Consider the following 144,179-nt stretch of genomic DNA (forward strand, 5'->3'; position numbering starts at 1 on the left):
TAACCCTAAATTCCCAGATCCGCGCCGGCCGGACACGTCCGCCCCGGCCGGACGCGTCCGCCGCCGCCCCCTCGCCCAATCGCCGCCTGCCACGTCAGCCGCCACCTACCCGCCGCCGCCCGAGGCCCGGGGAGCCCGGAGCCGGCCCCCGCGGCCTGAGCCGCCCGCGCCGCGCCGCCTCCTCCCTCGCCCCGGCCGCCGCGCCGCCGCGGTCCACCCCGCCGCCGCTGTCGCCACCTCGTCGCCCGGGCCGCCGCAGCCGCCGCCGACCTCGGCCGCCGCGCGCCGCCTCTCCTCCCGAGCCGCCGCGCCACCAGCCACGCCGCCGCGCGCCAGCGACCTCTCCGGCCTCGCCTCGCCCTCGCCGACCGCCGGCGACCTCGGATCCGCCAGCCGTGAACAGTGCTGCCGCCGCCTCGGATTGTGCGCCGGTCAAACCGTAGATATGAGGGTTGTTTTTTCTCTAAGTCCTCAGAATTTTTAGTTCATATGCCCATGTTCGCGGCTCCGTAACTTTGCATCCGTAGCTCCGATTCATGCATATAGCATATCAAAATGTTCATCTCAGAGAGTACATCATTCCATTCCATTTCATCATTTTCATTTGAGTTCATATTGATGCCCGAAATGCTGTTAGAAGAGGGCTAATTGAGTTAATTGTCAGATTTGCTACTCCGTTTAGCACTTTTGTCATTTTTGCCATGATTATTGTGTGCATGATATGCCCGTGAGTTCTACATGTGTTTTGTTAAGGGTTTTGTCATCTTTCCAGAGGTGCAACCCATGTATTTTTAGGATGTGTGTGGTGACTTGTGCAAGCTTGCAAAGTGGTGCACTCGCTAAGTCTGTTTTCAGGGACTTCGTGATTTCACCAAGTCCTGGAGCTGTTTATCTCATGATGCCATATGTTCATGTTGTTTCCTAGTGATCCGTGCCTCTTTTGAGGATGATCAGTAAGGGAGTTTTGTTAATATTGTAGTGCTCTATCCATCCATGTATTTGTTTGCAATTATGGAGCACCCTAGCTTGAGTCAATCGAGCTCTACTTTTGCTACTTTGTGAATCTGGGCAGATTGTCAACTTGTTTGCAATTTTGCCGGTGATGTTGTAGTTGGTCCGTGCCTGCTATGTTATTGTTCTTGACATGTCTAGCTTGCATTTTGTGCCTTCTTGATGGGTGTATGCTTGCCTTGCCATGACTTGCACCGTAGTGAGTGCATCGAGCTCGTAAACATGCCTACTTGAGTTATATTTCAGCATGTGTCAGTTTTTCACTAAGTCTGAAACTGATTATGTTTTTGCTATGTTCACATGCTTGCAATTGTATTTTCTGATCCCTTTTGGCTCAAGGTCACTAAGGGACTTTTGTTAAGCTCTTTGAGTAGCTCCATGCCATGCCTTACTTTGTCATGTTCAGGTCCTGTAGCATGTAGTTTTGTTGCTCCGAAGAGGACTACCTGATCTGAAATTCCAGACAAGTGTTGATTTCACTAAGTCTGAGATCTGTTTGCCATTTGCATTTTTGCCATGCTTGTTTGAACCTGTTAGTGGATGATTTGGCCGTAGCTCAGTGCTAGACTTTTGTTAAGCATCTTGTGTGCATCCCTGCCATGTATCTAGTTGTCATGTTTGGGTGCTGTAGCATGTTCATTTCATTGCATTTAGATGTCTACTTGCTGTAAATCGCAGACCGGTGTCATTTTTGAATCGCTTGCCATTTCCAAACCGTAACTCCGATTCCGGCGTTCTTTATATCGTTTTCAAGCGATTTTATATTATCTTTCCAGTGGCACACTTGGTTTTCCAAGTTGAGGTCAGGTTCATGCATTTCCTGTCATATCTTGCATTTTGCATCCCGCATCGCATCCCGCATAGCATATCATCTTTGCATCGTGTTGTTTGAGTTTGCACGTGGTTGATTGTATCCTTGTTGCTTGTTTGACTTGTTTGGGTAGAGCCGGGAGACGAGTTCGCTAACGAGGAGCCCGTTGAGTTTGCTTTCGAGGATCCAGTCAACGCTGACAACTGTGCAGGCAAGATGATCATACCCTCGAAATCACTACTATCTTTGCTATGCTAGTTTGCTCGCTCTTTTGCTATGCCATTGCTACGATGCCTACCACTTGCTTGCAAGCCTCCCAAATTGCCATGTCAAACCTCTACCCCACCAATGTCCTAGCAAACCGCTGATTGGCTATGTTACCGCTTTGCTCAGCCCCTCTTATAGCGTTGCTAGTTGCAGGTGAAGATTGGAGGCCGTTCCTTGTTGGAACATATATTTTACTTGTTGGGGATATCATTATATTGCTATGTTATCTTAATGCATCTATATACTTGGTAAAGGGTGGAAGGCTCGGCGTCTCGCCTAGTGTTTTGTTCCACTCTTGCCGCCCTAGTTTTCTGTCATATCGGTGTTATGTTCTGGATTTTTGCGTTCCTTACGCGGTTGGATTATAATGGGAACCCCTTGATAGTTCGCCTTGATTAAAGCTTTTCCAGCAATGCCCAACATTGGTCTTACCATTCGCCACCTAGCCTTTTCTTTCCCTTGGGTTCTGCAGACTCAAGGATCATCTTATTTTAACCCCCCGGGGCCAGTGCTCCTCTGAGTGTTGGTCCCACCGAGCGATGTCCGGGGCTACCAGGGGCAACTCTGGGCTGGCCAACCCGACGCCTGGATCATCTGAGTGTGCCCTGAGAAAGAGATATGTGCAGCTCCTATCGGGATTTGTCAGCACATTCGGGCGGTGTTGCTGGACTTGTTTTAACCTGTCGAAGTGTCTTGAATTACCGAGATACCGAGTCTGATCGGAACGTCTTGGGAGGAGGTCTATTCCTTAAATGACCGTGAGAGCTTGTCATGGGCTAAGTTGGGACTCCCCTGCAGGGATTGAACTTTTGAAAGCCGTGCCCGCGGTTATGGGCAGATGGGAATTTGTTAATGTCCGGTTGTAGATAACTTGAACCTTAATTAATTAAAATGAATCAACCGAGTGTGTTACCGTGATGGCCTCTTCTCGGCGGAGTCCGGGAAGTGGACACGGTGTTGGAGTAATGTTTGCGCAGGTTGCTCTCTAGTTTCTCGCTCGCGCTTTGCCTCCTCTTCTCGCTCTCTTTTACGAATAAGTTAGCCACCATATTTGCTAGTTGCTTGCTGCAGCTCCACTCATATTTTACCTTGCCATTCCTATAAGCTTAAATAGTTTTGATCGCGAGGGTGCGAGATTGCTGAGTCCCTGTGGCTCACAAATTACTATTACACCAGATGCAGGGCCTGATGATTCCGCTCCAGGAGACGCGTATGAGCTCAAGTGGGAGTTCGACGAAGACTCTCAACGTTACTATGTTTCCTTTCCCGATGATCAGTAGTGGTGCCAGTTGGGGGTGATTGGGACCGTGTCGCATGTTGGGTTCTCTTTTATTTTGGCGCCGTAGTCGGGCCATGAGTGTTTGGATGATGTAATGTTATTTATGTACTTGATTGACGTGGCGAGTGTAAGCCAACTATGTTATCTCCCCTTTATTATTTATATTACATGGGATGTTGTGAAGATTGCCTAACTTGCGACATATGCCTTCAATGCGATTATATCTCTAAGTCGTGCCTCGACACGTGGGAGCTATAGTCGCATCGAGGGTGTTACAGTATATCCATATTTTGTTCATTGCTGGTTTTTCCTTGATTACTGTTTGCGTAGATAGATATGCTATTTTGCGTGGTATGAATTTGCATAGGTAGAAATAAATACGAGATTAATACTATCAACGTCATGTTTATGATTTATTTCTAGATTAAATTAATCAAGAAATCTCTACTATGCTCAACATGAGGGTTCCGGCTGTAGATGCTCTTAGCGCAAGCTTTGTTTTTCCGATGTGTATTACTTCGGGTTTGACAAGAGAAACACCGAAGCACTTCCATTTTTTTGGGGTACGAAACTGCATCGGTGTTAACGTCAAATAAAGTGGAACCTGTTGCACTTAAGTTAGGATAAACATGTCATCATTAGTCAAGGATGAAGGAAATATTATCGTGTAAGAACCACCATATGAATGCCAAATGTGTTCGGTATGTATACAAAATTATGTGTGCAAAAGCTGGTTCGAAAGTACTTCCTCCGTTTCTTCATATAAGATGTATTTTTTTAAAGTCAAACATGTGCATATTTGATCATTTTTTTAGAAAAACATATCAATGTACAGAAATACCAAATTGGTATCACTTGATCCATCATGAAAAGTAGTTTCGTATTTCATCTATTAGGTATTGCAGATGTTGATATTTTCTTCTATAATCTTGGTCAAACATTCAAATGATTAGAACATATAGGTTAAAATTGTGATTCAACATGTCACGTGTACTAAATACTCCCTTCATTCCGAATTACTTGTCGTGAAAATGGTTGTATCTAGACGTACTGTTAGTCTAGATACATACATTCCTAAAGCTTCACTTTTCAGGTTTGAAAATTAATGGATGCAGATTGATGGGTTCAAAGATACTGTCAAAAGTATTTGGGATCAAAATGTGGTTGAGCCCAACACTGCTAAGAGGATAACTACAAAATTTAAAAGGCTTAGAAAGGATCTTAAAATTTGGGCCAAATCTATATCTCAGCTTAGCACTTCTATTAAATCCTCTAATGAAGTAATCAAGTTCCTTGACTCTATTGAAGACCTGAGACCTCTGTCAAATGAAGAATGGAATGGCAGAGAAATTCTGAAGCATCATCTTCTGCAACTTCTCGATATGCAAAGAATTTACTGGAAGCAGAGGGCCACCATCAGATGGGTTAATTTTGGGGAGGCAAATTCCAAATACTTTCAGGCAAAAACTACTTTAAAATACAGAGTGAATTACATCACTGCTCTTCAAGATGAACAGGGTAACACAATCAAAGACCATCAAGGAAAAGCTTCAATCCTGAGAAGAGCATTCAAACAAAGGCTGGGCACTTCTGTACCAATCTTTAATCTACTGAATCTAAATGAGCTGCTGGAGAAAAGAACATATCTAGATTTTCTGGAAGCACCCTTCTCCAAGGAAGAGATTGATGATGTAGTTAAAAATCTTCCTGCTGATAAAGCACCTGGGCCTGATGGATTTAACACAAGCTTCATTAAGCACTGCTGGGACATAATTGCTGAGAATTTTTATGAGTAGGTGAATGATTTTTATCATGGGAATATCAATTTGACTAGCATAAACTCCACCTTCATAACTCTCATGCCAAAAAAAGACAATCCTGTTTCCCCCAATGATTTCAGGCCAATATCATTGCTCAACTGCTCCATTAAGATCATAACAAAACTGCTAGCCAACAGACTGTAGACAATCATGTTGAAGATAGTTCAAGACTGCTTGGCTTGGGCATATGAATTCATTCATCAATGTCATGCTTCTGGTGAAGATCTGCTTCTGCTCAAGCTGGATTTTGAGAAAACTTTTGATATGATTGAACATCAAACAATTAAAAATATTCTGATTACCAGAGGTTTTGGCCCAAGATGGTTAATGTGGATGGATATGCTCTTCGCTTCTGGTTTCTGGGATGTTCTTCTCAATGGTGTTCCTGGTAGTTTCTTCAGATGTTTGAGGGGAGTCACACAAGGGGACCCTCGTTCCCCTCTTCTCTTTGTGCTGGCGGCTGACATTCTGCAAACCATCTTAAATGCTGCAAGACATGACGAGTTTATCAAACAACCAATTATCACTCCACATTGCCAGGATTTCCCTATGATTCAATATGCTGATGACATAGTGCTCATCATGCCTGCTTGTGAAATTTAGTTGGAGCAATTAAAATGCCTGCTTGTGCACTTCTCAACTTTCACGGGGTTAAAAACTAACTTTGAAAAATCAGTGATGGTGCCCATCAATACTTGTCAGACATATATTCAAAACCTGGCAGATTCTTTTGCTTGCAAGGTGGGTAGTTTCCCTTTCACCTATCTAGGCTTACCTCTGGGCATGACCAAGCCTAAAGCAGAAGATTTTGTGCCTATGATTCAGAGGATTGAAAGAAGACTATCTGGCAGTTCTACCTTCCTATCCTATGGAGACAAGCTAATTCTCATTAAGTCTGTTTTCAGCAACCTCCATGTGTTCTTCATGTGCACTCTAACTCTGCCTATGGGAATAGTAGAGCAGTTCAATAAGTATCTCGGGCACTGTCTCTGGAGAAAATATGGCCTAGAAGAGAGAGGATCTGCTCTGATTAGTTGGGACAAAGTCTGCAAACCTAAAGACCAAGGAGGACTTGGAGTTTTGAATCTGCATCAACACAACATTTGCATCCTAATGAAACACTTGCATAAATTTCTTAACAGGCACAAGTTACCTTGGGTAGACCTAATTTGGAACACCTACTATTCGGACAGAACAATCACTGATAGACCTATGGGATCGTTCTGGTGGAGGAGTATTCTCAAATTACTACCTTCGTTCAAACAACAAGCCAGATCTACGATTGGAGATGGCAAAGCTATTCAACTCTGGCATGACCTATGGAGAGATAACACCTTGGCAGAGGAGCTTCCTGAGCTTTACTCCTTCTCAATCAAACAAACAGTGTCAGTTCATGAAATGAGTACAGCAGAAAACCCAATTGAGTTCTTCCACACACCTCTCTCATCGCAAGCTCACATGCAATTTCAGACCATGATTCAAACTCTGCAAAGCATCACTCTTCAGGAAGAGCATGACAAATGAAAATACACCTGGAATAATTATGAATTCTCCTCGATCAAGTTGTACAAATCCCTCTCACGGGCACCACCTGCAACGCCGGTATTTGTGATGCTTTGGAAGAATAAAACTATGCTCAGATATAAGATGTTCTTTTGGTTCTTGCTGCATGACAGAGCAAACACGAGGAATCTTCTTCAAAGGAAAAAAATTTCACCTACCTTCTTATAATTGTGAGCTCTGCAACAACTCCTCAGAAGAAACATCACTTCACCTTTTCTGGGACTGCCCTTTCGCTCTGCAATGTTGGGACAGCCTGACACCTCACAAAAAGAGAGGCATCTCTGCTCTGGATGAAATCATGCCCACCTTTCAAGAATTGCCGCCAAAATTTGCGATGAAGGTGATTATCATGTCCTGCTGGCACATTTGGACCCAAAGAAATGCTAAAATCTTTGAGGGTATCCCTCATTCCTTAAGGAGTTGGAAAATAAAATTGAAGGCGGATCTCATGCTCATTAGAGGGGAAATCAAGTTCAAGCACCAGGAAAGCTATGCGGCCTGGATTGATCCGTTTTTACATTAAGTGCTCATGACTCATAGTAGTTTTCCAAAAACTGGAGTAGGGTAGATCCCTCTTTTTTCTTGCTTTACCTTGTACATATTACTTTTTTAATATAATATACCGTAGAACGATTGTTCTACGGTCCTTGGCTCAAAAAAACATTTCTATCCATTTTTGCGACAAGTAATTCGAGATTGACGGAGTATTTGGTTCAAAGAAAAATATACTCCCTTTATAAAGAAAATATAAGAGCGTTTAGATCACTTTGTAAATTAATGCTTTGCTTGCACGGGAAATCAGTTGGGTATGTTCAATCTGACGATCCATGTGCACTTTATTAAGAAGCCTGGAGATTTTTAATTCTTTGAGGGGTAGGACTGTTTGCTTATCATGGCGTACAAGAATTCAGTTGTGGGTGTATGGACCATCACTGCCTACTCGATGAGTTGGGCAACCAAATCTCCGGTTGACAACCGATGGATTCGACCATTGAGTATACTACTCCAATTTGCTTAAGATATTTGGAGGTATAGTTGGATAGCCGTATCGTCCAACTGTATGACGGCCATGAGCCCGTGAGCATGAGTGTGTAATATTATAATTCCAGCTCAGCTTTCTTCGTCTTCCACCATCACGTGGTGACGAATGTCCTGAGTTGTCAGCTGGGTAGTTCGGTTCGGTACTAAATTAGTAAACTAAATTTTATATTCTTGTCATCTTCTTCATCAAGTGTGGATAAACTAAATTTCATTTTTTTCATCATCTTCTTAATCATGTGGTTTGGTTCTTTAGTTGATTTGTAAGGCACATTTTAATTTGATCCACCATTCTTTGGAGGTAGGTTGAATTGTTTGAGATAACGGATATTACAAAATCGGATTTTATTTGTTCCAATTTACAGTTAACCCATCTTGCCATTATCGCTTTGTGTCGCGCCACACTTTGGAATTTACAATATGGTCCCTCCGATGATTATAGTGATGAACCCTATCCAGGATATGAACCATAAAAGAAACACCTGCTAAACTGATCATAGGAATACCAGCTACAATACCTATCCTCCAAAGAGGAATTATTCCGGTAGCATCGGCCATTACCCCTACTATTTCTTCCACATTTTATCAATTGATCATGCTAGAGACAAAAACAGTCATGGATAATTATAAGGTTGGTATCCTTCCGAATGGGATAAGTGAATTTGGCCACTATTAGTGGATAAAATGATTTTTTTATTTCACAATCCAAATAATTCTGTTATGAGCCAATACATAAAGATTTAATTTTAATTCGGTGAGTTGTTAAGTCAAATCATAAAGGTAGGTGAAAGATACCATAACAATGTGTATCCGACTGTCTGTTTTCTCTATTATTCCATCCAACAAGTCTTGATGGTAGTTCGAGCGTGGATTATTCTTTCTGATAGTCAGTAAGAAATAAGTGTCTTTTTAAACTTTAGAAAGTTACCTTTAGAATTTAGTACATCCAAAACTTAGAATGTATACTGTTTTTCTAGTGAAATAAAATACATTTTTTAGAGCAAATACAAAATTTCTTTTTTTGAGAATTAAATACAAAATAAAAATTGAGAAGAAAATACAAAATAAATATGTTCCACAACAGAGCCTTGGGCCTGAAGAAGACTGGTGGGCCGTTCTGGAGGGTGTTCGTTCTCACGTGGTGGTGTGGTGTTACCGGCCCGGGTGTCACGAGGTGAATTTTCCATTGGAAACAAGAAAAGGGTCATTTATTTCTCAAAGAAAACAAGAAAAGGTTCATTTGGGCATGGAAAATGTATAAAATAAAAAGTTCTCAAAAAATGTATAAAAGAAAAAATCGTTAACATTTGCCATCATGAACCTCTACTATCATTTTTTTGACACCAGTACAGACACAAGTGTTCATATATAGGCGCCTCGTAGTCGATGGAAACGTCTCCTCACACTGAATGTGCATCGACGGAAATTCTAAAATAAATCCAGAATAAATACGGACTTGAACCCTGGTATGCTGGGGATACCACTATCCACCTAACCATTCAACCACAGGTTGGTTCACGGCACCTACATTATCACTGACTAATACTACTGTTCTTCTAAAAAAAATTAGTACTAATGTTCTTACTGTTTTGGTTTTACAATCACAGTCCTCGGTTACCACATGGTGTATATGATAAGCAACCTCAAAACAAACAAACAAAATTCATAGTCCTCAGCTAAAAGAAAACAACCACACATGACATCTCTTTCACTTAAGAAAATAGCACTACCTTTTCGCTCCTTACTTTGTCCGACCTCTTTAAGGGCATGGACTATGTAGGCATCATGTTGTGTTGCCTCATACCATCCACCTAGATGAAGCAACTAGCGAGATTTGCACATACTAAGTTAGACAATATTTTATTATGTCGTCAGCTCTCTCTTTTTAGCATCTTTTACTCACCCATGGCCGGTCCCACACTCCCCTCTTCATGTTTTTTCATCATCTTCCGCCTGTTCACTCTTCCTTCTCTCTCTCTCTCTCTCTCTCTCTCTCTCTCCCTCTCTCTCTCTCTTCTCTTTTCCCGTTTCTTCATCTTTTTGTTGGGGAAGAGGTCGGTTCCTCTTTAGGCCATGTTCGGTTAATCCCCTTGCCACAGGGATTGAAGGAGATTGGGGAGGTTTGAGAAGGATTTTGACTTGCACGGGATTTAATCCCCTCCAATCCCTCTCAAACCTCTTCAAACCCTGCCAAACCGAACAAGGCCTCAGGAGGCGGGTTCCCTCCAAAAGCAGCTAGTTAAGCTCATTTGGACCAGTTTTGGCTGATGTGGCAATTGGGGGTAGCTTTCCAGCATGGAGCATTGGTCATGCCCTACATACGCCCTCCCTTTGCTATTTTGATCCGAAAATGCTAGAGTTATGTCTGATTGTTGCGTAACCTACGTAAACTTCCTTTCTCGCTAACTAAACACCTCCCCCCCCCCCAAAAAAATCTCAGGGTGGGCCCAGCCCCCACTAATGTCCAATTAAAGACATCCAAATCATCCCATATGGAAGGTACGTAAAAACAACCTCGTAGATGTAGCATTGCTCACTGATTTAATCAGTAGATAAAGTCTATTTTTCGTATATTATAAAATATTTGCAACGCACATGCAATTGCCTTGTTATATGTAAAGAACATGCTTAACGGTGTATCGTGTAAATCGAACTAATCGGAAAATCCAAGGTCTAATGAGAGGTGGGGCGGAAGCAGACTACGTCAACGCCCGGCATCCCTGCCGGTGGCAGGTGGCCCGATAGCATTAGCGCCACCATCTCTCCCTCCACCTCTCCGAACAACACCTCTGACGCTCAACCGGGGCTCCCTGCCTGAATCTGCACCTGGCACAAACCGGCCACCCGTTCCATGGTGCGAGAAGCCGGACCGGTCACCACCTGCAACCACGAGAGAGAGCCAGGAGCATCCACAAGGACCGCATGCAGACGAGCAGATGCCGGAGAAACCCGGCACGGGAATTGAGCCATATAAACGGAAGGAACCGGAGAGGAGGGAGGGGGGAGAGTATATTGATAGTCTTGGCTAGGCGGAAGTTTGGCGTCGCAAATGGGAATTGCTTTACTTTGGGTTTGACAAGAGAAACAGCCAAAACTGCACCGGTGTAAATGTCAAATAAGGCCGAAACTGCATCGGTATAAACTTCAAATGAGGGCGAACCTGTTACACTTAAGTTAGGCTAAACATGTCATCATTAGTCAAGGATGAAGGAATGATTATCGTGTAAGAACCACTCCGAGTGCTATGCGTGTGCGGAATTATGCGGAGTAACATACAGGTTAAGATTGTGATTAACTTGTCACATGTCCTAAATATTTTGGTTCAAAGAAAAATATACTCATTACTATCAGTTCGGTACGATCAATCTGAGGACTCATTTGCAATTTATTAAGAAGGTCGGAGTTTTTTATTCTTCGAGGGGTAGGACTGTTTGCTTATCATGGCGTACAAAAATAGATATAGGTGTATGCACCATCACTACCCACTCGATGAGCTGAGCAACCAAATTTTCGGTTGACAATTGATGGATTCGATCGTTGCGTATGCTACTCAAATTGGCCTAAGATATGTATAGAGATATAATTGGATAACCGTATCGCCCAACTGTATGACGGCCGTGAGCATGAGCATGTGATAGGATCATGTTTCCAGCTCAGCTTCATTCGTCTTCCACCATCACGTGGTGACAAATGTCAAGAGTTGTCAGCTGGGTACTTCGGTCGGTACTAAATTACTAAGCTAAATTCCATTTTTTTTTTCATCTTCTTGATAATGTGGTTTGGTGCTTCAGTTGATTTGTAAGGCACAAATTCATTTGATCCATCATTCTTTGGATGTAGGTAGAATAGTTTGAGATATCGGATACTATAAACTTGGTTTTTATTTGTGTGAACTTATAGTTAACCCAGTTTGCCATTATCGCTTTACGTCGTGCTGCACTGTGGGATTTCAAATATGGGCCCTCCAATTACTATAGTGACGAACCCTATCTAGAATATGAAACATAAAAGAAAACACCTACTAAAACGATCATAGGAATACCAGCTACAGTACGTACTACCCAAGGAGAAATTCTTCCAGTAGTATCAGCCATTTCCCCTTTTTTCCCGAATGAGATAAGTATATTTGGCCACTATTAGTCGATAAAATGATTTCTTTAATTTTACAATCCCAAATAATTCTCTTATGAGTCAATATATAAAGATTTAATTTTATTTTTTCCTTAAAAAACATTTAATTCTATCTCTACAATTTGTTAAGTCAAATCAGAATAGCTAGGTGAAAGATACCATAACAATGTGTATCACACTCTATGTTTACCCTAGTTTTTCCAGCCAAACAAGTCTTTCTAGTTAAAGCTCTACATTTCTAGACATTTCTAGACATTGCGGTGGTTCAATCATGATTTTTTTGTTTCATTAGTAAGAAGAAATAAGTGTCTTATTAAACTTCTAGGAAGTTACCTATTAGTACGTCCAAAACTTAAAATTATACTAATAAATTTAATTTCGAATAAAGGATGAAATGTTTTTTTTTTAGAGAAAACGTTTTTTTTAAGAATTAAACACAAAATAAAATATGCGCCACAACAGAGCCTTAGGCCTGAAGAAGACTAGTGGGCCTTGTTTTAGAGGGGGGTCATTCTCCGTGCGAGCGTTACCAGGCCAAGTGTCGGGCCAACTCCACCACACGACCCCCAAAAGACATCCAGTTTGGCTGGAATCGGTCCATTTGGGTAGGGCAATGGGGTCGTGTCTGGACCTGTCCTGCGATGCGGTGCCCGTGCGCCCAGCGCGCGGCCGCATCCGTTTGCCCCATCTTGTCCGTCAGGATAAAAAATGCTCATATTTTCATATCAAAACAAGTTTGCACGTCCAAATATTAATTGTCTTAAATAAAAGTAGTTTTACAACCCAATCGAAATTGTCTCTAATAGAATAATTTTACAACCAAATCGAAATTGTCTTGAATGAACATAAAATGAACCAATACATCTATTGGTTGCCAATGTGATCCCACACGTGCTCAACCAAGTCATTTTGAAGATCCAAATGAGTGTGCCAATCATGCAGCTCACGATGGAATTGGACAAACTGTTCAAACGTGGACGGTTCTTGGTGCAGGGGCTCAACATTTTCACCTTGATAATCAAATACTTGGTCGAAGATACTGTCATCACGCTCGTCCTCGATGATCATGTTGTGCATGATCACACAAGTAGCCATCACCTCCTGAAGCTTCCTTTCATCCACCAGATCGCCTGGAATTCCATATGCAAGCATGCGGATGGCCACGATGCATTTCTGGTAAGAGGAGAATCCAAGCTTGCCAAGGGCATCCGTCTTGCACTCGAAGTATGGGTTATGAGCAATCGCTTCCTCTCGGATACGATTGAACACATGCCTTGCCATTCGAAAACGGTGACAGAATTTATTCGGCTTGAAGAGCGGGGTGTTCGCAAAGTAATCGACATAGAGCAGGGCGTGGCCTCTTTCCCTGTTGTGATTCAGGTTGGGAGCACGGCCAGGGAGTGACCCCCTGTACCGAGGAAGCTGTCGTTGAATGTGGTCGTGAACGACCAGTGCAGCCACCACAAGATCTTCATCATCCGACGACGAATCGTCTAATGAACAAATGAAGTGATGGAAGAAAAACTCATCTCCACTGTCCATACCTTTGTGGGCAAAGTGTCGAACACCTTGCGGTCGTGGTGGCAAAGAGGCCGCGATGATCACCTCGATGCAGCAGGGGTGGTTGGCAGCCAGCTACTGGCCGCTCTGGAGCACTCGTCGGAAGCCGTCACGGCCGCCGTGGTACGTCGTCGGCGGTCGTATCCCCTCTGCCGCCGGCTGCGACGGCGACGGCCAAACCTCCTCCGATCGACGGCCAAAACTACGGCGAAAGCGCGGACGTAGTGGCGGCCATGTAGAGACGTGGTTTGGTATGGACAGTCGGGGGCTGCGCGGTGAGGAGGCGGCCGGAGAATAGCGGCGGCGCCGGCGGCGGGGCGGGGCGGGGCGGGGAGAGGGGATGGAAGCGTTGGAAGCGAAGGGACTGCTAGTGTCCCTGACAGGCGGGCCACAGGGGGACAAAGGCGTGCGGCGAGCCCGTCCATACGATGTCCGTTTCACCCCAAACTCGACGTAAGTTTGGGCCGAAGATGGGTCGAAAACGGACGGAGTCCGGACATTTGTCCATTTAAGGCCACGCTATTCACTCGTTCTATCCCAAACAAATGCATCCGGACAAGATAAGGTCGCGCAGTGAAGTTGACCTCACGAAGTAAGTTTTCCCTGGAATGGGACAGTAACAACCACACTCCTCACAGTTTTGGTTTTACATCGGGCGCCTCCACCATTAGTACTACTACTTTTCCTACTTTTTTGGTTTTACAGTCACACTCCTCTTTCAGTTAATAGAAAACAGCCACACTCATTATCTCTTTTCTACTTAAAGAAAAATAAAGCTCCCTTTTCGCTCGTTACTTTGGTCCGACCTGTCTAAGTACCCCCTCCCCTCCTACCCCCCCCTTCCCATTTTGATTCGATCAGTGCTAGGCGCCGGCTAAAATTTCGGCCGGTCGCACCGCGCCCGCATGATTTGGACGGTTTACAGCCGTGGCATGGTTTTCCTTTCCATAACTGATTCGTTAAGAACACGAAGGAAAAATGCATGGCGCCAAGTTCGGCCGGTAATCCTCCGCAGACGTCAGCCAGCTCGCCGGCCAACCTCGCCCGCTTGCCTCACCACCGGTCGCCGCCCTCGTCGCTGGTGCTCGCCGTCGCAGCACACCATCCTTGCCGGTTCCAGCAGGACGGCGTCGCCATCACGCCCAACGTCCCTGTCCTTGCAGCACCTAGCCGTAGCCGCCATATCACGTCCGTCGCCGCACCACCGTGTCGCCGGCCGCAACTCTGCCCGCCGTCGTTGATGCTCGCTGCCCAAGGTTGCACGAATAAAGGCCGCCCAATCGACGCCATTTAGATGGATGTAGCAAAAACCTTCGCCGGTGGTAGCAAAAAATAGTAACGGCTGCAGCAAAATCATTATCGCCGTCGTCCAGCATCACATCTATGTCATTAATGGATGTAGCAAATTTCCTCGTTGGTCGTAGCAAAAGCCGACGACCGTTACAGCAAAATAACCTCCATCGTCGCGGGGACGTAGCTCCGTCAAGAAACATACAGCCGGATGCAGTTTTCCATGGTAGCAAAAATGTGTCGTTGAATGGATGTAGCAAAAAAAATCATCGGTCATAGCAAAAATGACAACGGTTGCAACAAATCATTGTCGCGGCCGGCACGAGGTCACATCTACGTCATGATGGATGTAGCAAAAACCCTCGCCGGCAGTAGCAAAATCTAACGATGGTTGAATCTTTATTATATACAGTTTAAGCTTTTCTGTCAATGGTTGATTTTTTTTCGGTTGCGCGGTGCCGTGGTTGAAGCTTTCTCCACCTACAATTGAAGCTTTCCTATCAAATGGTTGCAAAAAATTTAGTTAGGCAATGCCGATTGAAGCTTTTCTATCTATGGTTGAAGCTTTTCTCAACTGTGGTTGAAGCTTTTTTAGATCATGGATACAACACTGTATACACGCGGTTCCGGCCATGGCAGCAGGTAGCTGTGGCATCTCTGCTCTCCTAGCAGCAGGCAGTCGTTGCAGTTTGATGACGACAACAGTTTCAGCACCGTCGGTCATCTTTACGTCGGCTCCGACTCTTGCCGTTTGAAGCACCGGGGCAAGCAGCTGGTAGCAAAAACACCAAAGCTTCGTCGTTCGTGGCGCGGAAGAAAGAAGGCTGAGAGGGGAAGAAAGGAGAGGATGCGGGAAAGAAGATAAGGTGGTTTGAAAAAAAAATGATGTATGGGCCTGCTTGTGTCCAGCGCGGGGATCGCTAGACCCACGATCGAAAGGAATCGCATGACTCGCACCGGTCCAGCCGAAAGCTTCGGCCGGTCTGCCGGCTGGAAACATTTCCCTTTTGATTCCCCCCCCCCCCCCCCCCCCCCCTCATATTTATTTTGTTATCTATTTTCCCGAAAGGGACTTGACTACCCCACATCTCATTAACTCTACCAAATCTATTTTTATCTGTTATAGCATAATATCTATGCCCCGTTGCAACACACGTGTAATTGCCATGTTATACGCAAGAAGTACACGCTTAAAGCTGTATTCTGTAAGCAACGTGGAAGTGGCAACCAGAATTCCCGGCGGATGACACATCGGCGCGCTGCCGTGTCCCATCCCGGCCATCAAGCGGCACACGCTAGCCAAGCCAGCTAGTACGCAAGAAGAGGATTACGGCGGACCTGCCGTGCCGCCTCAAGCCCTTATCTCAACTCAACTCACGTCGAGATCGGCCCCCATAACGAGCCGCGCGGGGAAAAGGACGCGACCAGTCGACCACCGCCTGTCGACGAACGAATCCCCACCCCCCGACCTCTCCCTGGACCTCTCTCCCCCGCGCGCCACGCACCAGCTGACACGGCACCCGCACAGCACGCGCCGCTGCCGTGACAGCCCCGGGGCGGTCTCCAGGACCATAGAGGCGCGGGCGCAATGATTGCCCGCCCGAGCCCGTCGCCGTCGCCGTCGACCGCCCTCCGGGCCGGGAGGCCGGGCCGCATGTGCGTGCGTGCGCAGTCTGATCGGCGAACGGTAGCCATCGATCGGGTGGCGTCCTCGTCCACCGGCCGGGAAAGCGCGCGCGCATCTGATCGGGGACGGACGCTGACCGGCGTTTAAGCCCGGGACCCTCCGCCTGTCAAGTGTCAAACCAAACGGTGCCCGTATGGATTTAGGGGCTAATCATGGGGCTGAAAGGAGACCTGCAACAGTCGCGCGAATTGCCTAACTGGTGTGGTGGCTGCCTAACGGGGAAAAGCCGTGGCTGATGGGTCTCTCCTCTGTGAGAGTAACGCGTCCTTGGTTTCAGTTGAGGGCTTTGCTACATCCGCGTGGAGATTCAACGTAAAGCTACCTAAGGCCAACTCCACCGCGCGATTTTAAACGGACGTTCGTTTTGTCCGGATTCTGTCTGTTTGGATAGGGATTTGGGGTCGTGTCCGGGCGTGTCCTGGGATGCGGTGGCGGTGCGCCCAGCGCGCAGACGCATCCCGGCCGCATCCTGTCCGCGTGCATTTTTCTTTGCAAGTCCTTAACTTTTTTTTATTCATTTTTGATACATGACAATACATCATCACATTTTGACTAGTAAAGTAAGACCAAGAAAAATAAGAACAACAAGAATACATTTTAGAAGATAGCCAACTTCCATAACTGCCCCCTTGAGTTGATCTGTGGAGGAGGCTCGATCTGGCATCCTCCTTTCTTATTCAAGCCAGAAGTAGATGTTGCTTCTTCAGACCTAGTCTCGAGTCTAGCCTCTAATCTAGCAACAAGTGCACTTGTCTTATTTACAGCCTCTATGCTAGCTAAAAGTGCACGAACATGTACTAAATTTCGCTCTATCAATATATCGACGTACTCTTCTTCCCGATACCAAAACTTGCTTCCATTCTACACATCAAAATTTGAAGTTAGCACAACTAGTCAAATCTAGAGCGCAAATCGAAGCTAAGAAAAGCTCATACCCCATCGTTTAAGCACTTGATGAACACCCATCCGGGATGTTCCGGCGTTGTAGGCACGCGGCGCACGACCATCCTTGGGCAGTGGTCGCACTTAATGAGTGGCAATGGTGCGCCGGCGAGCTTTTGGGCAAGCACCGAACCCGGCCGGCTGCCATTCGTGTATCTGTCGGCGGACCACCGACGGTGCAGATCCGAGCGGCTAGGGGAGGAGCCACTGCCTGCATGTGGCCTTGCGGCCCTGCCAGGGCCTTCCGGCGAGGTGCCCGGCCAGTCTATGGCGCGGCTCGGCCTCCCACAGCCGTCCGAGCTCAAGACCGACCGGATCCGTCCCAAAACCGGTCGGCGGGTGCGCAAACTAGGTGGCCGTGGTTGGGTAGCTCGGCTGCGCCGAGGGGAAGGGTTGGGCGAGCTCGCGTCCGAACTGCACGGCTGCAATGGCAGCGGCGGCGGCGGCGAGGGAAAGAGTGGAGGGGGTGCGACTGGAAGGAGGGAGGGGGCGGATAGAAAAAGGTCTGTGTTGTGCCACCGACGGGCAGGCCAGGGGAGAACACGCGCAGACGACCCGCCCGTCCGCGTGGTGTCCGTTTCACCCCAAAAGCGGCGCAAACTTGGGCCGCGGATGGGTCGAAAGCGGACACAAAGCGGACAAAAGTCCGTTTGCGGCCGCGTGCTGGGCCGTCTCGTTTGTCTCTTTTATTCCAAACGGACGGGAACGGACAGGATAGAGTCGCGCGGTGAAGTTGGCCTAAGAGCTGGTTTGACATGCTCTGATTGAAAGAGAAAATGGCACGGCCCCACCCTGCAAAAATCAGGGGGAGAGAATTATATTATTATGAAGATTAAGTAAGGTTATGTAGATGTGGGATTATTGTTCAGTCGACTTGATTGATGCCTAATCTAACCAATGTGACCATCTCCTCAAAGGCTCGGTAAGTGTTTCCTTGGGATAAGACTAACTTTGCAGCAATGGTCCGTGCCCTGGGATCCACACACACACACACTTAATGGAGCATCGAGGAGATCATAGCTGGTTGCAAGCGGGTGCTGTGGAGGGAGCTGGATCCTCTAACATTTGAAGGGAAGTCAGGTAAACTACAGTAACCTAACTTTCCTTCACGCTTAGCTCATAAACAGTGTTTATTTCAAATTTTCAAAAGATAGGTTTCAATTTCTAAAATATCAGTTTCAATTCGTGACATATCAAGTTCAATTTTAGAAGACTCATTTTAATTTTACAAAAAAATCATTTCACTTTTTTTCAAAAGAAATATTTCAATTTCATAAGCTCCCTGACTTTCATTCTCCGTTTTACACAAGAAAAACATTGTAGCTTTGTGACTTTCCTTGAGCATGTTAAAGGATCCGGCTCCGCTGTGGAGATGGGAGAAGCGAAGGTCATCGTGTCTTTGGTTTGGTTTACCTCGTTTTCTGGACGCTGTTTCCCTCACAGGGTGTCGTCAAGATACGTACTTTGGAAGAGTGCGCAGGGTCTTCTCGATAGGTAGCTGGGGCTGGTGGCGTTTGCTAGCTATACGCGAGGTGTGGAGAGCTCCTCTCTCGCTGGTGAATTGGTTGTGCGACCGGGTGGATATGGTTATGGACATTCTTTTTGAACTGTGGTTGTGGACATTGGTGGGGGCTGATGTGTGGCTGTGATATCTTCGGAAAACATAAAAAAAAAACGGGTGTAGTGTAGAAACTTTCGTAGTTTTTTCTTCAATGAATGGAGGCTTAAATGAGAATTTTGGTGATTCTTCTGATTAAATTTTAATTAAGGTGTAGTTGAACTTGGTTTTTAGTTGAATTTGGTATCGCTCTTTCTATTAAGGTGCATCTTTGAATTTTTAGGGTACTTCAAAGAAGATTATTCATTTATCATAAATTTATATGGCTTTCTATATTTTATTGAAAATGAGAAGCATTTTTTCTATTTTCTCTCCCTTTAGAGTTTCTTTTTATTTCGTTGGTCCAAGACATTTTAAACATGTTTTGTTCTCTACTACACTCCTTTGAAGTCTAATCTAGGCCCAACCCTGCACTGGCGGAGCTATGTGCAACCCTGCAGGTGCCGTGGCCCCCCCATCCTTTCTAAATTTCGTGAAGAATTTTTGTAGAGAGAGATTCAGATTGAAAAAATAGAGATGTTTTCCACTATCTTTTCTCTTTGGCACCCCCCCCCCCCTCCAATCTTCTTGGTCAAGCTCCGCCACTGCAACCCTGCTCCTACGGCCTATTTATTTCAAGGCTGTTCCTTCATTGCCTTTCTTTCCATCATCAGGAACACGTGAGCTATTCTCAGGATGGTAGCTCCCCTCGCCCGCAGCGCCACAACGTCCATGCAAATGGGCTGGATGAATAACGTTCGTTCGGTCGCTGTGGCTCCTTCGGTCATGGTAGGTTCTGCTTTTCTTCAAGTTCTTTTTCCGTTTCATTTCATTTTGTTTTTTGATTTTCTTTGTTTCTTCCCGTTTTTCTTTGGTTTTTCTGTTTTCTTTGCTTTTTTCATCGGGTTTATACGTTTCTTTCTTGGTTTTCAATAGTTTTTATTTTTATTTTCTTTGATTCTTTTGTTTCTCTTCTCGGTTTTTATTTTTATTTTTTCTTTATTATTTATTTATAGGGTTTCTTTGTTTTTCTTTCTCGGTTTTCATTCTTTTTTTGGTTTCTTTTTCGTTTTTCATTGGGTTCTTTTGTTTCCCTTGCTTTCTTTGTCGGTTTTCCGCGGTTAATTTCTTGTTCAAAGAAGATTGAATTGGTTGTGCGACCGGGTGGATATGGTTATGGACATTCTTTTTGAACTGTGGTTGTGGACATTGGTGGGGGCTGATGTGTGGCTGTGATATCTTCGGAAAACATCAAAAAAAAACGGGTGTAGTGTAGAAACTTTCGTAGTTTTTTCTTCAATGAATGGAGGCTTAAATGAGAATTTTGGTGATTCTTCTGATTAAATTTTAATTAAGGTGTAGTTGAACTTGGTTTTTAGTTGAATTTGGTATCGCTCTTTCTATTAAGGTGCATCTTTGAATTTTTAGGGTACTTCAAAGAAGATTATTCATTTATCATAAATTTATATGGCTTTCTATATTTTATTGAAAATGAGAAGCATTTTTTCTATTTTCTCTCCCTTTAGAGTTTCTTTTTATTTCGTTGGTCCAAGACATTTTAAACATGTTTTGTTCTCTACTACACTCCTTTGAAGTCTAATCTAGGCCCAACCCTGCACTGGCGGAGCTATGTGCAACCCTGCAGGTGCCGTGGCCCCCCCATCCTTTCTAAATTTCGTGAAGAATTTTTGTAGAGAGAGATTCAGATTGAAAAAATAGAGATGTTTTCCACTATCTTTTCTCTTTGGCACCCCCCCCCCCTCCAATCTTCTTGGTCAAGCTCCGCCACTGCAACCCTGCTCCTACGGCCTATTTATTTCAAGGCTGTTCCTTCATTGCCTTTCTTTCCATCATCAGGAACACGTGAGCTATTCTCAGGATGGTAGCTCCCCTCGCCCGCAGCGCCACAACGTCCATGCAAATGGGCTGGATGAATAACGTTCGTTCGGTCGCTGTGGCTCCTTCGGTCATGGTAGGTTCTGCTTTTCTTCAAGTTCTTTTTCCGTTTCATTTCATTTTGTTTTTTGATTTTCTTTGTTTCTTCCCGTTTTTCTTTGGTTTTTCTGTTTTCTTTGCTTTTTTCATCGGGTTTATACGTTTCTTTCTTGGTTTTCAATAGTTTTTATTTTTATTTTCTTTGATTCTTTTGTTTCTCTTCTCGGTTTTTATTTTTATTTTTTCTTTGTTATTTATTTATAGGGTTTCTTTGTTTTTCTTTCTCGGTTTTCATTCTTTTTTTGGTTTCTTTTTCGTTTTTCATTGGGTTCTTTTGTTTCCCTTGCTTTCTTTGTCGGTTTTCCGCGGTTAATTTCTTGTTCAAAATTTATATTCTTTTTTGTACACAACGTACATTTCAGTGTACATAAGAAACATTTTTGTTGATAGACTTTGAACATTTTTTAGTGTACATCATATACATTTATTCTTAAATACATGTTTCGGATATATGCTCCACATTTTTTTAAATGGACTGTGAACCTTTATTTAATGGCAACAATTTTCTTTCACATGCAATGAACATCTTTCGTCTACATTACAGACATTTTTATACGTGTTATAACATTTTTTTAATAGAACCGATAGTGGCCGGAACTCCTCTTTGCTCTTTGCGTCCATTCTTTCTCCCACTTGCCTTTGATCCCTCTTCCCCCCACTTGCGGATTAATTCCTTTGTTCTGCCGTCATCTGCTTATTGACTTCTGATGCAGCAAGGCCGCTAACGTATAAAAGTTGATGGGACTGATTGCAAAGAAGCGAGGTGGGACTAATTGTTACTTTGTACAGGCAGCGTGACCTAGCTTAGTTGGATGTATTTGAAGGGAGGTATCGCGTAGGCTGGGCATTGTGAGGAAGACTTTTTTGCCTCCGGGTCGTCAGAAACCATAACCTGGGATGGGTGGGCCTGATTTGTTGTGTCAGCTCGTAGGCTGGCTGGTTTGTTTGCTTGGCCTATATTATTGATCGAAACTGACTTACGAAGGAAAGTAAAAACGACGGACGGACAAAACAGACGAAAATTAGGGGGTAAGAAGCAATAGGCGTTTTATTAGTAGGTAGGTATAGACATAGATATAGAGGTATAGATATAGATTTATATTTATATTAGTATCACCTCGTTTATATTACGATTTTGTCCATACAAATTGTAAAAGTGTATTATGACATGAGAAGAAAACATATTGTGACGGTGAACCCGACAAAGTCAATCCGTGCTTTATTATTAGGGAGAGATTTTTTTTCCAAATATATGGTTTTGTTGTCTACTGTTTATATAAATTGTACGTTTTCGAATACATAAGAACACTTTTCTACATGTGTTCAATATTTTCTAAATACATGATTAACATTTGGACATATTTACATTTTATGCCTATTTTTCAATCACACTATGCATTTTTTGACACACTGAAATATTATTTTTATACATGGTTAATATTTTTTAGATACATGAATAACATTTTTTCAAATATATGTTTTTGATGTATGTTTTTTAGACAATACTAATGTGCATTTTTTGTATACATAAGAAACATTTTTATATAGATGTAGTATTTTTTTAATATAAAATAACAATTTCTAAATACAAAATAACATACATCGGCTACTTTGCACCGCTCGGCGTCGGCTCGGGTGACAATTGGGTGTAGAAATGTGGATGCCATACCAGGGGTGGCCGAATCAGTCTTAGGGGGACACTTCTATGATTTCTTCTATGAGGTGGAGCAAGTTCTGGTGAGGGATCCGAATCGTGTGAAAAAAGATATGGTGGTGTCTCCTAACCCAGATGGGAACAATGAAAAAAATCAGAAGCAAAACGTGACTCCTGGAGCTAACATGGGCAGTTCTTCGACTGGGCTTGGAAGGAAATCTCCATCCATTCCCCAGAGAGAAGTCCCTGACCCGATTCGGGAGTCACAAGAGAGCATGGAATCTGATGATTTGCTCCATACTACATTGCTTATCGATACCATGGAACATGAATTTGAAGAGAAAGAGAAAGTAAGTACACCCCACCAGCATCATTCGGTGATAAAAGACAATATCAATAAAAATGAATTTAAGTCATATGCTGATGTGGTTAAAAAAATTCCCCAGGTGGTGGAGGTGATTGGTCAACATGACTCTGATTTAAAGGTGATCAGTGAATATAGGGTGGAGTCGCCTGAGATGAGTGTAGAGGTGATTCCTGCCCCCCCCTCTTGTTATTGAAGAAAATCTCCGCTTCAGTCTGAGGAATGTGCAGAGTAATCTGGAGCGAGTGGAGGTCAAAGCTGCTGCGGCGGCAAAAAAAAGGGATCTAGAAGGTAACTCCCAAAACACCAACTCCTTTGAATCTTTATCTGATCCTGTGTTAATGCTTAGAGCTGCCAATATGGGTATAGATATCCCTGATACTAATTTTACTAGCATTGACATCCTTAGAGAACTGGAAAAAGCTAGAAACAAAGAATACATAGAGGGGAAGGAGGATGACAATGATAAAAGAAATAATGTCTTGATGTTAACTAATGGGAAGGGGGATCAGGCACCTTTTGATCTGAGGTGGTGTGAGGAAAATGAAGTAGATGAGGAATCCTTCACTGTAGTTTGGTCTAGAAAAAAGAGAGAAAAGAAAACTAATGTGGTTATTTCTAGACCTGTAACTAGAAGTCAAAGAAACAGGAAAGTCCCTGATAAATATAGTGGTAGCCCTACCTTGCCCCCTGGTAGGAATGCCAAACAGGGAAAGAAACCCACTGTTACTAAATGAATGGTCTATTCTGGAATTGCAGAGGAGCAGGGAAGAAAGGAATGACTTCATGCTTCTCTGACATCATCAAACATCATTCCCTAGATTTCATTTGCCTTCAAGAAACTATGAAAAAAAAACTTCCCCCCGAAAAGTCTTAGAAAGATTGATCGTATGAATAATTTTGATTGGAATTGGGTACCCTCGAATGGTAAAGCAGGTGGTATCCTATGTGGTGTCAGGAAGGAAACCTTGGAAGTAATATCCTGGACCTCGGGTAGATTCTGTTTACAGGCAAACCTATATGATGTTAAGCTCGATCGTGTTTGGGCAATCGTAACAGTCTATGGGGCGGCTCATGACGACAGTAAAGATGATTTCCTTATTGAGCTTGCCTCAATGTGCTCGTGAATTCAGGTGCCTTATATAGTGGGGGTGACTTTAATATCTTACGAGGTAATGATGATGAAAATAAACCTATGAGTCGATCGCCTTATGTTGACAAGTTCAACTCCCTTATTAACTCCCTGTGTCTCAGAGAGATTCACATGGGTGGAGGTAAATACATGTGGACTAACAACCAAAAGCACCCTACTCTAGAGAAACTTGACAGAGTTTTGATGAGTTTTGAATGGGAAGATTTATTTCCTCTGGTTACGGTCCGCAAGCTGGTGAGGGACGTGTCTGATCATAATCCTCTTTTAATTTCCTCGGGGGCGAAGAATGCTGACACCCCACTTCAACGGGAGTTCAGATTTGAACTCAGTTGGTTGAGAGATGAAAAGTTTTATCCTACGGCCAAAAGAATTTGGGAACAGCCAGTTCGGGCTACAGATCCTATAGATGTTCTTAATATTAAACTGAAGCGGCTTAAGAAATATTTTAAAGGGTGGGGTTCCCATACCTTTGGGCATAATAGGAAAAGAAAGAAATGCATTAAGGCTGAGCTGGAAAAAATTGAACAGGAGGAAGAAGAGGGCCCCCTCGATCTGGAGATATATGAAAAAAAAGTATGTTTGCAAGCTGAACTAAACGATATCCTGGTCAATGAAGAGTTGTTCTGGCTGCAACAATCTAATGAAAGATGGCTATTAAAAGGTGATCTCAATACAACCTTCTATCATCGAGTAGCTAATGGGAAGAAACGTAAGAACACAATTCAGTCCTTTACTGACAGAGAAGTGACGATTGAGGGAACTAGTAATCTTCTTGCTCATGCCACAACCTACTATAAAGAGCCTTTTGGGCCTGGTAGTGGAAACCTTTTTAGATTATCCCCTGATATATGGCCTGAGAGTGAAAAACTCGACGCAGAAGGTAATATCATCCTGACTGGCGCATTCACAGAAGAAGAGGTGAAAAAAGCCCTTGATGGCATGGAAAGTAATCGTGCGCCTGGACCGGACAACATTCCAGCGGAGTTTTATAAACACTGCTGGGATTTTGTGAAAAATGATATCATGCGCCTTTTTGAGGCCTTCCATAACAACACTTTGGATGTGGCTCGCCTCAATTATGGTATCATTACTCTAATCCCTAAGATGAGTGGAGCCAAGAAAATTCAGCAATATAGGCCTATCTGCCTCCTCCGCTGTCCATACAAACTTATCACAAAAGTTTTGGATAACAGAGTGGCTATATTTGCTGACAAGCTTATTAGTAAGCACCAGAATACCTTTATTAAACATATAAATATTATGGATGGCATACTGACTTTGCACGAAGTTCTTCATCACACGCACCACAAAAAGAGGGTGGGTGTGGTGCTGAAGCTAGACTTCGAAAAGGCCTATGATAAAATTAACTGGGACTTTCTGTTGGAGTGTCACAAGATTAGAGGCTTCGGCCCTACTTGGTGCGGTTGGATCCAATTTTTTTAAAAAAATGGGACTGTCAGTATCAAGTTGAATAATGAAACTGGTCCCTATTTCCAGAGTCATAAAGGGGTACGGCGGGGAGATCCACATTCACCTTTTCTGTTCAATATGGCTGTTGAAGCCCTGTCCAAAATGATCCGCAACGCCCAAGATGAAGGCCTGCTGACAGTCCTTGCCCCGGATCTGATTAATGGGGGGGGGTAGCTATCCTTCAATATGCTGATGACACTGTCATCTGTTTTGAGCATGATAAAGAAGCTGCAATTAATCTCAAACTTCTACTGTACATATTTGAACTCATGTCTGGACTTAAAATAAATTTCCTTAAGAGCGAAATACTCTGTGTAGGAGGAGATGACGAACTGTTAACTTTCTACTCTGATCTATTCAATTGCCAGATTGGGCACTTTCCTATGAGATATCTAGGAGTGCCGGTAAGTTTCTCCACTCTACGAGCTCTTGACTAGAGCTTTGTGGATGATAAATTCCTTAAATGCTGTGAGTCGTGGATTGGTAACTCGGCCTCCTCCGGGGGAAGATTGACACTCCTGAATTCTTCCCTTACAAGCATCATATATTACTATATGTCTATGTTCATGCTCCCTAAAAAGATTATTGATAAGTTGGACAAGCACAGAAAAAAGTTCTTTTGGCAGGAAACTAGTGGTCGAAAAAGATACCACTTGGTGAAATGGTCTAGAATTTGTAGATCCAAAAACAAAGGGGGATTAGGAGTCAAAGATCTACATAAGCAAAATGTCAGCCTCCTCACCAAGTGGTGGTGGAAGCTGGAGACGCAACATGGCCTTTGGCAAGATGTGGTTCGGGCCAAATACCTTAAGAATGGCACAGTATCCTCGGTGAAGTGTAAGTTTGGGGATTCCCCCATTTGGAAAGCCATTCTGAAAGTTAAAGAGATATACTTGGTAGGAAGAGAGGTGGTGATGAAATCTGAAGATATTACTAGATTGTGGAGAGACACCATTCTGCGGGAACCTCCTTTGCAAGATCGATTCCCAGCCTTGTTTGGGATCTGTAATTATCAAGAAATTACAGTAGCTGGGTTTAAGAGTTTTGTAGGCAATGATTTTTTTAGAAGACGTTTGCATCCTCCTCTAGTGGATCAATGGAAAGAGCTGGGAGAGGTGGTTAGATCCTGGCCAGGGTCTACGGAACCTGACCAGGTTTGTTGGGCCCTCGGAAAAAAGAAGAATTTCACTACTAAATCAGTTTATGTCTACCTGGAGAGGCAACTGGTAGGATGTGATTACAGGTGGATCTGGAAAGCAAAAATACCCCTGAGAATTCAGATTTTTCTTTGGCAATTGTTTCAAGATGCCATTCTGACTAGAGAGATCATGAAAAAAAGAAATTGGCCTGGGAACCCTAGATGCTCATTTTGTAGGAGCATTGAAACATCTCAGCACCTGTTCTTTACTTGTCCAGTGGCTCGGGTAGTCTGGAGAACGGTAGGCTGTGTGCTGGGCACAGACCTATGCCCAAATAACATCTGGCAATTTTTTCCTGGTGCTATGTTTTTTTATCTGATGGAGCAAGGTTCTATACCTTTGGACTGGCAGCCATATGCTGGGCTATCTGGAATAGCCGTAACCAAGCTACTTTTGAGCATAAACAACTTAAAACACCATTTAATGTGGTATACTCTGCATGTGGTTTTTTGACATACTGGGCAGGCTTGATGACTGGTGCTGATAGGGAGGCAATGGAGCGTGGTGCCAAGATGCTCAAGACGAACGCTTCGGCAATGATGAGAATTTGCGCAGCTCCAGCCAGGGCGACAATGGATTGAAGCTGGTGCCTTCTGGTGATAAGAGCTACGTCCCGGTCCGACCTGCTGCCTGGTTCTTTTGAGTCTTTTTCACTCATGTGTGGGTGTTTGTTTGCTCAGATGTGAGGCTGGTGTCCTCGAGTTTGATATTGTTGGGTCTTTTGCTGCGTGTGGTCTAAGGGCGGAGATGGGTGTCACTAGGTTTTCGCCCCACAACGAGCTGCCCGATGACGGGTGCTCGTGGTGGGTTTCCCAGTTGTGCTTTGAGCTCGCGCTCCCTTTCCGATTTCCTTATGTTTGTTGGTAGGTCTTTGCTTTTGTTCGAGTGGACTTCGGAGATTGTGTGATGACGTAAACTTTGTATTTCCGTTATGATGAGTAATGGAAAGGGGTGGCGCCCGGTTAAAAAAAATACAAAATAACATTTTTTGAATACATGTTTTTCTGCAAAAAAGTTTAAAATACAGGTTGTAATTCTACCCTTTCTATATATGTTGTACATTTCTACTATACATTAGGAAAAAAATATATGTACATTTTGAATATTTGGCAATATAAACAAAAGTAAAAGAAGAAAGCAACAAACGAAAAACAAAATGTGACAAAAAATAGTGAAAAAAAGAACGCTTTGAGGCCTAAGGCCTCCCACGCGCTGGTCCGGCCAGTCTGGCATTCGGTTAAGGCGAGGCAAACATTTGTCTCGCTTATCGCGAGGCATAGGCACACGCCATCGCACATGTGCGGCCACCCTACGGTAATCCCTATTTGGCGCGTTAGGCACCCGTTAAAAGCCATAATGCTAGCGAGTGCTCTGTTTCTTCCTCTTTTTCTTCGGTTTTTATGTTTTCTTTGCTTTTTTCATCAATTTTCTACGTTTCTTTCTCGGTTTTCACTAGGTTTTCAATCTCTTTTTCCAACAATTTTCTTTCGTTCTTTTTGTTTCTTTTCTTGGTTTTCACTAGTTTTATTTTTATTTATTTATTTTTAGGTTTTTCTTTCTCAGTTTTCACATTTTCACTGTTTTCATTTTTTATTTCGATTTTCATTGGGTTCTTTAGTTTCCCTCGCTTCCTTTGTCGGTTTTCAGCGGACAATTTCTTGTTCAAAACATGTCTACTCTTTTCTGTACACAATGTACATTTTAGTGTACATATGAAACATTTTTGTTGATAAACTTTGAACATTTTTTAAATACATGATACATTTATTCTTAAGTACATGTTTTGAATACACGCTCAACAATTTTTTAAAATACACTGTGAACCTTTATTTAATGGCAATAATTTCGTTTCACATGCAATGTACATCTTCCATATACATTACGGACATTTTTATACGTGTTATAATATTTTTGTAAATATGTTAATTATAATTTTTTTCCAAATATATGGTTTTGATGTTTACTTTTTATATAAATTTTACATTTTCTGAATACATAAGGAACACTTTTTGCATGCGTTTAACATTTTTTAAATACATGATTAACATTTTAATATATTTAAGTTTTATGCTTATTTTTTAAACATACTATACATTATTCGTGCACATTGAAATATTTATTATACATGTTTAATATTTTTCAAATACATGATTAGCATTTTTAAATATTTTTTGATGAATGTTTTTTACACAATATTAATATACATTTTTGTATACTCATGTAGCATTTTCTTAATAAAAAATAACAAATTTTAAATACACTTTTTTTGTGAAAGATTTTTTATATACAAGCTGTAATTCTACCTTTTCTATATATGTTGTGTATTTCTACCATACATTAGGAACAATTGTTTTATATGTATATTTTGAATATTTTGTGATAGAAACAGAAGTAAAAGAAGAAAGCTACAAATGAGAAACAAAAAATGACAAAAGGCAGTGAAAAACAGAGCGCTTTGAGGCCTAATGCTTCCCGTGCGCGGGTCTGGCCAGACTAGCGCTCGCTTGAGGCGAGGCAGTCATCTGTCTCGCTTATAGCAAGACATAGGCACGCAACATTACGCATGGGCAGTCCCTGTTTGGCGCGCTTGAGCCGGCCCATCTTTTTTTAATCTCTTTTTGTTAAAACTGGAAAAAGGGTACGTTGTCACGAATTCGGGACCAATTTGGTTGGTGTCCACGACACGATATGCCTAGCATGGACTATTCCTGGAGTGTGCCTGATACTTGTTTGGTGGATGTCATGTGAGATAAAATGTTTGCCTGGCCTGGCCATACCAGCAACGGTGATTAGCCTGGCTCAATTGAAAAAGGGATATGTTTAGTCCAGGCAGCATGATTAGCCTAACCTAGGCTTTCATTTCATTACGCCTCGGTGCAGCCTGGCCGTAATCAGGAGCTAGCAGTAGTAACTGTAGTACGGTCTCACATTTAAATACTCTGTGAAGTACTCAATACACAGCAGTATGCGAGGACATGAACCAAACATACGTGCACCAGGCTAGCCTGGCCAGGCAAATAACCCCATCGTCTCAGGCTACCTCCAGGCACCTGATTTCCCCGCATAGTGTCTAGGTCTTTATCCAAACAGGCCCTCAATCCTGAAACTTCACAGACCAATGCAGCAGCCACTCGGAGAACAAGCCGCATAGTGCTAAAAAGAACAAGCAGCATGTGACAATTTACTTTGTTTTCTGCCTTTTATTCTTTCTACAGATCGCGATGCCCGCGTTTTATCCCTTTTTCTTATCTTTTCTTTGTTTCTCTTTTCTTCATTTTTCTTTTGCAAATGTGCAAAAATTTCTCAATTTTCATAATATGTTTCTATGAATCGATGAACTCTTTTTTCATATTTGTGAATTTTTTTCAGAATTAGTTAACTTTTTTTCAGTATGGATGCGCTTTTTTGAATTTTGATGAACTTTTTTCAAATTAGAGAAAATCAATTCCGGGTCGATGACATTTTTTTTTTCAAAATCAATGAACTTTTTTAAATTCGATGAACATTTTATAATTTTTTTGTGAAATGTTTTCAAATTTGATGAACTTTATTCAAATCAATGAACTTTTTTGCGAAATTTGATGAACTTTTTTTCACATTTGTGGACTTTTTTTTTATCAAAATAGGTGAACTTTTTTCAAATCTGTCATTTTTTTAAACCTGGTGAACTTCTTTCAAAATCTTGATTTTTTTAATTCAAAATCGATGAACTTTTTTCATGACCCCGTGAACTATTTTCAAATTCGTTCTTTTTTTAATTAAAAACTGATGAACATTTTTTGAAATCAATTAACTCTTTCAAAATATTTTTCCAATTGATGAACTTTTTTAGAACTCATGAATTTTTACAATTTTTTTCTTCAGATTCATGAAATTTTTTCAAATTCACAAACTTTTTCCATTATCGTGATTTTTTTCCAATTAGTACGAACGTTTCTAGAAAAAAAATCCAATTCATTGTTTTGTGAATTCTTTTCATATTTTATTTTCTTTATTCAATTTATAGTGGGTATATAATACTACTATATGCTAATGTTGCACTGAGGGAAGGATTAATTAGATCTGTTTCCTCATTGTGCGTAGTGCAGTTGACTTTGGCTGCTGGAGTTCTAGTCCCACTTTGCTTGTTTTTTTTGCGAGGTAAAGGGGATTGTATTAATTCAAGTAGAAAGTGTGTTACAATCCCATAGGATGAGGTCCTGAATAGACTCAGGACCTGACCCTAACTGTCGTGGATATGGGACATGGGTATTCTTATGGAGATAGGCCGCGGCCCATCATGGGAGGTGGCCCAGCAGGCCGACTTAAACAGTTTAAATAAGACCTGGATTGTTATCCATCTTGTAATAGAAAAAAGACTAGTCCTAATCTTACTAGGACTCTATATGTAAACCAGCCCCTTCAACTTATATAAGGAGGGGCAAAGCTCCCTAAATGGGAGAAGTTTTGATAAGTTTCATAAGTTAGATTTAGACAGACAAGTCAATAGCTCTCGAGATAGAGCACCCTTGTAATCTTAATCATCATCAATATCAATGAAGCAGGATGTAGGTTTTTACCTCCATCATGAGGGGTCGAATCTGGGTAAAACCTCGCGTCTCTCGGTTCCAACCAACCTCTCTCAAGCTATCACATAGATGCGTTGGCCTCACGACTAAGTTCTCACACTAGGATATCTGTCGTGACAATTCCACAATAGTTGGCGCCCACCGTGAGGCCCCGCACGGTGGTGTTGAGTTCTTGGAAGGATTTCTCCGAGAAATCGAAGAGTTCGCAATTTTCTGAATGAAGAAAGGATCTACATCAACGACGAACAGTCGGAAAAGCATATACAAGATTGTGATCGGGAGAGAACTAGGGTTGCGTCGGCTCCACCGCTGCCATCCGGAAAAATCACTATGATCAAGATTAAACTTTCTGTTACAGTTTTTCCCTTCTCGGATTACGTGGCGGATACATCGAGGCTGACGTGAAGCAATCCTGCGCTGTGGTCGAGTTGCTGTAGTCATTGTTTTCCTCCAATCGACCTAGTTAGGCACACGTACATGCAAAGGGTCGGACCAGCTACCGTGTCCTCACGTGAAGACCTGCAAAACAATGGGAAGAGCTAACAGTAGCAATGGTACTGTTTCAATTAGTACTCTGCCACGTGATGGCTAAGTTGATCTACAACTCCAAATTTTTTATTGGCCAAAACTGCTACATGGGGAAGCAACCAGATGGGATCTACCTTGGCAAATTCATACAGGAAACGTACACCAAGAAGGCTGTCACGTGGTCACAAGGCAAAACACCAGGGATTAGCGAAGTAAAAAGAAAAGAGAAAAGGGGGCCACGAGCCCACGACCCGGAGGACAGGAATCGGGGATGGTCAAACCGCTAACGACCAGGACGAGCACAAGGATGAGGGGATCGACTCTGACTCTGCGGCCTCGCCGTCCTGTCTTCACGGAGCCGTCGTGCCGTTTTGAGCCGCCCACCTTCCGAGTTGCCAGGCAGTGACCCGCCTCGTTCCGCCGTTACTCTGAATCGCCTGAAGCCGCCCTACATCGTCGCTTGCCTTCAACTCATGGCTGGTTCCGCCCTCCACCTCTACCATACTGCTGCAGTTGCTCGCCTCGCCGGTGCTCTTCGACCGCGTCGGCTTCCAAGCGCCACGGCCGCCTCACTAGTGCGTTGAGCTACTCTTTTATGCCACCGAGTCCTGTTGTCAAAAAAAGGAACTGAAGGTATTCTCCAATGTGCTACGGAGATCCTTCAGGCTGGGTTACCAGTGATTAAGCAAATGCAAGGAAGGCTATACATGTTGGAGAAATAACTCTATAAGTCTAATGATGTCATGAGGAGGAGTGCCTGAACTCTGCAGGTTTTAATGCTCTCATAAGGGTTATAAAATTTGCATCTCTGCTGTGACTGAGTTGGCTTTATCAAAATATGACTCGGAGGGACCGATAGATATGCGCATAGTGTCGTGGTTCTAACTCTGACAGTGATGTAGGGGGGTGTGTATGGAGAGGCTAGATCTCAGCTATTGGGAAGTTGTAAACACACGAGAATTACGAGTTCAGGCCCTTCTCGAAGGAAGTAACAGCCCTACGTCTCGGTGCCCAGAGGCGGTCGATTGGATTACGTGTGTATGAATAGCAGGGGTGCGAACCCTTCATACTGAGGAGGGGGGTGGCTTATATAGAGTTCGCCGGCCCTCTCCTGCCCTCAGTGATGCAGGGTTTAAGGTACATTTAAGGTTGGGCGTTACTGGTAACGCCCCTAATAAAGTGCTATAATGACCATAAAGACTACTTAATAGTCGACCGTTTGCCTGCGGAGTGACTTTAGGTCTCCTGGCAGTCGAGTGGTTGGCTTCATGGTCGAGTGATAGCTTCTTGGTCGAGTGTCTTGAACCCGTCGAGTGGGATACCTTCAAGTCGATTGAAAGGTGACTTCTTCCAGGGATGTCCTTGGGTAGGGCTCCTTGGACAGGTCCGTGCCCCTACCCTAGGTGCATAGCTTCATCATTAGCCCCTGAATGGATCGAGGTTTGAGTGGGGAAAGAGTTGGAGATCTTTTCGACTGGTTCTTTGGGCTACATGAGCGCCTCGTTTTGGGCCAATCGTCACGGATGACGTCATCAACCTCTTTCAGTCGCCTTGATCCATTCCAGACCTTTCGTCGAGTGAATTTCTTTACTTGTGACATACCGAGTGTCGGCGCGAGCGGGGTCTTCCGCTTTGACAAGTTGTTTCGCAGCCCGCGGATGTCGTGGGATTCGGATTTCGGGAAGCGCGCGGGACGGGAGCGACCGCAGTAATCGGAAGCGATAAAGCGGAAACTCCTCGATTTACGCGCCACCTTTTTCGCCACGTACTGCGCGCGCGTCTGCTGCGGGATTTGACTGGATTGCCTGGGCCTACCAGTCAGCCACTCGGGAGCGGCCCCTTATCAGTAGCCGGCTCGGGGTTTCCAAACAGTGTGCTCTCTTCTTCCTTTCTCCCTTCGCAAGCCCCTCCTCCACCTCCGCTCTCACCCTAGCGCCGCAGACTCGTGCGAGATTTGCCGGCGACGATGGCGAAGGAGAAGACATCTGCTCTGGAGCGCGCGAAGAAGGCGGCGGCGCAGGGGATCTTCTTCAAGGTCTGCTCTGCCCCGCGGCTGGATCCAGGGCGACTGGATGCCGTCGGTGATCCGGCAAGAAGACCTCGACGACATGGTCGAGGGGGGAGTCATTCCCCACGAAGCCGCGCGTCTCCCGGGGAGAGAGACCGAGCCTCAGCCTCGCGACGGTGAGTGTGTGCTCCTAGCCACCCATATCGACCGAGGGTTTTCTCTGCCGCCCCATCCTTTTTTCCGGAGCTTTCTGAACTTCTTCGGAGCGCAGCTCCACCACTTCACTCCCAACTCTATCGTATATCTTGCTGCTTTCATTTCCATGTGTGAGGGTTTCTTGGGTTGCCGCCCCCATTGGGGACTCTTCAAGCACATCTTTACCTGCCGTTCTCAATCGGTCAAGAAGGCCAAGTCGAGTGACGAAAGGACGCAGGTGATCCAGCTGTGCGGGGGCCTGGCGATCCAGACAAGGGGAAAGAGTTGTTTTCCATCTATCACTTTCCCGGAGTCGGTCCGCGGTTGGCAGTCGACCTGGTTTTACTGTCAAGACCAGGCGACCCCAGGGCAGTCGACTGGTCTTCCCCCTTTCTCACTCGACCGAGCTGAAAAACCTGCTTCTCTGAAAGCGACGCCGGAGGAAAAGGCCCAAGTCAAAGTGCTGGCTGGTCGAGTGGTTGAGCTTGTCCGTGAGGGCGTGACTGGTATGGACTTGCTGGAGGTCTTCCTCCGGAGGCGTATCCAACCGCTCCAGGCTCGTGACCACCCGATGTGGATGTACTCGGGTCTCGACGACACCACTCGGGTCCACCCAGAGGAGGTTACTGACGAGATGCTGGAGGGGTGGCTGTCGAGCATCACGGGGAACAAAGACAACCCCCGAGGAGCCAGGAGGGTAATTCCACTCGACAACTCGTATGACGTGGACCAGGTATGTCCTTATGCTCCTGACTGAGATCTTGTTTTATTCATTGGTCTTCTTTGGCTAAGTCGATTGACTTTCGTCTTGTCTGTTGTTTTTCAGGCGACCACTAAGATGTACTCGACGCCCAACGAGGCACAGGGGCCAACTGAGGAAGGGGAGGCGAGCGGAGGTGAGAGCGGAGACGATTAGGGCGAGTGGGAGTCCGACGGTGAAGGAGAGGGAGGCGACGACGTCGACTCCAGCGAAGAGGAGGAGGAGGAGGCTGAACCCCCCGTCCGGAGGGGCGATCCAAGCTCACCCACGATCCAGCGCGGGAGCGTGGCAGGGCGACTGCTCCTGTTGGGCAGTCGTCGAAACGCCCTCGGACCTCTTCTCCTACGCCGACTGGAAAGGCTCCCAAGCACCCACGCGCGATGCCGTCCAAGCCGCCCAAGGCTCTGCCCAAGATGAAGATGGCCGTCCCCACCATTTCTGGGTAATAATAAAACTTGCTTTCCTTCGTCGACCGTGGACAGATCCTTGGTCGATTCATTGAGCCAACCGACTGATTTTCGAGTTTTGCAGCGCTGCTACCTCTGAGATCTCCGCCAAGGACGACGACCAAGAGATGGAGGATGCTGTTACCTCCAACCTTGGTACGATTACTGACGTTCCGTTTTGAGTCGACTGAACATTTATTGCTACTCTAGTCGATTGAATGTTTCCTTTGTAGCCCCTCCTCATGTTATCGACCTCCCGGATGACGACGACAACGAACCGCTGAGAATGAGGAGGAACAAGAGGGCGCCGGCTGACAAGATCCCCCAATCTTCTCCGGCGTCTGAGGCCGTAGCTCGGGATGGTGGTGACACCGCTCGGGCTTCTGTGACTTTCGCCATTCCTCTGACAAGTGCGCGGCCTTCGACATCGACTGCGGATCCGTCTTCGCATTTTGCCGTGTACCCTGTCCCTGAGGGCCAAGCGACAGCCGCAAAAGAGGCTATACGTCAGGCGGGGGTCATGATGGAGCAAGTGAAGGTGGCTCGGGAGGCCAGCCAAGCAGCTTATGACGCGAGCTCGGCTCTTCAGAGCAACGTCCAGGTCAGTCGACTCAACACTTGGTCTGTTATGATATGCTGCTTGAAGAATCTCTTTTCCGAAGATCTTTGTATCTGTACACCCACTGGGTGTGTCTGTCAATTCTTGGACGAGTGGGGGCACGCTAAGTGCACCCACTGGGTGTAGTCCCTGAGACTACGGTGGACTGCGGGCAGTCGACTGTAGTCTTTATATTGTGTTACTGTAGCTGTATTTCTTCACTCGGTCTGGTCAGGCCATGTCGAATGGGACTGTATCTGGCAGTCGACTTCTTTTTTTTTACAGTGGGGGCACGCTGAGTGCACCCACTGGGTGTAGTCCCCGAGACTACTGTCGAATGTTCTTGATTCGGCTGTAGTCTTAGAAACGTTACCATTATCTCTTAGTTACTCGGAAGCAACTTATTTTGGATGTCTGTCGACTGATTTTTCTTTTTACAGAAATCCTGCGAACTTGTAGCTCGCTATACTGAGTTGGAGAATCAGCAGATCCAGCTCAACCTTAACTTGGAGCTTGCTCAGGAGAATTTGAAGAAGGCACAAGAAGAAGCAAAAGGTATGGCTGGTCGGGTTCTCCATTCTTGATGAGTGGCTTTTCTTTCTTGTCCATTCTTGATGTTGATTCCACTCGACGCGCCATAGATAAACTGGAGGAAGCTCTGAAGAAGAAGGATCAAGATATTGCAGAGGCATAGAAGGAAGCCTTGGACAAAACGAGGCTTGCTGAAGAGAAAATGGCCTCGGTCGGAGCTCTTGAGCAGGAGAACTCCAAACTGAAGACTGCTCTCGACACAGCCAATCGAGAGGTCAGCTGACATAAGAAAGAGAAGATGGTTCTGCACGACAAGGCGGGTGTTCTGGCGGGGAAGGTAAACGATCTGGAGTCTTATCTCAGTGGACTCGCCAAGAAGCTGTTCGTCATGCTCGAAGGTAATTATTCCGACCCGGCTGTCTTGCAGTTACCAAGCCCCCGTAAGGCCACTGTCTTATTCTTGAATCGTGTTTGCAGAATTCTGCCAGAGCTTCGAAGAGGAAACCAGTCGAGTGGAGCCAGGCTTGGACCCCGCCAATTCTCTCGTGAAGGACGAAGCTGCTATGAACGTGCTCCGACCGGAGTCTCGTGTTACCAGTGTTGTTGATTATCTTGCTCGGCTGAATGTTGTGATGTCGCGGATTGACACATCACTCTGGCCTGGGGAGACGCTTCAGAACGACCTTGAGTCCCTGATGGCTCGACTTAATGAGGTCCCAGGTCGAGTGGCGGAATGGAAGAAATCTTCTGCCAGGTGTGGTGCTGATGTCGCTCTGTCTCTGGTCCGCGTCCATTGCAAGGAGGCGCGAGAAGAGAAGCTGGCCGCCATCCAAGTTGCTAATACCAGGAAGCATAGCTTTCAAGACTTCATGGAGACTTTCATTGCTGCTGCCACTCGTATTGCATACGGGATCGACTTGGACGAGTTCGTCGCCCCTTCCAGTCCTCCTCCTGAGGAATGAAAAACTTTTATGCTTCACTTTAAATTTGCCTCGGAATGCCGAGTGGATTTGTAACCGTTGAACTCTGCCGAGCCGAGGGCTCGGGTACTTTGGTCTGAGGTCTGGGACCTTTTAGGCTTTATCTGAACTTGATTTCTCTTTGAACATCTTCATGGTTTGATCCATCGAGTGGAATTTGGCCTTCACTCGGAATAACCTTGTATTTGCGGCGCAACTCCGAAGGAGAAGGTAGCAGTCGACTTGCGCCTCGTCGTCCTCGTGGATTGGGTTGTGTCCTGTACTTAGGCGAACACGGGGCCGCAGCTAAGTCCCCGAGTGGGAGGTTTGCTCTCACTCGATAGGGTTTTTAAACACTTAGGCGAGCGCTGGGCTGCAGCTAAGCCTCCCAGTGGGAGGTTTGCTCTCCACTCGGTAGGTTTTTTTTCAAACTTAGGCGAGTGCTTGACTGCAGCTAAGTCTCTAAGTGGGAGAACTTAGGCGAGTACTGGACTGCAGCTAAGCCCCCGAGTGGGAGGTCTGCTCACCACTCGGTAGGATTTTTAAATACTTAGGCGAGCACCTGACTGCAGCTAAGCCTCTAAGTGGGAGAACTTAGGCAAGTACTGGACTGCAGCTAAGCCCCCGAGTGGGAGGGCTGCTCTCCACCCGGTAGGATTTTTGCAAACTTAGGCGAGTACTGGGCTGCAGCTAAGCCCCCGAGTGGGAGGTTTGCTCTCCACTCGGTAGGATTTTTTCAAACTTAGGCGAGTGCCTGACTGCAGCTAAGCCTCTAAGTGGGAGAACTTAGGCGAGTACTAGACTGCAGCTAAGCCCCCGAGTGGGAGGATTGCTCTCCACTCGGTAGGATTTTTTCAAACTTAGGCGAGTGCTTGACTGCAGCTAAGTCTCTAAGTGGGAGAACTTAGGCGAGTACTGGACTGCAGCTAAGCCCCCAAGTGGGAGGTATGCTCACCACTCGGTAGGATTTTTAAATACTTAGGCGAGCACCTGACTGCAGCTAAGCCTCTAAGTGGGAGAACTTAGGCGAGTACTGGACTGCAGCTAAGCCCCCGAGTGGGAGGGCTGCTCTCCACCCGGTAGGATTTTTGCAAACTTAGGCGAGTGCCTGACTGCAGCTAAATCCTCAAGTGAGAGAACTTAGGTGAGTACTGGACTGCAGCTAAGCCCCCGAGTGGGAGGATTGCTCTCCACTCGGTAGGATTTTTTCAAACTTAGGCGAGTGCCTGACTGCAGCTAAGTCTCCGAGTGGGAGAACATAGGCGAGTACTGGACTGCAGCTAAGCCCCCGAGTGGGAGGATTGCTCTCCACTCGGTAGGATTTTTCAAACTTAGGCGAAACGGATTCGCAGCTAAGTCACCCACTGGGGGATTTCGTATGCAAACAAGAGTGACAGCAATTATTGGGACACCCTTGTCTTTAATAAAAATGAACTGCAGAATTTTTTTCTTATTACATCTCGTCCAAGGGAGAACTCAAGTGTAAAAGGGGCAGAGCAGTTCCACATTCCAAGCTCGTGGCTCATCGATCTGGCGATCAACATTGTAGAGGTGATACGCCCCATTGTGGAGGACTCCGGTGACGATGAAGGGGACTTCCCAAGTAGGAGCAAGTTTGTGTGGTTTCTGTTGATCCACTCGGAGGACCAAATCTCCTTCCTGGAAGGCTCGGCTCTTCACATTTCTGGCATGGAATCGACGCAAGTCTTGCTGATAGATGGTCGATCTGATCATAGCCATTTCCCTCTCCTCCTCTAGGAGGTCGACTGCGTCTTGCCGGGCTTGCTCTGCTTCGTCTTCGTTATAAAGCTCAACTCTGGGGGCGTTGTGAAGTAGATCACTCGGCAGGACGGCTTCGGCTCCGTAAACCAGAAAGAATGGCGTTCTTCCGGTCGACCGGTTCGGGGTGGTCCTCAGCCCCCACAAAACTGACGGAAGTTCTTCGACCCAAGCGCCTGCTGCGTGCTTGAGATCACGCATCAATCGAGGCTTCAGTCCTTTGAGAATTAGACCATTTGCTCTTTCATCTTGTCCATTCGACTGAGGATGCGCGACCGACGCGTAGTCGACTCGTGTGCCTTGAGAGGCGCAAAAAGCTCTGAACTTGTCTGAATCGAAGTTTGACCCATTATCAGTGATGATGCTATGCAGGACCCCATATCTGAATATCAACTCCCTGATGAAACCGATAGCAGTGCTGGCATCAAGATTTTTGATAGGCTTGGCTTCAATCCATTTGGTGAACTTGTCGACTGCCACAAGCACATGCGTGAATCTGCTCCTGCCTGTTCTCAGTGGGCCAACCATGTCCAGTCCCTAGACAGCAAAGGGCCAGACGAGTGGAATGGTCTTCAGGGCTGAAGCAGGCTTGTGTGACATGTTGGAGTAGAACTGGCAGCCTCCACACTTGTCGACTATCTCTTTTGCCATCTCATTTGCTCTTGGCCAGTAAAATCCCGCTCGGTATGCTTTAGCCACGATGGTCCAAGAGGACGCATGGTGACCACAGGTCCTCGAGTGGATATCATCAAGGATTATCTGACCTTCTTCTGGTGTTATGCATTTCTGATCGATTCCAGTTGCACTTTCTCTATACAACTGTCCTTTAATGACCGTGAAAGCTTTAGATCAACGAACGATCTGTCGAGCCTCTTCTTCGTCCTCTGGAAGTTCTTTCCTCAAGATATATGCGATGTATGGTATCTTCCAGTCGGGAGTGATTGCCAAGACCTCCATGACTAGGTCGACCACAGCAGGGATTTCGACTTCAGTGAGATCTGTGGCGCTTTTCGGTTGCGGGGCTTCTTCCGTAAAAGGATCCTCCTGGACTGACGGCGAGCGGATGTGTTCCAAGAACACATTGCTGGGAATGGCTTCTCTCTTGGAGCCTATCTTTGCCAGATCATCAGCTGCTTGATTTTTCAGTCGGGGGATGTGATGAAGATCTAGCCCCTCGAATTTCTTTTCTAGCTTTCTTACTGCGTTGCAGTAGCCAGTCATAGCTGGGCTTTTGACGTCCCACTCCTTCATCACCTGATTAACCACCAAATCTGAGTCGCCATAGACCAGGAGGCGCCGGACGCCGAGTGAAATGGCCATGCGCAACCCATACAAGAGTGCTTCATATTTTGCTTCATTATTGGAGGAATCAAAGTGAATCTGGAGAACATATCTGAGCTTATCTCCTCGGGGGGAGACCAATACTACCCCAGCACCGGAACCATTCAGCATCTTAGATCCATCAAAGAACATGGTCCAGTGCTCCGAGTGAACTTGGGTCGGAAGCTGCTGTTCAATCCACTCGGCGACGAAATCTGCAATTGCTTGGGACTTGATAGCCTTCTTTGCTTCAAACTTGATATATAGGGGAAGGAGTTCAATCGCCCACTTTGCCACTCGACCAGTTGCATCTCTGTTGTGCAAAATCTCTGACAGTGGAGTGTCGCTGACGACTGTAATGGAATGGTCAGAGAAGTAGTGTGCAACCTTCTTCGTGGTCATGTAAATCCCATATACAAGCTTCTGGTAATGGGGATATCTTTGCTTCGAAGGGGTCAAAACTTCAGACACATAATATACTGGGCGCTGAACTCTGAAGGCTTTTCCTTCTTCTTCCCGCTCGACCGTAAGTACTGTACTGACAACTTGTCCCGTGGCCGCAATGTAAAGCAGCAGAGGCTCTTTGCTGATTGGGGCAGCAAGCACCGGCTGGGTGGAGAGCAGAGCTTTGAGCTCTGCGAATGCTGCATCAGCTTCTGGAGTCCACTCGAACTTGTCAGACTTCTTCATCAGTCGGTAAAGAGGCAAGGCCTTTTCACCGAGACGAGAAATGAATCGACTTAGACGCAGTCGACTTTTACTTTCGACATCAGCAAAAATCATCAGGGTGGAATTGATTTGGGGGTATCCATCGTCACTATCTTCCTTGTCCTCAACTCTGTCCGACTCCTTTTCCTTATCTTTGGACTGTTTGCCCTGAAACTGCTGGATCAGGAGCCGGCACTGTCGAGTGGTATGTTTTGGGTAAATAAAATTACCCTCTTCATCTTTCTTGGTGTGGATGTGACATGGCAGATCCAAAACATCATTTCCATCTTGATCCTTGACTTTCTTGGGCTACCAGGGGCCTTTGGGTTTTCCCTTGAAATTTCCCTGGGTTACGGCCAGGGCCTCCCCAGGGGCGGCCGGCTCGGCCTTCCGCTTCTGCTTCCGACTGGAATTGCCTCCGGTTTCCTGGGCGACTGCTTTCTGCTTGCCACTCTAGAGTCGATCTTCATCTTCTCCGTTAGCGTATTTGGTGGCAATTTCCATCATCCGGTTCAGAGACATCTCTCCAGTTCGTCCGAACTTTAGATTCAATTCTCTGTATTTAACGCCTTCTTTAAAGGCACAAACTGCCTGATGGTCAGGCACATTCTCAACTGTGTGATGCAACGTGATCCACCTCTGGATGTAATCCCTCAAAGTTTCATTCGGTTTCTGTACGCAAGAACGCAATTCTGTAAGGCCTGCGGGTCGCTTGCATGTTCCTTCAAAGTTTGTGACAAACACTCGGGAGAGGTCCTCCCAAGTGTAGATGCTGCTGGGTGCCAACTGATTTAGCCATGCTCTGGCTGAGCCCTCTAGCATGAGAGGCAAATGCTTCATGGCCACCTCATCATTGCCACCGCCAATCTGTACGGCCACTCGGTAATCTTCGAGCCAAGTGTCAGGCTTAGACTCACCGGTGAACTTACTGACTCCAGTCGCCAACCTGAAGTTGGGAGGAATCACTACGACTCTGATGGCTCGACTGAAACACTCTGGCCCCGAAACATGTACTCTGATGCTGGCAGGCGCATCTCTGTTGTGGCCTTCCCGATGAGCTCTGTTCCTGTCAACCAAACCTTGAACAAGGATAGATCTCGCGTCAAAGCCTGGGTCCCTGGGGTCGACTGGAATCCTCTGCCCAACACTATGAGGGCGCCTGTCATCTCGATGTCGAGGCGCATATGACCCACTCCTCGGGGGAGGGGTTGGCACTCGACGTCGATCATCACGATCGGATCGGTGATCATACTGCTCATTCCTTCTGTACTGATCATGCCGGTCACCACGTCCCTCACGCCTCGGGGGCGATCTCGGGCTGTGAGCTGACTGGACTGTATCTGTTGCAACGGATCGACTGTGGATCCTATTCCGCGACTGAGAAACGGCGGAATTCTAGTTTCCCGCCGCCCGGAGCAACGCTCTGATCTGCAACAAGCCCCTGCCAGCCTCCGACTGGGAGGGCTGAATCGATTCTGCTATACGGGCCGCGGCAGCCAAATTCTGAACTGGGGTTCGGTATACCTGCGTCGGCGGGAAGAGCTGACGTCGACTAGACTCGGGAGCCCGCTGACGCGCTTGCTCGTCGAGTGCTCGCTGGAGATTCTCCAGTCGAGCGCGCTTGGCCAAGTTAGCCAAGCGTGCGTCCTCCAAGGCCCGGGCCTCGGGGGTCTCTCCGACAATAGGAGTGTGGAGTGCGTCCATGTTCCAGCGGCGAAGCTCCTCTCGCTGTAATGACGTGAGAGGTTCGGGGAGATACTCATCGTGGGGATGCGACGGGTCGCCCCCGCCCGCGCCTCCATCAGCGCGAGGGAAACCGGGAGGACTGTGCATTCCATCGACCGCCAGAACCTCGGCCGCTGGGTCACTGCTGCCGCACTCGGATGCGGTCTCTACGGAGCTAGTCGACAGGTCGAACAGGCCGCAGAGGGATTCGTCGGGCTCGATCGCTGCGACTTGTGGGGCGGCCGACTGGCGAGCCACGGCATGCCTCACCCACCTCTGAAGTCTCGACCGACCGGAGCGCTTGCGCCGGTGGGAGACAGAGCGGGGAGACGACACGGGGGCCGACCGATACTGGGTCGACGGCTGCCGCAGGAGGACGCCACGAACGCATGCGCGGAAGTGTGTCGCACCGCGGACGGGGAGCGCGTCGATGTCGAGTGGTGCCTCCTGAAGCCAGGCGGAGTCATCGGCGATGAACGTGAGCGCGCCGAGGCGGATCTCGCGGCCCTCCACCAAAACTCCGCACGAAACCATGATCAAAGGGATCGGAAAAATCGCAACTTCTCCAACCAGGTGCTAAGATTCCTGCCCCATGGTGGGCGCCAACTGTCGTGGTTCTAACTCTGACAGTGACCTCCACCAAAACTCCGCACGAAACCATGATCAAAGGGATCGGAAAAATTGCAACTTCTCCAACCAGGCGCTAAGATTCCTGCCCCATGGTGGGCGCCAACTGTCGTGGTTCTAACTCTGACAGTGATGTAGGGGGGTGTGTATGGAGAGGCTAGATCTCAGCTATTGGGAAGTTGTAAACACACGAGGATTACGAGTTCAGGCCCTTCTCGGAGGAAGTAACAGCCCTACGTCTCGATGCCCAGAGGCGGTCGATTGGATTACGTGTGTATGAATAGCAGGGGTGCGAACCCTTCATACTGAGGAGGGGGGTGGCTTATATAGAGTTCGCCGGCCCTCTCCTGCCCTCAGTGATGCAGGGTTTAAGGTACATTTAAGGTTGGGCGTTACTGGTAACGCCCCTAATAAAGTGCTATAATGACCATAAAGACTACTTAATAGTCGACCGTTTGCCTGCGGAGTGACTTTAGGTCTCCTGGCAGTCGAGTGGTTGGCTTCATGGTCGAGTGATAGCTTCTTGGTCGAGTGTCTTGAACCCGTCGAGTGGGATACCTTCAAGTCGATTGAAAGGTGACTTCTTCCAGGGATGTCCTTGGGTAGGGCTCCTTGGACAGGTCCGTGCCCCTACCCTAGGTGCATAGCTTCATCACATAGCACGCCGTCCCACGGTTTGGCCTACTGCAGCATGTCGGAGCTAAAAAAGAATCAAGATGATAGCCCGTGCGTGCCTCTGCACCGGCTCCACCTTGAATTTTTTTGACTTCAATCGCGGCCGGTTTCGCCAACATCACGACCTTCTTCGAGACCGATCAAGCTGGCTTGCACTACGCCATCTTCTGTTTGGCGGTTTTTCAATTACACGTCTTCAAAAATTCCAGTTTCCGCCGCCGGCTCGAACCGTCAGTTGGGTTACCGATTTGTGACTCCTACGCGGGATCGTCTACTGTCTCGCAGCGGTCGACCACAACGGTCCGCTGGCTTGTGCCACATCATAAAAACAAGCTAAGTCACTTTTATATTTAAATTTCGTTTTCTTCCAGTCAATTAAATATATCCGACACCTTTTGAGTTAATCTCGGGGGCTATCGTTTCTTCTCATAAAGTTGAGTCGTAAGGTTACCAAAGAGGACTATTTGCAACGATGCACAGTTCAAACATGGGTGCCCTACATATCAGCGAAATAATTTTACTTCGTTCTTTACTAAGTCTGATGCAACTCGTAACCGACCAAGTAGTGGGTATGGTATTGTCAATCGACTCTGATGCCTATCATGGACTTTGTCGACCCTGAACATATCATATTCCATGAAAAAAGTCCACATGAAAGCCTACTTAGTCGAGTCGAATGGTTAACAACTTGAACACAAGTTGACAAAGTCATTGAAATTATTATTTAATTTTGTTTTATACATCACGAACGGTGTAATGCATTCATGTATTTTATTTCAGGAACAAAGTGCCTCAAGATGACTCCTCAAGTCGCCTCGATCCTCGGGGGCTATCAAGCCAGAATTTGTGAAAAAATGGACTTTCACTACAAAAAAAGACACATCCGTGACATTTTGGGCCGAACAATTTTTTTTCTGTCATACATATGACACTTCTATGACGATAATTGTGACAAAACCCGGTATCATCATAGATGTGGTGGGCTCCTACTTCTATGACAAAAATAATGACAGAAAATGGGCTTTTCATCCTGGGCGGGCCGGAGACGCAGCTGCATGACATTCTTTGAGCCGTCCATGACGGAAAAAACCGTGGTAGAAGCGAGGGGGACGAAAATTTCAGGGAGTTCTCGGTTACGGTGGGAGGTCGGGGGCCGAGCGATGCATGTTTCTCTCGTACACGTACGCGCGTGTGTGCGAGGCGTTGGCTCTAACTGAACCCGAGCGAGGCGTTGGGCTCTAACTGAACCCGAGCGATTGCACTGCAGGCTACGCATTACTGAACCCGAGCGATCGATCGATGGCTGTTAACTGAACCCGATCGAGCGATTCCTTCGCTACTGCTGCTAACTGAAGCCGATCGATGCTGCCTCTGGGATGAGTAGTGAGCGTTGCCGGGGAGGGGGGGTGGATGAACAGTGAGTGGTTGCGTTGCCTCTGGATGAACAGGACCTCGTGGTGTGGTGGAGGGCTGAATGAACAGTAGACGGTGGAGGGGTGCCCGTGGAGGGGTGGATAAACAGAACCCCGTGGTGTGGAGGGCTGGATGAACAGTAGACGGTGGAGGGGTGCCCGTGGAGGGGTGGTTGAACACGACCCCGTGGTGTGGAGGGCTGGATGAAGAGTGGATGGTGGAGGGGTGATTGAACAGTAGCCGGTGGAGTAGCGCGCGGTGGAGGCTGGATGAACAGGAGCCCGTGGAGGCTGGAGGAGGTCGACGGTGGAGATGAATAGTATCCCGTGGAGTCCCGTTTTGTGGTACGCCACACCCCTCCCGATGAACAGGACCCCCGTTTCGACCGTAGCGCTCCAACACAAGTCCGTTTCGTCCGTTTTGCGGTACGCCACACCCCTCCGGATCAACAAGACCCCTGTTTCGACCGTAGGAGGTCCGTTTCTTCCGTTTTGCAGTACGCCAGACCCCTCCCGATCAACAGGACCTCGTTCCGAACATAGGAGTTCCGTTTCCTCCATTGTGCGGTACGCCAGGCCTCGTTTCCATCGCCTGTTCCATCCAAGCCCTCCCGATGAACACGACCACGCATTCCATTTCGACCCAGCCGGTTGGCTCCCACACGTTCCGTTGCCTCCCGATGAACACGACGCATTCCGTTGCCTCCCCATGAACACGACGACGATGCTGTTTCTCCGTTCTGACCTAGCCATGTACACGAGCCCTGTCCGTACGTATGCGCGAGTAGGCGTTTGAGACCCCGCCCGTATGTACACATACGTGGCCGTAGTTTCTTTATTGCACCCTGGCCGCTGTACGTACGTGTACATGCTACGTGCGCGCCTCTACTATGACACGTACGCGCCTCTACTACGATACGTGCGCGCCTCTACATCCACCAGTATATATGTACGTACACGTTCGTGACCAGAATGACAACGCTACGTACGCTTCGACCAGGTGGGTCTCGACTGTCAGGCACTTCCTTGCATGCGAAGATGTAGCTGGTGGGTCCCAGTAGTTAGGGGGCGAATCATTTTGTTTTTATTTCCCGGACGCATTTTCTTGCGTGCGAAGGTGTAGCTGGTGGGTCCCAGCAGTCAGGGGGAAACGTTTTTTTCGCGAAATACGGTGGCCCATCCGGTGGGTCCCCGCTGTCAGGTGGAGGAATAATTATTTTGCGCGTAATAAGGAAGCACTTCCTTGCTGCGGCCGTGGACCCAGCTGTCAGCGTCTCCATGCACAGTACTCTTTCGATGGAAGTCAGTCGTTGACCACATTGACCACGCCGCACCGAGAGCACCACGGCGGTGGACGATGGCGAGGCCTAGGAAGGGGATGATACGGAGGCAGGGAAGACTCGGCAGTTGTTTCCCACACGGAGGGGAGTATGACTGTACGAGGGTTTACTGGTTCGTCTGCCGTCGCTGGAGAATAACAGCAAGTGTGGGTGAGTAGAGGGATGGCTAGGCCAGCGATGGGAGTACGGTGGGGCGGTGAGGCCTGCGCGGCAGCACAGCCGGCCGCGGGGAGGAGGGAGCAGACAGTCCCGCCGGCGCTTGTTTGAGTGGCTGGAGCAGGAAGAGAAGAGATTGAAGAAGCACGACGGCCGTTCGATGGACATCCAACAGTCACTGCTTGAGCGTCAACCTCTTTTTAGGAAAGCTTCAAATCTGTGGAAAACAGCATATAACCCATCTATCATTATTTCTAATAATTTACATCCCATTTGCTAATTCTTAAGGTTTTTTGGAGCCCATAGTCTTTTTGTTAGCATTATAACCCATATTGTGGCCACGGTTAAAAATTATACAAAATTTTGCATATTTTGGTGCGGTCCGAACTGTTTTTAATCCCAAAATTTCGACTCACATTCAAACTGATTTTAAAAATAAATGTATATCAATATAAAATCCAACAAATTCTCCACGCATAAAAATAATGTAATTTAAAATCTCGAAATGAAAAAAAGATATTTAAAACTAATTGCCGGTTTGATGTGTTTTAAAAATGTACAGCCCATTTCTCATTACCGATGGGCCATTTTCTCGGCCAACCGAATGAAAGCTCTCCTCATCTTGAAAGATTTGCAGCCCAACAGGCTTGACAAAGCGACTTACTTGGCAAATCACAAAAAAACTGGGCTGTGGCCGTGGACCCAGCTGTCAGCCTCTCCACGTACAATACTCTTCCGATGGAAGTCGTTCCTTGACCACGTTGACCACGCCGCGCGGAGAGCACCACGGCGGTGGATGACGGTGAGGCCTAGGAAGGGGACGACGCGGAGCCGGGGAAGACGCGACAGTGGAAGCCCGCGCGGAGAGGAGTACGAGGGTTCACTGGTTCGGCTGCGGTGTGAGGCTGCCGTCGCCGCAGGGCCTGGCCAGCAGTGGGAATAGTAGGGGGCGGTGAGGCCTCCGCGGCAGCACAGCCGACCACGGGAGGCAGGAGCATGCGGCACGACCGGCGCTGCTTTGGGCGGCTGGAGCAAGAAGACCAGAGGTTGAAGAAGCACTACGGCCGTTGGATGGACATCGTACGGTCACTGGAGCTAGAATCATTCATATTGACTAAGTTGACAAAGCCCTTCGTCCCCGTCAACTTAGTAGGCCCACAAGTCAGCCTCCCACCAAGGTGGGTCCCAGGTAGCCGGGGGAGTATTTATTTTTTGTGCGTAATAAGGAGGCACTTCCGGTGGGTCTGAGCTGACAGCGGGGGGAACGTTTTTTTCGCGAAATACGGTGGCCCGTCAGGTGGGTCCCAGCAGTCAAGGGGAAAACATTTTTTCATAAAATACGATGGCCCGTCCAGTGGGTCCCTGCTGTCAGTTGGAGGAATCACTATTTTCCGCGTAATAAGGAGGCACTTACTTGCTGCAGCCGTGGACCCAGCTGAGACTCTCCACGTACAGTATACTTCCGATGGAAATCATTCCTTGACCACATTGACCTCGCCGCGTTTCGTTGCATGCATGCGTCCATGGGCGTGGTGTGTCCCCACTCTCAGCCTGTCATGTACAGTCATCTTCCGATGACTCTCGGTTGTTGACCATGTTGACCACACCGTGCCGAGCGGACCCAGACTGGAATGACCCGGAGATGGGGAAGACGGGGCAGTGGAGTCGCAGATGGAGAGGAGTGGGAAACTTCACTGGTTCGGGTGCGCGGCAGCACAGCCGCGGTGCCGCCCACGGGAGACAGGAGCAACAACAGAGGTTGAAGAAGGAGCACGGCTGTTGGACTAACATCGAACGGTCCAGCTGCTAGAATCATTTGTTGATTAAGTTGACAAAGCCGTGCGTACACGTCCGCTTAGTAGGCCCACAAGTCAGTCACCAAATCTGATGGGTCCCAGCTATCAACGGGATGAATAATTTTTTTCGCAAAACAAGGAGGCACCTCCTTCCGTGCGAAGATACAGCCGGTGGGTCCCAGCTGTCAGGTGGAGGAAACATTTTTTCAGCTTAATAAGGAGGAACTTTCCTTGCGTGCGACCATGGACCTCGTGGGTCCTAGCCGTCAGGCTCTCCACGTACAGTCCTCTTCCGATGACTCTCGTTTGTTGACCACGCTGCACCGAATGCAGCGAGGCGATGGACGACGGCGAGGCCTCGGACGGGAACGACTCGGAGATGGGAAAACGCGGCAGTGGAGTCGCAGATTGAGAGGAGGAGAAGGGTTATAACTGGTTCTATTGCGGCCTGGGGCTATAGTCTGTGGAGAATAACAGGAGGTGTCGAGGGGTGGAGGGATAGCCTAGCCAGCGGTAGGGTAGCGCTTCGCAGCGATGCGTGCTAAGCAGAGCCGCTAGCCGCCGGAGGCCGGACCAGGCGGTCCCGGCGACGCTGGAGGAAGAAGACGAGAGATTGAAGGTGCATGCCGGCCATTGGATATAAATCCAATGGCTGTGGATGACACAATCATTTGTTGACCAAGTTGACAACGCCCTGCGTAGGCTTCGACCTATTGGCCCACATGTCAGCCTGCAAAAATGTGGCATATATTTAACCCATGTTTTCTAGAATGTACAGTCCATTTGTTGGGCTGGGTGAACAAATAATTTCGCGTCAATCAGATCCATTTATATTTTCTAAGAAATCCCAGCCCATTTGCACTTCCTTGAAATACACGTATTAGGTGGGCTCGTTATATATATAATGTTATGTTAGAAGGAACAATTAATATTAAAGAATAAACTGGAGAGGCACATTATATATATATAATTAAGAAATTAGCGAGTTATTGCTCAAAATAAAAATGAGCGCTATTATTAAATTGGTCCTATCTTCGCAAGCTTTTGTACGCAATCACCAGTATTTTCCTTGCCTGTGAGTCAAAAACAACCAGGATTTTCCCTGCCAACTTCCGTTAAACATTTACTTTTATAAGTTAATAACACGTGGGATGTTTTTATAATGTATATATAAGTCTCTATAAAATATACGATAATAGTAATAATATAAATCTTTCCCTAATAATAAAGCACGGATTGACTCTTTGGGTTCACCGTCACAATACGCTTCTTTCCGTGAATTTACGCTTTCAGTTTTTTCCGCTAGTTTTGATCGACAGTCCGTCCAATTGCTGCGAGGCGGTATTACAAACTTTGTCCATCCAATTGGTCCATGTCCACATTCTCTTATTGGGCCTGCACGCATGTTTCGGCCCGCATGCACGCTTCTGTATCTGTACCTTACCTGATTTTCACACATGTACTTGGAGTTATCCTACCTCGATTGCTTACATGAAAGTCTACGACTTTATATACCTAGGAAAATTGCATATCAACAACGAGCCTCTTGAATCAACAAACACAGAATGAGAATGAAGGGAAATTGTACAACAAAACAGCAGTCCGGTGCGAAGCTGTTCAGTCCGGTGCTCGCCGGGGTGAAGAAGCGGAGGCGCAACGCGCAGATGCCTACGACGCAACCTGTTCCACACGCTGGTCGCCTCTACACCACACACGACATGGACACGAGCGCGGCGGCAGGGTGGCTTGAGGCTCGTGGTGGACCGGATCCAGCGAGGGGAAGGTCGGATCCGTCGGCTTGGAGAGGGAGGTGTGGAGCATGCGGGGCAGAGGGCGGAGGAGGATGGAGGCGGAATGCCGAGGTCGGGCTGTGGACTCGGAGTGGAGGAGCAACGGAGAGGCCCGGGAGCCACCACAACAACCACGAGAGCGAGATGGGCCTGGCCATGCTCGGCGGTCGTCAGCCGACTTCGTGTTTCTCTGCTGATGATCCCTGACCACCTGCTGCCCGGGGTCGGCTACATGCTGTTATCTCAGTTTGCTTGGTAGTTTCATTCTTTCTTAAGATTAGACCTAGCCGTGTAGATGCAGATGGACATTGGAGGTACATTGTTGGCACTGACGACTTGGATAAAAATATTTTTGTATGCACTCTGAGTGGGTCAGTCTATATACACTTAAATTTTCACATTCAGTTTCCTTCAGTTAGACGACAGCAAGGAGATAATGCACTCCTTTTTTCTCAAAAAATATCATAAGGGACATCTCCGCCTTGGTCGCGGTGCACAATATTGAGCTCTCCTATATGACTATCGGGACATTTCAAAGCATTCGGGCCCGCGTGCCATCCACCAAATCACAGCGAGGTGCTACAGTCGAGACTCACCTGTAACCCCGGTGTGGCCGTCATGACCCGTCATATCACAAAACCCACACCTTTACTAGCAGTGGTAAGGTGGCCTCCAAGTTGGACTGGACGAAGCAACCATCATTTCACTGGAACGCTCGTTCAAGCCCTTTCTTCCCTTTCTTGAAGAAAACCTCACTCCAGGCTACTCACTTCTGCCATTTTTCTTCTGTACCGACGAAGGAAAGGTGGGCGAATCAGTTATGCTGCTATATTTTCATTCCAAGAATCTTCTGTTTGTGAAGCAATGACCGATTCTCACATCCTATTCTTTTCCCGTTTTCATTGTGATTGTGGTTTCCTTTCGATTGCTTTTTGTTTGTCAGTTCATTGATGGATCCTGGAGCACTAGACAAAGAGTTGCCGGCGGACAACCCACTGGAGACAGCGATCTCCAGGAAGCGAGCACTGACCAACGAGTTGACCATGTTGGCGGGCCAACCCATGGAGACGAAGAACTCCAAGAAACAAGCACTGGCCAAAGAGTTGAGGACGTTGGCGGACGAACTCCTCAAAGGAAGTTGGAAGAACAACAAGGGCCCCACCGTGCCTACCCCAGGAACTCTGATTGCCACCTATGTGAGGCTCAAGACCGAGTTTGAGGAGATAGTCGCCGTTGAGAAGCAGTATTCCCCTGGCAAGGTGATGGCCCCCATCGAGGACGAGGAGATGGCCCCCAGATGGATGAGATCCCCCGGTGAGCTGCACAAGGTAAAAATAATGGCCTATTACCATAGTTGTGGTTTTTGATTATTTGCAATGTGCTTGCTAATATGTTAGGGTTGTGCAGGTGCCGGTGGACGTCCTTGATGATTCCGATGTCGTGGCCCGTCCTGTTGGCATCGCCCCGGAGATCGATTCCGATGCCGCTGTCCATCCTGTGGACATCGCCCCGGAGATCGATTCCGATGTCGCGGTCAGTCCTGTGGACATCGCCCCAGAAATTGATTCCCATGCCGCTGTCCGTGCTGTGGTCATTGCCCGAGAGATCGATGACAAGAAATAGTTGGTCGTGCTAATCCTTCAGGGTAGTTTGCATTGCCCTGTGTTTAATTACCAGAATGATGCGTGTTATCAAACCATCTTAGGGCTAGTGCATTGTCTTGTGTGGGCGGATCTTGCTACTTTTGTTTGATAGTGAATCATGAGATGAATCATGCGAACCCTCTCCGAGTTATGGAAACAGATGTATCCTCACCAACTTTTGATGTAATATATGGCATGCTTAGATGTAAGTTTGAACTGTTTATCATATCATCAGGGCTTGTTTGATGATTCTTGGTGTTAGTAGGCTAGCTACTGTGCAAGCTATAGTACTTGCAAAACACTCACCGAAGAGAAACGTTGGGGCTGATGAGCTCGTGGCACGCTTATACTTATCCCTCGTCGATCGACCAATAGCCCTAGCTCCTAAAATTGTAGGCTTAGCGATCAATCAGACAATAGTCGACATACATTCAGGCCTCATTTGGTTCATAGGGTAGGAAAATCGTAGCAAAAGTACAGAGAACGTGCAACACAAAATCATAGCAGTGCAGAGATGTACTCCCTCCGTTCCAAAATAGATGACCTAGGCGGGCTAGTTTGGCCTAGTGGGTTTCAGTGATATGACGTGGTACAGTGCCGTCCAGTCTTCGCGTGTGGTAGCAGTATTGCGGGTACAGTAAGTTTTCTTGAAGAAGCGGAATTCAACGAAGTCATGATGGTTCCTTTGTCCGAACAACTTAAAGTGGGAAAGGTTGGGCCTGCGATACGATCGGGGTAGACCAGGATAATTTTGTGCATGGCAGGTGGACCAGGATGGTCGACGTCCCACATGTCGGCAAATGAAAGTATTCTTTCCGATATAGAGGACAAGCAATGAGTATTCATTGTTTATTTTTGATGAAAGCTATTGTCTCCACTGTTACGACGGAGGAGTGTGAAACACGACAGCCCAGTGAACTTGGCATGTGCACCACTCCCTCCTTCCTCATGTAATGCCCAAGTTACAGCTTTTTCTCACTTTATCTCTATCTATTTCCTCTCAAATGTTTTTTACCTTTCTTTTTTAAGACACAATTGTTTTTATGCCTTTTTTAGAATTATTTTTATACCTAGGAGCACGTGTAGAGACGGGCTCTTGCAGAGCCCACTCCTTGACTTTGTCAATGCCTCTCTCTCCTCCACATAAGGAGTACTACTTGCTATGCATGCATGCGGCGGGCAGCTGGCGTCTTAAGGGGCCAGGGCGGTGAGAGCGGGCTCCAGAAGCGGTCTGGACTCCAGCATGGCCCACCAGACATTATCACCATATATTTCTTGGAGTCCGTGCGCGGCGGGCGGGCGATCTCTTCTCCCTCCCCCGTTTCTCTCTTCTCAGCCGACGCCCGCCGAGCGATTAGATTTCGGCTATCGACGGTTTATTCAATTATAGTCGCACATGTCAGTGAAATTGCAAGACAATGCGTGTCCCCTCTGGTGAGTGGCGTGCGAGCCGGACTGTCGGGGTTGCGACGCGTACGAGTCATAAGTGTGCCGCCTTTTCCTTTAGAACTTGCGAAGCGTAACATTTTCGCGCGATCGATCGATAGAAATCCAGAACAAAATGACGAGGGCGGTGCTTTCCCGCTCGTTAGGCGGGATAGTTTGAGTGATATGATGTGCTACAGTGTCATCCACTTGCTCCATTTTTATGTAAGCAAGAGTTTACACACTTACGCGGGAGGAGTGCGAAACACCGCGGATCTGATTTTGATCGAGGGATAACTGTTCCTTGCCAAATAATGGAGGATTGTTAGCGATTATAGCATGATAGTCAGGGCATCTCCAGCGCTGGCCCACAAATTTACACCGGCATCTGTCCAAGGACACTGATGGATGCCATCCGATGCTGCCCGCATTCCTTTCGACAACTATATGAACTAACCGGACGAAATTCGTGCAAACAAAGCAAATTTAAAATTAACCGGATGAAATTCATTACATTTTGAAAACTTTTCCTACAATCTGGACGAAATTCATTACATATTTCGCACAAACCGTACTAAAACCTACTGTAAACCTAATCTAAATGATCGCTGGTGCCCGACCACCATGTTCGGCCATGAACCCGAGAAAGCCCGCCATTGCCTTTGCCTCCTCCTCATCCGCCTCGATAACCTCCTCCTCCGGAGCACAAGGTTATGAAGATTTCCGCCTCCACGTCACCATCAAGCGGCTAATCGGCCGCCGATGTTTACCCCACCAAGCTTGGTGTCGACTGAGTGGAGTAGTGGTGGCCTTCCCGGACCAGAGCGGCGGCGACCTACCGTGTACTACTCTTCCTCGCTGCCGGCTGCGCCCGCGCACGCGTGCCGGCTTCATGGTCGTGCGGCGGAGGGCGGCCGGGGGGGGGGGGTGGCGGCGATCTCCTTCGTTTGCTCATGCGACAGTATGTCGAAGAGAGCTTTGGAGCGCGCCCGGAGCGGAGCTGCCGATGTCCCTCGTCTGCTCCTACGATAGTACGTCCAAGAGAGCTTCGGAGCGCCAGGAGGCCATGGTTGAAGTGGTGCCGATAGAAGGAAGGGACCGGAGGAGAATAAGTGTGGGTCTTTGGCTATGGCTGGGAGCTGGGGCTCAAGTTAATATAGCGGGCGAGTGGCAATGAGCCGCGGCAGACGGATGGACAACTGCCGCCGGAGTAGGTTCGTCGGGCGTGAATGCGGATGCTGCTTCAGTGACTTAACTGCAGATGCGTTTGGGTTACTGACATGTGGGCCCAACGGGCATCTGGCCCGCTTATCAGTGACACACCAATTGCACCTGCAGTTAAGTCCGGTGAATGCGGCATTGACATTCTGGAGAGACGGTGACCGTTTCAGGCAGGAAGCGCGCGCTAGCGATGGAAGGGGTTTTGGTGTGCAGTGGCACTAAGATCGGTCGCTCACGATAGTACATACTCCGTACCATACTACCATAGTACCCATATACATGAGCAAGGCGGTCCGAGTATGACCATTGGTGTTGAGCCAGGTGAATACATGCTCGGCGTTCGCGTAGGCCTCCATCAAACGTCTAAACAGTAATGTCAGGCACCGCCGCAGTGCGCAGGTGATGGGCTCGCCATTTGCGTTGCGCCATGAGTAGGACTTTGATTTAGAGGGCGACATGCATGCATTAGCATGCTTTGACAACGTGAGCGTGAGTGTCTGACGCGAAGTATTTCATTTTCATTTGGCTGACGAGGGTGCGTTGCAGCGACGAGTCCGTGGTTTGATTCCCCACATATGCATAATTTTGGTTTTTACAGTATTTCTTTCTCCATTAACAGGTAGGCCCGCGTAGATAGATGAAGAACACGAGCTGATGAGGCGCATGCGGACTGTTTGACTGGTCAACCAGACAAATACGGAGCTATACATTGAGCCAGTGACCGTATAATCACCATATCTCGTATACAATGATCAAAGTGAGCTATCAAGACAAGTTTGATGACCGCCAATGCATTTTACTCGATAATAAATGACCAGGATTGAAGGGGAATCCAAATTTGCTTCGTCTTCTGTCCTTGAGCTCTTGACAAACCAATGCACTATATGATTGTCCGGCCACTCCACCCCAGAGCTCTCACCAAGCGTCGTTCATGCCACCGCGCTGCACACTAACCGGTAAGGCAGCGATGGCATCCTGCCGCGCTGAGTTCCTTGCCGCCCACGACCGCACACAAAATGGTAGGGAAGCGATGGCATCCCGCCGTGCCGAGTTCATCGCCGCTCGCGACCTCACAACTATGTGGGAGGAATTTGAAGATGCCAAGGCCGAATGGGCGGTAGAGCAAGAGGCAGCCAAAGCCGCACAGAGGGAGCGGAAAAGTCAGAAAGCACTCAAGAAAAGAGAGGCCCGCCGCCGCAAGAAAGAAAAGGACGCACGTGCTGCTGCGGAGAGGTCGGCGGAGATCCAAGCACGGTGGGGTGTCGCCGACAAAGCCGGGAAGGAGAACGACGACGTCTGGCCAGCATGTGAGAAGTAGTAGTACTAGTAGTTAGTGTGTGTGTGTCTGTGTCTGAGTACGAGCATGTACCAATACTACTAGTTACTACTGTAGTTTTTAGAGCAAATTACCAGTACATTAGCCTAGACTAAATGAAAAAAAATTCCTATCCTAAGCATCAAATGGAATCTCTTTCTCTATAGGAATTGAGATGCATGTCATCTCACTTCCTATGATTTTCATATTCCTATCCTATGAACAAAAGGAGGCCTCTGTTGGAGTAACTACTATAGCTAGCAGTACTGCTGGTACAGTAGTTTTCTTCAAGAAGCGGAATTCAACGAAGTCATGATGGTTCCTTCGTCCGAGCAACTTCAAAGTGGGAAGTGGGCCTGTGACTTGACGACTCATTAGTCATTGTTACTGCGGCGCGACGACCTGGGTGACTCTCCCTTGGAGTTCTGCGTGCATGGCAAGTGGACCAGGATGGTCGACGTCCCACATGTTGGCGAACGGAAGTATTCTTTCCGATATCGAGGAGCAAGGAAACCTCGTGGTATAGTATCACTGCTAATTGGTTCACAAAAAAAGTATCACTGCCGATTTATAATTAGTATTTTTTATTTCTGATGAATGCTAGCATTTCAACTCTTACGACGAAGGGTGCCAAACACGGCACATGCTGGATGTCCCACACGTCAGCGAAAGGAGTGGCACATGAACAGCGTGGTAGAGCCCAGCGTAAAAAAAACAGCGTGGTAGAGCGTCTCCACTTCTTCCACTTCTGGGTCGGAGACCACACGTAGTAGTACTTAGTGGTATGAACGATACAAAGTGTGACCTGGAGAGAAAGACACGTCTAGTTGGAAGGTCTCGGGGCATACACATAAACAAATATAAAAGTTAATATGTGCCTCCAACTAATATAGCAGTAGTAGAGTACTTAGGCACATACTCCATAACATCACCGTGCATTGCACGTACAACATTTAGTGGTAGTACGTAGTAAGAGACAAATGCCGCCCAAGAGTTCCCTTCTCGACCTAATTTTGGGTGTTTGGTAGGGTGTATGGAGGGTGCATGAGTCCACACTAGTTTAGCACAAATACACTAGAAGCATGCATGAAGAGGGGTGTTGAGTTGAGCATGCATGAAGAGGGAACAACTATGCTGAGACGAGAACGCAACCAAACACACCCTATATGCCACACATGTTCATACCATTTGTGCCTTTCTACTTCACTTACTGCGCTACATTACTCAGGTTCGTACGTTCACTCCTGGGTACATGTCCGTCTCGTAGTTCCAGTCCCACGTGTTCTTCATATAGATGGAACGATCCTTGCATAACACGTGCACCTTGATGCTAGATGTCTCGCGTGTTGGCAAAAGGATGAACAAAGCTCACGTAAAAAATAGAGTGGAAGAACATAGATTCCCGACGACTGAGAAGGGGCAAGGAACCTCGTGGTGGAGCGTCTACACTCATAATATTTAATATTATTCAGCGATATAAAATTAACCAATCATCTCCACAGTGGACTGGAAGAGTACGAAACACGGCAGCCCAGTGTAGTTACATCATACTAGTACATGGCTAACCCACTCTATCACCATATTTCTTGGCTTCCGTGCGACACCTATCTCTAGTAATCCAGCAGCCCGTATCGCTTCTCCCTCCTCGTCTCTATCAAAGTGCGGCAGGCTGGCGTTTCTGCCGTCTATTGAGGTCGGTTAACTATCACATGTTAGCGACATGCCAAGAGCGTTCTAAAAAAAATTCCTTTCACGTTCCGTTTTCAAAAAGAAAAAATCCTTTCACGTACGAATTTTCCTGTATGCTTTGAGCAACTTGCATGTCCTATACTGCTCCTGTTTGATACTCTAACTTAGCTAGAGGTTAGACTAACTCATGACTAACCCTGAACTAACTGTAGCCAAAGAGGTGTTTGGGTGACAGGGTTAGATTGACAATAAATGCACTTCATGGAGAGAGAAAAGTGATTTTTCAATGGTCCCAATGAGAACTATCTCGAGTTAGCACCTCTTGGGTAGGATAGTTTTTTTTGGTGGGTTCGGTGCAACTTGCTCCAATTTAAACCCTCATGCTTGGATACTTTAGGGCTATTTGAGCCCCAACTAGCTCAAACTAACTCTAACCCATGGGCCCTGTTTGGATCATGGGGTTAGAGCTAGTTTGGGTTAGTTGGAGGCTCAAATAACCCAAAAGTATCCAAACAGGGAGGGTTAGAGTGGGTTAGTTTCATCTAACCCAACTATCCCGATGGAGAGATGCTTATTTGGGTTAGAGTGGGTTAGAAAATAACTCTAACTCTAACTTAGAGTATCCTTGGATCCAAACATGGCCTATGGCCAGTCTCGACGTGGAGCAGTCGCGTGCACCGGGAAGCGGCACTCTCTCGGCCGTCGCGCCACTTCAAAGTCGGCGCCAGTGAGAGGTCGCCTCCGCTCTGGCCGGGCATTAATGCGGCACTTACGCTCCAGGGCGACGCTGACCGTTTCACGCGGGAAGCGCGCGTTGGCAAGGGAGTATATGTTTTGAACTGTTTCAGGTGTAGTACTGGTAGTTTGCAAAACTACTCAATTATTGCACTCAGTTTCCTAAGAAATTATGGTAAAAAACGTTACTCCACAGCCCGCTTCCCTTCTCCTTCCTCTTCCACCGCCCGCGCACGTCCGCGGGAAGCGACCGGTCAACCCTTATATAGGAGTGCTAGCACAAAAAGATGCATGCATGACCACTAAAATTTCCATATTAAAGCGCCGCTCCGGCGGGAGTATGGCGTATGTTGTTACCTTCGGCCGGCCCATGGCTACCGGGCGACGGTGACCAGAGAAGACGCGGCGGGAGGGGAATGAATGCAGCTACTGTTTGGGTTCGCCTTCTGGCTTAAATAAATGCGCAGCATCACGTGTACCCACGGGTGCACAAATTGTAACATACGTGTCTGCTTAAGTGGGCGTCACGTAACTGGTGTGTGTGTGAGAGAGATTCTGAGAGACAGAGTGCGTGTGCGCGACTCTACTCTTCGGACATGTACTCAACCTTTTGCATCGGGATATAAGTATAATGGTATTTACTTTAGCTAGTGATTTACGTGGCCATGTTAACGTGGTTGTGTCAAAAAAATGTCACTTCCTGCTCGTGATTTGCGTTATATAATTACAAGCAAGATTCTCGTGCATTGCAGGGAACATCAATATGCATTTTTTTACAAAACACCTGTTGTGATTGAGCCATGCAGGAGTAATCCCATGTGTAAAAACTAATGATATCTCGAGAATTTTATCGGAAAACTGGTATCTCGAGAATGTCATCGAAAAAAATGAAAGATGAGAGATAAGGCAAGGAGGAGTGGAGCGTGGTGGTGACTGGTGGTCGGAATGGGCAGAGGCATGGGGATGGACGGCGCCGGCAGGCGGCAGCGGCCACCATGCATGCTAGATTGTTCCAGAGACTTATTCCTTTTTTTAATTGCTGAGCAATGAGGTTGCGGGAGATAATGATGTGGAGAGAGGTGCGGGTATCTTTTGTAAAATTATCATAGTTTGCTTTCTATCCTTAGATATAGATCATACGGTCTGTATTACAAGATGGCAGGCACACCATCACCGCCAACTCGTTTTTTATAAGGATACAGATGATAAGTTTGCTGACTACTAAAGTAAAGTGGAATTTGTCCATGTTATGCAAGTAAATAAAGGTGATTGTTTATCATACGGGTAAGGTTGGATGGAGGGTGGTAGGAACAAATGCTCCGCCTAGAGCATGTGTGTTCGAGATGGAGTCTTAGTGTGTGTGTGTGTGTGTGTGTGAGAGAGAGAGAGACAGAGATGGAGTCTTAGTTTGTGTGTGTGTATGTGTGTGTGTGTGAGAGAGAGAGATGGAGTCTTAGTGTGTGTGTGTGGGGGGGTGCGTGCATGCGTGTGTGTGTGTTTGTGTGTGTGTGTGTGAGAGAGAGATGTAGTCTTAGTGTGTGTGTGTGTGGGGGGGTGCATGCGTGTGTGTGTGTGTATGTGTGCGTGTGTGTGTTGTGGGGTCCTCTGTGGCGGATGTAATTTAAGTGTGCATGGCTTCATCATAGAGAGGTGATGTCTATGGCAGGGGCCACCAACGATGGGGTGCGAGAGAGAAAATGCCCGTAGAGAGGGAAGAGAAGGTGTGTGCGCGTGAGAGGAGTCGACATCGAGAGAACGTGTTTGTTCGAGAGACACCGAGGAAGACTACTATATATCGATGGTGCATGTAGGCGGGAATTAAACAAAGGGATGGTCTTATTGGTTTCGGGGATATAGGGGAAGAGCGAGAGGCGCGCGGGGGGGGGGGGGGGGTAGCTAGAAGGAGATTGTTAAGTGTGAGTGTGTGTTTTACCCATCCAAGCGGAAGTTATGTGCACAAAAGAGGAGAACGATTCGATGTGGCGTTAGGATTGAGGGTAATTAACTACGTATGGAGACATAGAGACCTTGAACGTGCATGTGTGAGAGGTATACATGTATACGTGGGATGTGTGTGTGTGCGCGCGCATGATCGAGATAAAAGAAAGAAGACATAAGTCATAGATCAACGACATGGGAGAGACGGATCGGTATGACAATATGCATGCATGTGAGAATGCAAGGAAGAAGGTCCGACAATTGAGCATGTGTTTTTGTCTTTAAGAGATAATGGCATGGGCTGGAGCATGCATCTATGGTGAGCAGAGGGAGTGAGTGTAACACCCACGATGTGGCTATATCTCCCACGTGTCGGAGCACGACTTAGAGGCATAACCGCATTGTAGGCAATGTCGCAAGAGGGGTAATCTTTACACATCCCATGTATTGAGTAAGAAAAGAGATACATAGTTGGCTTACAATCGCCACTTCACACAATATCATAAATAGCATTACAATCATCGAGATACAATCAAGGTCCGACTACGGAACCAAAATAAAGACAACCCCAGATGCATAATGTCCTCGATCGCCCCAACTGGGCTCCACTACTGATCGTCTGGAAAGGAAACGTAGTATCGTCCTGAGTCCTCATCGAACTCCCACTTGAGCTCTGTCGTATCTCCTGGAACGGTATCATCGGTCCCTGCATCTGGTTTTGGAAGTAATCTGTGATTCACGGGGACTCAGCAATCTCACACCCTCGTGATCAAGACTATTTAAGCTTATAGGTAGGGAAAAGGTATGAGGTGGAGCTGCAGCAAGCACTAGCATATATGGTGGCTAACATACGCAAATGAGAGCGAGAAGAGAAAGGCAAGGCACGGTCGAGAAAGTATGATCAAGAAGTGATCCTAGAACAACCTATGTTCAAGCATAACACGAGACCGTGTTCTCTTCCCGGACTCCGCCGAAAAGAGACCATCACGGCTACACACGCTGTTGATCCATTTTAATTAAGTTAAGTTTCAGGTTTTCTACAATCGGACATTAACAAATTCCCATCCGCCCATAACCGCGGGCACGACTTTCGAAAGTTCAAATCCCTGCAGGGGTGTCCCAACTTAGCCCATGACAAGCTCTCACGGTCAACGAAGGACATTCCTTCTCCCAGGACGGCCCGATCAGACTCGGAATCCCAGTTACAAGACATCTCGACAATGGTAAAACTAAACCAGCAAAGCCACCCGAATGTGCCGACAAATCCCGATAGGAGCTGCACATATCTCGTTCTTAGGGCACACCGGATTGTCCAAGGCTCCGGTAGGCCAGCCCAGAGTTGCCCTTGGTGGCCACCGGCAGCTGACAGGTTGGACCAACACTTAGAGGAGCACTGGTCCGGGGGTTTAAAATAAAGATGACCCTTGAGTCCGCGGAACCCAAGGGAAAAGAGGCTAGGTGGCAAATGGTAAAACCAAAGTTGGGCTGTGCTGGAAGAGTTTTATTCAAGGCGAACTGTCAAGGGGTTCCCATTATAACCCAACCACGTAAGGAACGCAAAATCAAGGAAAATAACACCGGTATGATGGAAACTAGGGCGGCAAGAGTGGAACAAAACACTAGGCATAAGGCCGAGCCTTCCACCCTTTACCAAGTATATAGATGCATTAAAGTAGACAAGATATAATAGTGATATCCGAACAATAAACATGTTCCAACAAGGAACAAACTCCAAACTTCACCTGCAACTAGCAACGCTATAAGACGGGCTGAGCAAAGCGGTAACATAGCCAAACAACGGTTTGCTAGGACAAGGTGGGTTAGAGATTTGACATGGCAATATGGGAGGCATGATAAAGCATGTGGTAGGTAGCGTAGCATAGGCATAACAAAAGAGCGAGCATCTAGCAAGCAAATATAGAAGTGATTTCGAGGGTATGGTCATCTTGCCTGCAAAGTTCTCCGAGTTGACGTAATCTTGATCCTCATAAACGTTCTCAACAGGTTCCTCGATCATGTACTCGTCTCCCGGATCAACCCAAAGCAAGAACACAAGCAAATGGAGACACAATCAACCACGGTGCAATGCGCAAGCAACATGATGCAAAAACATGTCATGATATGCGAGATGTGATATGCAATGCATATGCATGCTTCGGAAAGGAAAGATTGAACCAGGCCTCAACTTGGAAAACCAAGAGTGCCGCTGGAAAGATGAGTTGATTTTGGTCGAAATCGATATAAAGATCACCGGAATCGGATGCACGGTTTGCAAATTGCAAGCAAAACAATATTGGCACAAAGCTGCGATTAACAGCACGAGGCCATCTAAATGCATCAAGAACAACAAGCTACTGCACTCTAACATAGCAACAAAGCACATGGCAGTGATCCACTCAAGATTCTTGACAAAAGATGAACACTGAGCTATGGCTAAATCACACAATAGCAGGTTCAAACAAGCATGGCAAAAGTGCAAAAGATATCAGGTTCACAGACTTAGTGAAAAAACATGTCAGGATTTAACATCAGGAAGCAATGTTTAGAGCAAGATAACAACATGCTACAGGAACATATCATGGCAAAGCAAGGCATGGCATGAAACTAAACAAAGCATATAACAAAAGTCCCTTACTGACCATAAGCCAAAAGGGATCAGAAAATACAATGGCAACCATGTGAACATAGCAAGTTTCGTTAACAGATTCAGACTTAGCAGAAAACTGGAACATGGCAAAACAGAATTACGTAGGCATGTTTGTGAGCTCGATGCACTCACTACAAGGTATTGCATGACACGATAAGCATACACCCAGCAAGAAGACATGATAAATAAGCTAACCATGGCAAGAACGGTTTTCGGCCACGCGATCGTGATCGAACGACCGAGATGATGGAGGGGGTTTAGGTGGGTCTTGGGCCACTTTGGAGAGGTGTTGGGCTGCAACACACATGAGGCCTTTACAGTTCCTCGGTTAACCGTTGGAGTATCAAACGAAGTCCAAATGGCACGAAACTTGACAGGCGGTCTACCGGTAGTAAACCAAGGCTGCTTGGCAAGTCTCGGTCCAATCTGAGAATGTTTAACACCCGCACATGAAAAGAGGTAAAAGGGGACACCGGAGGACATAGGAGCGCCGGAATGCAAAACGGACAACGGGGAAAATGCTCGGATGCATGAGACGAGCACGTATGCAAATGCGATGCACATGATGACATGATGTGAGATGCATGACAAGAAAAAAAGCAAAACAAAGACAAAACCCAACAACGAGGAATATCATAAATTAGTGCCGGAAATGGCAAGAGTTGGAATACAAATATGGCAGGTTACATATGGGGCGTTACAACACTCCACCACTACGAAAGGATCTCGTCCCGAGATCTAGGACTGGAAAAACTCCGGGTATTCGGAACGGAGGTGGTCCTCGCGTTCCCAGGTGGCTTCACGGTCGGAATGATGTGACCACTTCACTTTCAAGAATTTGATAGACTTGTTGCGAGTCTTGCACTCAGTTTCTTCAGGAATAGCAACGGGATGCTCATGATAAGACATGTCTTCTTGGAGATCAATCTCTTCGAAGTTGATGGTGCGGTCAGGAGTCTTGAAACACTTGCGGAGCTGAGACACATGAAACACGTCATGCACATTTGCAAAGTTGGATGGAAACTCAAGTTGATAGGCGAGATCGCCTCTTTTGCCAATGATCTTGAAAGGACCCACGTATCTAGGGGCAAGCTTCCCTTTGATACTGAAGCGACGAGAACCTTTCATTGGAGAGACGCGGAGGTAGACATGGTCTCCGATCTCGAAAGCCAAGTCACGATGCTTGCTATCATAGTAACTCTTCTGGCGCGATTGCGCAGCTTTGAGATTTTCACTAATGACTTTGCACATTTCTTCAGCCTCTGTGATCAAGTCATTGCCAAGAAGTTGGCGTTCACCAGTCTCTGACCAGTTAAGAGGAGTACGACACTTTCTGCCATAGAGAATCTCGAATGGGGCCTTGCCCGAACTCGCTTGGAAGCTGTTGTTGTAGGAGAACTCGGCATATGGAAGACAGTCTTCCCACTTCATACCGAAAGAAATGGCACAAGCCCTGAGCATATCTTCAAGAATTTGATTGACTCGCTCGACTTGGCCACTAGTTTGAGGATGAAAAGCTATGCTAAAGCGAATGTTGGTGCCCATGGCCTTCTAAAAAGAATCCCAGAACTTAGAGGTAAAGATGCTTCCACGATCTGAAGATATCAACTGCGGAATGCCGTGCAGAGAGACAATCCTGGAGGTATATAGCTCTGCCAATTGAGCTGCTGTGATATACTCTTTGATAGGAAGAAAATGAGCCACTTTAGTGAGCTTGTCGATGACAACGAAGATAGCATCATTGCCACAGTTGGACTTTGGAAATCTAGTCAAGAAGTCCATCTCAATATGGTCAAACTTCCATTCTGGAATGGCAAGAGATTGGAGGAGACTAGCTGGCCGTTGGTGTTCTGCTTTCATTCTTCTGCAGACATCACATTCATTCACGAACTGAGCAATCTCGCGCTTCATTCGAGTCCACCAATACGACTGCTTGAGGTCATGATACATCATTATACTTCTAGGGTGAATAGAGAGGAGTGAATTGTGAGCTTCGTTCATAATGACTTTACGAAGGTCACCCTTAGGCACCACAATGCGATCCTCGAAGAATAGAGTATCCTTGTCATCAAGACGATAGCACTTGTACTTGGGTTGGCTCTTCGCAATCCCAATCTTCACCTTCTTCACCATAGCATCAAGAAGTTGAGCCTCACGAATCTGATCTTCCAAAGTGGGAGAGACTTGGAGGTTGGGAAGGAATCCTTGAGGAACAACTTGGAGATTAAGTTTGCGGAAAGCTTCACAAAGCTCTGTATGGTAGGGCTTGATAATCAAACTGTTGCAGTAAGCCTTTCTGCTCAATGCGTCAGCAATTACATTGGCCTTGCCTGGAGTATATTCAATACTTGGATTATACTCTTGAATCATTTCGACCCAACGAGTCTGCCTGAGGTTGAGGTTTGGCTGAGTGAAGATGTACTTGAGACTCTTATGATCAGTGAAGATGTCCACTTTCCTTCCCAACAAGAGATGTCTCCATGTTAAAAGAGCATGGACAACTGCCGCCAACTCGAGGTCATGAGTGGGGTAGTTCTTTTTGTTGGGCTTCAACTGGCGAGAGGTATAGGCCACAGCTTGCTTCTCTTGCATTAACACGGCACCGAGACCTTGATGGGAAGCATCACAAAAAACCTCGAACGGTTTGGATTCATCAGGAGGAGTCAGAACTGGAGCAGTGACTAACTTCTCTTTGAGGGTGTTGAAAGCGATGTCACATTCAGGCGACCAGACATACTTCACATGCTTCTGGAGAAGGTTGGAAAGAGGCTTCGCGATCTTTGAGAAATTCTCAATGAACCTTCGGCAATAGCTTGCGAGCCCAAGGAAGCTGCGGAGTTGCTTCACATTCTGAGGTGGTTCCCAATTCACAATTGCAGACACCTTCTCAGGATTAACAGCTATACCCTTGGCGGAGATGATATGCCCTAGGTAGAGAACCTCATCGAGCCAAAACTCGCACTTGGAAACTTCGCATAGAACTGATGTTCTCTGAGTTTATCCAGCACCAATCTCAAGTGCTTGGCATGATCCTCCTTGTTCTTGGAAAAGACCAAAATGTCTTCGAGATAGACCAAGAGGAAGTCATTTGTGTAGGCGTTGAAGATGAAGTTCAACATGCGAGAGAATGTTGGAGGAGCATTGACAAGGCCGAAAGACATGACAGTGTATTCATAAGAACCATAGCTTGTTCTGAATGCTGTCTTGGGGATATCTTCTTCACGAATGCGAATCTGATGATAGCCCATACGGAGGTCAAGCTTGGAGAATACTTGAGCACCTTTGAGTTGTTCAAAAAGCTTGTTGATGTTGGGAAGTGGGTACTTGTTCTTTATGGTCTTCTTGTTCAATGGACGGTAGTCGACACAAAGTCGGTCCGTTCCATCCTTCTTCTTGATGAAAAGAACACCACAACCCCATGGAGAAGAACTTGGTCGGATGAGACCCATACGCTCTTGAATATCGAGTTGTTTCTTCAGCTCCTTCAACTCTTCTGGTCCAAGGTTGTAAGGACGTTTGCAAACAGGTTCCGTGCCAGGCTCGAGATCAATGACGAATTCAATTGGCCGGTGAGGAGGCATTCCTGGAAGCTCTTCTGGAAAGACGTCTTGATATTCACAAACGACTGGAATCTTAGAAATGGCATCCAACTCGCCCTTCTCATTGAGATAAAACAGTCGAATGGTATTATCACGAGCGGCAAAAACGATCACATCCTCAGACGAGTGTGTCAATTGAATATGCCTGGCAGCACAATCAAGCTGAGCCTTGTGCTTAGAAAGCCAGTCCATTCCGAGAATCAGATCAATATCCGAGTCACCAAGAACATTAGGAGAAGACAGAAACTTATAGTCACCCATCGTGATGGTAACATCCGGAACCATGGAGTTAGCGTTCATGCGTTTACCCGGAGAGACAACTGCTAACGGACTAGGCAAAACTTGGAAAGACAACTCATGCTTAGATGCAAATGGTCTTGAGATGAAACAATGCGATGCACCAGTGTCAAAAAGAACTTTTGCAGGGATATCGTTAATAGGAAGGTTACCCATGATCACTTCTAACGAGTCCTCTGCCTGAGCTGCGTTCATCATGTTGACTTTTGCAAACTTGGGATTATGCTTGACCACTGCAGTGCTAGCAGATCTCACAGGAGGAGGAGGAAGACGCCTCTGGTTGAAGCATTTGTTTGCATAGTGACCCTTCTGCTGACACTTGTTGCACGTAACCTCCTAGAGCGGACGGTGATACGGAGCACTTGATCTTGGAGCATGAGACAAAGTCTTGTTCTGAAAGCCTGGGTTGGGTGGGTGGGAAGATCCATTGCCACCTTTGCTCTTCTGCTGATAAGGCTGACGGAACGGAGGAGGAGGAGGCAACCAATACTTTTGTTGCTTAGTTGCCACTTGAGTTGAGGAAGAAGGAGTTGCATCCCTGACTCGCTTCTTGGAAGCATCGCACTTGAGCTGAGCGGTCTCTTGCTTCAGTGCCATGTTGTAGAATTCATCGTACTTCTTCGGCTCAAAAAGCACGAGAGCTAGTTGCAGATCTTCTCTGAGGCCACCTCTGAACTGATAAATCATGCTCTTCTCGTCAAGGACGTCTTGCTTAGTGAAACGAGCGAGCTTCTGGAACATGATGCAAAAACATGGCATGATATGCGGGATGTGATATGCAATGCATATGCATGCTTCTGAAAGAAAAGATTGAACCAGGCCTCAACTTGGAAAACCAAGAGTGTAGCTGGAAATATGAGTTGATTTCGGTTGAAATCGATATAAAGATCGCCGGAATCGGATGCACGGTTTGAAAATGGCAAGCAAAACAATATTGGCACAAAACTGCGATTAACAACGCGAGGCCATCTAAATGTATCAAGAACAACAATCTACTGCACTCTAACATAGCAACAAATCGCATGGCAGTGATCCACTCAAGATGCTTGACAAAAGATGAACACTGAGCTACGGCTAAATCACACAATAGGAGGTTCAAACAAGCATGCCAAAAGTGCAAAAGATATCAGGTTCACAGACTTAGTAAAAAAACATGTCAGGATTTAACATCAGGAAGCAATGTTTAGAGCAAGATAACAACATGCTACAGGAACATATCATGGCAAAGCAAGGCATGGAATGAAACTAAACAAAGCATATAACAAAAGTCCCTTACTGACCATAATCCAAAAGGGATCAGAAAATACAATGGCAACCATGTGAACATAGCAAGTTTCGTTAACAGATTCAAACTTAGTAGAAAACTGAAACATGGCAAAACAGAATTACGTAGGCATGTTTGCGAGCTCAATGCACTCACCACAAGGCATTGCATGACAAGCTAAGCATAAACCCAGTAAGAAGACATGATAAATAAGCTAATCATGGCAAGAACACTATCATAGCATGCATGGATCAACTACAACAACCTCGGCAAAATGGCTTAACACGTAAACAATCTGCCAGGAACATTTTATAGCAAAAGTAGAGCAAAATTGAGTCATGCTTGGGTGCTCCATAATTGCAAACAAATACATGGGTGGATAGAGCATAACAATATCTCAAAAACATCCTTACTGAACATGCTCAAAAGAGGCATGGATCACTCTGTAGCAACAAGAATACATGGCATAAAAATATTATCAGGGAAATGACTTAGAAGAATTCTAAGTCCTTGAAATCAGAAACATTACGAGAGCTACTTTGCATGCTTGTGCTAGTCACCATGATGATCACAAAAATACATGGCATACACCCCTATAAAGATGGCATGGCATACAACAAAACACATGTAGGACTCAAGTTCATATGAGGCACACATTAAACATGGCAAAAATGACAAATGTCTATATTCTGTTAAGAATCTGAAACTAACATCACATATCACTCTTGCAATAGCATTTAGGGCATCAAGACGAACTCAAATGAACATGGTGCAATGGAATGAAATGAAGTGCACATCGAGACGAACAATTTGATATGCTACATGCCCAAAGCGGAGCCACGGATGCAAAGATATGACATGATGAAATATGCTAAAAATTATGCAAAACTGGGACAAACGTCAACCCTAATTCCGGATCTGGATCTGGGGCTCTCTTCCCAAGGTTGGCTGGGGAAGCTCTCGCCGGAGTTCGTGCTGGGCCTCGCCGGAGATGAAGAGCTTTCCGGAGCTGGACCGAAGGGTGGCGGCCGGAGTCGGTGGAGGCGGCGAGGCAGCGCGACGAGGCGGCGGCCGGCGTTGGTGGAGGCGGCGAGAAGACGCGGCGGCCGACGAGCGGCGAGGAGGCGGCGTGAGGCAGCGAGCAGATGCGGGTGGCGGGGCGCGCGCGAGCCCGAGGGGGGGGGCTGTGTTGGGCTCGGCGGGCCGGCGGCAATGTGGGCGCCGATGCACCACGTGGTTGCGCAGGATTGGTGCGGAGCAGCGGCGGCGAGGTGTTCGGCGCGGACCGGATGTGTCCGGCACGCGGAGGGGAACGGGGCTAGGGTTAGGGTGGAAATGATCCAGGATTTTTGGGGGAGATGCCTTTTTATACATATGAGGAGCTAGGAGGCTCCAAATTGAGCACGGTTTTCGGTGACACGATCGTGCTCAAACGACCGAGATGATGGAGGGGGTTTAGGTGGGTTTTGGGCCACTTTGGAGAGGTGTTGGGCTGCAACACACATGAGGCCTTTACGGTTCCTCGGTTAACCGTTGGAGTAACAAACGAAGTCCAAATGGCACGAAACTTGACAGGCGGTCTACCGATAGGAAACCAAGGCCGCTTGGCAAGTCTTGGCCCAATCCGAGAACGCTTAACACCCGCACACAAAAAGAGGTAAAAGGGGACACCGGAGGACATAGGAGCGCCGGAATGCAAAACGGACAACAGGGAAAATGCTCGGATGCATGAGACGAGCACGTATGCAAATGCGATGCACATGATGACATGATATGAGATGCATGACAAGACAAAAAGCAAAACTAAGACGAAACCCAACAACGAGGAATATCATAACTTAGTGCCGGAAATGGCAAGAGTCGGAATACAAATATGGCAGGTTACATATGGGGCGTTATAGTGAGGCACAACGATTGTGCAAAAGAGACCAACCTATAAATGCATATGTATGGAGAGACATATATAGTGTGGGTGATAGGAAGCAAGACTCCGTGTGAGAAAGAAATGTTGACAGAGAAACTACAGATAGATACAGTGATGGATATGCTAGCTAGAGGGACATCCGCTAGTTTGGGTGTTGGAGATGACCGTCGGGTGGTTCAAAGGGTGAAGTTATATATGTGTGTGAGAGGGCACTTGACTGCATGTAGAGAGAAACATATGTAGTGTGCGTGATAGGAATCAAGAGTGAGGGCGAGAAAGAAGGTTGATGGAGAAACCAATAAATAGAAAGATAAAGATGCTAGCTAGTGTGCGTTAGAGATAGGAGTCGAGTGGATCAGAAGGCTGAGTTATGTGTGTGGGTGTGAGAGAGATAGAGAGAGGGTGCATGTGAGTCACATACAAACATATATCAGAGAGAAATGATATCCAGAGAGACGGAGTTTTGTGTCTGCGAGAGAGAGAGATATTTCACAACGAGAGTGATAGCTAGAGAGACATACGAGGGAACGCAAGATATCTCCAGGGAGAGAGGGTGTGTGTGAGCGCCATACAAGAGAACAATGGAGAAATATGATACCCTGGGAGACAGAGTTTGTGTTTGTGTGTGAGAAAGAGATATTGAAGAGGAAGAGTCTTAGGTTCTCATATCTAAGGAGCGAAAGACATCTCTGTATGAGGGGTGTGCGAGTGGCACACATGGGAATAGTAGAGAGAAATGAGACCCCGGGAGACAAAGTTTTGTGTTTGTGTGAGAGAAAGAGATTCCACATGGAGAATCATAGTTAGAGACACATAGCAGGGAGCGAGATATACTTAAAGAGAGATAGAGTGATGAAGGTCGAGGGAGAGAGTACCGTCAGTGTGTTACGAAGATAAAAGATCATTGTTGACATACAGGTAGCACGAGAGATACCTGAGAGACGATGAACGCGTATAGGTCCAGAGAGATAGTCCTATATAAGCATGAATGATAGCTATATCAGACGAATATCTGGATTAAAAGGGATTCAAATATTTAAACTGGAGATCACGACATCGATAATATCATAACGCAAATTGGTGTATCAAACATGCATATTCATTTGAATTTGGGCACACGTGTTATGTTATATAGTTTATCAATATTGGTGATCCATAGATTCTTCAATTACAAACAATGCATGGTTTATATGCAATTAATGTCTAAACGGGATTACACTATATGTTGCGTGTGTGAAACACATTATATATGTTTGAGAAGTAAAAAAAACCCGCATGAAACACACATTAATTGGAGACAGTTAGCGAGGAATGCATACATTGGATTTCAACATAAAGTGGTTTCAAATATTTGAAAATCCAAATTGATGGATACAACCTTATGAATCTGAGATCATGCCATTTGTAAACCATATTTATGTATAAATGGTGTTGTGTTTTTAAAGTATATATAAAAAAATGATGTATATAGAATGTAATTCCAATTGAAAATGGATCCCGTCCGAAAAAAATAGAATACAAACAGGATTCGAATTGAGTTGGCACGGTAAACGTGCACTATGCAAAATTTGAACGAAGCGGGGAAAGTCACAGTAACCGCCGGAAACCAAAATCTGCGAGATGTAAATCACTACTGCCTATCCCTGCCATGCAAAGCCTATCTGCTGGATTTCTATAGGTTTTGATAGGGGTAGGTTTGTAATTTCACCCAAACGTGACGTAACCGCCTCTCACCCGGATTCATACACGGTGGGCGCCAAAACACAGTGTGTCCTCGGCCAAAATCGATGCCCTCCTCGATTCATATTCATACACGGTGGGCACCAAAAACAAACTCTCGTCGGCAAATATTCGGTGTATGCGAGATTACCGTCCTATCCCAACCGACTAATGTTGCTGTGATGTAGTAGAAATTTGAAACGGGGGCTAAGTTTGTAAATTTCCTCGCATTTGAGACAAGCGCGCCCTGAATACATGGTTCCCCCTTCCTCTCTACCTCCCTTTTCCCCATTCGTACTCCATGGGCGCCAAAACACCCTCTCCACCCCACCCTCCTTCGTCCGCCGCCGTCCGCCGCCCCATCCACCGCCGTCCTCCTCCACCATGCCGGAGCTGATACCCCGATGCCGCCGTCCATTACAAGAGATCAACCTCTCTCATCCACGGCTTCAGACCGGGATCCTTGCATCCCGTCCTCTCGCTTCATCCCCGTCGTCGTCCACCTTGCCGGCACCGCTCCTACGACCGTCTCGTCCACCGCGCCCTGCCGCCACCCTCTACCCTCCTAGATCTGCTTCCACGCTGCCGACAGCCATCACTACCGCAGCACCGTCAAATTCTCAGTAGATGCGTACACGGCGCCGCACCAGAGGCGGTACTCTTTCGTATCTGCTCAACTTATTTATCGCAGCAAGAGAATAGATCGCCACTGCTTTACTCTGATTTCTTGTCTTGGTTGCGAAGTTGCCTTTGTCCGGTTTGCACCTTTAGATCCGCCATGGCACGCTCAACACTATACTCCCAATGTTTACGGTTTTCCCCTTTTATATTCCATACTAGTTAAATCACAGTAGACTAAATTTCAAAATTGGGTCAATCGATTTTTCAGAGCTCGCTGGAGTTCGCCGGTGCGATCGAAGGGGCTCGGGTGGTTGTGGGGCCTCACCGAACGAAGAAAACTCGACGCGGGTGGGGGTTGGGGGTGGCGGAGGAACACAGGCGGTGGGGGCCGGTGGTCCGGCCGGCGGCCCGTGTGGTGTTCTGTATGGGAAGAATCAGAGACGAGGAAGAAGAAGGGTTAGGAGACGTAGGATCTTCATCCAACCGCCTGAAATGGTTGAGAGATAGCTGGGAGTTGCATTCTTAATGCGCTCTGGTTCATCATGTGTGGGCACTGCGCAATCAACATTTTATTATCCAAAATCTGCTTGCTCTTCTTTACCATGTTCCTCTTCCGTTCTTCTTTAATATGTACTATCTCCATTCCTAAATACAAGTCTTTGTATAGATTCCACCATGGACTACATATGGAGCAAAATGAGTGAATCTACACTCTAAAATGTATCTGGATACATCTGTATGTGATCCATAGTGGAAATCTCTACCAAGAATTATATTTTGGAACGGTGGGAGTATGATAGTAGTATAGTATGTTCCTTGTACTGAAGATGAGCAGGGACATTTGCAGTGTAGAGGTCCATACGGTCGGTTGTGATGGACACTTTGAGCCTCTTTGATTCGTAGGATCTTGTAAACATAGGAATAGGATTTGTAGTGGCCTGCCCACTTGAATCCTATAAGAATAGCAAGGAAATGCGGGGAGCTGTGTCGCCTTTGAGAGTTACACTGATATTAATAGTACCGCACCTTCACTTGAAGAGAGCTGGTATCCGAAGCCTTTCTAGGTGTACCGGCAATACTAGCACATATATTCTAGCAAGTTCCACTTTGCTGATTTTACTCTGATGCTTATGGTTTTCCCGTTATATCTACACTATGATCTATGTAGCTGCTTTGTGTCGCACTAGCAGCAGTCCACTCTTGAAGCTAAACACTGCAATGACTTACAAAATTGGCACCAAGGCATTGAGTGCCATTCTGGATGCAATGAAACTCATACGCTCCCCACTTGTTGATTCTTGTTCAGAATATGATCCTAATGACTATTCTAACCTCGAGGAGTCAAAGGCAGATGGCCTGTCCTATTCACCCATCAAGGTGCCTGTTCTAATTTGGCAATGTTTTATTCATTGCGGGTATCTTGCATATGTTGTCTTGCATTTCTTCTACTTTGTTGCACCGCCATCTGCTTAGTTTACTCATCATATATGTCGAGATGCCATGCCCATCCATTATCAATACATATTCCATCTGTCATCATACCATGTTTTTCCACTCAAATGCTGTTCTTGTGCATCAGACATCAAAAAGGAAGAGGGTGATTGCCGAACCTGAAGGAGCACCAGCAAAGTCCTTGAAAAACGTGGTGGTGCCAGAGAAATCAGACAGCACCGCACTTATATTGGCTGTACAACCAGTGACACAAAACGTAGGACCGACTCCAGCAGACTGTACCCATACTTCACTGGCCACACCACTAGCCCCACCACACATGACCTGCACTCCAGCAAAAGGTATACCGATTTCATTTGCCATAGCACCAGCTGTACCATAGAAAAATCCCACTCCAGCAAAAAGTACAGCAAGTCCACCGGCCGAAGACCTATCCCAACTGCAGAGAAGGCCAATTCCTGCAGATTGGAACCCCATTCCATTTATTCCCAGTTTAAAAGACAATGCTTTCAACGTTGTTAGGGACTACATGCATATATTCCCATCATGGGAAGATTATTGTGAAGACAAACACCATTTTCACATCTTCCTGTCCAACTTACGTGTAAGTGCTATTATTCATGGTTATTATTTTCCTGTTTTCTGCTGATTGAACACATCAATGATTTACATTACATTGTTGTAACTAGGCGAGGGTCAATCTGGATAGTCATGACGAGTAAAGCTTGCTTGTGCTTTTCAAGGAAGCATTGCAGCAGTATCGGTGTTACCTGAGGAAATCACACTTTGATGGCAAGTCTATAAATGAATTTCCGGTGAAGTCTCCTATGCTAAATTTAGAAGAAATTGAATGGAAAAACCTTGTTATGCACTGGTCTCGTTCCCGGGATGAGGTACTGTCTATGAAATCACATGACAAGTTGAACTTCTACTTTTTTGCATGTGCCTTACGGATCTTTTTTGCAGGAAATCTGCTCGAAGAAGAATTCCGGTTTGACAAGAACGACATGATATCGCAAATATGTTACCCGCTGCTTTGCTCTTGTTAGTACCTATTGTCCTGTATCACTGTACTTGCATACATACCTGGTTTATTATGTGACAGCAGTATGCATGATAGCGTGCTTATCAATTGTTCGCTCCAAATTATCTGATCTGTATGAATGGTTACATTAGTGTAGAATATATCCAATGCCAATGTTTTTTTAGCTCTGCATTGTTCATGTAAGTACATGCTGTTCTTTATCAGTGTACTTATAATGACAGGTAGTTGTTCATGTACCATCACTCTGCAGCTTATTTTCCTTTGCCCTCCATTTTCTACACATCAGATCTATATTTACTTTTGCCATAAGGTTGGTACTGAAGAAGTTTAGCTGTGCATTGCTCTTGGCTGTACCTTTTGCCTGTATTGCTGCACTTACATTTATAGCTACTTGGTTATGTAGCATCACTCTTCATCTTATCTTAAATATTCTCCATTTTTTCGTATATTATCACATCTATATTTACTCTTAACAAAATGTAGAATAAAGGCAATGCTTTTGAAGAAGATTCTGTGGTAAACTTCTTGAATTGCCCCCCCATCAGCATGGACAAGGCCTTTATAGAGCCTGTCTTCACCAATAATGTAAGTTTGTCCATCTCAAGCCTTCAAACTTTGTTGTATATATTTGGTTAGGCATGACTGCAACAGCTGTTTATTTTTGGTGTTTGCATCAAATTGCTTGTTTAAAGTTTATTATGTAGTTCATAAACAAAAGTTTGTCCTTTCTCAATTAAGTTTTCAGTTGTACAACCAAGTTCCTTCTTCATACCATGTAAATTAAACTATACAGAGCAAGTGATCTTCTTTTGCACTGCATGTATGCTTCTGTTCTTCATCCGTAATCTAGTGGTGTGGTGAACCTACCCACTACAACACAATGTCATATTCTGCAATGTCTTAACTATGAACAATGTCATATCATTCTACTATTATTTAAACCGTCTCTTTATTTGCCAATCTGAAATGGTATAAATTGACAGCACACTAACCATTGATACTTATGAGTTCTTGATCTGTAATCCAGTGGTGTCGTGAAGCTGTCAACTCCTTCACAATGTCATTTCCTGCCATGTCTTGACCTGAACAATACCATATTGTGTTAATGCAATTTTAAACTATGTCACTTTATTCGTCAGTAAGAAATGTGATGAATTGTCAGCACTGATACTTTTATGTGCAAAACCTGTCATATGTCTGCTTGTTTATCTTTCAGAGTGAGGAAGATATAAGTGTTGAACAAGCACAGTCTCATCATCTTGCTCAGCTGCTTGCGCTGCAGCTCCCCAACAGGGCTAACCTTTCTTGAACTCTATTGAAGTACTGTCGGTTTTGTATATTATTTTGTCGGCGTGTATATTTGCACTGGTGGCGATCTTTGATGCCCAGTGTATGTAATCTGCTGTCTGCTTGTGGTTTATTATCATAGTGGCGAACTTTGATGCCTAGTGGATGTAATATGCCGTAATTTATTTATTGTATAGTCTAGGTTTTTTCTTATTCACGATGCTGCAGTTATTTTACTGTATATATATATCCTGTCTTCGCAGTAAACCGACCAAACCGTAAAATTACGGTACATAATCAGGCCGTCATGCAATCACGATGTAGGTTGGGCCTGAAATGTGCCGAACAGCTCACGGGCCGGAAGCAGCCCGCAATGAACCCCGACTCATGATTGTGCGAATCAAATCACGGGCTTTTAACAGGCCAAAATTGTCTCGGTCCTTGTTTGGCCCAATCAGATATCGGCTGTGAGCAGGCCGGATGCAAATCGGGCCGTAGTTAGGCCCAACTATATGACGGGCTTTTAACATGCCGAAATTAATATAGGGCCGAAATGTTAAACGGGCCCTTAACAGGCCAAAACTAATATCAGGCCGAATTACTAAGTGGGCCTTTAGCAAGTGGGCCCAAAAGCATAGTGTCCAGTTGACGGGCCGAATCTGATATGGGCCATAATTGAGCCCAAAGCCTCTTAAAGGGCCGGACCTGATCTGGGCCGTAATTTGGTCCAAAACGTGGTAGGCTTTTAACAGGCCGGATCTCATGTGGGCCACTATTAGGCCCGGAGCGTGGCAGGCCATTAATGGACCGGATTAAATATGGGCCGACATTTGGCCCAAAACATGGCAGCCACTTAATGGGACGACCTACTAGGGTCCTCAAAATCTTGTGGGCCTACAGCTGGGCTGACCCATTAATGTCGGTGAAATCACATGGGCCTTTAGCTGGGCCGGCCCATTATGATCCGCAAGAATCTTGTGGGCCTTTACCCGGGCCGGCCCATTATGGCACACAAAAATCTTGTGGTCCTTTACCTGGGCCGGCCCATTATGGCCCGCAAAATCTTGTGGGCCTTTAGCTGGGCCAGCCCATTATGGTCCGCAAAATCTCGTGGGCCTTTAGCTGGGCCGGCCCATTAGGGTCCGCAAAATCTTGTGGGCCTTCAGTTGGGCCGGCCCATTTAAACTTGATGGGCCGGTCCACGTGTCAACATATCATTGGCGCGTCTCGCCCATTGGATGAGTGACACCTGTGCCAACGCAGACCTGACGCGTGTCTCCTCCAGCCAATGATGATTTTACACGTGGAAAATCCCCATTGGTCGGGGCTGTTAACGGGTTATCGGATCCAAAATCCGACCCGATAGCTTAACGGCGTTCCGTTACGGTGGATGCCACGTGTCGGTCACCCTTGATGAAAGCACTTCCGTGACGCGCGATTTATCGTCATGGAAGTGGACACTTCCGTGATGATAATTTTGGTAATGTCATGGAACACTTCTACGGCAGCACATGTATGACTATCTTGATTCTGTCATAAATTTGTCATGGATGTACATGCATGACAAAAAACGCGACCTACTGTGACAAACACGTATCATCACGGAAGTGTATTTTTTGTAGTGTTTGTTCATTACCAAAACACAAGTGCACAGACCACTGGGTTGTTAAAGGCCAAAACAAACCCGGCGCTCGGGGGCTATAGATGATATACATGCTATTGGCATCGGAAATTTTTTTAGAAAGACCCGGCTTGGAGACGGAATCCAGCCTGGGAGGACAACCCGGCAACATCAATGTCGATGCTTCATGACCTGGCAATCTCTTCATCCACATTTCACATCCATTACGTTAATGACCCGGCAAAAAGCTCCGCATTCAAGGAAGACAAAAAGCATCAACAGAATCAAGACCTTCCGCCCGACTCTTCGTGTCACCCGAACGCTCGGGGGCTACTGTCGTGGATATGGGCACGGGTATCCTCATGGAGGTAGGCCGCGACCCATCATGGGAGGTGGCCCAGCAGGCCGACTTAAACAGTTTGAATAAGACCTGGATTGCTATCCGTCTTGTAAGAGAATAGTCCTAATTCTACTAGGACTCCACATATAACCCGCCCCTCCAACTTATATAAGGAGGGGGGCACCCCAAGAGGGACAAGTTGAGATAGAAAAGTCAATAGCTCTCTCTCTCGAGAGAGAGAGGTAGCCAAAAAACACCATTGTCATCGTGAACACCATGATCAATATCAATGAAGCAGGATGTAGGCTTTTACCTCCACCGTGAGGGGCCAAACCTGGGTAAAACCTCGCGTCTATCGGTTCCAACCAACCCCTCTCAAGCTATCACATAGATGCGTTGGCCTCACGACTAAGTCCTCACACTAGGACATCTGCCGTGACAATTCCACGACACTAACCATACCACGGTACGATTTTCTTGGCGTCCAAACTTAGCTAGCATGTGACTAGCGTGGTTCTGAGAGCAGGGTATTTTCTTTAGGCAAGTGCAACGCTCTGAATCCATGAGATGCTTGATATCCAAAACAAGCTGGCAGAGCGAGGACTGCTACCTCTTGAGCTTGCGTTGGTTTTCCCTTGAAGAGGAAAGCGTAAGTATTTCCCTCAGTTTTGTGAACCAAGGTATCAATCCAGTAGGAGGTAACACACAAGTCCCCTAGTACCCGCACAAACAAACAAGAACCTCGCAACCAACACGATAAAGGGGTTGTCAATCCCTTCACGGTCACTTACGAAAGTGAGATCCGATAGAGATAATAAGATAATTTTTTTTGGTATTTTTGTTGTATAGATTGGAAAATAAAGATTGCAAAATAGAAATAGCAAATTGATAGGAAAATAATATGATGGAAGATAGACCCGGGGGCCATAGGTTTCACTAGTGGCTTCTCTCCAGATAGCAAATTCTACGGTGGGTGAACAAATTACTGTCGAGCAATTGATAGAAAAGCGCATAGTTATGAGAATATCTAGGCATGATCATGTATATAGACATCACGTCCACGATAAGTAGACTGAAACGATTCTGCATCTACTACTATTACTCCACACATTGACCGCTATCCAGCATGCATCTAGAGTATTAAGTTCATAAGAACAGAGTAATGCATTAGGAAAGATGACATGATGTAGAGGGACAAACTCAAGCAATATGATATAAACACCATATTTTTATCCTCGATGGCAACAATACAATACGTGCCTTGCTGCCCCTACTGTCACTGGGAAAGGACACCACAAGATTGAACCCAAAGCTAAGCACTTCTCCCATTGCAAGAAAGATCAATCTAGTAGGCCAAACCAAACTAATAATTCGAAGAGACTTGCAAAGATATTAAATCATGCATAAGAGATTTCAGAGAAGAATCAAATATTGTGTATAGATAATCTTGATGATAAACCCACAATTCATTGGATCTCGACAAACACACCACAAAAAGAATTACATCGAATAGATCTCCAAGAGAATCAAGGAGAACTTTGTATTGAGATCCAAAGAGAGAGAAGAAGCCATCTAGCTAATAAATATGGACCCGAAGGTCTGCGGTAAACTACTCACACATCATCGGATAGGCTATGGTGTTGATGTAGAAGCCCTCCGTGATCGATTCCCCCTCCGGCGGAGCGCCGGAAAAGGCCCCAAGATGGGATCTCACAGGTACAGAAGGTTGCGGCGGTGGAAATAGGGTTTCGTGGTGCTCCTGAATGTTTTCGGGGTATATGGGTATATATAGGAGGAAGAAGTACGTTGGTGGAGGTGCAAGGGACCCACGAGGGTGGGGGGCGCGCCCCCCTGCCTCGTGTTCTCCTCGCTTCTTTCTTGACGGCCACTCCAAGTCTCCCGGATCACGTTTGTTCGAAAAATAACTCTCCCGAAGGTTTCATTCCGTTTGGATTCTGTTTGATATTCCTTTTCTATGAAACACTAAAATAGGCAAAAAAACAACAATTTACACTGGGCCTTTGGTTAGTAGGTTAGTCCCAAAAATAATATAAAAAGGTATATTAAATCCCATTAAACATCCAAAACAGATAATATAATAGCATTGAACAATAAAAAATTATAGATACATTGGAGATGCCCATCAATAGATATCAATGTGAGTGAGTAGGGATTTGTGTGTTAGCATGAATGTTCAGATGTGAAATATTCAAGACAAAAGTTTAATATTGACATAAAAAATAATAATACTTCGAGCATACTAGCAAAGCAATCATGTCTTCTCAAAATAACATGGCCAAAGAAAGTTATCCCTACAAAATCATATAGTCTGGCTATGCTGTATCTTCACCACACAAAATATTTAAATCATGCACAACCCTGATGACAAGCCAAGCAATTGTTTCATACTTTTGATGTTCTCAAACTTTTTCAATCTTTACGCAATACATGAGCGTGAGCCATGGATATAGCACTATAGGTGGAAGTGGAATAGAGTGGTGGTTGTGGAGAAGACAAAAAGGAGAATATAGTCTCACATCAACGGGCTATGGAGATGCCCATCAATAGATATCAATGTGAGTGAGTAGGGATTGCCATGCAACGGATGCACTAGAGCTATAAGTGTATGAAAGCTCAACAAAATAACTAAGTGGGTGTGCATCCAACTCGCTTGCTCACTAATACCTAGGGCATTTTGAGGAATCACATCATTGGAATATACAAGCCAAGTTCTATAGTGTAAAATTCCCACTAGTATATGAAAGTGACAACATAGGAGACTCTCTCTCATGAAGATCATGATGCTACTTTGAAGCACAAGTGTGGTAAAAGGATAGTAACATTGTCCCTTCTCTCTTTTTCTCTCATTCATTTTTTATTTTATTTTTTTATTTGGGCCTTTTTCTCTTTTTTTCTTTATTTGGCCTCTTTTTTTCCCTCTTTTTTTCGTCCGGAGTCTCATACCGACTTGTGGGGGAATCATAGTCTCCATCATCCTTTCCTCACTTGGGACAATTCTCTAATAATGATGGTCATCACACTTTTATTTACTTACAACTTAAGAATTACAACTCAATACTTAGAACAAAATATGACTCTATGTGAATGCCTCCGGCGGTGTACCGGGATGTGCAATGACTCATGAGCGACATGTATGAAAGAATTATGAACGGTGGCGTTGCCACAAATACGATGTCAACTACATGATCATGCAAAGCAATATGACAATGATGAAGCGTGTCATATCAAACGAAACGGTGGTAAGTTGCATGGAATATATCTCAGAATGGCTATGGAAATGCCATGATAGGTAGGTATGGTGGCTGTTTTGAGGAAGGTATATGGTGGGTTATGGTACCGGCGGAAGTCACGCGGTACTAGAAAGGCTATCAATGATGGAAGGGTGAGAGTGCGTATAATCCATGGACTCAACATTAGTCATAAAGAACTCATGTACTTATTTCAAAAATCTATTAGTTATCGAAGCAAAGTACTACGCGCATGCTCCTAGGGGATATATTGGTAGGAAAAGACCATCACTCGTCCCCGATCGCCACTTATAAGGAAGACAATCAATAAATAAATCATGCTACGACTTCATCACATAACGATTCACCATACGTGCATGCTACGGGAATCACAAACTTTAACACAAGTATTTATCAAATTCACAACTACTCAACTAGCATGACTCTAATATCACCATTTTCATATCTCAAAACAATCACCAAGTATCAAACTACTCATAGTATTCAATGCACTTTTTAAGAAAGTTTTTATTATACCCATCTTGGATGCCTATCATATTAAGACTAATTTTATAGCCAAAGCAAATTACCATGCTGTTCTAAAAGACTCTCAAAATGATATAACTGAAGCATTAGAGATCCATAATTTCTATAAATTAAAACCACCACCGTGCTCTTAAAGATATAAGTGAAGCACTAGAGCAAAATTATCTAGCTCAAAAGATATAAGTGAAGCACATAGAGTATTCTAATAAATTCCGATTCATGTGTGTCTCTCCAAAAGGTGTGTACAGCAAGGATGATTGTGGTAAACTAAAAATCAAAGACTCAAATCATACAAGACGCTCCAAGCAAAATACATATCATGTGGTGAATAAAAATATAGCATCAAGTAAAGTTACCGATGGAAGAAGACGTAATAGGGGATGCCTTCCGGGGCATCCCCAAGCTTAGGCTTTTGATTGTCCTTGAATTTTACCTTGGTGTGCCTTGGGAATCCCCAAGCTTAGGCTCTTGCCACTCCTTGTTCCAAAATCCATCAAATCTTTACCCAAAACATGAAAACTTCACAACACAAAACTCAACAGAAAATCTCATGAGCTCCGTTAGTATAAGAAAACAAACCACCACTTCGAAGTACTGTAATTAACTCATTCTTTATTTATATTGGTGTTGATCCTACTGTATTCCAACTTCTCTATGGTTCATACCCCCCGATACTAGCCATAGATTCATCAAAATAAGCAAACAACACACGAAAAACAGAATCTGTCAAAAACAGAACAGTCTGTAGTAATATGTAGGTTTCGAATACTTATGTAACCCCAAAAATTCAGAAATAAATTTTTGGACGTGAGGAATTTGTCTATTAATCATCTGCAAAAAGAATCAACCTAATCTCACTCTCCAGTAAAAAATGGAAGCAAATCTCGTGAGTGCTAAAGTTTCTATTTTTACAGGAAGATCACATAAACTTCCCCCAAGTCTTCCCAAAGGTTCTACTTGGCACAAACACTAATTAAAACATAAAAAACAAAATCATAACAGAAGCTAGATGAATTATTTATTACTAAATAGGAACAAAAAAACAAGAAACAAAAATAAAATTGGGTTGCCTCCCAACAAGGGCTATCGTTTAACGCCCCTAACTAGGCATAAAAACAAGAATAGATCTAGGTATTGCCATGATAATGATAAGGTAAATTGCAAAAAATCATCTCATACTCCCTACGTTCAGTGGCAAGTTTTCTTTGTGGCAAGCAAAAGTTATCAAAAGGGCTAAATTTAATGGGACAAAAGTCCCCAAGATCAAGCTCGGGAGGTATTGATTCCTCCTTTGGCCCCTCATATTGCACCACCAATTCATCATTATAAGCATTCTTTTGGCAAAAAGTCAGTAGCTTTTTTTCAAGAGAAAAACCTAACCCATTGTTCTGGACAGCAAAATTATTGTTGAGTTCAGAAATCCTATCAACTAGAACGTCGATAGGAACCTTTTTTTCTAAGGTTTTCATTAAAAGCAACATGATCTAAAGATCGTAAGCGCATTATGTCTTCTTGATAAAAAAGGATTTCTTCTATGGGAGGACGGTCGACATCTACCCTATAATGCGCAAAAATTTCATTGGCTTCTTTTATTATAGATCTGAACTCATGAGCTAAAAAGATGGTAGCTTCTCGCTTAACAGAAGAATGCTCAATATTAGAAAATTCTAGAAAAATCCTTTGGATGCAAGGGTGCATATGAATAATTTGTCTTTCAAGTTCAACTATGAGCAAAGATATAGCATCCGCAAAGCTACTAGTTCTATGAAGAATAGATCCTCCCATAGTGGGTAAAGCACCGGCACAAGTAAAGAAATCTTGAATAACTCCTTTTCCTATAATATTACCACTACCGATCCAAAACTTTTTAGTGTGCAAAATAGTAGGTTCTTAATGAGGATAATCAACTGCATCAACGTTTTCCATGTTATTACCACTATCCTGACCAACAATAACCTCCTCAATTTCAGACATGATAGCAGCAAATTGCACAAAGAACGGGCACACAAAAAGCAAGAGGAAGCGAACGAAAAAGAGGGCGAATAAAACGGCAAGGGTGAAGTGGGTGAGAGGAAAACAAGAGGAAAATGACAAATAATGTAATGCGAGGGCTAAGAGTTTGTGATGGGTACTTGGTATTGGCGCTAGAAATCCGCACGTTGGTGGGATATCAAAGCTTGACTTGACTTGGTGCAAACCTCCCCGACAACGGCGCCAGAAATCCTTCTTGCTACCTCTTGAGCTTGCGTTGGTTTTCCCTTGAAGAGGAAAAGGTGATGCATCACAGTAGCGTAAGTATTTCCCTCAGTTTTGAGAACCAAGGTATCAATCCAGTAGGAGATAACACACAAGTCCCCTAGTACCTGCACAAACAAACAAGAACCTCGCAACCAACATGATAAAGGGGTTGTCAATACCTTCACGGTCACTTACGAAAGTGAGATCTGTTAGAGATAATAAGATAAATATTTTTGGTATTTTTGTTGTATAGATTGGAAAATAAAGATTGCAAAATAGAAATAGCAAATTGATAGGAAAATAATATGATGGAAGATAGACCCGAGGGCCATAGGTTTCACTAGTGGCTTCTCTCAAGATAGCAAATTCTACGGTGGGTGAACAAATTACTGTCGAGCAATTGATAGAAAAGCGCATAGTTATGAGAATATCTAGGCATGATCATGTATATAGGCATCACGTCCGCGACAATTAGACTGAAACGAAGCATCTACTACTATTACTCCACACATTGACCGCTATCCAGCATGCATCTAGAGTATTAAGTTCATAAGAACAGAGTAACACATTAGGCAAGATGACATGATGTAGAGGGAGAAACTCAATCAATATGATATAAACCCCATCTTTTTATCCTCGATGGCAACAATACAATACGTGCCTTGCTGCCCCTGCTGTCACTGGGAAAGACACCGCAAGATTGAACCCAAAGCTAAGCACTTCTCCCATTGCAAAAAAAGATCAATCTAGTAGGCCAAACCAAACTGATAATTCGAAGAGACTTGCAAAGATATTAAATCATGCATAAGAGATTTCAGAGAAGAATCAAATATTGTTCTTAGATAATCTTGATCATAAACCCACAATTCATCGGATCTCGACAAACAAACCGCAAAAAGAATTACATCGAATAGATCTCTAAGAGAATCGAGGAGAACTTTGTAATGAGATCCAAAGAGAGAGAAGAAGCCATCTAGCTAATAACTATGGACCCGAAGGTCTGCGGTAAACTACTCACATATCATCGGATAGGCTATGGTGTTGATGTAGAAGCCCTCCGTGATCGATTCCCCCTCCGGCGGAGCGCCGTAAAAGGCCCCAAGATGGGATCTCACGGGTACAGAAGGTTGCGGCGGTGGAAATAGGGTTTCGTGGTGCTCCTGGATGTTTTCGGGGTATATGGGTATATATAGGAGGAAGAAGTACGTCGATGGAGCTACGAGGGGCCCACAAGGGTGGGGGGCGCGCCCCCTGCCTCGTGGCCTCCTCGCTTCTTTCTTGACGGCCACTCCAAGTCTCCTGGATCACGTTTGTTCTAAAAATAACTCTCCTGAAGGTTTCATTCCATTTGGATTCCGTTTGATATTCCTTTTCTGCGAAACGCTCAAATAGGAAAAAAATAGCAATTTGCACGGGCCTTTGGTTAGTAGGTTAGTTCCAAAAATAATATAAAAATGTATATTAAAGCCCATTAAACATCCAAAACAAATAATATAATAGCATGGAACAATCAAAAATTATAGATACGTTGGAGACGTATCAAGGACCCATCCCGACTGGGGTTATTTTTACCATATTAACGAGCTCTACTGAGTCGGATTCCACCACAATTTCCTACATGCTCCATTGCATAGCCAGCTCAATGCCCTCTAGGCACGCACTCATCTCAGCCTCCAGGGATGAACTGCATCTTTGGAGGGAATGACATGAAGTGAAGACAATATGACCCATGTAGTCTCTTAGTATCATTCCAGCACCAACAACCCCTGTGCTGGCCACAAAGGAGCCATCCACATTTAGTTTAACCACACCAGCGGGTGGTTTCTCCAAGGGAATTTGCACTTTCGGCCGCATCGCCGGTTGGATTGGTGAGGGTGGTTGATCAACTATTCCCTCCCACTTGGCTTGAATTAACCTGATATATTTCCATCTCACTTGATTTTTCAGCAGATTGCTGTGCTGGCCCGCTACGTGGCACCACCAACGCTAACAGGCGATAAAAGTGTTGAGTAGAAAGTCCCCTGGCCTACAATCCAACCCTTACACTCGGCCTAGCCGGTGTTGGGGCGACCTTGAGAGGAGGTGGATCGTCGAGTTGACTTCACACTGTTTTCATTTTTATTAATTTTCTATTTAATTTTTTATTTTGCTTTAAATGAATATATTTAACTACATAAATTCACTTAAAAAGTGATTTTGTACAAAAACATAACAAAGTAGAAAAAACATTGCCACAATAAAAAAGTTGATACCTTTAAAAAATGTTCACATGATTGAGAAAATGTTTTTGCAGTTCAGAAACATTTATGTGAAGTTCTGAAGAAAATTATACAGCATGAAAAATTATTTTGCCTAGTATAGAAAATGTTTTGTACCATTAGAATATTTGTATAGATAATGTTAGAAAATGTTCGCATAGTTTAAAAAAACATTAGCATTTAAAAATGTTTCAAAATGTATTTTGAATTTTTTCCTCGTGTATTGAAAGAAGTGTCCAAAACATGTATTACAAGAAAAATGTACATTGTGTATTTTTAACATGTTCAACGTGCATTAAAAAGTTTTATGTGTACACTAAACACTCTATGTTATGTACTAAAAAAGTAACTCTGTGTTAAGAAAAGAAAACCACTAAAGATCGACAAAGAAAGCAAAACAGAAAAGCAAAGTACCAAAGTAAGACAAGAAAAAAACGTACGAAAATAAGCAAAAGCAAACAAAATCAGTGGAATAAGAAAGAAAACTGAGTTAAATGAAGAAAAGTGTAAAACCAAAGAAAACCAGTGAAGAAGTAAAAAAATGAAGGAAAATCAAAACAAAACAATAAAAGAAGAAAACAAAAAAAATCGATGAAAACCCGAGCCAAAGAGTGAAATGCAGTCAAAAAACCCACCAAGAAAAGCCTCGGCCCAAAACAGCGATAAACCGGACATAAAAAGAAAACACACCGAAAAAATACACGAACTACAACAGTGGTGGGCCGGTGCAGTCGCCCCGCGCCTGAGGCGGTGTGAGCATAGCGAGATATAGCTCCCACGGAAGCATGCGCACAAATGAACAGGGTCGTGCGAGTTGGGGGTTTGTTCATAATGGTTTTGTTTCGGTGTCCTCGGTTTGTACTTACAAACATATGTTCATGATTTTCTATTACTCTTTCTACATGTATTCTTATTATTTGGAAATTTTACTTACTGATTTTGAATCCAAAATTTTATAATATTTAGAAAAACAGTTTTTTAAAATCATGAATTTCAAGAAAGGTTCGCAATTCTTAAAAATATGCACTGCGAAATTTTCTCAAATTAAAACAATGCTCGTGTAGTTTAAAAATCTTCTCAAGTTTAAAAATGTTTCTCAACTTTTAAAATTTTCGTGAAATAATAAATGTGAAAAAATAAAAACATAAAAAGAGAAGAGAGGATGAAAACAAGAGAAAGCCAAAAACAAAAGAGGAAAGTAAAAAAAACTAGGAACCAACATTTGATTATGGGAATAGGAGCGCTAGCCTAGGCTGGCCATGAGGAGCTTTCTATTTGTTTCCCAACATTTTGACGCACAAAGCGTCTAATAGGGGCTCCCTTGGCATGTCCTCTTCATGATGATTGTATTCTCTGTGTGTAGCTTCACTCGCTGCTAGCTAGTGTATGGACTCCCCCCGCACACGATATGGCCGCCGCCCTAGCTATCGGCCACTGCGGGACATGAAGAAGATCAAACATGGGACATCTCCATCGAAGGGGAAAACAAATGGGGCAACAATGGGCCGTAAAGAATGGCAATAACTTTGCAACATCGACTGCCTCCCTCGTGGAGGACCGCCGGGCCTAATGGCTAGTTTATGACGGAGCTGTCATGGGTTGTGCTATTCCGCGATAGTTCATGTGCCCCACGATCTTGTGCAGGAGAATTCACTAGGGATATTGTGTGTAGTGGAGGCACATATTGTTAAATATCGTGTGGGACTGACATGAACTTTGGGCTTTGATGATGCTTATGGATTGGCCAATAGTGCTAGAAGTGGAGGGTTGTGCATTGTTTTTGGAAGAAACTGTATACCATGGAGTTGAGATATTTCTCTAAGTATCATATTGACATGAAAGTGAAAGAGGATGGAAAGGAGCCTTGGTGAGTTACTTTCTTGTACGGGGAGGCTAATAGAAGTTTGTGATACAAAACATGGGATATGATGAGGTTTTGAAAAGGTTGATTGCACACTTCCCAATGAAGTTCTCTGCTGAGACAACCTATTCAGGCCAATTAGTGAAATGCCATAAATAAACCTTTCTTTGCGAGACTCTGGATGTTTGCCAGCTATGTGATCTTGTGTACATGGCCTTCATTGGACTTTTGAAAGGCAGATTCAGAATGGACAGTTTTGTTGTGTCAGATTTGATCGTGCTCTAGCTTCAAGCAACTCGTGTAATATTTTCCCATGGTATTGGTGTACCATATGACGGAGGTCAATGATACGTCCATTTTGCATCACTACTTCTAAGTATAAATAACTAAGCAACTCTTTACTAATGATAGTTTGTACATTGTAGCATTATTTTAATGCCTTAATCCTATTAATTTGCATGTATCACTGGGAGAGGAAAATTGTCAAAAAGCTGCTGAAAAGCACCAAATCAAGGACCAGTGGAGAAATTATTTTTCCAAAGCAAGTAAAAACAAGGAGAATTATCTATTTGTTGGTTTTTCATCAGAATAGAGCCAAGGGGCAGACCCTACCTATAGGATCAATAAGTATCTCAACAGGGGGTGAATATACTCCTAAGAACAATAATGGAATATTTTCCCAACTTTTGATTTCTTCACAGATTTTAGACTTTTCTTGCAATCTGTAGAGCACCATACACATGAAAGTCTAGATTATAGGCAACGGAAAGTAAAGACATGCAAGTGCAAAGTAAAGGAGACAGAGTTGAGAGAATAACAAAAAATTGGCTCGGTGAAGATTTTTCCCATGGTCTGGATAGTTGGTGTTATCTTACATCCACGTTGATGAAGAATTCGATCTACAAAGGATCTAAGATCACAAGGATCCGATTGGAAAAAATCCACAGAGGAATAAGGTCATGAAGGACTCACCCACAAAGGGTCCATGGAGGAGCAACCACACATGTTCCACCATGGCATACACCTATGAATGGCTAGAATCACTAAGGTAGGTCTTCAAGAAGTAGGCGATCTCCAAGGTTGTATGAACTTTGTTAGGACCGAAAGTATATCAACCATAGGGGGGTGAATGGGAGATTAAAAAAATCTTGCAAAAGTTTGAATCGAACCCAATCATAGCAGTGGAATAAGTTCGGTAGAGCGAAAGCTAAACATGCACTTCATAAAGGAACAAATCTATCAAGGAAATATGTGATAATTGTTCATGCATAGTAGATCAAAGGTCTAACTATTAACATGGTAATGCACCAGGCTAGCAGATAAAGTAGCATGGGAAGGTATAAAAGGACAGTGTAGCTGAGCGGAATACTAGCTAGGTAAATGGGTATAACACCGAATGAAAACAAGCTGAATAGAAAGAAACAAGCACACAACCTAAGTACAAACTGAAATGCAGCGAATCGAAAGAGTGAAACAAAAGAAAATATGAAAGATCATAATAGATCAGATAAGTCTAATGAATCAGAGCATGAAAGTAAACTGCTACGGGAAATGCACTAAAGTAAAGTGAATAATTGGTGCTCGATGGCACAGATGGATTTGTTAGACCAGTTCATCCTTCTGCCAAAGGACTATGTCTAGTTGGAGGGGCTTGTGATTCAAAATAGGAGCAAAACTCTCTCCATCTTATTCTCCTTCAACTAGGAGATGATCAGACGGCAATTGATTTCACTTGTGGTAGATACTTATCGGAGATCTCCAAAGCTTCGACAGACTTCTTTAGAAACCACAACTACTCTTGGTTGATGAAGACTTTGCTTGGTGAAGACAATTACTCCTCGTCACTTGAGCCGACACCTATCCTCCTAGAGAGTGCGCGGCTCTCAAGAGTGATAGGTACAAGAACTCTAACTCAAAACTACTGTGATCCTCAGCCATTGTCTAAGTTTTGGCTCTTGGTTTTCTCTCTGTGGATTTTAAAATCAAATCTCTCGGAGAGGGGGATGCTCAATCAATATTCTCAGAAATCTTAAGCGGAGCATCCAACGAGCAACGTTAGAGCGGGGTGGATATTTATAGCCGCAACCTTCCTTGATGGGAAATGACCAAGTTGGACATGCGGATCAGCCAATGGCCGAACAACACGATTCCAACGGTCGGAATTTGGGCACAACGGTAACATTCCTTGCGTAGCAAAAAATGCTAACTCAGTCTGAAAGATATCTCATGCAACACCAAAGAACAACGTCTTCTGCTGACATGTAATCAATCGAAGCATAAAAATATTTCTCTCAGTCTTTCATAGGGTTCGACTAAGCATCACAGCGACCTAAGCGTGGAGAATCTATAACCCTCTTAATTGTATGAAGGTCCTACGACCCAAAAGTGAAAGAAAAGAAGAACAACGAAATAAATGCTACGTCTTCATTTCACCTTCAATCTCCTCGATAGCAGTCATATTTCCTCGGACACTCCGAACAGATATTGCTTCACGCCAGCAATAATTTTAAGGGGTCAACTCCTTCGCCACAATCTTCTTGCAAACATATCTTCACGAAATGTAGCTCATCCTTCTCTACAACACAGAAAGTCTTCAGTGAAGTTCCTTGAACTTGACACCGAATACAACATTCTCCTTGGGCTTGCATGGACTATTTCTCTGTGTGTGCACTAGCAAGTAAATCAGCCCATGCCTATTTCTGGCAACAATCTCCAAAACACAAGGAGGCAAAACATTGCACCGATGATCTCCCCCTTTTTTCGATGATTGTTGACAAAATAGAGCACATCGAAAGATAGATGAAGGGTAACAGAATGGAATGCGAAGGAAATTAAATGATGAGAGATAATTATGAAGATGAAACACCCCCCTAAAAGTATGCATCTTACTAAAGATTTTTTGCTGAAGTCATGCATAGATTTGTAAGTGAGAGGAGGCGATGTGAATCTTCGTATGAGTGACATTAATAGATGATATCATTCGTCGATGCAGTCAATGCACTCGATGACACCTAAGATGTTTCCTGCAACACAAAATCTTTGAAGAAGATTTGTTAAAGAGTATGAATAGATTGAAATCATTTGTTGCAGAAATAAGTTGTGAAGATTTTCTCAGAGCAAAGTTTGGATCTACACAAGACATATGGCCACCCTGCAAGTTAGACATTCGAATAATATCAGAGCAAGGGGTGTACATGAATTTTGCACGAGATAGATATGCTTTCAAATGTATTGTTCTGCATGTTAGATATCAAAGGGAAAACATAATAGGAGATACATATTATCGAGACAAATTCATTTCTCTTGAGAGAAACAAGGATTTTCAATCCTCTTTGAAACAATTTTGCTTCCCTGCAAACAAGATAAGCGATGGTGATCATTGCATGAGAGTCAACTTTTGACAACACCTGCAAATAGAGATACAAAGGCAAATATAGCATTGCAGGGGTTATTAATGGTACATCATGATGAGGTGTACCAACACCACATGCGGTGCTATAAAGTTTGACGACCACTTAAGAAGGCAAATAGTTCAACTGTAGAGAACCAAACTGTTCTAGGAAAGCAAATGGCGTAAGCAAAGCAAATCCACTACAAATGACCCACACATCTAAACTCTCGATGTTCTTCTCCCCCTTTTTTCAACAAGTGGCAAAAAGGAATGAGAGCATACGAGGAACTACTCACCTGAAGAACACTCGAAACTCGAACTATTTGGGAAATCAAAACGAGAAATGGTGGAGGCCGAGGTTAGAGCAGGGCTTCCATCTTTGGATTCAGAATCAACTTGGGAATCTCCAGAGCAATGAACATCTGGTTTGTAGATCAGAGTGCATGCAATGTCTTCTATCTCATCATCAGGCTCAACAAACAACAAATCAATTAAATTAGACCTTTGAGGCATCACTTGTGACACCCTGATAGTTAAGCTACAGTAAACCCTTGCTAATCATGCCATGTCATTATAATTAAACTTTTCTAAACCTCACTTGTTTCAAATTGAGATCAAATTTAAATTCAAAAAACAAGTCAAATTATAATTTCATAAAAATAGTGAATTAAAAATGTTCATTGCATTACAATTAATCACTAAGTAATTTTCATATAAGAAGAAAGATCTTTAGAAGTAATTAGATGCTCCTAACCTATTTAAAACGGGGTTAACAACACCAAATACGGCCTTTTCAAAATTAACAAACGGCTAGACATTTTCCAGTTGACCCCAAACTTTGTGGACATCCCCATAATATTGCAGAGTATTTATGAGACAAGTCTCATATTTATCAAAACTCTTTCTAGTATTAATATAGAGTAAAAACGGAAAGAAAAATATAAAACAGGAGAAAGGAAAAATGAATAAAAACTAAAACTTAAACAAAGAAAAAAAACACTAGACCCCCCCCCCAAGTGGGCCGACTGGCCAGTTGGCCAAAACCGGCCTAGCTGGCCGGCCCAGCCGTCCACCCCGAGCGCCCTAACCCTAGCGCGCCGCTCTACTCCTCTCGCACCACCCCCACTCATCTCGTACGACCCCCACTACCCCTACGAACCCCTCTCGCTCCCCCGTCTCCTTCCCCCGACCGGATCTGGAACGGGGCACGGCCCCCGTCGCCCCCGGCCTCTCCTCCTCCCTCGCACGGCACGGCCCCGTCGCCATCGACGCCTGTAGTCCAGGCCGACGCCGTCCCGTCCTCGACCTCCTCTTCGCCAGACTCCACCAACCTCGCCTCATCCCCGCATCGCCCCCGGCGCATGTCGTCGTCCCCTTCGCTACCTCGCCGGTCGTCCCCGTCTTCCCCCTCACCGGACCCCATCGAGCCTCGCCCCCCCTGGTCGTCTACACCGCCTATGAGGCCCTGTGCCTATTCCCCCCTCTGCCCCCCTTCGCTCCCCCCCGTCCGGTCACCACGGGCCGACCGCGCGCGCTCACCGTCGCCCCGCGCACGCTGGCCCTTATGCCCGCACGCGCCCAGCACGCGCCTCCCCCTTTGTGCCCGCCGCCTACGCCGGCTCTCACCATTGCTAGCGCCGCTCGCCGTCCGCCTCTGCTAGTCCCTGCGGTCGTTACCGCGCCTGCCACTGCGCCCGCCCCCTGCAGCACCAGCCGGTCACGCTGCATCGCACGCGCGCCCGTTCGTGCTCGTGCCATGCTCCTCTGCCTGCGCGCTCGGTTGCTGCGTGCTGCCATTGCTGCTGCAGAGCCCACCCGCTTGTCCCTCCGTTGTCGGCGCGGAAATTCCGGCAAGATCCCGTGCCATCGCCGCTGTACCTGTGGATGCCGGCGCGTAGCGCTTCGAACCGGCCTCTGTGCCGCTGGCTAGCAGGCCCTGGTCATTAGATTAGGGCGCTAACCCACTAATTACCACTAACCTGAACACTTAGTGGCACTAATAGATGGGCCTAGGGTCTTTAAACACTAACAAAAGGAATACCCTAAACGGTCACTGACAGTGGGGCCCCACCCCCTGAGAACGTTAAAACAACAACAACAACAATAATAATAATAATAATAATGATGAAGTTTTAAAATAAAAATAATAATTAAATTAATTAATTAGTCAAATGAATTAATTAACTTAATTAATCATGTTAATTAAAGTGAGACAATGACAAACGGGCCCCGTGTGCCAGGGTTGACCTAGTCAACCTGTGGACCTGCTGACATCATGCTGATGTCACGCAGACACAATAATTGCATTTTCTAATTAATTTAAATCTTTTAATTGCAAAATTGATTTTAATCCTTTTAAAATTAATATAAAATAAACCGTAGCTCAAATGGAAAAACTTTGTACATGAAAGTTGCTCAAAATGATGAGACGAACCCGGATACGCAGCCCGTTCGTCCGTCACGCATCCCTAGCATAGCAAACACACAACTTTCCCCCTCCGGTTCATCTGTCCGAAAACGCAAAACACCGGGAATACTTTCCCGGATGTTTCCCCCCTTCACCGGTACCACCTCGTACCGCGTTAGGGCACACCTAGCATCACACTTTGTCATGTCATGCATCGTCATGCATTTGTTTGCATTATATTTATTGTTTCTCCCCCCTCTTCTCTCGCTAGACACCGAGACCGACGCTGCTGCTACCCAGTACGACTACGGTGTTGACGACCCCTCTCTCTTGCCAGAGCAACCAGGCAAGCCCCCCCTTGATCACCAGATATCGCCTACTCTACTCTCTATACTGCTTTCATTAGAGTAGTGTAGCATGTTACTGCTTCCAGTTAATCCTATCCTGATGCATAGCCTGTCCTTGCTACTACTGTTGTTACCTTTACCTACAATCCTAATGCTTAGTATAGGATGCTAGTTTACCATCAGTGGCCCTACATTCTTGTCTGTCTGCCAAGCTATACTATCGGGCCGTGATCACTTGGGAGGTGGTCACGGGTATATACTTATACATAATATATGATACTTGTGGTGATTAAAGTCGGGTCGGCTCGTAGGAGTACCCGCGAGTGATTCCGATGTTGGGGGCTGAAGGGGCAGGTGGCTCCATCCCGGTAGAGGTGGGCCTGAGTTCCCATAGGCCCCCGACTGTTACTTTGTGGCGGAGCGACAGGGCAGGTTGAGACCACCTAGGAGAGAGGTGGGCCTGGCCCTGGTCGGCGTCCGTGGTTATTTCAGAATAACACACTTAATGAGATCTTGGTATTTGATCTCAGTCTGGCTACTGGCCTATACGCACTAACCATCTACGCGGGGACAGTTATGGGCACTTGACGTCGTGGTATCAGCCAAAGCCTTCGTGACGTCAGCAACTGAGCGGCGCGCGCCGGGTTGGACCGCGTAACGCAACTTCCTTTGTAATGGAGGTTGCTAGGTCTGCTCTCCGGCCGCGTACGCAACATGCAGGTGTGCAATGGGCGATGGGCCCAGACCCCTGCGCCATAGGATTTAGACCGGCGTGCTGACCTCTCTGTTGTGCCTAGGTAGGGCTGCGACGTGTTGATCTTTCGAGGCCGGGCATGACCCAGGAAAGTGTGTCCGGCCAAATGGGATCGAGCGTGTTGGGTTATGTGGTGCACCCCTGCAGGGAAGTTGATCTATTCGAATAGCCATGTCCTTCGGTAAAAGGACGACCCGGAGTTGTACCTTGACCTTATGACAACTAGAACCGGATACTTAATAAAACACACCCTTCCAAGTGCCAGATACAACCGGTGATCGCTCTCTCACAGGGCAACGAGGGGAGGATCATCGGTTAGGATTATGCTATGCGATGTTACTTGGTGAACTTACCATCTACTCTCTTCTCCCGCTGCAAGATGGAGGTTACCAGAAGCATAGTCTTCAAAAGGACTAGCTATCCCCCTCTTATTCCGGCATTCTGCAGTTCAGTCCACATATGATAGCCTTATTCCAGTTGATACCAATGCATACATATGTAGTGTAGCTCCTTGCTTGCGAGTACTTTGGATGAGTACTCACGGTTGCTTTGCTCCCTCCTTTCTCCCTTTCTATACCCGATTGCTGCGACCAGACATTGGAGTCCAGGAGCCAGACGCCACCGATGATGACAACTACTACTACTCGGGAGGTGCCTACTACTACGTGCAGCCCGCTGACGACGACCAGGAGTAGTTTAGGAGGATCCTAGGTAGGAGGCATGCACCTCTTTCGATCTATATCCCAGTTTGTGCTAGCCGTCTTAAGGCAAACTTGTTTAACTTATGTCTGTACTCAGATATTGTTGCTTCCGCTGACTCGTCTATGATTGAGCTCTTGTATTCGAGCCCTCGAGGCCCCTGGCTTGTAATATGATGCTTGTATGATTTTTTTTATTTGTAGAGTTGTGTTGTGATATCTTCCCATGATTCCCTGATCTTGATCGTACACATTTGCGTGTATGATTAGTGTATGATTGAATTGGGGGCGTCACATCACTAGAGTTTGTATTCGGATGCGAGGAACTTTAGACAACTCCATATAATCATAATTCTTCTCGATGCCCTTGGTTGTGAGCTCCTTGTGAGTATAATGCTTGCGCAGAAGAGCTTGACGAGCATAATTGTGAAGAAAATTAATCTCAGTCGTCATCTTCACTTCCACTTTGTGATCAAGCTTGATATCACTCTCAAGAGCCTGCTGGGTGCAAAGACAAATTTCATACAACGGAGGGTTTTTCTTTCGAGGAATTTCAATAGTAGCCTTCTTAACCTTTGGAGCATGAGCTGAAGCAGAGCCCGTGGCATCAACATGAGTCTTTCCTTTGCTGATGTCTTTGACAATTTGAAGAGTGTCGTGGACTGGTTGAGTGAAAACTTTCGGCATACTTGGGCAAAAGAATTTCTTCTCTCTAAGTTTCTTGATGGCATGCATAATCCATTGAGAATAATGCCTCAATACTTGAGCATCATCAGCTGCATAAGCCATATTATGAATAGATCTGGAAGGGTAAACCAAATGCCAAGAGATATTGCATGAAGAGCATTTGCCATGATACCACCAATGGTTTCAGTCCAGTTTGTTGGGGTGACCGATTTGCATAGAATGTAGAACAACACTTTGTTCCCATATGCCAAATTTGTCGGATTATCTTTGGTACATGCATCTCCAACAATCTTCAGGTCCATCAGCAGAAGAATTTGAGCGTCAAAAACTTCCCAGCATTGCAGTATGTGTTCTCGACACTACTGCAGGATGCTGCTAATGCGACACTACGATCAGAGACCCTTTGACGAAATTGTGTGCGATACATTAATCACAAATGATGGTGTAAAAACACGTGAAAAAGGTGCAAAATGTTTGTGATGGCGGAGCCATCAAACACGGTTCAGATTTTAGTTGCATGTGCGATGTAGGGCACACAGTTAATCCATTCGAACTATTTGTGATGAGGCAGAACAACAGAAACGGGCAGCCATATCAATGTGTGTGTGATATACGGCATACAGTTCGCTCTGTTGAACTATTTTCTATTAGGGAGTGCAACAGAAACGGTTAGCCAGATCAAGGTGTGTGTGATATACGGCATATGGTTCACTCAAACGAACTGTTTTCGATTAGGGAACACAACAGAAACGGTTCAACTGAACAAGATGTGTTTGATATGTGACATACAGTTCAAATGGATGAACTGTTTGCGACGAGCCAAAAGAAGACACATGAGTCATGTAAACAAGATGTGTGTGATATGTGGCAAACAGCCGACTCGGATAAACTGTTTGCGATGAAAAATTACAACACAGACGGTTAATACAGTTAGTTCATGGGAGATTCTATGTGTACAAAAAACTTTGAAAAATGCAAACTAGTTGCTTACGGTGGCTAGGAGTATCGCACACGATGCGTCTGCGAGTACTCGTGTGCGATGATTAGTAAGTTACACATACATTTTCTTATGTTAACATGTGTGTGAATTTGCAATATGGACAGTTAATATGCATGCCTTCTGGACATCGGGCACACGCTTAAACTCAATGAACTGTGTACGATACTAATACTTTCTATGAAAATTTAAGAACTTGGGTAACAACATTTGAGTAACATATATATATTGGTTACACTATTCGACAAAAGGAGGATCTTCGTAACACGGTTTTGACAACCTTATGATCCATATCTACATACTTAACATAATAACAGCTAGCACATTTTAAGAGGTTGAGGGCCAACAACCACAACTATTCGCTGGAAGCAGCTTGATCACGGCGACTCGACATCTCGTCAATGAAAAGGAAGAGCCCTCCTGTGCCTTGGTAGAGCATGAGTAGAATAGTGTCTCTAATTTTCCAATATGGATGCATTGCCACGACAAGCGAGAACTTGTTAATTTGAATGGTTCCATTTATGCGAGAAACGCAGTACCTTGCAATCACTTTGGCGTTATTAGCATGCACAAGTGTAATTCGACCATGCTGGGAAATTGATCCAGGAATTGCTACAGCGGGCAATTTCTGTTGAAATATAGAATAAAAACCAATCGTAACATATTGTTGAAGATATATATAGTTTATGAGCATCAACATTAAAATAAGACTATTTACCTGCGTTTTGTGCACACAATTGGTCTTGTTCAATGTGTGCACCATAGGTATAATTAATGCCATCCAAAATCCAGCATTCATACATTGTGCTATCTCTGTCAGATTATCAACAAAGTTTATGACATGCTTCAAGTCCTTCCAGTGAAATTTGGTACGCTTAGTAACATACAGATCGTTCACTATGCATCCAACACATCCTACTTAAAAGGTGGAAAGGTATTATTTATTCAGAACATGGCAGAAGAATATATTGTGCACATAAATTGATAAATAGAATTTGTTATTGCCTAGGAACGGAGTCGGAAAATGAAATCACAATTGGTTGCTTAAATAGTGATCAATTAGGCAGAATAAATACCCCGATTTTGCTAAGTAATATGACAACATGGAGAAAGTTGAAAGGACACTAACCTCGATCAGACTTTGATCTGTTGATGATGTTGGGGAAGTAAACATCCATGTTAATTAGACCAGGCTGTAGTGCACGCACTAGAATTTTATTGCCAGCTTTCAATTCATAATACTTAGACATTTTTCTTCAAAGGTCCACATTAAAATAGGATTGACCATCTTTATCAAGTTTTACACTAACCATCATTGTAAATCCATGCTGCGTTATCAATATGACATCCCGGGAGTCATCAACAAAGTAAAGCCCAAGATTTCCTTCTACTCATGTTCTTGCAAAGCAAGGTATGTACTGGTTGAAATGAAAATTAAGATTGTAAATCTTTCCCTAATAATAAAGCACAGATTGACTTTGTCGGGTTCACCGTCATAATACGCTTTTTTCCGTAAGTTTATGCTTTCACTTTAAATTTAAAACATATATGCGAGATGGTACTTAAACCGTTTCGTTCGCTGGTGACAATTATTTCCCGACGTAGTCGATGGGCCAACTCTGGCCCATAGCTCGTCCGCCCCACACAAGCCATTTGGGCACGAACGACGAAACTTCACGTCCCTCACTTGCCAAAAAAAATCCCCGCTCGTCTCCTCTCGAAACAAAACAATTCCCCGTTCGTCTCCCCACATGTGCCTGTTCCCATCTGTCCTCTCCCTCTCGACCCACGACGAGGCTCCAGCGTCGCGCCTTGGACCTCCCCGTGTCCGGAGATGGCCCGGCTGGGTGCCGCTCATAAGGAGGCTCCTTCGTCCAGGCCCTCCGCCGACTCAAGATTTGGCGGCCCTCTACTCCTCAACGCCCCACATCGAGAGCCCAATCTAGGAAATTAGCCCCGTTGCGCTGCACACCTCATACCCCTGCGTCGTCACAAGATGGTCCGGCTGGGCGCCGCTATGACGCACGAGCGTTTGATGTCCATGGAAGCCAGCTCCGCCACCCAGGCCCTCCTATGCAAGGTCGGCGAGGACACTGCTTTCTCGAAGTAGATCGCGCAGGTACACACACGTGCTCCCCTACCACTTACACGCTGATTTAGTTTGAAATCCAATTGTGACGTATTGATAAGCACCAATGCATCCTTGGTTTAGTTCCCACTGTCTTGAGTTACCTTGATTCTTTTAGTAATATCAAACTGATGAATACCTTTCAGATCTATCCGATATGATGTAAACGATACAAATACAGGGATTGCACATAAGTCATTGGATTTGACCTTTGTGAGGAATGCTACATCACTGTGCAATGCATTCATGAGATTCCAAGGGATGCTCAGGGAAGGTCAACAATAGCTGATTGTAGATGAAGTATTTATTGGTCCTGGCGCTATGTGCATATATAGTGGCTGATGATGATGAAGTACTGAACAATGACGAGGATAGATAGTTGTAAAAACCAAGCATTTCTAGCGAGGCGAAGCTAATTCTGGGAACAAGCCTTAATGTTGTGGGGGTCGGATTGAATGAATGTAGTGTGCTAACATGGTACATCCCTCGATTTGTATTTAGTATTCTCTTCCTGGTTAGCACTTGGAAAGTTAATTAGTCGGCACATATCTATGATAATAGAAGAAGTATTAATTATCTGACAATAGGTTTCTAATTTTCTTTGTGCTTAGTCCACAAGATAGGTGCGTGTTGTTTCTGATAATTACGATATTCTCGAACTCAACCTTTTCTGGTTTGTGCTTAATTAAAAGTTGCTCTATACTAGATATAAGGTGCCAATACTTCATTCTTGCAATGTACTCTTCCCAATAGTTGCCCTTATGAACTTTTTAGGTGAATGATAGAGGGTCTTTGTTTTAAACTCATGAATATGTTCCTCACAATAGGAAGAATGTAATATTGCTTGGCATGCATGTCTCCTTGAAGTACGGGCATCCAAGATTCCATACCGTGTATAACGGCTTTGACGTTAATTTAGAGTACACTTTGCCCTTCCCAAGCAGTTTCAAGGTTAATTGTGATACATGTGGCATTTCAAGTAGTAATTCCGCTCAAAGGTTAGATGTATACTTAAGTGTGGCTTCAAAATTCCATCGGTATCTTTGTAAAAGAATTCATGTTTTGTTTTTGCAGAAGTCCATATGACCTGATTTATCAATATGCACTATCATATATGCGCTGAAATGTATTCTCGACATTTTTTTAGAAAACCAGATGGAGGAAAATATGTGTGTTGTTTTTATCTGGGAAAACTGAGAGTCAGATGCACATGCCAAGACCATCGTTAATTTATTGCGTGTTTAACGGCTCAGAATGAAGAATTGCTACACCGGAACCTGGGCCATGCAGTGATTGATATTTCGGTTGCATCGCAGTTTCATCTGAGGTAAGTTATAAACGATGCATTGCTTCACCGTATTATATGCCGATGCTCTCATAATTTAATCTATCCGACGTATATACAACTTTCTTGGTGATCGTATTTTTCATGTTGTGTGTCGATGTGTATCACAACCTAACATGCAGACATAGATAAATTGTAATTATTGTTGTATACCGTTGGTTTTGGTAAAAGCTCATGTGTTATATGTTTTGGTGGGTTTTGGTAAAACCACTTCTCACCTTCAGAGATATATGTTTGTTGCTTGCTCTACACATGTCTGGTGCTCCAGCTCATGCATTCGTTTGATCTGACCATGGTGCATGGCATACATGTACGGAGAAACTTTGTATAGTGTTGTTAGCTGGTGGCATCTACAATTTAAGATAATCTATGTGACTTAAGATGATGCATGCATGAATTAAACCTGGCTATTAGATTAACTAACCTCGCAATATGAAACATTGCTATATGTACTCCTTCAACTTAACAAAAATGATGTGCCCACTTGCTTTGTCAATTGCAAAGAGGTGCGTATGATATGGAGAATCCTGAACATGGAAGATGAAAGACATATGTTGGCTGAGTGTGTTGGTCCTAAAGTGTTCCTTCAACGCTTCTTCACCTCGGAGGCCTCCAAACAAATGCTATGTATTTGCTCTTATGTGGACGTGGTGGCTAATCTAAAACAAAGTCAATGTTGGAGAGAAAAGATGCCATGTGAATGACACACTGTACTGAATCATAAGAAATGTTGTAGATTATGAGATGTTATGTCTGAAGAAACAAACAACGACTGTGACAGTGGCTCAAAGATGGAAACCGCCTAAAGCTGATGTGCTGAAAGTGAACATTGATGGTAGTTTCTTCTCGGATTCAGTTGAGGGAGGCTCGGGTTTTATAGTCAGAGACAACTCATGCAATGCAGGGGGCTCAGGAGCAAGAAAACTTCGTGAGCTTCAAGACCCTATGCATGCAGAGGCCGAGGCATGCTTGCATGCAATCCAGGAGGCTCAAACTTGGGCAATGAGGAGAATTACTAGACAGACGCACAGGAACTGGTGAAAGCCACCCCATCAAAAGATTAGGACCTGGCACCTAACGGTGTTCTCTTCCAGGAGATCAAAGCTTACCTAGCTTTACATTTTGTTATGTTTAAATAAAGTAAAGTACTGTCCTAGACTTTGTAATTTATAAGGTTGTAGATGCCCTTGTGGCATTCGATGTGAAGATTTGGTTGCTAGCGATCTTGCTGTGCACTCTGGTTAATGTAATAAGGTTTTCCATTAATTTTTTTTAACAAAACAAAAGAAATATCTATCCAACACAACGGGTCTGACTAGATCAATGTTATTTGCGCAAATGCCAAAAATAATCTCGATTGTGCAGGTCTTATAACAACATGTCAGTGTAAGAAAACATATTGTGGTGACAGTCACTCAGTTGCGATGCTCCTTCCAATTCACATGTTGCTATGAGCTAATTTGAACTTGTAGGTATAAGTTATGTAAGTAGGAGGAATAAATAATATCTGTCTCTTCTCTACCTGTAGATATAAGGAGAAGCATCAAGCTATAAAGGAGATCAAGAGTATCAACATGGTTACATGGATGACCCGAGGGAGAGACGAAGGAAGAGTGATATGTATGCCCCCGTTGCAACGCACGGGCTCTTTTGCTAGTAGATATATTGAAATAACAGAGCAAGATGCAAATATGGGAGTAACTGATAGAACATATCAATATATAGATGAAAGCAAAGTACACAAATAAATATTTAAAAATAGATAATGTAACAAAGATTTGATGCAAATATATAGATAATGTAGCAATAGACGGCATATGTTCACAAATTTAGGCCATGCTGACCGTGGTAGGTTGAGATTGAACATACCTAGCGCTCCCTGAAGTCATCCGAAATGGTGAGATAGAACTTCGTTTCTGACTGGCCACGACCACACTTGCCCGATTTGCGCTCGCACTCTGGACACATGAATGAACACCCACGAATCAGCTAGAACAAAAATGATTCCACGGCGATTTCCGCCGGTTGATTAACAGCGACGGACGGACTGCGAGAAGAGATGAGTGAATATTTCGCTAAGTTGATTACCTTCTCCATGATAAAAATCCCTGGCCCAATCCCGGAGAAAAACCCAGTCGACCAGAGTCTAGAATGTCGGTGCAGATAGGCGGCGGAAAGCGGTAGGGGCGAAATCCCGTGCCGTTTGGAGCGCGACCTCCGCCCGCCATCAACAGCTGTCGAGCTTAGGGTGGCCGCCGCGATAGAAGTTGATGAGGTGCAGAGTTGCAGAGGAGTCCACGGCGATTGGGTGGGGACAAAGTGGGCGAGGGTTTTCTTTTTATTTTTGCATGTGTGAGTGAACACACACGGTTCGCAGAGGCGATGGAGATGAATCGTGTGTGATAGTAAATCACCAAGATTGAATGGGAATCCAAATTTCCTTTGTCCTTTGTCCATGAGTTTTTTTCTACGATGAACATCAACCCTGCTAAACACCGTGTTCAAGTTTGGCACTTTTCCGGGTTCATTTACAATATTTAGGGGATTACGTGCATTTTCTAGGCATTAATGCACACAATTCAAATTCAAACAATCGATGCTTGAAAAGGTGCACGAGAACTGTCTGGAAAACCATGATCGTGCTATTTAGTAAATTCTCATGCCTTTTACAAGGAATGGGGAGATATTTCAAGGAAATGTGTTTACTGGGTAGTATAGAAAAATGAAATACATGCTTGGAAAACATGACGCCTGGCGTGGTGCCATGGTATGGCCTCACCATGCCCTGGTAAAAATTGGAGAATGTTTGTCTTATGTCGTCATACACGCCATTCATAAATCGAACCATCACCGAGGAAATTTCAAGGTTTTGAGGGGGAAATCAGCAAGATTGAAGGGGCCAGGAATCCAAATTTCCTTCCTAGCTTATCATTCAGTATTTTCTACTATCAACATACCCCCTCGAATGCAACATGTTCAAATTTGGAATTTTTCCGGGCTCATTTACCATATTAGGGGATTATGTGTATTTTCTAGGCATTAATCGACATATTTCAAATTCGAACAATCGACGCACGAAAAGGTGCACAAGAACAGTCTGAAAAAACCATACTCGTGGTATTTAGTAAATTCTTAAGCCTTTTACAAGGAATGGGCAGAGATTTCAAGGGAATGCGTGGCAATAGTCAACCACAAACGCGTCATTTACTGGGTTATCAACTATAGAAAAATGAAATACGTGCTTGAAAAACATGACGCCTGGCATGGTGCCATGGTATGGCTTCACCGTGCCCTGGTTAAAAGCTAAGAAGGTTTGATTTATGTCGTCATGCACGCCCTTCATAAATCGAACCATCACCGAGGAAGTTTCATGCTTTCGAGAGGGAAATCACCAAGATTGAAGGGGAATCCAAATTTCCGTCCTAGTTTGTCATTCAGTTTTTTCCAACGATCAACATACCTCCTCAAATGCAACGTGTTCAAATTTGACATTTTCCGGGCTCATTTACCATATTTAGGGGATTATTTGCATTTTCTAGGCATTAATGCACATAATTCAAATTCGAACAATCGGTGCATCAAAAGGTGCACAAGAATGGTCTGGAAAACCATGCTCGTGCTATTTAGTACATTCTCATGCCTTTTACAAGGAATGGGCAGATATTTCAAGGAAATGTGTGGCAATAGTCAATCATAAATGCGTCGTTTACTGGGTTAACAACTATACAAAAATGAAATACATGCTTGGAAAACATGACGCCTGGCATGGTGCCATGGTATGGCCTCACCGTGCCCTGGTAAAAATTTGAGAATGTTTTCCTTATGTCGTCATGCACGTGTTTCATAAATCGAACCATCATTGAGGAAGTTTCATGGTTTTGAGGGGGAAATCACCAAGATTGAAGGGGGATCCAAATTTCCTTTGTCCTTTGTCCATGAGTTTTTTCTATGATGAACATACACCCTACAAATCACCGTGTTCAAATTTGGCACTTTTCTAGGTTTATCTACCATATTTAGGGCATTATGTGCATTTTCTGGGCATTAATGCACATAATTGAAGTTCAAACAATCGGTGCATGAAAGGGTGCAGAAGAACGGTCTAGAAAACCATGCTCGTGCCATTTAGTAAATTCTCATGCCTTTTACAAGGAATGGATAGATATTTCGATGAAATGTGTGGCAACAGTCAACCACAAACGTTTGTTTATTGGGTTTTCAATTATAGAAAAAATGAAATAAGTGCTTGAAAAACATGATGCCTGGCATGGTGCCATGGTATGACCTAACCATGCCCTGGTCAAAATTTGAGAAGGTTTGGCTTATGTCGTCGTGCACGCCCTTCATAAATCGAACAATCACCGAGGAAGTTCCATGCTTTCGAGAGGGAAATCACCAAGATTGAAGGGCAATCCAAATTTTCTTTGTTCTTTGCCCTGGAGTTTTTTTCTACGACGAACATACACCCTGCAAATCACCTTGTTCAAATTTGGCATTTTCTGGGCTCATTTACCGTATTTAGGGGAGTATGTGCATTTTCTAGGCATTTAGCGCATATAAATCCAATCTAGCTACAGTTGCAAGGGTGTGATGTGAGGAACGTGGACTGTCATTCGATCGCAGCGCATCCTACGGTGCACACACGCGATCCGCGTGGCTGGGGTTCTAGCCAATCATAACGCAACACACAATAGGCTCAGCGCACACTGTTTCCGGAAGCGATGGAGATGAACCGTGTGCGATAATGAACGAGGAAAATTGTAAGGGAAGCCAAATTTCCTTTGTCATTTGTCGTTGAGCTCTTAAATACCACCGCACTGTACGGCTGCCCGGCCCCTCCATCCCAAAGCTCTCTCCATGCGTCATTCATGGCACTACGGCGCACGGTAACTGGTAAGGAAGCGATTGCATCCCGCCACGTGCGTTCCTCGCCGCCCGCGACCGCCCACATGGTAAGGAAGCGATGGCATCTTGCCGCACCGAGTTCATCGCGGCCGCCGGCCACACAGTTATGTGGGCGGACTTTGAGGCTGCCATGGCCAAATGGGCGGTGGATCTAGAGGCGGCCAAAGCCGCACAGAAGGAGCAGAGCAGAAAGCAGTCAAGAAAAGGGAGTCCCACCGCCACAAGAAAGAAGAGGCCGGACGCCATGGTGAGGAGAGCTTGGCGGAGATCGAAGCACGGTGGGCTGCCGCCTACAAGGCCGGGAAGGAGAACACCGGCGTCTGTCCAACATGCCCCGATGGCAGCATGTGAGAGGTAGTTTAAGTTTGTAGTATTAGAGCAAATTACTAGTAGTACTTTAAGTTTGTAGTATTAACGTACAATGTCGGTAAGAGCATCCTTTGAGGGCTTTGAGTGTTGATTAGCATGTGTGCCCGTGTGCGTTTTTTGCGTTAATCATTAGAAGATCACAAAGCACACGGTTCCTATGTCGTACCCGTGTGCGTTTTTTGCGTCCATAAGTCAGTTACCCATGCGATGTTTCCTAATAAACCAGGCGTACCATTGACCGAAAAAATCAACTACATGTGTACATTTTTTTGGAGTCGGGATCTGCCAATTTTCTATTTTCTCGCACATGAGTATTTTATGCGCTTCATCTATGTTGTGTGTTTCCTTCGCCCAAGTTTCAAGTTTCGCAGCGAAACTTTCATTAGGCGCGCGATTTCAGAATTTATTCCTCCAACCACATCCCCACCCATCAAATTTCCTCAGTATCTCTCCCCCCACGCCTCCCCCTACGGCAGCTCAAACCGCCGCCGCCGCAACCACAACTTGAACCACATCTACGTTCTGCTCGGATCCAGTCAGGTAACCCACCAATCTCTATTACGGCCCCGGCCTGATTGCTTAAATGGCCCTTGTCCATGTACTTACACATGGTCATAACGGCCGATGCTGTTGTTTGCCATCGAGGTTAGCTGCATCCCATGTCTTACAATATTTCACATCATTTGTGCAATTGCAGTTTAACTTCTACCATTTAATGGTTGCCAGTAGGTATACATGTCAAAGGAACTGATCCATGCTTCGACCCAGAGGAACAGCTCGCCTCCGTGATAACCCACAAGTATAGGGGATCGCAACAGTCTTCGAGGGTAGAGTATTCAACCCAAATTTACAGATTCGACACAAGGGGAGCCAAAGAATATTTGAAGGTATTAGCAGCTGAGTTGTCAATTCAACCACACCTGGAGATTAATTATCTGCAGCAAAGTGATCAGTAGCAAAGTAGTTTGATAGTTTTGATAGTAGTGACAGCAGCAATAGTGACAGTAACAATAACAGTGATAGCAGTAATTTTGTAGCAAGTGTAACAGTGATGATAGCAGTAGTAACTTAGCAAAAAGAATATGGAAAAGTTCGTAGGCATTGGATCGGTGACTTGCTAGATGATATTCATCATGTGACAGTTATAACCTAGGGCGACACAACACTAGCTCCAGTTCATCGATATAATGTAGGCATGTTTTCTGTAAATAGTCATACGTGCTTTATTAAAAGAACTTGCATGACATCTTTTGTCCTACCCTCCCGTGGTAGAGGGGTCCATACTGGAAACTAAGGGATATTAAGGCCTCCTTTTAATAGAGAACCGGAACAAAGCATTAACACATAGTGAATACATGAACTCCTCAAACTACGGTAATCACCGAAAGAAGTCCTGGTTATTGTCACTCCGAGGTTACCGGATCATAACACGTAGTAGGTGACTATAACTTGCATGATCGGATCTAGAACATGGATATAATGATGATAACATAAATGGTTCAGATCTGAAATCATGGCACCCGGGCCCAAAGTGTCAAGCATTAAGCATGGCAAAGTTATCAATCTAAGAACATGGTGGATACTAGGGATATATACCTAACAAAACTAACTCGATTACATGATGAATCTCATCCAACTCCTCACCGACCAGGGAGCCTACGAAGGAATTACTAACTCCCGGTGGGGAGCATCATGGAATTGGCGATGGAGAAGGGTTGGTGGTGAAGAAGAATGAAGATCCCCTCTCTAGAGCCCCAAACGGACTCCAGATCTGCCCTCCCGAGGAAGAACCGGGCTTGGCAGCAGCTCCGTCTCATGGATCGCGATAATTCTTTCTCCCCGATTTTTTCTCCGAAAATAGGAATTTATAGAGTTGGTTTCAGGGTCAGCAGGGCCACTAGGTGGGGACAACCCACCTGGGCGCACCAGGAGAGGGGCGCGCCCTGGTGGGTTGTGCCCACCCAGGGGCCCCTCTCCGGTAGGTCTTGGCTCCAGAAATTCTTATATATTATATAAAAATTCCTCGCAAATTTCCTTCCATTCCGAGAACTTCTATTGCTGCACAAAAACAACACCATGGTAGTTCTGCTGAAAATAGCGTCAGTCTGGGGTTAGTTTCATTCAAATCATGCAAATTAGAGTCCAAAACAAGAGGAAAAGCGTTAGGAAAAGTAGATACGTTGGAGACGTATCAACTCCCCCATGCTTAAACCTTTGCTTGTCCTCAAGCAAATCAGTTTATTGTCACATCCTTGCTTTCCTGTTATGCATTAGGTTTGGTTGAACTTGTGCATCATGTTTAAATTTATTTTAAACTTGAAATGGGGGCTAATCAACCCCAACACCCCCTGAAAATGCTAATTTCCAACAATTTGAATTTCAATGAACCCAAAATGCCCTTCATAAAAGCCCACCATTTTTGGTCTTGATTAAAACCTCTGCCAAAAATGGTCTTGCAATTTATGGAGCCATTCTGGATTTTTGAACAAGCCATAAGTATTTGAATTTGGGCATTTTAAATGCTATAAATATTTTAAAGTGCTCAAATAATCTTGGAAGCATTTTTAGGCAGTTGAGAATATTCTCAAATGTGCCTCTGAATATTTCCAGAGTTTTCGGAAATGAAATAGTATTTATTCTATTTCAATACACAGAGCAGGAAATAAATAAAAGAGAAAACAAAAAGGACCAGAGTCTTACCTGGAAGCCCACCAGCCGGCCCACCTACTGGCCCAGCCCACCTCCTGTGCCAGCGAGCTGCTTGCACTCGCCAGCACAGGCAAGCAGCTGCTCGACGGCGAGCACAACATGCGTGCCACGCAGCTGCCCGCCGCCTCGCCGCTCCCCTCGGTGAGCTGTCGACGTGGGACGAACCCCCTCTCTCTCCCCGACCTCGCAGACACTCGCTCTCCCCTCTGGTTCCTCTCTCTCGCCCTCCCCGACATCGCCCGAGACGTCACCGTCGCCGCCGCTCGCTGCAGCCGCGTCCAACGCCGTCCCCGCGCCCTCTCACCGTGTTCGGACGGTTCGCCATCGTCGACTACGTCGACTAGCCAAGCCGCACGACGCCGGAGCCCCTGCAACGTCGCCGTCGTCTTCAACCTCGGGCCGCCCGAGATCGCCGTCGCCGTTCTGACCGCACCGAGCCTTCCCCGAGCACACTGACCCTCCTTGCAGCTTCCCTGTGAGCTGATGAACCTCCCCGTGCTTTCCGTTTCGCCCCTAGAATACCGTAGACGCCACACCTCTTGTGTTCGAACATGCCGCCGCCTGACCACATCGCCGGCGATGCTCCGGTGACCATTTGGTCATGGGCTTGTGCCCGTCACACTCCCCGCGCGGCGTAGATGATGTAGGTGCTTTCGCCATGCCGCCTAGGCCACTTCAGCCACCCGCATGAGCTGAACTGAGCTTCGGCCTCCGCCAAGCTCGTCGCCGGCGATGCTCCGGCCACTCCCCGGCCAAGCCATCACCATGGCTGGATGCGGGCGAGCACCAGCTGCCCGTAGCTGCTCTCCGCGCATCAAATGGTGCCCTGTGGGCGATTCCCGCAGCGCGCCGCCGCATCTGGCCTCGCCGGCGGCTAAACACCGGCAGGCTTTGACCCGCTGACCGGCGAGGTTGACTCTGCTGACACGGGTTGACCTCCCCCTCTATCTCACTGACATGCGGGCCCCGCCCGGCCAATTACTCTATGAGTGCTAACTAACTAGGTTAGTTTAATTAGTATAGTCACTGACTAGTGTGCCCTGCCCAGTTAATTAGGCTAACTAAACGTAGTTAGAGCACAGAGTCACTGACCAGTGGGCCCCACTGGTCAGGTTTGACTGGCCCCTGGCGCCTTTGACTCGCTGACATCACAGTGACGCAGTGCTGACGCAATTACTCTTTTTTTCTGGATTTATTCTTATATAGGAAATTCCAGAAAATAGCCTAAACTTCTAAAAATCATAGAAAATCAACCATAGCTCCAAATCGAACAAATTATATATGAAAAATGATCAGAAAAATTCAATCTATCCATCTGTAATGGTTTCATGCATGACAAACCACTTTAACTTTGTTGTTTAGGTGAAACAAGCTAACACACTCATTATGCATAAGAACTTTAACCTTCATTTGAATCTTTGATTCAAATGGACCCATCTCAACTTGTTTCACATTGCATTAGGCAGGACACATCATTTTGCCATGTCATAGCATGCATCATATTGTTGCATATTATCATGTGTTGATTATGTTCTGTGTGTCCTTCGTGGTAGGTTCTGCCTCCGTGGATATCTCCGAGTATCCAACTGAAGGGCAGTACCCTACTACCACTCCATCAGGCAAGCAGCCCCATTGATCATATCGATACAATCCCATGTTCTCGTCTCTGCTCTCATTTACTGCATTAAGGCAACAACGTTTCAAACTGCTGTGTGCTACGGTAGTTGAACCCTTATCCTCTGCATGACCTGTCATTACCACAGTAACTAGATGAAACCCACTAGCATGTGTAGGAGTTGATTGAGCCATGTATGTGTTTCCTACCTTGCTATGCCTGCTATGCTTAGAGTTGTGTCAGGTCTGGTTCATCTGGGTGATGGGCTAGAGTGAAATGATTATGTCGCTAATGTGAGGGATGTGTTGAACATGTTTTGGTAAAGGTATCGATGAGAGGCCATGTAGGAGTACATGGTGGGTTGTTTCATTGAGGCCGTCCATAAGAACTGAGATCTGTATGCGTGATTTAAGATTCAGCTACTACCACACATTGGGTCCTGAAATATGACCCCGCTCGACTTACTGACCCCTCTCGTCCTTTGTCCAGGAGTTGCAACTAGTTTCTGGTGTTTGTAGGTTATGTGTTGGTGGCCGTGCGTAGCGCTGACCCTAGGGGTGGGCTATGATGCGGTAGATACACCGTGGCACGGTGTACCAAGTCTCCCGTTTGGTGTCTCGGGAACTCTGCACACATCGTTTGGGGCCGTTGAGGACACCCCGGCCGGATTTCCTTGTGGATGGAACCTGAATAGGCGATAAACCCGGACTAGAGACTTGTGCGGTTAGTCAGGTCGTGGTCTACACCCACGTCGGCTTTCGCTTGAAGTCTGCCGAGCACATGTCATGTGCAGACGCTAAGTGGTGGAAACATATGTGACGAAGTACACCCCTGCAGGGTATAAAACTATTCGAATAGCCGCGTCCACGGTAAAGGACTACTTGGTTGCCTATATAGTTCATAGACAAGTTAATAGTTACTACTAAAAGACTCAAGATAAGTGTGAGTACCGAGGATGGTCTCTCATAGGATGACGAGGGAGGATCCCCGGTGGACTATTGTGTTGGTGATTAGTGGACTCGTGTGCGAAAACTATTTTACTAGTGGTGTCTCGTAGGATAGATTAGCCAAGAGTCAAAGCTGGCTTGCTGCAATAACTCCACCACCTTCTTGAGAATGAGCATGTATAGTAGGTTCTGATGTAAGACTTGCTGAGTACCTTTGTACTCATGTTTGCTTAATTACTGTTTTCAGATGACAACACCGCCCCCTACAATGGGTTTTATGTAGATCTTGACGTCGATGAGTGACTTGCCACCCAGGTGGTGATCCTGGCCATGGAGGGCCCTATGTAGATAGACAGGCTTCGAGAAGCCTTCTTTCTTTCTAGTGTCTGTACTCAGACTATTTGCTTCCGCATGTGCTTGTATGCTTGTATGACTTGAGTGTCGGGTCATGTGACCCCTATCTATATGAACATGTTATGTATGGCTCTCTGGAGCCTTTAAATAAAGTACTTGAGTTGTAGAGTTTTGTTGTGATGCCATGTTGTATTTGCACATATCGAGCATATTGTGTGTATGATTGAAATGCTTGGTATGTGTGGGATCCGACAATCTAGTTGTTTATCCTTGGCAGCCTTTCTTACGGGGAAATGTAGTCTAGTGCTCCTCGAGCCATAGTAGTCCGCTACAGCCCGGTTCACCGGAGTCCTGCTAGCCCAGCACTACTTCTCAGGAAACTTGACTGGCCGGCATGTGTTTCACTTCGTTCCTATGCCTGTCCCTTCGGGGAAATGTCACGCGGTGACATCCGGAGTCCTGCCTAGCCTGCTATAGCCCGGGTTCCCCAGAGTCCTGTTAGCCCAGTGCTACAGCCTGGATTTACTCACTGATGACCGACATGCTTGATGTGATTCATGTATGCCTGTCTCCATAGGTCTGTGCCGCTTTGGGTTCATGACTAGCCATGTCGGCCCGGGTTCTCTGTCATATGGATGCTAGCGACACTATCATATATGTGAGACAAAAGGCGCAAACGGTCCCGGGCCATGGTAAGGCGACACCCGTGGGGATACCGTGCGTGAGGCCGCAATGTGATATGAGGTGTTACCGGCTAGATCGATGTGACTTGGAATCGGGGTCCTGACATTTATAAACTAAAAGTGAAAAAGAGAAACTTTTACAAACTCTTTTGCTCTTGTTTTGCATAAATAAGTTTAAACAGACCCAGGTTTTCAGCCAATCATTATAACTAACCATGTCGACAATAACCCTTAAAGATTATAATGACTCATATCAATGACACAATCAGCTAACGAGCAATAATAAGATATCTCAAATAGCAACATGTTGTCAAAACAACCATGATATAATATGACAATAGTGGTATCTCGCTAGCCCTTTCTGAGACCGCAAAACATAAATGTAGAGCACCTTCAAAGTTCAAGCAGCGACTAAACATTGTAATTCATGGTAGAAAAGATCCAGTCATGATGCACCCAACATTAGCTACACACAATGCATAAATCACGACAACTGTGCTCTACTCAGTTTCTGGCGCTTATTTTAGAAGGTGATGACACAACATAAAAGTAAATAGATAGTCCCTTCGCAGAGGGAAGAAGTGATTTGCAGAGGTGCTAGAGCTCAATTTTTAAAATAGAGACAAATGATATTTTGAGACATGCACCCTTCTCATTTACTTCACGACCATTAATTATCAGTATCTCCCATGCTAAACAGGCTAGTGGCAGTTCCCAAGCGATAAATGTAAAGGTTTACTACCCCTCCACCAACAATCACATTCCACGACTTGTCTGAAACAACAGGTGCCGTCCAAACCAACAACAGTCTCGGGGGAGTTTTGTTTAATTATTTGCATTTTTGAGTTCCGGATTGGGAATCCCTATTACCGCCCTTTTCTCGTGCGATGGCGAGTGAATAAACACTCGACCTGAGAATAACCCGCTTAGCATGAAAGATACCGACCACCTCATGTCATTCCATGAACGATCTAGGCACACAAAACAGATAATTTTTTAGAGGTGGCACATGGAAATTTACTTGGGATGGCAGGGTAATACCGCATATAGGTAGATATGGTGGACACATCTAGAATAACTTTGGGTTCAAGGTTTTTGATGTACATGCATAATCCCCACTTAGTACAGGCGAAGGCTAGCAATTAGATTGAGAAGCGGCCAGCTAGAGAACAACAATGATCATGACCATGCATTATGCATAAGTAACATTGGACACTAGCATGAGTATGATATGATCACCATGAACATAAATATTATAGAGGCTATGTTGGTTTTGATTCAACTACATGCACGAACATGTACCAAGTCAAGCCACTTGAACATTCAGAGGAGGATACCATATCATCATACTACATCACAATCATTTTAACGCTATGTTGATATCCAAGATAAATCATTATCAGCTCCTAGCTACTTATGCATGGCATGAGAAACTATTATCTCTAATTGTCATTGCAAACATATTTAATCATACTGGGCTGAATCATGGATGCTAGGTTAAACATATTTACACAGACAAAACAAGTTGAGTTCATTCCAGTTTCTCTGTGCCACGGCCAGTTCATCGGATGTCGTCATTATTGCCTTTCAATTGCATGACTGAATGATATGAAAATAATAATAGTGCAAGAGTGCCATGGACTAAGCTGGAATCTGCAAAACATTTTATTCAATAGGAGAAGCCAAGGTAAAATGTGCTCTTTATTAGTTCAACAATTATTCAATTGAGAGCCACTCAACATTTTCATCGTGGTCTTGTCCTCGGTACAACTCGAATAAAAAGAAAAGAAATTTAGAGAAACACACTGAAATATTTTTGGAGTTTTTGGTTTTCTTGAACAAGCAAATAAGGGGAAAACAAAAACGAGAAAAACTATTTACACGGGGAAGCTCCCAACAAGCAAAAGAAGAACAAGGAAATCTTTTTGGGTTTTCTATTTAATACTACAGCAAAGCATGCATAGAAAGTAAATTAACTACAACTATTTTTTTGTTTTTATAAAGTTTATCAAACACACAAGAAGAAATAAAGAAAATAATTCTAAGCATGGATGATACAATGAAAAAGTGTGGACACCAACAAATGGGATAAATAGACATGACTGTAAAGTCGGTGGAAACACGTACTCCCCCAAGCTTAGGCTTTTGGCCTAACTTGGCAGTCGATCAGTATCCTGGAGGGTAGTAGGGGTGCTGAGGAGCGGGCATACACTCATCCCACTGTAGAGGCTCCTCCTGTGCCGCTTCCGCAGCAGCCTGAGCGTTCCGGTAGGCGATGATATCCGCTGGCATGATCCTATTTCCGCCCCTGGTAGCAGAATCAAACAAAGAAGGTGTAGGCAGTGGAATAATATCACGAGTTTTAACGCTAAAAACCAGGTTATAAGGAATAGGAATGTCAGGATAATCTCGTGCAAGAAAATTATGGTGCTCCATGGCTGCCCTGTCTAGATAAACCTTGGTCAGAGGCTAATCATGAGGGCGTATCTCAACCTAAAAGTGAGCCGCCAAACGAGTAGAAAAAATCCCACCATGTATTTCACCCCGGGATTTATTAAGATGGAGGCGACGAGCCACAATAGCTCCCAAACTATGGGTGTTGTCGCCCCTAGTGCTCGACATAAAACAGCAAAGTCTGGTGCGTTGAGCGCACCTACTTTCTTTCTAGCAAGCAAGCACTTAGCAACAAATAAAGCAAAGTAATGTATGGAAGGAAAGTGTATGCTAGCAGCAGTAGTGGCTGACACCCCTCTCTCATCTCCCACTGTCAAAGTGCCATAAAAATCCTCAAACCCAACCAGCCTAGGCCCGACTAAGATCCCATCAGAGGGGATCAAGCATATACACAAAATTCAGTAAGTGGTATCTGATGGTTTTCAACATATAAATCGAAGCTCACTTTAGGAGGATTATTCCTAGGCAGGAAAGTAAAACTCTGAACAAAGATATTTGTGAGGATTTGGTGCTGGTCACACTCATCTGCGATGAAGTCGGTGAGGCCAGCATTCGCAACATATTGTGTGAACTCCTGAAGGATTCCGGCCTCTTCCAGGAACGGGGTGTGCGGCCATTCGCATGGCCGTACCTCCGCCAACCTCCGGGGGTGGAGATCACTTTTTCTGACAAAAAGACTTTAAGGGAACCCCCTATAGTATAATTGGTGCAACAAACCCAAATTGCAAGTACCATGACTTGAACCTGGGTGGGTGGGAAGGTGATGTCTACTACACAACCTTCTTCTTGTAGACGTTGTTGGGCCTCCAAGTGCAGAGGTTTGTAGGATAGTAGCAAATTTCCCTCAAGTGGATGACCTAAGGTTTATCAATCCATAGGAGGCGTAGGATGAAGATGGTCTCTCTTAAGCAACCCTGCAACCAAATAACAAAGAGTCTCTTGTGTCCCCAACACACCCAATACAATGGTAAATTGTATAGGTGCACTAGTTCGGCGAAGAGATGGTGATACAAGTGCAATATGGATAGTAGATATAGTTTTTGTAATCTGAAAATATAAAAACAGCAAGGTAACGAATGATAAAAGTGAGCGTAAACGGTATTGCAATGTGTGGAAATAAGGCCTAGGGTTCATACTTTCGCTAGTGTAAGTTCCCTCAATAATACTAACATAATTGGATCATAAAACTATCCCTCAACATGCAACAAAGAGTCACTCCAAAGTCACTAATAGCCGAGAACGAACGAAGAGATTATGGTAGGGTACGAAACCACCTCAAAGTTATTCTTTCCAATCAATCCATTGGGCTATTCCTATAAGTGTCACAAACAGCCCTAGAGTTCGTACTAGAATAACACCTTAAGACACAAATCAACCAAAACCCTAATGTCACCTAGGTACTCCATTGTCACCTCAAGTATCCGTGGGTATGATTATACGATATGCGTGACACAATCTCAGATTCATCTATTCAACCAACACATAGAACCTCAAAGAGTGCCCCAAAGTTCTACCGGAGAATCACGACGAAAACGTGTGCCAACCCCTATGCATAGGTTCCCAATGTCACGAAACCCGCAAGTTGATCACCTTAACATACATCAAGTGGCACGTGGTATCCCATTGTCACCACAGATATCCACGGCAAGACATACATCAAGTGTTCTCAAATCTTTAAAGACTCAATCCGATAAGATTACTTCAAAGGGGAAACTCAATTCATTACAAGAGAGAAGAGGGGGGGGGGGAAGAAACATCATAGGATCCAAATATAATAGCAAAGCTCGCGATACATCAAGATCATATGATCTCAAGAACACGAGAGAGAGAGATCAAACACATAGCTACTGGTACATACCCTCAGCCCCGAGGGAGAACTAATCCCTCCTCATCATGGAGTGCACCGGGATGATGAAGATGGCCACCGGTGAGGGTTCCCCCCTCCGGCAGGGTGCCGGATCAGGGTCCCGATTGGTTTTTGGTGGCTACGGAGGCTTCTGGCGGCGGAACTCCCGATCTATTGTGCGTTCTGGAAGTTTTAGGTCACGTAGGTATATATGGGTGCAGGAGGTACGGCAGGGGAGCCACGAGGGCCCCACGAGACAGGGGGGCGCGCCCTAGGGGGGGGCGCCCCCCACCCTCGTGAGCACCTCTTTCCTTCCTTGACGTAGGGTCCAAGTCCATCGGGTGTGTTTCCTTCCAAAAATATCTTCTCCAGTTGATTTCGTTCCGTTTCGACTCCGTCTGATATTCCTTTTCTTCAAAACACTGAAATAGGCATAAAACAACAAATCTGGGCTGGGCCTCCGGTTAATAGGTTAGTCCCAAAAATAATATAAAAGTGGATAATAAAGCCCAATATTGCCCAAAACAGTAGAGAATATAGCTTGGAGCAATCAAAAATTATAGATACGTTGGAGACGTATCAAGCATCCCCAAGCTTAATTCCTGCTCGTCCTCGAGTAGGTAAATGATAAAAACATAATTTTTGATGTGGAATGCTATTTGGCATAATTTCAATGTAATTCTTCTTAATTGTGGCATGAATATTCAGATCCATAAGATTCAAGACAAAAGTTCATATTGACATATAAAATAATAATACTTCAAGCATACTAACAAAGCAATTATGTCTTCTCAAAATAACATGGCCAAAGAAAGTTATCCCTACAAAATCATATAGTCTGGCTATGCTCCATCTTCACCACACAAAATTTTTAAATCATGCACAACCCCGATGACAAGCCAAGCAATTGTTTCATACTTTTGATGTTCTCAAACTTTTTCAATCTTCACGCAATACATGAGCATGAGCCATGGACATAGCACTATAGGTGGAATAGAATGGTAGTTGTGGAGAAGACAAAAAGGGAGAAGATAGTCTCACATCAACTAGGCGTATCAACGGGCTATGGAGATGCCCATCAATAGATATCAATGTGAGTGAGTAGGGATTGCCATGCAACGGATGCACTAGAGCTGTAAATGTATGAAAGCTCAACAAAATAAACTAGTGGGTGTGCATCCAACTTGCTTGCTCACGAAGACCTAGGGTAATTTGAGGAAGCCCATCATTGGAATATACAAGCCAAGTTCTATAATGTAAAATTCCCACTAGTATATGTAAGTGACAACATATGAGACTCTCTATATGAAAAACATGGTGCTACTTTGAAGCACAATATATGAGACTTGTTATATCATGGTGCTACTTTGAAGCACAAGTGTGGAAAAAAAGGATAGTAGCATTGCCCCCTTTTTTGTATGGCCTTTCTTTTTTATTTATTTGGCCTTTTTTGGGACAATGCTCTATTGAATGATGATCATCACACTTCTATTTATTTACAACTCGATGATACAACTCGATACTAGAACAAAGATGACTCTATATGAATGCCTCCGGCGGTGTACCGGGATATGCAATGAATCAAGAGTGACAAGTATGAAGAAATTATGAACGGTGGCTTTGCCACAAATACTATGTCAACTACATGATCATGCTAAGCAATATGACAATGATGAGTGTGTCAACTAGGTGGTGGAAAGTTGCATGGCAATATATCTTGGAATGGCTATGGAAATGCCATAATAGGTAGGTATGGTGGCTGTTTTGAGGAAGGTATATGGTAGGTGTATGATACCGACGAAAGGTGCGCGGTATTAGAGAGGCTAGGAAAGGTGGAAGGGTGAGAGTGCGTATAATCCATGGACTCAACATTAGTCATAAAGAACTCATATACTTATTGCAAAAATCTAGAAGTTATCAAAGCAAAGTATTACACGCGTGCTCCTAGGGGGATAGATTGGTAGGAAAAGACCATCGCTCGTCCCCGATCCCCACTCATAAGGAAGACAATCAATAAATGAATCATGCTCCGACTTCGTAACATAACGGTTCACCATACGTGCATGCTACGGGAATCACAAACTTCAACACAAGTATTTCTCAAATTCACAACTACTCAACTAGCATGACTCTAATATCACCATCTCCATATCTCAAAACAATTATCAAGTATCAAACTTCTCATAGTATTCAACACGCTCATAAGAGAATTTTATTATTCTTGAATACCTAGCATATTAGGATTTTAAGCAAATTACCATGCTATTTAAGACTCCCAAAATAATCTAAGTGAATCATGAGAGTTCATCTATTTCTTCAAAATAAAACTACTACCATGCTCTAAAAGATATAAGTGAAGCACTAGAGCAAATGACAAACTACTCTGAAAGATATAAGTGAAGATCAATGAGTAGTCGAATAATTATGCAACTATGTGAAGACTCTCTAACATTTAATAATTTCAGATCTTGGTATTCTATTCAAACAGCAAGCAAAGCAAAAAAATGACATTCTAAGAATGGCAAACATCATGTGAAGAAGCAAAAACTTAGGATCAACCGAAACTAACCGATAGTTGTTGAAGAAGAAAGGTGGGATGCCAACCGGGGCATCCCCAAGCTTAGACGCTTGAGACTTCTTGAAATATTATCTTGGGGTGCCTTGGGCATACCCAAGCTTGAGCTTTTGTATCTCCTTAATTCCTCTCATATCACGGTCTCCCTAAATCTCAAAAGCTTCATCCACACAAAACTCAACAAGGACTCGTGAGATAAGTTAGTATAAACCATTGCAAAAAACCTTATCATACTCTACTGTATCAAATCACTAAAATTATTATTCAACATTTCATACTAAATTCCTCTGCATATTTAATATTCCTATCCTCAAATAGAATCATTAACGAAGCAAACATATGCAAACAATGCAAACATAACAGCAATCTGCCTAAACAGGATAGTCTGTAAAGAATGCTGCAACATCCATACTTCCCTAGATCCAAAATTATGAAATAAAATTCCCACTGTAGTAAATTTATCAGAGCTTAATATGCAAAAGGTTTCAACATTTTATCACATTCTGACTTTTCTAGGGAATTATTGCAACAGCGGTAAACTTTCTGTTTTCAAACAGCAACATGTATACTTGTAACATAGGCATAGTAAAGGCTATCAATGCCACTTTTATTGAAATAAAAGATGCAAAAAATTGTTCTAAATAACAGCAAGGAAATACTAACAAAATAAATTGATGCTCCAAGCAAAACACATATCATGTGGTGAATAAAAATATAGCTCCAAGTAAAGTTACCGATGAACGAAGATCAAAGAGGGGATGCCATCCGGGGCATCCCAAAGCTTAGGCTCTTGGTTGTCCTTGAATATTACCTTGGGGTGCCTTGGGAATCCCCAAGCTTAGGCTCTTACCACTCCTTGTTCCATAGTCCATCGAATCCTTACCCAAAACTTGAAAACTTCACAACACAAAACTTAAAGTAGAAAACTCGTAAGCTTCGTTAGTATAAGAAAATAAATCACCACTTCGAGGTACTGTAATGAACTCATTCTTTATTTATATTGGTGTTAAACCTACTGTATTCCAACTTCTCTATGGTTTATAAACTATTTTACTAGCCATATATTCATCAAAATAAGCAAACGACACATGAAAAACAGAATCTGTCAAAAACAGAACAGTCTGTAGTAATCTGGATCAAACGTATACTTCTGGAACTCATAAAATTCCCAAATAAATAGCTGGACCTTAGTAATTTGTCTATTAATCATTTACCAAAATAATTAACTAAATAGCACTTTTGAAATAAAAAAGGAAGCAATTCTTGTGAGCACTAAAGTTTCTGTTTTTGACAGCATGATCAACAAGACTTTCCCCAAGTCTTCCCAAAGGTTCTACTTGGCACAAACACTAATTAAAAGCATAAGACCACATATAAACAGAGGATAGATGAATTATTTATTACTAAACAGGAACAAAAAGCAAGTAACAAAAATAAAATTGGGTTGCCTCCCAACAAGCGCTATCGTTTAACGCCCCTAGCTAGGCATGATAATGACAATGATGCTCACATAAAAGATAAGAATTGAAATATAGAGAGAGCATCATGAAGAATATGACTAGCACATTTAAGCCTAACCCACTTCCTATGCATTGGGATGTTGTGAGCAAACAACTTATGGGAACAATAATCAACTAGCATAGGAAGGCAAAACAAGCATAACTTCAAGATTTTAAGCACATAGAGAGGAAATTTGATATTATTAAAATTCCTCTCATGAATAATAGTGGGAGCAAACTCAACAATATAATCATCATAGATTCTATTTTATTTTTGTATTTCCTCTCATGAATAAATTACTCTCCACACAAGCAAAATTCTTCTCATGAATAATAGTGGGAGCAAACTCAACAAAATAACTATCATGTGATTGAAAATTAAGATCAAGATGACAAGTTTCATTGTTATCATTATTCTTTAAAGCATACGTGTCATCACAATAATCATCATAGATAGGAGGCATGCTTTCATCATAATAAATTTGCTCATCAAAACTTGGGGGACAAAAAATATCATCTTCATCAAACATAGCTTCCCCAAGCTTGTGGCTTTGCATATCATTAACATCATGGATATTCAAGGAATTCATATTAACAACATTGCAATCATGCTCATCATTCAAACATTTAGTGCCAAACATTTTACAGATTTCTTCTTCTAGCACTTGAGCACAATTATCCTTTCCATCATACTTATGAAAGATATTAAAAAGGTGAAGCGTATGAGACAAACTCAATTCCATTTTTTATAGTTTTATTTTATGAACTAAACTAGTGATAAAACAAGAAACTAAAAGACTCGATTGCAATATCTAAAGATATACCTTCAAGCGCTAACCTCCCCGGCAATGGCGCCAGAGAATAGCTTGATGTCTACTACACAACCTTCTTCTTGTAGACGTTGTTGGGCCTCCAAGTGCAGAGGTTTGTAGGACAGTAGCAAATTTCCCTCAAGTGGATGACCTAAGGTTTATCAATCCGTAGGAGGTGTAGGATGAAGATGGTCTCTCTCAAGCAACCCTGCAACCAAATAACAAAGAGTCTCTTGTGTCCCCAACACACCCAATACAATGGTAAATTGTATAGGTGCACTAGTTCGGAGAAGAGATGGTGATACAAGTGCAATATGGATAGTAGATAATAGTTTTTGTAATCTGAAAATATAAAAACAGCAAGGTAACGAATGATAAAAGTGAGCGTAAACGGTATTGCAATGTGTGGAAATAAGGCCTAGGGTTCATACTTTCGCTAGTGTAAGTTCCCTCAACAATACTAACATAATTGGATCATAAAACTATCCCTCAACATGCAACAAAGAGTCACTCCAAAGTCACTAATAGTGGAGAACGAACGAAGAGATTATGGTAGGGTACGAAACCACCTCAAAGTTATTCTTTCCAATCAATCCGTTGGGCTATTCCTATAAGTGTCACAAACAGCCCTAGAGTTCGTACTAGAATAACACCTTAAGTCACAAATCAACCAAAAACCTAATGTCACCTAGATACTCCATTGTCACCTCAAGTATCTGTGGGTATGATTATACGATATGCGTCACACAATCTCAGATTCATCTATTCAACCAACACATAGAGCCTCAAAGAGTGCCCCAAAGTTCTACCAGAGAATCACGACGAAAACGTGTGCCAACCCCTATGCATAGGTTCCCAATGTCACGAAACCCGCAAGTTGATCACCTTAACATACATCAAGTGGCACGTGGTATCCCATTGTCACCACAGATATCCACGACAATACATACGTCAAGTGTTCTCAAATGATTAAAGACTCAATCCGATAAGATTACTTCAAAGGGGAAACTCAATTCATTACAAGAGAGAAGAGGGGGGAAGAAACATCATAGGATCCAAATATAATAGCAAAGCTCGCGATACATCAAGATCGTATCATCTCAAGAACACGAGAGAGAGAGAGATCAAACACATAGCTACTGGTACATACCCTCAGCCCTGAGGGAGAACTACTCCCTCCTCGTCATGGAGTGCACCGGGATGATGAAGATGGCCACTGATGAGGGTTTCCCCCTCCGACAGGGTACCGGATCAGGGTCCCGATTGGTTTTTGGTGGCTACGGAGGCTTCTGGCGGCGGAACTCCCGATCTATTGTGCGTTCTGGAAGTTTTAGGTCACGTAGGTATATATGGGTGCAGGAGGTACGTCAGGTGTCGGTGTCAATACCGGCGGATCTCGGGTAGGGGGTCCCGAACTGTGCGTCTAGGACGGATGGTAACAGGAGGCAGGGAACACTTTGTTTTACCCAGGTTCGGGCCCTCTCGATGGAGGTAATACCCTACTCCTGCTTGATTAATATTGATGATATGGGTAGTACAAGAGTAGATCTACCACGAGATCAAGGAGGCTAAACCCTAGAAGCTAGCCTATGGTATGATTGTTGTGTATGGAGTTGATTGCCTACGGACTACAACCCTCCGGTTTAGATAGACACCGGATAGGGTTAGGGTTACATGGAGTCGGTTATAATGGTAGGAGATCTTGAATACCCGCATCGCCAAGCTTGCCTTCCACGCCAAGGAAAGTCCCATCCGGACACGGGACGAAGTCTTCAATCTTGTATCTTCATAGTCCAGGAGTCCGGCTGAAGGTATAGTCCGGCTACCCGAACACCCCCTAATCCAGGACTCCCTCATCAGGGGAGCCACGAGGGCCCCACGAGACAGGGGGCGCGCCCTAGGGGGGGCGCCCCCACCCTCATGAGCACCTCGTTCCTTCCTTGACGTAGGGTCCAAGTCCATCGGGTGTGTTTCCTTCCAAAAATAACTTCTCTAGTTGATTTCGTTCTGTTTCGACTCCGTCTGATATTCCTTTTCTTCAAAACACTGAAATAGGCATAAAACATCAAATCTAGGCTGGGCCTCCGGTTAATAGGTTAGTCCCAAAAATAATATAAAAGTGGATAATAAAGCCCAATATTGCCCAAAATAGTAGATAATATAGCATGGAGCAATCAAAAATTATAGATACGTTGGAGACGTATCAGAAGGCATCAGCCCCTTCCCACCACTAGGCTATGCCTTAGTCCGCGGGGTAGAGATCACTGTCAGAAGACTCCCCAATAACACCCTTGGAGTTCTTCTTAGAGCCAAACTTCCTGAAGATATTCTACAATTTTCTGAAAATTAAAATTTTTGGGGTGACAAAAAATTGTCAACAAAACTTTATAAGATTGATAGCAACTACTCATAGGGATACATAGAAGCCATAGCAAGTATTCAAACTACATAGAACACTAAGAATTTCACATGCAAGCACATCTACAGAAGCACCAAGAGTAGCTAATTATTCAAAATATAAACCACTAAAGCAAAAACTAATTGGACAAACGGTGGAGTCACATACCAAGCAACAATCCCCCAAAACAGTTTCGAAAATGGAGCTTCGAGCAAAGAGATCGAAATCCGCGGGTTTGAGTTCAAGAACATGGGAGAGAGAGAGAAATGGAGATTTTTTCTGGAGGTAAGTGCTGATGTGGGATGAAGAGGTAAGTGAGGGAGCCCACGTGGGGACCACAACCCACCAGGGCGCGTCTGGGGGTGCTGGCGCGCTCAGGTGGGTTGTGCCCACCTGGTGCACCTCCCTTTGGTATTATTTGCATAAAAAATTGTTAAATATTCTGAAAAAATCCTGTAAATTTTTTAGGGCATTCCGAGAACTTTTATTCTTGGGTCATTTTTTATTGCACGAGAAATTCACAAAATAGACAAAACATGGCATTTTATTTAACTAATAAAAACAGAAAATGAAAAGCAGGGACACAAAGTAGTGCTTGCTAAATTCATCAACTTCATACCATTCAAAAATGATTCATTAGTAAGGTTGATCAAGTCTTATTAACAACCACTTTCGATTAGCATGAAACCGAAGAACTTTCGTAAATCACTAAGTTACCTCAATGGGGATATGCATTTCCCCAACAATAAGCATTTCATATTTCTTTTTCACAGTAGGTAGAGGTATTTGAAAACTTCCAATAATGATTGTCGGAGATTTTTCAATAACATTAATACAATTCACTTAGAATTGTTTCTTCAGAAAGTGCACCGTATGCTCATTGCCATTAATATGAAAAGTGACCTTGCTTTTATTGCAAGCAATAACAGCCCCTGCAGTGTTCAAGAAGGGTCTACCATGGATAATCGACATGTTGTCGTCCTCGGGCATCTCAAGTATAACAAAGTCAGTCAAAATAGTGACATTAGCAACAACAACGGGTACATCCTCACAGATACTGATAGGTATGGCAGTTGATTTATCATCCATTTGCAAAGATATTTTAGTAGGTGTGAGTTTATTCAAATCAAGTCTTTTATTTAAAGAGAAAGGCATAACACTAACACCAGCTCCTAAATCACACAAAGCAGTTTTCACATAATTCTTCTTGATAGAGCAAGATGTAATTGGTATTCTCGGATCTCAAAGTTTTTTAGGTACTCCATCTTTGAAAGTATAATTAGCAATCATAGTGGAGATTTCAGCTTCCGGTATTTTTCTCTTATTTGTGATGATGTCTTTCATATACTTTGCATAAGGAGGCATTTTAAAGATATCAGTCAAGCGAGTATGCAAAAAGTCTGGCCTCAGCATTTTAGCAAAGCGTTCAAATTCTTCATCATCATTCTTTTTAGTTTACTTGGGTGGAAAAGGCATAGGTTTTTGAACCCACAGTTCTCTTTCTTTACCGTGTTTTCTAGCAACAAAGTCTCTTTTGTCATATCTTTTATTCTTAGCTTGTGGGTTATCAAGATCAACAGGTGGTTCTATCTCAACATCATTATCTGGTTCTTTTTCATTGTTTGGTTGAGAGTCTTCATGAACCTCATCATTAACTTTTTCATTATCGGTAGGTGAGTGTTCATTGCTAGATTGAGTTTCAGTATCAGAGATAGAAATTTCATTATCATTATTAGGAGGTTTCTCTATTTCAGGTTCACTAGGAGCATGCAAAGTCCTATCGTTTTTCTTTTTCTTTTTCTTTTTAGTAGGACTAGGTGCACTAGTGTTAGCTCTTTGTGAATCTTGTTCAATTCTTTTAGGGTGTCCCTCTAGATAAAGTGGTTCCTGAGCCATTTTACCTCCTCTAGTTGCAACTCTAACAGCGAAGTCATGCATATTATTATTCATTTCATCAAACAATTCTCTTTGAGATTTAGCAACTTATTATAATTTAGTTTCAACCATAGAAGCATGTTTTCCAACACCTCTAACATCATTTGATATTCTAAATAACAAGTCACTCAAGCGAGCAATCATATCAAAATTATATTTCAATTGTTTCATAACATTTGCATTGAAGTGATCGTGTTTTCTAATGTAGTTTTCAAAGTCATAAAGGCATTGACTAGGATGCATATTGTGAGGATTATCATTACCATTAAACTTCATAAGAGAATTTACCTCTACCACCTTAGGTAGTGGTGGTGTATTAAGCCCATGTATTTATTCAAATGGAGGAAATTTTTTAACATCTTCAGCTTTAATACCTTTTTCCTTCATAGATTTCTTTGCCTCTAGCATATCTTCAGGACTAAGACATAATATACCCCTCTTCTTTGGAGTGGGTTTAGCTGGTGGTTCGGGAATAGTCCAATCATCATAGTTTTTCAATGTGTTATTCAATAATTCCTCAGCTTGTCCAACAGTTCGTTCCCTAAAAACACAACCAGCACAACTATCTAGGAAGTCCCTAGAAGCATCGGTTAGTCCATTATAGAAGATATCAAGTATTTCATTTTTCTTAAGAGGATGATCAGGCAAAGCATTAAGTAACTGGCAAAGCCTCCCCCAAGCTTGTGGGAGACTCTTTTCTTTAGTTTGCACAAAGTTAAATATTTCCTGTAAGGCAGCTTGTTTCTTATGAGCAGAAAAATATTTTTCAGAGAAGTAATAAATCATATCCTGGGGACTACGCACACAACCAGGAGCAAGAGTATTGTACCAAGCTTTAGCATCACCCTTTAATGAGAAAGGAAATAATTTGAGAATAAAGTAATACTGAGTTTTCTCATCATGAGTAAAAAGGGTGGCTATGTTATTCAACTTAGTAAGATGTGCCACAACAGTTTCAGTTTCATAACCATGGAAGGGATCGGATTCAGCCAAAGTAATTAACTCTGGGTCGACAGAGAATTCGTAATCCTTGTCATCAATAAAGATAGGTGAGGTAGCAAACTTAGGATCACATTTCATTCTAGCATTCAGAGATTTTTCTTTATACTTGTGTAATAATTTCTCTAGATCATCTCTATCATTACAAGCAAGAATGTCTCTAGTTATTTCTTCACTCATAAGATAACCTTCCGGTACCTTAGGCAATTCATATCTAGTAGGGCTAGTTCTAGTAGGTGTTTCAGGAGTTTTAGTTTCAAGATCATCATCAGATTCAACAACATCATGTTGTATAACTCTAGCAATTTGTTTATCAAGAAATTCACCAAATGGCACATCATCATTATCAAGCAAGGTACTAGCATCATCATAAGCATCATTCATTGCAGAAGTAGCATCATCAATAACTTGCAACATATCAGAACTGATAGCATGTGGTGGTGCTGCAAGTTTACTCATAACAGAAGGTGAATCTAAAGCAGAACTAGATGGCAGTTCCTTACCTCCCCTCATCCTTGAGGGAAATATCTTAGTCTTAGGATCCTTCACATTCTTCATAGTGATAATATGATAATAATCCCAAGTGACTCAACAAATATAGCTATGCTCCCCGGCAACGGCGCCAGAAAAAGGTCTTGCTAACCCACAAGTATAAGGGATCGCAACAGTTTTCGATGGTAGAGTATTCAACCCAAATATATAGATTCAACACAAGGGGAGCCAAAGAATATTTGAAGGTATTAGCAGCTGAGTTGTCAATTCAACCACACCTGGATATTAATTATCTGCAGCAAAGTGATCAGTACACTACAAAAAAATACACTTCCGTGATGATACGTGTTTGTCATAGTAGGTCACGTTTTCTGTCATGCATGTACATCCATGACAAATTTATGACAGAATCAAGATAGTCATATCTGTGCTATCATAGAAGTGTTCCATGACATTGCCAAAATTATCATCACGGAAGTGTCCACTTCCATGACGATAAATCGCGCGTCACAGAAGTGCTTTCGTCAAGGGTGACTGACACGTGGCATCCACCTTAACGGAACGCCGTTAAGCTATCGAGTCCGGTTTTGGATCCGATAACCCGTTAACAGCCCCGACCAATGGGGATTTTCCACGTGTAAAATCATCATTGGCCAGAGGAAACATGTGTTGCCTCACCATTGGGACAGATGTCATCCACTCATTGGGCAGGAGGCGCCTATGATAGGTCGACACGTGGCACGGCCCAACAGTGGCCCATTTTAGTGAAAAAGGCCGGCCCAGTAAAAAATAGCAGGCCGACCCATATAAGGCCTACTTGTGTCAAGTCCATTTAAGCCCACGACCCATACGAGATGTGCCAATTCGGCCCGTTAAAGATTTGACACCATTGCAGCCTATCGTCAGTTCGAGCCCGTTAATAGCCCGCTATATATTTGGGCTCAATATTGGCCCGATGAGATTTCGGCCTGTTAACGGCCCATTCAGTGGATGGGCCAATTTTCACAATGTACATCTTTCGGCCTTTTAGCGACCAATTTAAATATTGGGCTAATTTCCGGCCCCGTGTGTCTTTTAGCCTGTTGACGGCCCATAAATCAGTTGGGCCATTTGTAGTCGGACATGAGTTTCGACCTTTTAGCGACCCATTTAAGTATTGGGCCAATTTCTGGCCCGGTGTGTCTTTCAGCCTGGTGACGACCCATATATCTGTTGGGCCATTTGTAGTCAGACATGAGTTTCAGCCTTTTAGCGACCCATTTAATTGTTGGCCAATTCCCGACCCTGTGTGCCTTTCAGGCTGTTAACGGACCATAAATGAGTTGGGCCATTTGTAGTCGGACCTGAGTTTTGGCCTTTTAACGGCCCATGCCCTTCATGGTCCAATACCAGCCCGGTTTCTCTTTCGGCCTGCTAAAGGCCCACAACACAGTTGGGCCATTTACAATACGACCTAACTTTCGGCCTCTTAGCGGCCCATGCTCTTCATGGTCCAGTACAAGCCCGCTGTCTCTTTCGGACCGCTAAAGGCCCATAGTATAGTTGGGCCATATGTAGCCCGAACTTAGTAACAGCCTATTAACGGCCCGTGAAATCAATTGGGCCCACCTATTGCCCGCTTCGATGTCAGCCTGTTAATGACCCAGGAGTTAAGAGGGCCAACCATTAACTTTCGGCCTGGTAACGGCCCATTAACTTAATGGGCCCACTAAATTTCGTACATGTCTTTAGGCCAAATTAGATAATTTGAGCCCACTATGACGAGCAATTATGCACAGGACCAAAACCGATCAAGCAAAGGTACGACATACAGGGAAAAACATTGCACATCCAGCATATATTACAGGAAATTACATTCACTGGGCAATCAAAGGTTGATGCCAGTGCAAATAAATGAATAGAACCTAACGATCTACAACGTGACAATCTGCAACCTCAGCACGGATGACGCCCATAAGCATGTGGCCAAGTTCTTACTGCTTTGCTACACTATCTCTGAAAACATTGATCAGTTGTTGTGTCGCATGACTCTGCACCTCTGATTCCTCCACCATTTCCATCATTCCTTCAGCCATTAATTGGTTCACAAACATACATTTTTTTGTTGCATTCGAGACAGAGGATACTGAACAGATTTAGATGGCGATTTTGGTAGGCTTGTGTGACGCCCCGAGACCCTTGCGCCAGGTGTCTTCCAGTTATCCGTTGTGGTTGCCTTTGTCATTTGCTTGCGTGTCGCATCTTGCCATGTAATCATGTGCAATGCATCATCTTGTTTTCAAAACTTGCATCCGTCCCGGTCTCCTCGTTCTTTCCGTTATCCGTTTTGAGCCCAGCCACACTTGCACGCTCCCGCGACACGTCTGAAATATTATTTTATAAGTGGCCGAAAAATGTTCTCGTAATGGGATGAGAGTGGGCGTGTGGTCTTGTTATAGTGTAGGTAGTCCGCCTGCCAAGTTTCATCGCATTCAGAGTCCGTTTGATAGCCCAACCGTTAAACTATAGCGGCAATATAGCGGGTCAAACATCGGACATTTCAGTCTCAGAAACTGCTGCCGGTGTAGCGACCAGACCTCAAACAGTCTGATCTCTGTGCTCCGGTGTCATCCCTGGATCAGTAATGCTGACACCGCACAGTACTCGGAGGATTTATAGTAGAGTAGCAATCACACACTTATTACATCGAGTGTCTCATAAGAGAACTTATTACAATAAATATGGCTTAAGGCCATCTAATAACGATAACAGCGGAAGGCTTGGAAGATAAGTGAGTCCATCAACTCCAATGGCATCACTGAGTATAGAACCACGACCTAAAAACTCCTTAATCGTCGTCTGAAAAGTCTGCAACATTAACGTTGCAGCCGGAAACGGGTCAGCACATGGAATATGTTGGCAAGGTAACACATAGAGAGTAATGGAATGAAACAGCTATACTACATGCATATTTGGCTGGTGGAAAGCTCTATGGTTACAGTTTTGCATAAAGCCAATTTTTCCCTACTTTAAAGGAATAAATTTATTTAACTATCATGGTAGTTGTTAAACATTGAGAATGGTTGACAGCATTCTCAATCCCAATTAAGCATCATCATTAAACATAACCCAACAAAATTAATTTATAGTAACATGTTGAGATTCACATGAAAATCCAAGTACTAGATACTCAGGATGTCCATAACCGGGGACACGGCTAACAATGATTAGTTTATTACACTCTGCAGAGGTTTGCGCACTTTTCCCCACAAGACTCGATCACCTCCGTTTGGTTTCTCGCACTACAGGGTGTTTGAGAAGACGGATGACCGAGACATAGTCTTTCAAAAGCGCTAGCACCTTACGATCGGGTAGACCGTACCACCTACATCCCCTACATCTGCTAGTCTACCACTGTAAGAGTTCGCACAACTTAGTCAACTGTGCTAGAGCCCATAATAGCTTGTGGCTGCACACGGAAGTTTCTAGTATGAATATTCTCATGATCCCTTTGAACCTGGGTGGCGGTCCAAAAGAAAACAGGCAAGTCCTAGAATACCCAGGTGCCTCAATCCACCCAGATGTGTGTTTAAGTTGCCACCTTAGATAAACCATTAATTAACAATCTCACATCTGTCATGAATATCACTCACCCAATCCACGTCTACTAGCATAGCATGGCATAATAAGCAAACGCAGAAGTAACTCCCAAAGGTTTGATATTAACAGGTAATAGGTACTACCTCATCTACTTCCCATCCCACAATTTAATTAGATCCTAATCATGCAATGTGTGAGGATTGATCTAATGCAATAAAACTGGGTAGTAGAAAGGTATGATCAAAGTGTTACTTGCCTTGCTGATGATCCGCGAAACCTAACGATTCGAAGTAACAGGCGGCGCACTCCGGGTACTCTATCGCAAAGAAACAAACAAGCATACAATAAGTACTCATTTAATGCACAGGAAAAACTCAAATAATAGATCTAACCAGAAGGTTCATCTTAAGAACTCTGGTTGGCAAAAAGAATCAAATCGAACGAAACAACGAAAATCAAACGGTGAAAGAAAACAACTTTGTTCTAGTAATCTGGATCTAGGGCAAATTTTACAGTATCAAAATCTTGTTTAAGTTGGTTAAACGGATAGAGGGTTTCGAGACGAATCCCTAGGCGCTTGAATCTCCTGATTCCGATAAACGAGCGAAAAGTTATACTAAAACGAAAATCGGATCAGGAATCGCGATCAGAAAAATCACGGATTTAATCCGAGAAAAAGAAAAACGACGAACGCTCGCTAGAACGAACGAACGGACTAACGCTCACTATTTAAATAAACCGGAAAAACCGATCTATTTAAAAAAAACCGAAACTAAAAAAAACCCGACGAAAACCGATTCTTTTTTTACGACGACATTGAAAACGAGGCGCGGCGAACCTCGGCGGTGGGATCCAGTGGTGGACGACGGCGGCGGCGCCGCGGTGGCGGCGGCTTGGGGCGGCTTGGGGCGGCTTAGGGTTTCCCCCCGGGGCTGGGCCTCAGCTTATAAAGCCCTCCCGGGCCAGTGTCCAGGTCAGACACGGCCCGTTAAGTCGGTTCGCACTTTTTTTTAAATTATTCCACTCGGAAGGAAAACAAAAAGAAATACTAAACGGACTCCAAAAAGCAAGCCGCACAAGGTGAACATTTATTTGGGACCTAAAAGCAATTTTGAAAAACGCACATTTTTCCTAAATTCAAATAAAACACCGAAAAACTCCGAAATAAAATCTTATTTGATTTTATTATTAAATCCTCAATATTTCTTTATTTTTGGAAAGTCATTTTATTCCCTCTCTCATATTTTTTGTAATAGAAATAATTGATGGTAAAATAAATAAAATCAAATGATCCTATTCTCAAAATTTGAGAAAACTCAAATATGAAAATAACGAAATGCCCAACTCTCTCCGTGGGTCATTGAGTTGCGTGGAATTTCTAGGATCAACCAAAATGCATAATAAAATATGATATGCATGATGATCTAATGCATAACATTCCAAATTGAAAATTTGGGATGTTACAAACCTACCCCCTTAAGATGAATCTCGCCCTCGAGATTCCGGTTGGCTAGAAAATAGGTGAGGGTGGTCCTTGAGTAAATCTCCCTCTCGTTCCCAAGTGGCTTCATCCTCCGTGTGGTGGCTCCACTGAACTTTGCAAAACTTGATAACCTTGCTGCGAGTGACTCGACTGGCAATCTCGAGGATCTTAATTGGTTTCTCCTCGTACGTTAAATCGTTATCCAACTGAATAGTTTCCAAAGGCACTGTGTCTCTCAATGGTATATCAGCCATCTCCGCGTGACATCTCTTCAACTGGGAAACGTGGAATACATCATGAACTCCTGACAATCCTTCGGGCAATTCCAACTTGTAGGCCACTTCTCCCATACGCTCCAAAACTCGATATGGTCCTACAAATCGTGGCGCTAACTTCCCGTTAACTCCAAAATGCTTTGTTCCCCGAAGTGGAGATACTCGAAGATAAGCTCTATCTCCGACTTCGTAAACTGTCTCCTTTCGTTTAGAATCTGCATAACTCTTCTGTCTGGACTGGGCTACCTTGAGCCTATCGTGAATCAACTTCACCTTCTGTTCAGACTCTTTAATCAAGTCAGGTCCAAACAACTGGCGGTCTCCAACTTCGTCCCATGACAATGGTGTCTTGCACCTCCTTCCGTACAAAGCTTCGAAAGGGGCCATCTTCAAACTGGTTTGGTAACTGTTGTTGTAAGAGAACTCTGCATATGGCAAATTATCGTCCCAACTAGATCCGTAATCTAGCGCACAAGCTCTCAGTATATCCCCCAAAATCTGATTGACTCCCTCGGTCTGTCCATCTGTCTGTGGATGAAAAGCGGTACTGAATTCTAGCCTGGTACCCAAGGTCTCATGCAACTGCTTCCAGAACTTTGAGGTAAACTGGGTTCCTCTATATGATATGATACTCCTTGGAACTCCATGCAGACATACGATCCTGGTCATGTATATCTTTGCCAACTTAGCACTGGTGTAAGTGGTCTTTACTGGGATGAAATGAGCTACTTTCGTCAATCGATCAACTACAACCCAAATCGAGTCATAGCCTGAACGAGTCCTGGGCAATCCCATGATAAAATCCATGCCTAGCTTATCCCACTTCCATTCGGGTATCGGCAATGGTTGTAACAATCCTGCAGGCTTCTGATGCTCTGCCTTTACTCTCTGACATACATCACAAACTGCTACATACTCTGCAATATCCTTCTTCATTCTGGTCCACCAGAAAATATCCTTCAAATCCAGATACATCTTGGTATTTCCTGGGTGAATTGAATACGGTGAGTTGTGTGCCTCTTGCAAAATCAACTTCCTGATCTCCGGGTCATTGGGCACATAAACACGGTCTTCAAACCATAGGGTGTCGTGCTCATCCTCACAGAATCCTTTAGCTTTTCCTTTGCTCAGTTTCTCCTTTACAGCGGCAATCTCTTTGTCAGGTTTCTGAAATTCCCTGATTTTATCCATCAAAGTTGACTGAATCTCCAATTCTGCTACATAGCCTCTCGGAACTATTTCCAAACATAGTTCACGAAGATTTTTGGCTAACTCCCTTGGTATTTCTCCCGTCATTAACGTATTGACATGGCTCTTGCGGCTTAATGCGTCTGCTACTACATTAGCCTTTCCAGAATGATAATGCAATTTCATATCATAATCCTTGATAAGCTCCAACCATCTCCTTTGTCTGAGGTTTAACTCCTTCTATGTGAAAATGTACTTCAAACTCTTATGATCCGTGTACACCTCACAATGATTCCCAATGAGAAAATGTCTCCATGTCTTCAATGCATGCACTACGGCTGCTAACTCCAAATCATGCGTAGCATAATTCAACTCATGAGGCTTCAGTTGTCTTGAGGCATATGAAACAACTCTCCCTTCCTGCATAAGCACTGCTCCAAGTCCTCGACGTGAAGCGTCGCAATACACCTCGTAATCCTTAGTCTGGTCTGGCAAAATCAACACTGGTGAGGTAACCAAACATTTCTTCAACTCCTGGAAACTAGCCTCACATTCCTCTGTCCATATGAACTTGGTATCTTTCTTCAACAACTCAGTCATAGGCTTCGCAATCTTTGAGAAATTCTGAATAAATCTCCGGTAGTATCCTGCGAGTCCAAGAAAACTCCAGATCTCTCCAACTGTAGTTGGGGCTTCCCACTTGGTCACGGTTTCAACTTTAGCGGGATCTACTACTATACCTTCTCCAGATATAACATGTCCGAGGAATCCTACTTCCTTCAACCAAAACTCACATTTGCTGAACTTGGCATATACCTGATGTTCTCTGAGCTTTCCAAGTACCAAACACAAATGCTCCTTATGCTCCTCTTCATTCTTCGAATAAACCAGGATATCATCAATGAATACTACGACGAACTTATCCAAGAACTCCATAAACACTTTGTTCATCGTGTTCATAAAATAGGCAGGTGCGTTAGTCAGACCAAATGACATAACAGTATACTCATACAGCCCATACCTGGTGGTAAAAGCTGTCTTCGGAATATCCTGTTCTCGAATCTCCAACTGGTGGTATCCTGATCGTAGATCGATCTTGGAAAATACCTTAGCTCCTTGCAATCGATCAAACAGATCGTTGATCATTGGTAGTGGGTACTTGTTCTTGATCGTTACTTCATTCAATCCTTGATAATCAACAACCATCCTTAACGATCCATCCTTCTTCTCCACTAGTAGCACTGGCGATCCCCAAGGTGAAGAACTTGGGCGGATATATCCCTTATCGAGTAACTCCTTAATCTGCTTCTTAATTTCCACCAAATCCTTTGCCGGCATCCTATATGGTCTCTTTGATATTGGCCCTATGCCTGGCAATAGCTCAATCAAAAACTCAATATCTCTATCCGGTGGCATGCCTGGTAACTCCTCTGGAAATACATCAGGGAAATCCCTTACCACTGGTACTTCCTCCTGCACAACTCATGTTAGGCAATTTACTTGAGTCCTCTTTGGCACATGCCGGGATACATACTTGATCCTTCTCCCTTCTAGGGTGGTAAGCAAAATTGACTTACTAGCACATTCAATATTCCGTTCATACTTTGATAACCAATCCATGCCTAATATCACATCCAATCCTTGAGATTCCAATACTATTAGGTCTGAGGGAAAAACATAGTTACCAATCCTTAATGGTAACCGATCACACCATTGACTAGCCACATACTCTGCTCCGGGCGATGTTACTAACATGGGTGACCTAAGGGCTTGGGTTGGTAGGTTATACTTATCCACAAATCCCCTTGAGATGTATGAATGCGATGCACCAATATCAAAAAGAACGAGTGCAGTAAATGACTTAACCAAAAACTTACCTATTACTGCATCGGGCTGAGCTTCAACCTCCTCCACGCTAACGTGGTTCACCTGTCCCCTGTTGAAAGGGTTCGGCTTCTTCCCAGAACTTCCATTGCCATTTTGGCCTTCAGGACATTCATTGGCATAATGTCCAGTCTTCTGACACTTAAAACAAGTGACTTGGCTTAGGTCCTTCTTGGCCGGAGTTGATGGGTTGGTGCGGTTCTGGCCATTGCTTCCTCCATTGCCATTACCATTCTTGGTGCCATTGTGATTGTGCGAGCTACCCCCTCCATGGGTATACTGAAAATGTCCTCCCGGTCTAGGGGTAAAACGTGGCTTCTGCTGAGCTCCTGAATTGTACTTTCCTTGTCCATACTTCCTCTTGCGGTTCTCAATCTGCTGTTGCTTCCCTTCAATCATAAGAGCACGATCTACCAACTCCTGGTAGTTGTTGAAGGTTGCTACCATCAACTGCATGCTCAACTCATCATTCAGTCCTTCCAAAATCTTCCCCTGCTTTGCTGCATCCGTAGCGACATCATCTGGGGCATAACGTGCTAGCTTACTAAATTCCTCCACATACTGGCTAACTGTCCGTCCTCCTTGGCGCAAGTTGCGAAACTCACGCTTCTTCATGGCCATAGCTCCCACTGAAACATGTGTAGTATGAAAAGCCTGCTGAAATTGGTCCCATGTGACAGTGTCAACAGGGAAAGTGGCTATGAAATTTTCCCACCATGATGCTGCGGGTCCTTCTAGCTGATGTGCGGCAAACTTCACCTTCTCCGCATCTGTGCATCCTTCTATGGTCAACTCCCTAGCTGTCTTGCGGAGCCAATCATCTGCTACTATCGGCTCGGTGCTACTAGAAAACACCGGCGGATTCAGCCTAAGAAAACGGGCTAAGTGGTCAACAGGTGGTGGTGGTGGTGGGTTGTTGTTGTTCCCCTGATTCTGATTCTGAACTAGCAACTGCATCAATGTGTTCTGCTGCTGGATCAACTGGGTGAGCTCCGGTGGGAAGGCAAATCCGGGGTCACGTCTCGGAGGCATCTGAGGGTTTTAGAAAAGATGAGATATAAGAATAGAGGGGGTCTAAAGAGAAAACACTACCCATATGCACATGAGGCAAAAGCAAACAATTCACTTCAATCAATCAAACAAGGGCATACAATCGATTTATCTATCGCAAAACTGCTCGGACTACTATATTTACATGGTGGACTACTACTACTACTACTGATGAGGTGGTCTACTAGAAATATTCTTCGGTTGCAGACTCCATAATATCTGCTCCAACTTCATCAACATAGTCATCATCGCTGCTATCTGGTTCCGAGTCGGTGCCGTCGATGATGATGTAGTCTTCCGGGCTAATCTCCTTGGGTTCTTCGTCTTCATCTACTGGCATAGGGCCTCCCATAAATATTCCAATCTTCTTGATTAGGTCGTTATTCTTCTCCACCAATACTTCAATTTCCTCTTCATAATCTTCACGTGTAGCCTTGAGTTCTTCCTCCAGTTCCTTGATTCATGTCTTTTCCTTCTTCAGATCTATCATGTCAGCGCACATCTGGTTCTCCCGTCGTCGAATGTGCTGGTTTAACTCTTGGATAAAAGCTGCGATTGATCTATCCTTCTGGGTGCTGATCATCTCCCAGTGCTCATCTCGGCGCCCACAAATCTGGTAGATAGTATCCTTGAGATCCTTGCGGTAGACTTCTCCAATGCGTCCCATGGCGATGTGAGCTACCATGCTCTTTCCTAGACTCCAAGTTGGTGCATCAAAAGAAAACTCTATGGGCTCAGTGACTGGCATGAACGTCCTTCCTGGAACTTGAACTTGAATCATCCAGCGCTCTTCTTCAGGTAAAGTGGCGTTGTAGGTTCCCTGAAGCTTGGTACTCCTATGTTCAGGTATCTAGTGACTTCCTTCAAGTGTCGTCCAAAGGGTGTATCTTCATCCGGTTGTGTGAACTTGTTCCTTGCATCCGCCATCCTAAAGAGTAGAAAAGATGAGAGGTCAGAAGAGGAGAGAGTGAATAGTGATCTAGGTCTTTAGCTTAGTGGTCGTGTCCCATAGTCAGCGTGTGCTCTGATACCATCTCTGTAGCAACCACACCTCAAACAGTCTGATCTCTGTGCTCCGGTGTCATCCCTGGATCAGTAATGCTGACACCACACAGTACTCGAAGGATTTATAGCAGAGTAGAAATCACACACTTATTACATCGAGTGTCTCATAAGAGAACTTATTACAATAAATATGGCTTAAGGCCATCTAATAACGATAACAACAGAAGGCTTGGAAGATAAGTGAGTCCATCAACTCCAACGGCATCACTGAGTATAGAACCACGACCTAAAAACTCCTTAATCGTCGTCTGAAAAGTCTGCAACATTAACGTTGCAGCCCGAAATGGGTCAGCACATGGAATATGCTGGCAAGGTAACACATAGAGAGTAATGGAATGAAACAGCTATACTATATGCATATTTGGCTGGTGGAAAGCTCTATGGTTACAGTTTTGCGTAAAGCCAATTTTCCCCTACTACAACAGAATAAAATTTATTTAACTATCATGGTAGTTGTTAAACATTGAGAATGGTTGAGAGCATCCTCAATCCCAATTAAACATCATCATTAACAAAACCCAACAAAATTAATTTAGAGTAACATGTTGAGATTCACATGATAATCCAGGCACTAGATACTCAAGATGTCCATAACCGGGGACACGGCTAACCATGATTAGTTTAATACACTCTGCAGAGGTTTGCACACTTTTCCCCACAAGACTCGATCGCCTCCGTTTTGTTTCTCGCACTACATGGTGTTTGAGAAGACGGATGACCGAGACATAGTCTTTCAGAAGCGCTAGCACCTTATGATCGGGTAGATCGTACCACCTACATCCCCTACATCTGCTAGTCTACCACTATAAGAGTTCGCACAACTTAGTCAACTATGCTAGAGCCCATAATAGCTTGTGGCTGCACACGGAAGTTTCTAGTATGAATAGTCTCATGATCCCTTTGAACCTGGGTGGTGGTCCAAAAGAAAACAGGCAAGTCCTGGAATACCCAGGTGCCTCAATCCGCCCAGATGTGTGTTTAAGTTGCCACTTTAGATAAACCATTAATTAACAATCTCACATCTGTCATGGATATCACTCACCCAATCCACGTCTACTAGCATAGCATGGCATAATAAGCAAACACAGAAGTAACTCCCAAAGGTTTGATATTAACAGGTAATAGGTACTACCTCATCTACTTCCCATCCCACAATTTAATTAGATCCTAATCATGCAATGTGTGAGGATTGATCTAATGCAATAAAACTGGGTAGTAGAAAGGTATGATCAAAGTGTTACTTGCCTTGCTGATGATCCGCGAAACCTAACGATTCGAAGTAACAGGCGGCGCACTCCGGGTACTCTATCGCAAAGAAACAAACAAGCATACAATAAGTACTCATCTAATGCACAGGAAAAACTCAAATAAGAGATCTAACCAGAAGGTTCATCTTAAGAACTCCGGTTGGCAAAAAGAATCAAATCGAACGAAGCAACAAAAATCAAACGGCGAAAGAAAACAACTTCGTTCTAGTAATCTGGATCTAGGGCAAATTTTCAGTAGCAAAATCTTGTTTAAGTTGGTTAAACAGATAGAGGGTTTCGAGACGAATCCCTATGCGCTTGAATCGCCTGATTCTGATAAACGAGCGAAAAGTTATACTAAAACGAAAATCGGATCAGGAATCGCGATCAAAAAAATCGCGGATTTAATCTGAGAAAAAGAAAAACGACGAACGCTCGCTAGAACGAACGAATAGACGAACGCTCACTATTTAAATAAACCAGAAAAGCTGATCTATTTAAAAAAACCGAAACTAAAAAAAACCCGACGAAAACCGATTCTTTTTTTTACGACGGCACGGAAAACGAGGCGCGGCAAACCTCGACGGCGGGATCCGGCGGCGGCGGCGGCTTGGGGCGGCTTAGGGTTTCCCCCCGGGGCTGGGCCTCGGCTTATAAAGACCTCCCGGGCCAGTGTCCAGGTCGGACACGGCCCGTTAAGTCGGTTCGCACTTTTTTTTAAATTATTCCGCTCGGAAGAAAAATAAAAAGAAATACTAAACGGACTCCAAAAATTCCGAAATAAATTTTCACGGGCTTCTAAAATCAAGCCGCACAAGGTGAACATTTATTTGGGACCTAAAAGCAATTTTGAAAAACGCACATTTTTCCTAAATTCAAATAAAACACCGAAAAACTCCGAAATAAAATCTTATTTGATTTTATTATTAAATCCTCAATATTTCTTTATTTTGGGAAAGTCATTTTATTCCCTCTCTCATATTTTTTGTAATAGAAATAATTGATGATAAAATAAATAAAATCAAATGATCCTATTCTCAAAATTTGAGAAAACTCAAATATGAAAATAACGAAATCCCCAACTCTCTCCGTGAGTCATTGAGTTGCGTGGAATTTCTAGGATCAACCAAAATGCAAAATAAAATATGATATGCATGATGATCTAATGCATAACATTGCAAATTGAAAATTTGGGATGTTACAGCCGGGTATCTCTCTTCTCTCTCTTTTCTGAGCCCATCAAACCCCTCACCTTCGTTGACCGTTCCGAGACCAACCGGGTTTTTCGATTCCCTCTTGTCATACCACCTAATCCCTCTTTGCACAGTTCTCGACCCCCTCGTGCGCGTCCGAAAGTTGTCTCGGACCCGACCCGGACAGTCGTCACTGTTGGATCCGGATCATCCCCAAACGTCTGTAAAACATCCCCGTTTTCGTTTTTGGACTCCCTACCTATTTTTTCTCTCGACCGTCCATTTTAGATCAAACGGACCAGATAGCCCCTAATTTAACCCACCTGGTATATATACACAGATGAAACCCTAGCTATCCCATCCATTCGTCTAATCCTCCCAGCCGCCGCCACTCACTCTCCCTTGTTTTCTCGGGAGCATGTCCCATCACCACTGATTCCCTCCTTCATCGGGATCCCCATCCCACCAACCACCACAGTCGAGCGCCTCCACCTTGCTTTTAGCGCCGCCCAACCAGACCACAGCCAGCCTCTCTCCTTCCCTTGTTTGCAGCATCAGACCAACCGAAGCCGCACCCAATCCAGATCCTCTCCCGCCTCCGACCATCTCCCTGGATTCGTGCCTCCTTGCTTCCTCCATCCATGGAGGCGAGCTCCTCCCGAACCAAGGCTGTGCCCTGCTTCCTTCCCTCTTCCTCGAGTTCTCTCTCTCTCTCTCTCTCTGTCGCTCAAATTTCTCTCTGTTATCTTTGCCCCGCACGATGTCACGGATGCACGAGCTCGATCCTCGCTCGCTTGTGCCTTCGTCTTCGACCCTGCGCCCCTGCCGAAGCCCGTGCCAAGTCCCTCGCAGAGCCGCCGCCCGGATCAGGCGTCCCCGTGTCATCCCTGTCGCCAAGTTCATTGCTCGCAACGGATCAGGCGTCCCCGTTCCCTTTCTTCACCGGAGTTCTTCGCCGCAAGACCCTTCCTCGAGGAGCGCCGCCGCCATGCTGCCCGGTTCCTCTCGCATCAAGCCCGTTGCCAGTTTTCGCTGCTGCCGTCGCTTCCTGTCGAGCAGAGGGTGCTCCTCCTCTACATCGAGCCCCGCCGCTCCAATGCCCGCTGCGATGACTAGATCGCTGCCGCCCCAGGCTGCCGCACCTGTAGTCCGCCGCCATCGCCAAGCCCCTCGCCTCGCCGCCCCTTTGCCCCTCTCACCGGAGTTCGGCTCCCAGTCGCCGCGCCCCTGCTTCCTCTGTGCTGAAGACGAGCGAGTACTTTTCTGCTCGAGCTGCGCTGCCCGAGCGCTCGCGTTGACCGTGCGTGGGCCTCCTCTTGCGGCGCCTCAAGCCCAGCCGAAGCCTGCCGGCCTCTCCCCTCTCCACCGATTTGGGCTTGGCCAAGTGGTGAGCAGTCACCCACCTTCCCCTGTGCATTTGGGCCTGCCATTTTTGGCCCATAGTATTTTTTCCTGCGCTGCGTTTTTAATCTTTTATTCCAGGTTTTCGAGTTTTGCAGAAAAACCCTCATACTCCATGCATATTAAAACTCAACAACCGTGCATCATATGTAAAAACATTATATATGAAAAATGCTTAGAATTTTGTGTAGGTTAATAATTTGCAACTTTCATGAATGTTTGACATGTTTAAAATGCTGTTCGGTTAAAATTGCTCCTATGCCATGTTAAAATGCTTTATTTCATAACTAAATAACCGTAGTTCCAAACCTAATAAACTTTATATGTAAATGGGGTAGAAAAATGTTTAGTTTAACATGGTGGCATTACTTTGCATGTTTAACAACTCTAATATTTGGTTTAGGGCAGAACAATACCAAATCCATAATTATGCTCATGAGGATTTTTCTCGAATTGTTGTTTGTTGTTCCGGCCTCATTTAAACTTGCCTAGATAGGTAGTTTTATTTTGCTTCACCCATTGCCATGTTAATCAACATTTAATATTGTTTGGTACATAAACGAGATCGAACTAAATAAACGAATGTGGTGCTTCGTCAATATGCAACTCGTTGCATATTGAGCTCCACTTAATTTGTAGGATTGCTTGTGCACTTTGCCATGCCATGCCTCATTAAACCGGACATGCATCATACTTGTTTGTGCATCATGCCATGTTTATGTGATGGTTTTTTACCATGTTGTTTGCTTCTTTCCGGTGTTGCTTCTTCGGGTTGGTTCCGATAACGTCGTGTTTGTGAGGATCCATTCGACTACGTCCGTTTGTCTGCTTCAGGGAATCGTTCTTCTTCCTTGCGGGATCTTAGGCAAGATGACCATACCCTCGAAATCACTTCTATCTTTGCTTGCTATTTTGCTCGCTCTTTTGCTATTGCGCGATACCTACCACTTTCTATATCATGCCTCCCATATTGCCATGTCAAGCCTCTAACCCACCTTGTCCTAGCAAACCGTTGTTTGGCTATGTTACCGCTTTGCTCAGCCCCTCTTATAGCGTTGCTAGTTGCAGGTGAAGATGAAGTTTGATCCTTGTTGGAACATGGATATTGTTGGGATATCACTATATATATTGTTTACTTTAATGCATCTATATACTTGGTAAAGGGTGGAAGGCTCGGCCTTATGCCTGTTGTTTTGTTCCACTCTTGCCGCCCTAGTTTCCGTCATACTGGTGTTATGTTCCTTGATTTTGCGTTCCTTACGTGGTTGGGTGTTATGGGAACCCCTTGACAGTTTGCTTTGAATAAAACTCCGCCAACAAGGCCCAACCTTGGTTTTACCATTTGCCACCTAGCCTGTCTTCCCTTGGGTTCTGCAGACTCAAGGGTCATCTTTATTTTAACCCCCCAGGCCAGTGCTTGTCTAAGTGTTGGTCCGAACCTGTCAGCAGGCAGTGGCCACCAGGGGCAACTCTAGGCTGGCCTACTGGAATCTTGGACAATCCGGTGTTTCCCTGATAGTGAGATATGTGCAGCTCCTATCAGGATGTCGGCACATCGGGCGGCTTTGCTGGTCTTGTTTTACCATTGTCGAAATGTCTTGTAACCGGGATTTCGAGTCTGATTAGGTCTTCCTGGGAGAAGGAATATCCTTCGTTGACCGTGAGAGCTTGTGATGGGCTAAGTTGGGACACCCCTGCAGGGTTTTGAACTTTCGAAAGCCGTGCCCACGGTTATGGGCAGATGGGAATTTGTTAATGTCCGGTTGTAGAGAACTTGAAACTT

General features: G+C 44.7%; 1 long non-coding RNA gene across 2 annotated transcripts; it reads left to right on the forward strand.

Moving 5' to 3' along the window:
* Positions 1–99,665: 99,665 nt before the first annotated feature.
* LOC125515682 (uncharacterized) lies at positions 99,666–102,705 on the forward strand. Of its 2 annotated transcripts, none has more exons than XR_007287093.2 (2): positions 99,666–100,085; positions 100,241–102,705. It is a non-coding gene; the product is annotated as an uncharacterized LOC125515682 (long non-coding RNA). The 2 variants fall into 2 exon arrangements; XR_007287095.2 differs by having other exon boundaries at positions 100,276–102,705.
* Positions 102,706–144,179: the final 41,474 nt, after the last annotated feature.

Source organism: Triticum urartu, chromosome 1A (assembly GCF_056163025.1).
Source record: "Triticum urartu cultivar PI428250 chromosome 1A, HENAU_Tu73, whole genome shotgun sequence".
Classification (NCBI taxonomy): domain Eukaryota; kingdom Viridiplantae; phylum Streptophyta; class Magnoliopsida; order Poales; family Poaceae; genus Triticum; species Triticum urartu.